At 34.1% G+C, this 144179-nt stretch overlaps 8 protein-coding genes and 2 long non-coding RNA genes across 12 annotated transcripts; 5 read left to right on the plus strand and 5 right to left on the minus strand.

Annotated features, from left to right (window-relative positions):
* Positions 1-42385: 42385 nt before the first annotated feature.
* On the minus strand, positions 42386-43101 carry LOC107919313 (uncharacterized). The gene is made up of 2 exons (XM_016848794.1): positions 42889-43101; positions 42386-42670 (listed from the first exon to the last, which is right to left on the minus strand). The coding sequence occupies exons 1-2, from the start codon at positions 43099-43101 to the stop codon at positions 42386-42388; spliced, it is 498 nt and encodes a 165-aa protein (XP_016704283.1).
* Positions 43102-50322: 7221 nt separating this feature from the next.
* Positions 50323-51450, plus strand: LOC107918928 (serine/threonine protein phosphatase 2A 55 kDa regulatory subunit B alpha isoform). Its single transcript, XM_041108616.1, has 5 exons — positions 50323-50326; positions 50438-50541; positions 50655-50753; positions 50865-50984; positions 51172-51450. The coding sequence occupies exons 1-5, from the start codon at positions 50323-50325 to the stop codon at positions 51448-51450; spliced, it is 606 nt and encodes a 201-aa protein (XP_040964550.1).
* Positions 51451-70983: 19533 nt separating this feature from the next.
* On the minus strand, positions 70984-84457 carry LOC107919837 (piezo-type mechanosensitive ion channel homolog). 2 transcript variants are annotated; one of them, XM_016849228.2, is made up of 21 exons: positions 83834-84457; positions 83401-83481; positions 82727-82886; positions 82490-82647; positions 81805-81961; positions 81506-81692; positions 81298-81413; positions 80952-81036; positions 80333-80548; positions 80067-80244; positions 79610-79738; positions 79299-79472; positions 78915-79148; positions 76933-78453; positions 74117-76593; positions 73496-73891; positions 73214-73372; positions 72580-73086; positions 72360-72501; positions 71915-72059; positions 70984-71411 (listed from the first exon to the last, which is right to left on the minus strand). In XM_016849228.2, the coding sequence occupies exons 1-21, from the start codon at positions 83880-83882 to the stop codon at positions 71276-71278; spliced, it is 7407 nt and encodes a 2468-aa protein (XP_016704717.2). In that variant the 5' UTR covers positions 83883-84457; the 3' UTR covers positions 70984-71275. The 2 variants fall into 2 exon arrangements, with proteins under 2 accessions (XP_016704717.2, XP_040965677.1); XM_041109743.1 differs by having other exon boundaries at positions 72360-72510.
* A 158-nt stretch (positions 84458-84615) lies between these two features.
* LOC107919839 (phosphoglycerate mutase-like protein AT74) lies at positions 84616-86739 on the plus strand. The gene is made up of 2 exons (XM_016849231.2): positions 84616-85227; positions 86228-86739. The coding sequence occupies exons 1-2, from the start codon at positions 84750-84752 to the stop codon at positions 86671-86673; spliced, it is 924 nt and encodes a 307-aa protein (XP_016704720.2). The 5' UTR covers positions 84616-84749; the 3' UTR covers positions 86674-86739.
* A 1380-nt stretch (positions 86740-88119) lies between these two features.
* LOC107919838 (GDSL esterase/lipase At1g54790) lies at positions 88120-90205 on the minus strand. 2 transcript variants are annotated; one of them, XM_016849229.2, is made up of 5 exons: positions 89669-90205; positions 89385-89585; positions 89138-89325; positions 88786-89056; positions 88120-88665 (listed from the first exon to the last, which is right to left on the minus strand). In XM_016849229.2, exons 1-5 carry the CDS (start codon positions 89901-89903, stop codon positions 88397-88399), a joined length of 1164 nt encoding a protein of 387 aa, XP_016704718.1. In that variant the 5' UTR covers positions 89904-90205; the 3' UTR covers positions 88120-88396. The 2 variants fall into 2 exon arrangements, with proteins under 2 accessions (XP_016704718.1, XP_016704719.1); XM_016849230.2 differs by having other exon boundaries at positions 89138-89304; positions 89669-90190.
* A 24654-nt stretch (positions 90206-114859) lies between these two features.
* Positions 114860-117139, minus strand: LOC121224962 (uncharacterized). Its single transcript, XM_041108617.1, has 5 exons — positions 117019-117139; positions 116610-116822; positions 116225-116319; positions 115661-116089; positions 114860-114943 (listed from the first exon to the last, which is right to left on the minus strand). The coding sequence occupies exons 1-5, from the start codon at positions 117137-117139 to the stop codon at positions 114860-114862; spliced, it is 942 nt and encodes a 313-aa protein (XP_040964551.1).
* A 1099-nt stretch (positions 117140-118238) lies between these two features.
* On the minus strand, positions 118239-118978 carry LOC121225441 (uncharacterized). The gene is made up of 2 exons (XR_005923324.1): positions 118772-118978; positions 118239-118565 (listed from the first exon to the last, which is right to left on the minus strand). It is a non-coding gene; the product is annotated as an uncharacterized lncRNA (long non-coding RNA).
* Positions 118562-129819, plus strand: LOC107920656 (branched-chain-amino-acid aminotransferase-like protein 1). Its single transcript, XM_016850468.2, has 21 exons — positions 118562-118760; positions 121356-121453; positions 122589-122687; positions 123423-123494; positions 123890-123982; positions 124269-124406; positions 124661-124719; positions 125170-125272; positions 125876-126064; positions 126172-126272; positions 126450-126504; positions 126640-126726; positions 126910-126961; positions 127182-127267; positions 127465-127518; positions 127948-128031; positions 128350-128421; positions 128592-128672; positions 129117-129152; positions 129279-129427; positions 129625-129819. The coding sequence occupies exons 2-20, from the start codon at positions 121361-121363 to the stop codon at positions 129405-129407; spliced, it is 1683 nt and encodes a 560-aa protein (XP_016705957.2). The 5' UTR covers positions 118562-118760; positions 121356-121360; the 3' UTR covers positions 129408-129427; positions 129625-129819.
* Positions 129820-132567: 2748 nt separating this feature from the next.
* Positions 132568-133810, plus strand: LOC121225443 (uncharacterized). The gene is made up of 2 exons (XR_005923325.1): positions 132568-132941; positions 133071-133810. It is a non-coding gene; the product is annotated as an uncharacterized lncRNA (long non-coding RNA).
* Positions 133811-137842: 4032 nt separating this feature from the next.
* LOC107918833 (uncharacterized GPI-anchored protein At5g19250) lies at positions 137843-139035 on the plus strand. Its single transcript, XM_016848416.2, has 2 exons — positions 137843-138057; positions 138398-139035. The coding sequence occupies exons 1-2, from the start codon at positions 137967-137969 to the stop codon at positions 138907-138909; spliced, it is 603 nt and encodes a 200-aa protein (XP_016703905.2). The 5' UTR covers positions 137843-137966; the 3' UTR covers positions 138910-139035.
* Positions 139036-144179: the final 5144 nt, after the last annotated feature.

A 144179-nucleotide genomic window follows, 5' to 3' on the forward strand; every position in this document is an offset into this window, starting at 1 on the left:
AACAAGTCTGTAATCCCGTAAAAGAATCAAAGAGAACGTTTGATTCAAATACTTAGAAGGATTATTATGTTGTCTACAATTTCAATTGGGGAGATGACTAGTCTTGGCTATCAGACTAGTTGACTCCACAGGTAGAGATATCAATGTACTCATTGGAAGAATGATACATTGGACTGGACCCAATGAATTAATTCTAAATCCATTTGTGAATTAATTCACTTGTGACGTTCATGCTGTGATTTACCTAAATCTTGAGTTAGTCAATGACCATACATATGTAACTCATGTGCTTTGATATAAGTGGAGGCTTATGCTCTAAAGATGATCGAGCCCATAGCCGATATATTGGGTACATGACTTGTGTATGACATGGCTTTACTAGCAACAACGGAGTTCATAGCTCGATTAAAGAGTTAACAATATCCTCTCATTAACCTTGTGTGACTAATAAATGTGGAACGTGGTCATGTGTTACTTGTTCTCAAACGAGAAATTTCTCATAGTCATTTTTTGACAATGATCATATTAATCATTAAGAAGACACAATGGTGACAATGAGATAAAATATGATTGTATTGAGTGAACGAATTTAACTCAAAGGAATCAAGTATATCATATAAAGGTAACACATACATGACAAGGTCATTGGACAAAGCAGTTGGATGAATTGCTTTCGTAAAAAATATATAATAAGGAGATTCAATCATGGTACTTCTTATGGACTGACTTCATGATTAAGTAAATTGCGAATTATCGGAATGATGCTTCTGGACATAATTGCAATTACTCGAGTCTAATTGTATATGTCCGATTGGAACCTCTGCTAGCTCAACAAAAGCTCGATCGAACTGCATTTGAATTAGAAGAAAATTCTCTGAGTTTGGAAATAATTTAATTGTGTTGATTTATTCAATGTGGAATTAAATTAGGCGGTCATGATAATTATTCAATTAGAAAATTTTATTAAAGAATTTTATTGAAAAATTAATTTGGAAAATCTAAGTAATTTTAGGAAAAATTAATTTTGATTAAGGAAAATTAAATTAATCAAATTAATTAAAATTAATATGATATTTTTGGAAATTAATTTTCAAGGTAGAAAATTGGTCAAACTGGTAATTAAACTTGAAAATTGGACCTGAGATAGAAAAATGAGTCTGAGAACCCAAAATCAAGATCGAGACCCAAAAATTTGTCAAATCAGGGTGACGGTCCAATCGATGGCAAGACCAGACTGGTCGAGCCATCACTGGCTCAGACCAAATCAGTAATAGTCGAACCGACTCGGGATGCCGTGAGGATGTCGCACTTGCGATGGCACCACCAGACACGACGATGCTAGCGACGACAATAGAAACATTTTGATGGTCGACGGGTGGTCCTTTGACGGTTGAGCAATAGAGGAATCACACTCCTATGGGGACTCTATCGGATAATTTGATTTCAGATTAACTATCCCAAAAATAATATTATTTTAATAGATTTAGTATTAAATTAAATTTAATACTTATCTTAATATTATTTTATTAATTTAATTTTAAATTGATCAAGTTTAATCATTGTTGAACTCTCTAAACTCTCTCTATATAAAGTGAGTTATGGGTTATTAGTTTTTAGACACTTAAATTCAATAGAAAGTTGTAAAGAGAAAATCATCTGAAGAAATTATTTCAATAGATTTCTTGAGATATTTTTCTTATTTACAACTTGACCTAGAAGTTTAAAGAAATTGCGAAATTACCCCACTGGTAATTTTGTGGAAATTTTTTTGACTCGAAACGAGCCCACTCTCAATAGATGTGAGCTTGAGGATAGTAGAGAAAATTACTTGATTGAAGCATTCATCCTAGACGAATAAAAAAGTTACAATTTTAATTAAGTGTTTATTAGTTTAGATATCACAATCAAGTTCTTGTTTTGGAAAAAAAAATTAAAACTTTGGTTTTTCCCTTAAACTTATTTTTCGCTGTGTTTTCTAAACTTATTTTTTCAATAATTGGTATCAGAGTCAAGTTGTGCTCTATCCATAAGTATAAATAAATAATCAAAATAGATTTCTCTTCTTCTCGAAGGATTCAATTACATAGAAAGTGACATCCTTTAGATCTTATGGATGTTTTTGAGTTTTATATAGGAATGGATGTGATATTTTTTATTTGTTATATAATTGTTATTTTTTTGCTAAGGTGATGGTTCTTAGGAAATAGACCATGGACTATCATATCCACATAAGACTATTTTTTTAAATTCATAGAATTCTTGTTAGTCGAAAACAGACATAGGACTTAAATGTAATTTTTCCAAAAGGAGTCCATGAAGAGGAGAAGTTGGAGCGATGACGGTTGAAGACCCAAAGAATGCCTTGTGGGGAAAAACTGTGTAATTTATGTTTTTCATTTATTTTCTAAAAATAGAACCATGAAAACTTTGGCTGGTAATTTTATTTTAATTACCCATCTCCTTATATATTTTTTTATAATTGTTTATAATATTTATATTATGTCATATTATAATTTTGATATATATGTGTGAGATAATCCATAGTTGATTGATTAAAAACTAAGAAGTGTGTTAATGAGAAAACATGTGTTGTACTGTTTCATTCACTTATTTAGATTATTCGATTGTTCTGAGAAGTGTGGTAATAAGAAGGTGAATGTCTAGGATTGACTCTGGAAAGGAAAGACTTGGGACCCTACTTGGTGCACGGTTCAAATTCCCTTCTTCTATTTTTCCCTTGAAAGTAAAATTGTGGAGAATTAAAATTGTTTGTTTTTATTGATTGATTCATGTGAATAAAATGAATGTGAATATTATAAAATTGTCATTAGCATGCCATGAATATATTAGAAAAATTTCATATAGATTACGTAAAAATGCCACAATGATTATTGTATGATCATTCTTGAAATCTGGGATAAAAGCCTCGCATGTTTTTAAAATATAGAGTGGGAGAAGGTTCTTAAATAAGACTTACGGCCTCCATTGATGGTCCCTAAGTGATAGCATGATAAATTTTCGAGCCAATTTCTACCTTGGTCGCACCCTAAGGTAATCTTTATCATATGTGTTCAGTGGATGAGATTTCTTTTTAAGGACAACTAGTCATGTATGACTCTCAATGAGATTGTCCCAAGATGATTCAAAAATGAAAGCATGTTCATGATGGGTGTTGAGTCAATGGTTACACACTCAAGATCGTCTCTTATTAAATAGTTTCCCAAGAAACGATATTCAAGCCTAGGGTTTAAGTTCTTCCTCTCCAAAACACCTGATCTGCTAAGAAAACCCTACATAGAAATTAGTCACTCATAACCCCACTCGCTAATTCCCTGTACGAGGATTAGTTTCTCATGGAATCCATACACATAATAAACTTGATGATAAAGATATGCATGAAAAATAAATCAAGAATAAGGTTTAGAGAATATAACATCCCAAAAATCGAGGGTTAGTAGAATCAGGTTTGTGAATCGAGAAAGAGTAGTCATGCCTTAATTTTTGAGATTAGCTATGCATGAGGTATTGCTTTGTTGGTTAAGTGTTAGTGAAATGTTTCTTGAAACCCAAGTTCAAATCCCTTCTCTCGCATCATTTTTATTATTTTGTAAAATTTTCCTTAAACCCTAATATGAGACATGCCTTACGTTTAAAATAAATATTGAAAAATTATTTCCAGAATAAGAAAAAATCCTAACGGTTAAAAGTAATATGAGAAAGCATGGAAATTAAATGAGGTCCTAAGTTCAAATCCTTTCCCTTGCGAAATAATTAAAATTTGCAAAATCCATTGTATTTTTAATGTGTGTGCCACTGATACCCTTGAACCCTAAGTATAAATACAAATTTTTATCCTTTAATTCAATTTTTCCCTACCCTAGCCATTCACTCTCTTCCTCTCCTCTTTTCTCTTCAATTTTCTTTCTTTCTCCCATTGTTGTCATCGTCTACACCTGTCATTTTACTATATCTTTCTTCTTCTTTTTGGATCAAGATTGTGCGCCATCTCCTTTACTCTATTTCTGCAATTTATCCTCATCTAAATCAGCCCCAAATCTGAAATCTTGAACCCCAAGATCGATCTCAAACATTGCCAAGAAAGTGTCATTGCCGTTTCTCTCAACTAGCTTGGGTTAGATCTCTTTTCTATTCAATTTCTTGATTAATCTTGTCAATTAAAACCCAAAATTTTTAGATATAGAATTTTGTCTATTTTAAGTGATTTCAAATGTATTTTTCCAGATTTTAATGAGATCTCAAACCGTTTTAAAATTCATCCCCAATTTTAGCCACCATAGGTGGTGGTGTGTGCACCTATGCACAAGAAAGGGGACTATTTTGTTTCCTGGTTCTTTCCTACATTTTTCCAACACTAAATTGAGTTCTTTAATCCTCCTAATTATTATTTAATAACATTCCAATTAGGGAAAAATGTTCTTGGTAAATTGTCCATTCGGATCTTACAATTTGAGAAGTGTAAGTGTGATTAATTGTAAACTAGTTAGTTTTTTCGAAAAAATTGTTGGGAAAAGGTTATGGATTGATTAAATGAGGGATTTTAATCAATATTATCTACTTATTTTCTAGTATATAACTATGTTAGGTGCTGACCGGAACACCCCAAATCAACCGTAAAGCTGAAAGTCGTTCGCGCGCACGATTCGCAACAAAATAGTGTAAGAAATCTAAGTAGTTTGGATTCGTAAAATAGTTATAATTTCAAAGATTGGTTTGAACTCATAAGTGGGTGTTTGGGGGCTGGTTTAATGGTAAATTGATTGAATTTATATTGAATTTTTTTTTAGGTTCGTTTAAGGAATTATTAAGGAAAATTGGATTCGCTAGTGTGCTGCGAGGAAGAGAAAAATAAGGTGTGGGTCCTAAACTCATAAAATTATTTGAAAATGATAAATATCATGTTATATTTGATAAATTATCTTGCTGATTTTTTGGCTTAATATCCAAATAATTGATTTTTTGAGTGGTCGAACCAGGTATGTTTCGAGCCTTAAAAGGTTGACATGTTGGCAAAATTATTAGCTTGATAGTATGAATGTTTGATTGAGTTTGTAATTGCATATTTGAGTTATGAGATATGAGAATGTTTAACTGAATGGTATATTGTGTTGAGGTATTAAGTTTTATGATTTAAACGTATAAGATAGTTGTTATAGTGTGTACTAAAAAGTTTGTTATTTATGCATAATGAAAATCCGTAAAGTATGTAAAATTGAACAATAATGATTGATACCAACACAATGGTAATTTGAAAGATTGGAACACTGTTTCCATTTACTTAAAGTATGTGATTATTGAGGACATGCTCAGCATGTAAAATGAATGTGAAAAGTATTGAGATATGATTATGTATGAGATTGTGTGACATGTTGCATATGCATTGGGTTGGGATTTTTTTGGTTGATGGAGTTTCGTGGAGTACCAGCGGCATATTAAGTCCACATTATTCGTAGTCAGTGCACTACACTTAAAGTATCGAGGGGAATGATGATTTATCGCATTTTTACTGGTAGCTTGTCTGCATTCTTACTGGTTAAATTTTTAGCATATTGTTATCAGTTTTTAACCACAACGGGCTTAAGCCCATGATGTTTTGGAGTTCGGATGATGGGTTCTGGGGAACTCGTGGTGTGTTGCGGATGGTATGGGTAGGAACCTTTTTGCATTGCATCATGCTCACGACATATTCGAATGTTATTGATTTATGATATGTGTTGTATTTTGTAGAAATGAATGGTAATGAAATTAATGATTGTTACTCGAATGAATGATGTCCCATGCACATACACCATTAGACATCAGTTTGATATTGGCTATGTAATGATATGAAATTCCTATGATGGTTCTATTTTCTTCTGTTAAAGCTAATATGTTTCACTGTATTCGATATTTATGTTTGTTTAAATAATTGTTCGACTCACACTAAGCTTTTCATAAACTCACCCCCTAATAGTGTTTAACTTTTCAGGTAAACCTTGAAATTAGGACCAGACTCAACATTCGGAGAATCACCTCAGACCTTGAATTATTTTTTAATAAGTATTAATCAGTCTCTATTTGTTTTAGTTTGTTATTTTTAATGACTTCTAATCTGTGGCTTGGTAACTTTTCTTTTTGAGATTTTTGTATGCATGGATTACTCAAGCATAATAACCGGATAATGCATATCAGGCTTAAGTAAAATTTGATATTGTTCCCTAGTTTTCGCTGCATTGCAAAGGAACCGTTTCTGAAAACCAATTTGATAAGGCAACTAAGTTTCCAAAATGACTTGAAATATGGTTTTTCTGCTGCATTAGTTTAACATCGAGTTTTTTTTAAAGAAGAGCAACAAACAAACGATTTTTCTAAAACAACACTATCAACAATTAAATGAATCCTAAATATAAATGACCTAATGAATGAATGCTTTTAAGTTAACTCAGAGTACAACTACTATTTTATCTAAACTGAGTTTATTTAAGGTCTTCAAAAGTAACTTAAGTTAGCTTAGTCATTTCGGTGGCTACTGTAGCCTTCTCAATCTAGCCATAACGTCTAGGTCGGGTTTGGGAGGTTACAGAGAATCCTCATTGTATTTGATTGATGAAGTGCAGAAACCTTTAAACGTTAAATTTTATTTCAAACTAAGTTCTCCAAAGAATGCAAATGAAAAGAGCTGAAAAGAAATCTAAAGTCTAAAAGAAAGAAAACTGAACACTAAATTACAAGTAAAAACTGAGAATGGGAAAAATTGTCCCTAAACAAGTGGTTGAAGAGCCTGTTTATTTAGTTGGGGTTGGCCATCGTCTTCAACCCTAGGTTAGTTGATGTTTTCGTGTTAATTTCCATTGTGTGGACCAAAATGCCTCTCGCTCGTAATTATTCCCGTACAAGGTCGGTGTCTTGACACTAAAGGCAGTATGTCTAGTTGAATTTTGGCTTTTGTGGTGTGTCACGACATCCTATGGATGTGACAGCCCAAAATTGACCCTAGTCGAGAAGTGGTTTCGGGACCACAAAACCGAGTCATAAAAATAATTGATTTCCATATTCTATGCTTATTATGTGTGTACATGAGTATGTGGAAGTTTCATTCTCCAATTTTTCCAATTGCATGAGAAATTATTAAATAGGGATTGATATGAGACATGGTGAAAATATGATAGGCTAATTTAAAATGGTCTATTAATGCATGTTGTGAAAATGATGGGTTTGCATGTCAAATTACCCAAAATTTGAGCTAGTGGTTGGCCATGCTATGGGTGGAAACATGTTGGGAACATGTTGGCCTAGTGAGGTATGTAGGAAAAAAATAAAATAAGGGGCATGGGCATAAAATAATGAAAAGGAGTATGATGAATACAAAAAAAAATGTGTGTAGTTGTTTTCCTCCCCCCCCATTGCCGTGAGGTAAAGAAAAGAAAGGAGAAAATTTTTGTTCATCCTTTCTCATCTTCATTTAGCCGAAACTAGAAAGAAAAAAACAAAGAAAAAAAAATGCTCATCCTTTGGTTCATCCTTGGCCAAAAATTTTAAGGAGGAAGGAAGAAGAAAGGTTGAAGAGGTTCGGCCATGCATGTAGCTAGGCTAAGGTATGTTTGATGATGTTCCATGAGATGCATGCATGTTTTAGTTGTTAGCTTGAGTTCTACCTAGCCCATGGTCTAAATCTTGCTATGTGATGGAAATGACACTCGGCCATGGATGCATCATTCTTGGTTGATGTTTGATGTTGTGGTGATGAGGCATGAGGATGAGTTAAGATTCGGCCTAGGTGGAGTTTGTGTTAATGCCATTGCATGCTAAATATGAAGCTTGTTAATGATGCATGTGATGGTGGCTTGATGATTCTTGAACCTCCTTTTTAGCATTTTTGAGTGAGCACATATGTGCATTGGTTGCTAAATGGAGAAGAATCGGCTAGCAAGTTGTGTGCTAAGGCCGAATATAACTTTTGCATGTTAATGAGCAATGCATGTGTTAAATTGATGGAAAGGGAGAGAATGCTTTACTAGTGTGTATATGTGTGTATTAGCCAAGTTTTGAACTTGAAACAAAAGGGTGTTTAGTCAATACAAGTGACCATACTTGTAGAATGTATTAAGTGTTGAAATCGGCCCCAAAATAGACATGCATATTCGGCCAAGGGGGAAAAATTAGCTAAAATGTTGAGTTTGATTCATGATTCCGTACATATGTGACTTTAATGTCTAATGTATAAATATGGGCTAAGTGCCTTGTGTTCCTCTTTTCGATGCTCAAATGATTAAATTAATTTATTTGTTTAATTAAGCTCAAGAGCAAAGGGGAACTAAATCCGATAAAGGGAAGGAAAAAGTGGTCGAATAGCTATCGGAATCGTTCGACAACACCCGAGGTAAGTTCTTGAGTAAAAGAGCTTAAATTATGATGTGATTAGATCATGTTTTGAGCAAATTAAAATCATGCTCTTTGTGTGGCTATTGAGCCGAATTTGCAAGAATGATAAATGTCTTGTGTTTGTGTTTTGCTAACGAAAATGAAATACGAATGGGCCATGATTTATTGTTAAATGTGCATGGTTATTTGAATGATGTCCGGGCTAAGTCCCGAAGGCTTGTGCTAAGTGACAATATCCGGACTAAGATCCGAAGGCATTTGTGCGAGATACTAATTCCGGGCTAAGCCCGAAGGCATTTGTGCGAGATACTAATTCCGGGCTAAGCCCGAAGGCATTTGTGCGAGTTACTAAATCCGGGTTAAGTCCCGAAGGCATTTGTGCGAATTACTATAACCGGGCTATGTCCCGAAGGCATTTGGACGAGGAGCTATATCCGGTTAAATTCCGAAGGTACGTGATTTGGGAATGAATGAACTTGCTGTAAAATTCCAGTTAATACTCTCGAAACATCCCAACATTGAGGTATGTTTCGTATGTGCTTGAATTTAGTTGAGCCCTTACAAATAAGTATTCGCTCAGTTGATAAACGAGCTACCGGCCTTTGGCTGAGTTGATCTTTTGTGTATGTACATAAGGGTTGATAATGTGAAGCAAGTACGATATCGTAAATTTGTGCATATGAAATTATCCGTTTAGCTATATGAATGCTATACTTTTGTTGTGCTGGAATTCCTTGCTCAAAACTTACTAAGCATAAATTGCTTACTCCGTTTCATTGCTCCTCTGTTTTATAGATTTGGTTCTCCAGCTATCGGACTCGGGATCTTGAGGTCAAAGTCGCCCACACTATCAAAGCCCCCTTTTGGTACAATTTTGGTTGAACTTCGAAATGGCATGTATAGGACTACCCGTTTGTTGTGGGTCGTGGACCCTTTGGACTTGTATAAATTTTGGATAGCCATGCGAAAATGGCTTATATGTGTTTGAGTATATTGTTATAATCATTTGGTGTGGATATGCTTGACAAGGATTGGCCATGGGGATGGTTAATCACTTTCATAAATTGTGCTATTTATGCAAAAAGGGCTAGTTGAATCATGGAAACCATGAAATAGGTAAAGTCTACCTTAAAGGCAGATGCTGACAGCAGCAGTGATGTAGATTTGGAAAATCACTAAAAATAGTAGGAAGGGAATTAAATAGTTAATAAATTATTTAAACAAACCTTGATGAATCTACTTTCATAGGAAAGTAACGAAACAATCATACGGACAGTATGTTAAGAGATATTCAGGTTCTCGTGAGACAGGGCCAGAACGGTTTCTGGATTTCCTGTTCCGACTTTGGAAATTCATTAAAAATTAACCAGAGATAATTAGGAGTCATATCATATATGGATAGATTCCTCTCTGAGTCTAGTTTCTATAGAAACAAACGGCATCAGTATTGGAGCCCTGTACAAGGAGATATCCAAGTCGTAATGCGCAAAGGTCAGGGTAGTCGATCCCTGTAACACGGGAGACTTTGACTAATAAACTGTACTAATTGGCCAGACCAAAAATTCTAGAAAAAAATATGTAGATGGACATATGAGTCTAGTTTCAGAGAAAAATCACGAAACTGATTTTCGAGTTGTGAAACGCAAGATATGATTTTTAAAGCGACTAGTACGCAGATTGGCAGTGTCTGAGAAATATTTTTATAAGGGGTTTAAAGTCTATTAACACCTCGTGTTCGACTCCGGTGTCGGTCTCGGGTTCGGGGTGTTACATTTGATTGGTATCAGAGCTACGGTTTAGTCGATTCTAGGACTACCGTAATGCGTTGGGTCTAGCTATACATGCCATTTTATGTGATTACTTGATAGTGTGGTGATTTCTGACAATTGTAAATGTGTTTATTTATAGTAATGGATCCCGATCCCGACCGAGAGGTAGCTGATGATCTTGAGAGTGTAGCGCCTGCTCCCGCACAAGGGACAGCGCCGGCAGACTCTCAACCTAATGCTAGTAACCTGTAACACCCCGAACCCGAAACCGACACCGGAGTCGAACACGAGGTGTTAACTGACTTTAACCCCTTATAAAATTTATTTTCCAGACACTGCCCAATCTGTGTACTAGTCGTTTTAAAAAATCATATCTTGAGTTTCGTAACTCGAAAATCAGTTTCGTGATTTTTCCCAGAAACTAGACTCATGTGCCCATCTATGTATTTTTTTCTAGAATTTTTTGTCGGGCCAATTAGTACAGTTTATTAGTCAAAGTCTCCCAAGTTGCAGGGGTCGACTACACTGACCTTTGCCAATTACGACCTGGATATCTCCCTGTACGGGGCTTCAATACTGATGCCGTTTGTTTCTCTGAAAACTAGACTCAGAGAGGAATCTGTACATATATGGTACGACCCCTAATTATCTCTGGTTAATTTATAATGAATTTCCAAAGTCGGAGCAGGGAATCCAGAAACCGTTCTGGCCCTGTCCCACAAAAATCTGATTATCTCTTAATATACTGCCCACATGATCTTTTTGTTACTTCCTCATGAAAACAGACTCATCGAGCTTCGATTACATAATTTATTCATCAATTAATTTCACTCCTACTATTTTTAGTGATTTTTCAATCTCATGACACTGCTGCTGCCAGCATCTGTTACGAAAGTAACTAGGTCCATTTCATGCCTACCCTTGATCCAACTCAATCGAACATTCGTGCCATTTTCGCATGGCTTAAAGTTTACATGCCAAAGTTCAAACACAACGTAATAGCTTATACATGCCAAAATGTTCTTCTAAGCCAACTAAGAAGAAAGTACCAAAACTTGCTATCCGGTGTGATGACTTCGATGACGGCCTGACCCCGCAAAAAATAGATGAGTCCAAGCAACCTATAATGGGTGACAAGGAAACACCGAGTGAGTTTATAACTCAGTAAGTCATAAGCAATGTACTACCATCCATCAATAACATTATCACAAGAGGAAACAAAATGGAACGAGACAATTTACTCCATCCATACCGTAGTTCCTCCCACCTATCGATTCAATTTCATATCAATTCATGCATTCACATTCCATATACTCATCAATAGAACATTGAAGCATTTTCATAAATCAATTTATTTTCGTTCCAATCAAACGACTAAACGGCCTTTCACCCATCCTACGATAAATTTTATGTACGTGACTTCAAGTATATCTGTCACATAGGTTCAAACTTACCGGGCTCAACACCAAGTATAAGCATAGCACCTATTAGCCATGTACTCAGGACACTTACCCGATCCGCTGTCCGCGATCGACTCAATGGTGTCGCACACATAGTGTCCATAATGGTTCACGAATGTATATCGAGTCCGCACACTCAGTGCTATATAATCAACTCGCACACTTAGTGCTACGTAATCAAATCGCACACTTAGTGCTACATAGTCAAACTCGCACACTTAGTGCCGCATGGTCAATTCGCACACTTAGTGCATCATATTCATTTCGCACACTTAGTGCAACATAGTCAAATCGCACACTTAGTGCTGTACAATTTAATCCCGCGCACTTAGCGCCAATCTCATGGTCATAAATGGTTATACCCGCACGTTTAGTGCCGAGATCAACAACTCAGTACATCTTACCTCTTTTCTTTTCATTCAACAATTTCATCATCACATACGTACATGCATATATATATATATATATGTATATTTATTCATTCCATTCAGCATCAATACATAAACATTATGACCATTTGAAATAATACCAACTACATGCTTAATGACTTACCTCGTGTTGGGTAAGACGGTTCCAACTCGGCTACTCGATGACCTTTTCTTTGCCTTTGCTCGATTCACCTCCTTTAACTCCTTGAGCTAAATCAAACAAATTTGACTCATTAAAGTCTCATTTTGCTAGCTTATGGCCGAATATGACAAGGAGTTTGATGGGTCATATGGCCACCTTTTAGCTCAAATACACAATGGTCATATGCATTTTTAATCACATCAAATGATTCAATACAATTCACTCGAACATCAAAAGAGAACCTCAAGGTACTTAGTCCATATACACATTAGACATTAGAGTCACATATGTACGAATTCACGAATCGCATTCGACATATTAGCTAATTTTCCCTTTAGCCGAACCTTCTAAGTCAAGATAAAGCCATCAACATGCTTACCTTTGGCCGAACATACACATCAACTTAGGTGCTCATTTATGTGGCCGAACACACACATGTCTATGTTAAGGCCGATTGCAACACTCAATACATTCTACAAGTATGGACACTTGCATTGACTAAACACCATTTCTATTATTTTTACTCCAAAGCCGAAGGCCTCTCAAGCCCTAAGCTCATGATCCTTTCATCATTAAGCAAGTGTTATAGCACAACTAACATCCATTTTCAATTTGAACACCAACATAAAAATATTAAACATGAAAATCCATAGCCGAAACCTATACATGACATTACTCATTCCACCCATCGAAACAATATTTGTTCAAGACATCAAGCATTTTTATTTGGGTATTACATATATGAGCATTTAGAATTTATATTTTTAGCAAGATCAATTTCTTTCCTCAACACATTCTTCATCAAAACTTAAAGGAAGTAATCAAATTTCCTTCTTTAATAGCCATAGCCGATTGCTCCATCCATCCATCAAAGTTAAAAATTTTGCATGGTCTAAGTAAGAACCATGATAATTAACCTAAAACAAGCTAAAATTTCACAACTTTAACACAATATACTAACCTTATTAAGCATTCAAATGGCCGAAAGTTCTTTGCCCCTATTCCTTCCTTCACATTCGGCTTAGAAGAAACAAAGATGAACACTTAGTTTTCTTCATCCATCCCCCCCTTCTCAAGCTTCAAGTGACCGAATGTTTTTGCCCCAATTCTTTCTTTCAATCCGGCCAAGAAGAACCAAAAAAAAACACAAGTTGTTTTTCTTTCTTCCTTAGAACATTCGGCCAAGGGGAAATGAAGAAAGATGGACACTTTTTTTTTGTTTTTCCTTCTTACTTTCACGGCAATGGGGAGGGGAAGAAACAATTACACACATCCTTTCCTTTTTCCATTTCTTTATTTCCCCATACTTCTTATTATATTTTATCCTACATACCTCACTAGGCCAACATGTTCCCAACATGTTTCCACCCATAGCATGGCCGGCCACTACTTATTAGGAGGGGGAATTTGACATGCAAGTCCCCCCCTTTTCCCACATGCACTAATAGGTCCTTACGCATTGACCTATCACATTTTAAAATTTTCTCACATAAGTCCTATTGACTTAATTCACATGCAATCGACTAAATCGAAGCTTGAAATTTTCACACATTCATAGTTACATATTCTAGACAATAAATATCACATTCAAACATTTCGGTGACTCGGTTTAACGGTCCCGAAACCATTTCCCGACTAGGGTCAATTTTGGGCTGTCACATAACCCGAATGAGGAAGCTAGACAAGCTTTCTATAGCGTGATGAATGATTGGTTCAACCAATACATTCGAACTAATACGGCTGTTCCACAACCTCCATTCCCGACTAATACCACCCCCGCACCTACAATACCTCCGGTAACTGACCAAATAAGGTCAAATAAGCCCCCAGTTGACAGAATCCGAAAACATGGGGCTACTGAATTTAAGGCTACGGATAGCGACGATGCCGAGCAAGCTGAATTTTGGTTGGACAACACTATCCGGGTACTCGATGAGCTATCTTGTACACCCGATGAATGCCTAAAGTGTACTATCTCCTTGCTACGCGATTCTGCCTACTATTGGTGGAGTACTCTGACTTCTGTTGTGCCCCGAGAGCAAGTAACTTGGGAGTTTTTCCAAACTGAGTTTCGGAAAAAGTATATCAGTCAGAGATTTGTTGATCAAAAACGGAAGGAATTTCTTGAGCTTAAGCAAGGTTCCATGTCAGTTACTGATTACGAGCGAAAATTTGTTAGACTTAGTAGATACGCTCGGGAATGTGTTTCGTCCGAGGCTATCATGTGTAAACGCTTCGAGGATGGGCTGAATGAAGATATAAAAATGTTCGTTGGCGTTCTTGAAATACGAGATTTCGTAGTACTTGTCGAGCGAGCTTGTAAAGCCGAAGAGCTTAGAAAAGAAAAACAAAAAGTTGATGAGGGAACTGGAGAGTTTCATAAAAGATCTTCGGGAAAGTCTCTTCAACAGGCATCGAAGAAATTTCGAGATGATGTGGGCTGGTCGAGAGGCACTTCGGGCCTTTTTAGACGAGATCGTGATCGACCCCCTGTGGGTACACGAGGCACTTTGGTCGCCAGTGTTGGGAATGAACGTCGAGACAGAACGAAATGTCGATATTGCGGTAAATGGCATTCGGGGAGTTGTAGATTCCCTGACCTCTCCTGTTACAAGTGCGGATCGGTTGACCACTTCATTAAAGATTGCCCGAGGTTGTCTGAACAGAATGTAAATCAGAGTGGGAAACCGGGTGCTACCACTGCTCGAGGTAGACCATCTGGAAATACGGGCAATGCTGGTGGTGGTCAGAGAGGATCTAGAGATGCTACGACCAGATCCGAGGCTCGTGCGCCTGCTAGAGCTTATGCTATACGTGCCCGCGAGGATGCTTCTTCGCCTGATGTTATTACCGGTACTTTTACTCTCTTGGATACTAATGTAATTGCTTTGATTGACCCCGGTTCTACTCATTCTTACATATGTGAAACCTTAGCATCCAGTAAGACTTTACCTATTGAGTCTACTGAGTTCGTAATTCGGGTGTCAAATCCCTTGGGTCGTTACGTGCTTGTCGACAAAGTGTGTAAGAAATGTCCCTTAGAAATTCGAGGTTCCTGTTTTTCGGCGGACTTGATGCTTTTGCCGTTTGATGAATTTGATGTTATTCTTGGTTTGGATTGGTTGACCGCGCATGATGCGGTTGTGAATTGCAAAAGCAAGACTATTGATTTGAGGTGCGCAAATAACGAAGTAATCCGAGTTGAGTCTACGGACTTGGAGGGGATGCCAGCTGTAATATCAGCAATGTTGGCCCAGAAATATGTAAGAAAAGGGTGCGAAGCATACCTTGCGTATGTACTGGATGACAAAGAATTAGACAAGAAACCCGAATCTGTGCCGGTGGTTTGTGAATACCCGGATGTTTTTCCTGAAGAATTACCGGGTTTACCACCTATTCGGGAGGTAGAGTTTGGTATTGAGCTTGTACCTGGGACTACGCCGATGTCGATAGCTCCGTATCGTATGGTACCAACCGAGTTAAAAGAGTTGAAAGCTCAGTTGCAAGAATTGACGGATAGAGGTTTTGCTCGACCAAGTTTCTCACCCTTGGGGTGCACCAGTATTGTTCGTGAAAAAAGAAGGACAGAACCATGAGGTTGTGCATTGACTATCGTCAACTGAATAAAGTGACGATAAAGAACAAATATCCGTTACCGCGTATCGATGAATTGTTCGACCAACTGAAGGGAGCCTCAGTGTTCTCAAAAATAGATTTGAGATCGAGCTATTATCAGTTGCGAATTCGAGATTCGGACATACCCAAAACTGCCTTCAGAACGAGATATGGTCACTACGAGTTCTTAGTGATGCCGTTTGGGCTCACTAATGCCTCTGCGGTATTTATGGATTTGATGAATCGGATCTTCAGACCATATTTGGATCGGTTCATAGTTGTGTTCATTGATGACATCTTGGTCTATTCAAGAGATGAGACCGAACATGCTGAGCACCTGAGACTGGTGTTGCAAATTTTGCGGGATAAGCAGTTATATGCTAAGTTCAGTAAGTGTGAGTTCTGGTTAAGAGAGGTTAGCTTCTTGGGTCATGTGGTATCCGCATCGGGTATTCAAGTTGACCCGAGCAAAATTTCAGCCATACTTAACTGGAAGCCTCCAAGAAATATTACCGAAGTTCGGAGCTTTTTGGGGCTCGCCGGTTATTACCGACGATTTGTCAAAGGTTTCTCGATGATAGCCACACCAATGACGAAGCTACTTCAAAAGGATGTTAAGTTCGAATGGACGGAGAAATGCCAGAAAAGTTTCGATCAACTGAAAAGTCATTTGACTGAAGCTCCAATTTTAGTGCAACCCGAATCAGGCAAAGAGTTTGTCATTTATAGTGACGCATCCCTACTTGGGTTGGGTTGCGTATTGATGCAAGAAGGTCGAGTTGTGGCCTATGCATCGAGACAATTAAAGCCACATGAGAAAAATTATCAGACCCATGATCTTGAACTAGCTGCCATCGTATTTGCTTTAAAAATATGGCGACATTACTTATTTGGTGAAAAGTGCCATGTATTTTCAGATCACAAAAGTCTCAAATATTTGATGACTCAAAGAGACTTAAATCTGCGACAAAGACGTTGGCTTGAGTTGTTGAAAGATTACGAGCTTGTCATTGATTACCACCCGGGAAAGGCTAATGTGGTTGCGGACGCCTTAAGCCGGAAGTCATTGGTTGCTTTACGAGCAATGAATGTGCATTTGTCTGTTCTACCTAACAATGTGTTAGTTGATGAATTAAAAGCCAAACCATTATTGATTCATCAAATTCGTGAAGCCCAGAAAGTTGATGATGAATTGGTTGCAAAACGGGCTGAGTGTGCTCCGAACAAGGAATCGGAGTTTCAAATTGATGATGATGATTGTTTGAGGTTCAGAAGTCGTTTGTGTGTTCCAAGGAGTTCGGAACTCATTTCGATGATTCTGAACGAAGCCCATTGTAGCCGAATGTCAAGTCACCCGGGGAGTACGAAAATGTACAACGATTTGAAACGTTGGTTTTGGTGGCATGGTATGAAACGAGACATCTCCGACCTTGTTTCGAGATGTTTAATATGTCAACAAGTGAAAGCGGAACATCAAGTACCTTCAGGATTACTTCAGCCGATCATGATACCCGAGTGGAAATGGGATCGAGTCACAATGGACTTTGTGTCCGGACTGCCATTGTCAACAAGTAAGAAGGATGCGATTTGGGTTGTTGTCGATAGACTGACTAAGTCGGCTCACTTTATCCCCGTGTGTATGGATTTTTCATTGGATAGACTAGTTGAATTGTACGTTTCTCAGATTGTGAGATTACACGGGGTACCTATTTCTATCGTGTCGGATAGAGATCCGAGATTCACCTCGCGATTTTGGAGGAAATTGCAAGAAGCTTTGTGTACCAAGCTGCATTTTAGCACTGCTTTTCATCCCCAAACCGATGGTCAATCTGAGCGGATAATTCAGATACTTGAGGATATGTTGAGATGTTGCATCCTCGAGTTCAGTGGTTCATGGGAACGGTATTTACCTTTGATTGAATTCGCTTACAATAATAGTTTTCAATCAAGTATTAAAATGGCACCTTACGAGGCTTTGTACGGTCGTAAATGCCGTACACCATTGTTTTGGACTGAGCTCGGTGAAAGTAAAATTTTCGGAGTTGATTTGATTAAGGATGCCGAACAGAAAGTAAAGGTAATCCGTGAAAGTCTGAAAGCAGCCACAGATCGTCAAAAATCGTATGCGGATTTGAAACGAAAGGACATTGAATATCAGGTGGGAGATAAAGTGTTCCTTAAAGTTTCGCCTTGGAAAAAGGTACTCAGGTTTGGCCGTAAAGGCAAGTTGAGCCCGAGATTCATTGGGCCGTACGAAATCTCCGAACGAGTTGGTCCGGTTGCGTATAGATTGATTTTGCCCCCTGAGCTTGAAAAGATTCACGACGTCTTTCATGTTTCGATGCTTCGACGCTATCGATCTGATCCATCGCACATAATTAGCCCATCAGAGGTTGAAATTCAAGTCGATATGAGTTATGAAGAAGAGCCGATGCGTATCCTAGCTCGTGAAGTGAAGGAGTTGCGAAACAAAAGGGTTCCGTTAGTGAAGGTGTTATGGCTCAAACACGGGATCGAGGAAGCTACTTGGGAAACCGAGAGCTCGATGAAAGAACGATACCCAAACCTATTTACCGATAAGATTTTCGGGGACAAAAATTTCTTAAGTGGGGGAGAGTTGTGACAGCCCAAAATTGACCCTAGTCGGGAAGTGGTTTCGGGACCACAAAACCGAGTCATAAAAATAATTGATTTCCATATTCTATGCTTATTATGTGTGTACATGAGTATGTGGAAGTTTCATTCTCCAATTTTGCCAATTGCATGAGAAATTATTAAATAGGGATTGATATGAGACATGGTGAAAATATGATAGGCTAATTTAAAATGGTCTATTAATGCATGTTGTGAAAATGATGGGTTTGCATGTCAAATTACCCAAAATTTGAGCTAGTGGTTGGCCATGCTATGGGTGGAAACATGTTGGGAACATGTTGGCCTAGTGAGGTATGTAGGAAAAAAATAAAATAAGGGGCATGGGCATAAAATAATGAAAAGGAGTATGATGAATACAAAAAAAAATGTCTGTAGTTGTTTTCCTCCCCCCCCATTGCCGTGAGCTAAAGAAAAGAAAGGAGAAAATTTTTGTTCATCCTTTCTCATCTTCATTTAGCCGAAACTAGAAAGAAAAAAACAAAGAAAAAAAAATGCTCATCCTTTGGTTCATCCTTGGCCAAAAATTTTAAGGAGGAAGGAAGAAGAAAGGTTGAAGAGGTTCGGCCATGCATGTAGCTAGGCTAAGGTATGTTTGATGATGTTCCATGAGATGCATGCATGTTTTAGTTGTTAGCTTGAGTTCTACCTAGCCCATGGTCTAAATCTTGCTATGTGATGGAAATGACACTCGGCCATGGATGCATCATTCTTGGTTGATGTTTGATGTTGTGGTGATGAGGCATGAGGATGAGTTAAGATTCGGCCTAGGTGGAGTTTGTGTTAATGCCATTGCATGCTAAATATGAAGCTTGTTAATGATGCATGTGATGGTGGCTTGATGATTCTTGAACCTCCTTTTTAGCATTTTTGAGTGAGCACATATGTGCATTGGTTGCTAAATGGAGAAGAATCGGCTAGCAAGTTGTGTGCTAAGGCCGAATATAACTTTTGCATGTTAATGAGCAATGCATGTGTTAAATTGATGGAAAGGGAGAGAATGCTTTACTAGTGTGTATATGTGTGTATTAGCCAAGTTTTGAACTTGAAACAAAAGGGTGTTTAGTCAATACAAGTGACCATACTTGTAGAATGTATTAAGTGTTGAAATCGGCCCCAAAATAGACATGCATATTCGGCCAAGGGGGAAAAATTAGCTAAAATGTTGAGTTTGATTCATGATTCCGTACATATGTGACTTTAATGTCTAATGTATAAATATGGGCTAAGTGCCTTGTGTTCCTCTTTTCGATGCTCAAATGATTAAATTAATTTATTTGTTTAATTAAGCTCAAGAGCAAAGGGGAACTAAATCCGATAAAGGGAAGGAAAAAGTGGTCGAATAGCTATCAGAATCGTTCGACAACACCCGAGGTAAGTTCTTGAGTAAAAGAGCTTAAATTATGATGTGATTAGATCATGTTTTGAGCAAATTAAAATCATGCTCTTTGTGTGGCTATTGAGCCGAATTTGCAAGAATGATAAATGTCTTGTGTTTGTGTTTTGCTAACGAAAATGAAATACGAATGGGCCATGATTTATTGTTAAATGTGCATGGTTATTTGAATGATGTCCGGGCTAAGTCCCGAAGGCTTGTGCTAAGTGACAATATCCGGACTAAGATCCGAAGGCATTTGTGCGAGATACTAATTCCGGGCTAAGCCCGAAGGCATTTGTGCGAGATACTAATTCCGGGCTAAGCCTGAAGGCATTTGTGCGAGTTACTAAATCCGGGTTAAGTCCCGAAGGCATTTGTGCGAATTACTATAACCGGGCTATGTCCCGAAGGCATTTGGATGAGGAGCTATATCCGGTTAAATTCCGAAGGTACGTGATTTGGGAATGAATGAACTTGCTGTAAAATTCCAGTTAATACTCTCGAAACATCCCAACATTGAGGTATGTTTCGTATGTGCTTGAATTTAGTTGAGCCCTTACAAATAAGTATTCGCTCAGTTGATAAACGAGCTACCGGCCTTTGGCTGAGTTGATCTTTTGTGTATGTACATAAGGGTTGATAATGTGAAGCAAGTACGATATTGTAAATTTGTGCATATGAAATTATCCGTTTAGCTATATGAATGCTATACTTTTGTTGTGCTGGAATTCCTTGCTCAAAACTTACTAAGCATAAATTGCTTACTCCGTTTCATTGCTCCTCTGTTTTATAGATTTGGTTCTCCAGCTATCGGACTCGGGATCTTGAGGTCAAAGTCGCCCACACTATCAAAGCCCCCTTTTGGTACAATTTTGGTTGAACTTCGAAATGGCATGTATAGGACTACCCGTTTGTTGTGGGTCGTGGACCCTTTGGACTTGTATAAATTTTGGATAGCCATGCGAAAATGGCTTATATGTGTTTGAGTATATTGTTATAATCATTTGGTGTGGATATGCTTGACAAGGATTGGCCATGGGGATGGTTAATCACTTTCATAAATTGTGCTATTTATGCAAAAAGGGCTAGTTGAATCATGGAAACCATGAAATAGGTAAAGTCTACCTTAAAGGCAGATGCTAACAGCAGCAGTGATGTAGATTTGGAAAATCACTAAAAATAGTAGGAAGGGAATTAAATAGTTAATAAATTATTTAAACAAACCTTGATGAATCTACTTTCATAGGAAAGTAACGAAACAATCATACGGACAGTATGTTAAGAGATATTCAGGTTCTCGTGAGACAGGGCCAGAACGGTTTCTGGATTTCCTATTCCGACTTTGAAAATTCATTACAAATTAACCAGAGATAATTAGGAGTCATACCATATATGGATAGATTCCTATCTGAGTCTAGTTTCTATAGAAACAAACGGCATCAGTATTGGAGCCCTGTACAAGGAGATATCCAAGTCGTAATGCGCAAAGGTCAGGGTAGTCGATCCCTGTAACATGGGAGACTTTGACTAATAAACTGTACTAATTGGCCAGACCAAAAGTTCTAGAAAAAAATATGTAGATGGGCATATGAGTCTAGTTTCAGGGAAAAATCACGAAACTGATTTTCGAGTTGTGAAACTCAAGATATGATTTTTAAAGCGACTAGTACGTAGATTGGCAGTGTCTGAGAAATATTTTTATAAGGGGTTTAAAGTCTATTAACAGCTCGTGTTCGACTCCGGTGTCGGTCTCGGGTTCGGGGTGTTACAATGGATGTGTCATGACACCAAAGGTAGACTTGAAATTCTTGTATCCTGCTCCTTATGTAGTGACATTGAACTTCCTGTGTTGCAACATAGTGACCAACCTTGAGTTCCTATGCCTTTGAATGGTATCATGCACACTCACTAAGTACATTAGCTCACCCTTAGGCCTCATTCGGCCCCTAAGGTCATAAAAAGACTCAAAATACACCTTTTATGAAATATAATAAAAATGCTTGTATTCAAGCTCCTTAAGTATGAAAACTAGTTTAATCTGCTACACCCTATTTTAGCAAATCAAACTCCTCCACACTTATGTCATTACTTGTCCTCAAGGAAGGAAAAATAGAAACAAAAAGTTAAAGACGACCCTTGAACAAGTATAGTACAAATATTGGTTTCAGAGTACATAACTAGGCATTTTCATACCTACACATAATCCTGGTATGATATATGAATGACTTACCACTTTCAATATCAAACACCTAAGTTCAGTACATTACAAAGTATACAGACATTAAGGTTTTCAAATATATGAACCCATCCATAAATTATACAAGTAATTTGATTATTCTAGCAAAATACAAACAGTCATTATTGTAATTGCTCAGGATAATGTCAATTCATGAATAAGTTTACCTAGGACATATAAGGCTTTTTAGCTTGTAACATTCTAAGTCTTAGGAAGGTATGAAATTCAGGAACAGGAAACATCAATATATTTCAAGCACAAAAATAGTTTGGCACATCGTATTGTTCCCTATTCTCCCTATTTAATAACCCTTACACGTTCCCCATCTTATTCCTTCATATAGGAAGTCACAGCATTATACAACAACTATGGCTAGCTCACGAGTTTTTATGCACTAATGACTGAGTTTTTCTACTTTTGTGACTTTGTATCATTTCTCTTTTTCGCACATCTCACTCATAATGCTTTTTATTTTTACATACTTTTTTCTACTCGTTTTGACTTTCTTTCTGATTTTTTCTTTTGTCTTACACATGTTAACTAACCTATAATTACTATATCAAACTGTTTCTCCCTATTTCACTCTTATTTTTATAAAATCCACCTTGATGTATCTACTTAACCCTTAATATGTATGGCTAGACGTCTATATTCGTGCAATTTAGGACCAAAGAAAAAGGATAAGTACAAATTAACGTTTTGGCTCGGGTTTTGCATGAAGGTTCATCAAAAAGAGCTTTTTAGCTCAAAATAAGCTACTAAGGATTCATAAATAAGGTTAGATTTTTAGCTCTAGGTGTATACCAAACAATGCATGAGGTCATCCCTAGGTATCTCAATATTAAAAAATTTAATCAACTAAACAATCACAAATTCATTTGTCATACATACTAACCTGCTTGTTTCCTTATTCTCTATATCATTTGGTATATTTGATTATTCATTGCCTATTTATAGTATAATATATAGAACTTAGTAGTCTAATAGTTGAAAATTTAAAATCAGTCATTATCATGTCAAATTTATAGTAAATACAATCAACCTATATACATGCTCCTAACCAATCACTTGTATTTCTACAGGCTCATGCACACTTTTGACAATACAAATTCAAAGAAAAGAATTAAAAAAATTTCCTATGTTACCCTCCACATTTTAGATAGCACGTTGTCCCTAATGTGTAACCCCAAAAAGATAAGAAAAGAAGTTACCCGATTGATCGTGACATTACAATGGTCTAATAGTGGGTGCTTCTCCCTTGCTGGAAGCTCGTAGATATCGTGCCCCTTTCATGTGAGGTTTTCATGTAGGAAATTTAAAGACACACAAAATATGTGATTCTAATATTTCTATAATTTTTTTGAGGTTAATTACAAGTCTTACAAGAATATCAACTATACTTTAAATCTTCTATTTTTCTTATTCCTAACTAAGGTGCCTTGGTTTGCATATGTATAAACCTAAGGTATGTATATATATAAATATATAATTTTTTTATAGATTAAAAGGAACTGCCTCATTCATCTTGCTCCTATAGTCCCTGTTTTCTCCTTTCTTCTCATTACCTTCTTTGTAGTATTACAAATTGTTTGTGTAGTTTGTCTCCTAATAATTTCTTTGGAGGGTTCATCTGCTTATCCCGTGGATCCATAGGTACTCTCGCTTTTTTGCATAATTCCATTATTAAATATGGGAAGAAAGTTCCTCTTTATTGATCCTGTACACATTCAATCGTACTTTTATAAATCCAAGTATCGATGCATATCTGTTTCTTTTGAAAAATCACATATACTAGAATAGCCTCTACCAGGTTGATATTGGAGATGTCTGTTATATGCCAAACTCTTGAACACACGAACTTCATCCAGATTTTTCCCCTAGGAGTCATTAATGCTTGATTAAATGTTATCGAGATCTTTGTACTTGGTTGATACATCCATTCTTCTTTTCCTTCAATTAAAAATCTGAAAACTTTCTCTATGTCTACATTTTTTAATTGTTTGAGATATGTTTTGAACATGTAATCACAGTAATAATATGGAGTATCATAAAATTGATGAATACTTCTTTCAGTTACCAAAATATCAACTCCTCTAACTTTGACATGTGTTCGCATCTCATAATATGGTCTTATTGCTTCTTTTTCTTTTAATACGAGATAAAATTCTTGCACAACAAGTATTATTTTTGGTTCTTTGGGTGGTAGGCAAAAGGTATTCCATTCACTCTCAGATGCAATTTCCCACACCCCTTTGCAGTCCCTCGTTAAATGATCAAATCCCTATTCTTAGACAAACATGATGGGGTGCAACTGTTGTAGGTATTTATCTATGTCGTCTACCTGGAATTCAATAGATGTATTCATGATTTCAAACAAAATTTGTAACAAATTCAAACCTGAATTTGATCTAATGTATTTTCCTACTATTGTTGAACTACTTGAGTTGCTACCAACTCTATTTTAAAACCTGCAATTTTCACAAATTTGGGATAGGGGGAAAGGATGTTTGAGGCTTACTAACTCCTAAGGACAGATGGTGATAAAATTTAAGGGTTAATAGGTGAGTTATGCGTGCTATTTATAAAGAGATATTAATTAATCAATCGTAATTTAACTAAAATTCTACTACATACACATCTTAGATTAGTAAATTCAAAACTGCAGGTTATGTAGGGGTGTAACGACATCTGTAACGCCCCTTACCCGTGTTAGATGCCAGAACAGGGTACGAGGCATTACCGAACTTTAACATAATCAATCACACAAAATCGAGACTTGAAATTTCGTCCAAATTAAATCTTTCTTTTTTCATATCAGATTTATCAACTCAACATGGCATTATCAAACACGTACAACCCATACAATATTCGCCAACATCGACAGCTTTGTACAAAATGGACTATCAAATAATATGGGCTAAATCAATTATGACACATAACAAAATGACCAAGTCCTTGATACATGCCATAATTTCAAAATAATGTTTTCAAAATACCAAAAGAAAGTTGATAGTGTAGATGGATCTCTGACGATCGCCAAATCCTGAGCTGGCTTGGTGATTTTATAAAACAAGGGAAAAGAGAGGAGGGTAAGAATATAGCCTAGTAAGTAAGTATGTGATTAATAAACAAGTTTCTAGCATGTTTCCATAAATAATATAAACATAATCACACAAAAATTCTCTATTTATTCAAGTTCCACCAAGCTATTTATTCGCGTCATAGTTATTTAATTATTTTTATCTGAAGCTACAAAACTCTAAATTAAGATCTATAAATTTTCCCTGAAACTAGACTCATATATATTCTTACCATAAAATTTTCAGAATTTTTGGTTCTATCAATTAGTACAGTTTATTCTTTAAAGTTTCCCCTATTTCACTGCTTGACAACTCTGACTCCTCTTCACTAAAAATTAATTATCTCTTTATACAGAATTCAAATGATGTTCTCGTTTATTTCTCTTGAAAATAGACTCACTGAGAAATTTAACCATGTAAATTAAAAACCATAATTATTTTTTTACAATTTTTAGTTATTTTCAAAATTCGAAACAGGGGATTTTAAAATCATTCTGACCTTGTCTCACTAAAATTCAAATATCTCAAAATATTTAAATCTTTTGCTTACTATTTTTCCTTTATGTGAAAATAGACTCATTCATATTTAATATCATATCTCATAAAATCTATAATTCAATTTCCACCATTTTTTGTGATTTTTTAAAATCACACAACTGTTTCTGTCCTAAACTGTTTTGTGGTTAAATTTACTCTTTCTTAATTTCATTACTTCATTTCATCGTACCAAAGGGTCGATTAAAGATCAAACACATTTTTCATCACATATATTTTCACTTAATCAGTTTCCGATGAACACTTTGAAATAATCTCAGTTACACGGTGGATCAGCACACGGCACCACCCTTATAGTCAATAGTACTCAATGAAATCAGCACAGAGCAACCACCTTTATATTCAATGGTACCGGGTGAAATCAGCACATAGCAACCACTTATATAACCATTAGTATCCGGTGAAATCAACACATAGCAACCAAGTTTATTTTCATTAATACCGGGTGGAATTAGCACATAGCATCCACCTATATTTCCAACGATATCCGGCCCATTCCGAATGTTCAACCATGAATTCTCACCTTTTTTAACATTTTTCCAACTCTTCCATATTCAACTACAACTCATAATTCACCTCAAGTAATTATCCCATATTCAACCATATCTTATAAAAATGTTAAAACATAAGTAAAAACAAGGTATTAATCACATACAAACTTACCTCGGTGCAAAATATAGTAATTTTGTAATTCAGTCCACAATCTTTTCTTTTCCCCGATCAAGGTCGATTCCACGTCTTTCTTGATCTATAATAGCAAATTTAGCTTACTTAATACTCACATTCATCAAAACTGTCCTTGACTAAAACTTTGGCAAAATTATGATTTTGCCCTTAAACTTTGTACATTTACACTTTTCCCCCAAAGATCAGAAATTAAACTTCATCTCTTATTCTTATGTTTTATGACATGCTGAACATTTTTTCCTTCTATGGCAACATCAAATTCCCACTCTAACATTAACATTAGGTATTTTACCGATTATGTTATTTTACTCGTTTTCACTTAAAATCGCTTAGCAAAAGTTGTTTAACATAATTTCTAGCTTCATATTCTACCATAAAAAATCAAAATAAACACATTTCACCTATGGGTATTTTTCCAAATATAAACCGTGGGTTAAATTATTGCTAGAATAAGCTAAATCAAGTTACCGGACTCCAAAAACGTAAAGAACATTAAAAACGGGGCTTGGAATCACTTACTATGGATCTTGGAAGCTTGAAAACCCTAACTATGGCTTCCCCCCTTGTGAAATTCGGCCAAAGCTTGAAGATGGACAAAATTTGACTTTTAATTTTGTTTTTAATTCATTTTAATAACTAAATGACCAAAATGCCCTTAATGAAAAACTTTGGAAACATGCCTAACCATATCCACTTTTGTCCACCAATTTAACCAATGGTATAATTACCATATAAGGGCCTCCAATTTAAAATTTCATAACAATTGGACACCTCTAACATGTAGAACTCAACTTTTGCACTTTTTACAATTTAGTCCATTTTCCTAAATTGAGTGTGCAAACGTCAAAATTTTCGAATGAAATTTTCACAAAATCATTCCATGAAATCATAGCCCACAAAAATATAATAAAAAAATTTTATCATGTCGAATTTGTTGTCCCAAAACCACTGTTTCTACTAGGCCCAAATTCGGGATGTTACAACATCCCCTCTTATTGTTGCGACATCGAGAACAATATACTTGTACTAAGTTTGTTTTGGTGTCGCGACAAGAAAATTTGATGGCACGACGTGGTGTACAGTTTTTGGCTTGATTCGTTTTTGCAGCTAAGCTTTTATTCCTTATTTTAATTCTCTCCTCATTGATTCCACACTCGTCATCTGTATCCCTATCTTTTCCCACTATATATCCTTCCTCATGTTGAGTCTAGATCACCTTGCATTGCAATACTTGTTTCTTGACTACTTTCTTAGTCGTCCCTCCAAAGTAATGGTTTATCCTTTGACCATTGATGAGAAAGTTTTTTCCTCCATTTCCAATAAGTTATATTTCTCCATTAGATGTTAATTGCTTTATGATATATGGACCTTTCCATCTTGATTTCAGTTTTTTGGGAATAAATTCAATCTTGAATTGAACAAGGAGTACTTTTTAGCCTGGTGAGAAGTCTCGTTTTTTTATTCTAGCGTCATGCCAGAGTTTGCTTTTCTCTTTGTATAGCTTTGTATTTTCATAAGCCATAAATCTTAATCTTCAAATTCTTGCAGCTGGAATAGTCTTTCTTTCTTTACCAACTCAGGATCTAGATTTAATTCTTTTATACCCTAATACACTTTCTTTTCTAGCTCAATTGGCAAGTGGCAATTTTTCCCGTACACTAGTTTGTAAGGGGACATACCTAAAGGAATTTTGTATGTTGTTCTATAAGCCCATAACACATTATCTAGTCTAAGTGCCCAATCTTTTCTATCCAGATTGATAGTTTTTCCAATATTTGTTTTATCTTTCGATTAGACAATTTTGCTTGGCCATTAGCTTGCGGATGATATGTTATGGTTATACGATGTTTGATGTTATATTTGGCCAAGGTTGTTTCGAACTATTTACTACAAAAATGAGATCATCACTTACTAAGGTATGAGATGTTTCAAATTTGTCAAAGATATTTTTTCTTAAAAATTTTACCCCGAACTTCGTATCATTTGTAGGTAATGATGTAGCTTCAACCTATTTAGAAACATAATCTAAAGCTAACAATATATGCTGGTTTTCGAGAGAACTTGGAAAAGGCCCCATAAAATCAATTCCCCAGACATCAAATAATTCTACTTCAAAGATTCTTGTTTATGGCATTTCGTCTTTTTTTGACGTACTTCCAGTCTGTTGACATCTATTGCACCCCTGCACAAATTCGTAAGCATCTCTATTCATTTTTGGCTAATAAAACCCCGATTGCAATATCTTCTGAACAGTTCTTTTTCCTCCAAATTTTCATCACATGGTGAAATATGACACCCTTGTATGATATAGTCCATTTCTTTTTCAGCCACACATTTCTGTTCTAACTGATCTACACATTGCCGAAATACATATGGGTCTTTCCAAATATATATTTTTTATTCTTTCATGATTCTCTTTTTTTGTTGCCACGATGCATCTACTAGAAATACTCCTTTTGCAATGTAATTTACATAGTATGCATACCATGTCACCTTATTATCCCTAAACCTTGCTTAATGTATATCTACTCGAAATAGTTGTTCATCAATAAAAGTTTCTTTTATTTCTTCAGAATTTTCTCCTCTATCTCATTTTCTATTCTTGACAAATGATCTGCGATTTGATTTATGTTCCTTTTCTATCCATGATCTAAAAGTCAAACTTTTGAAGTAATAAAACCCACCTCATTAGTATGGCTTTCGTTTCCTTCTTTTTCATGACATATTTTAAAGGGTAGTGATCAGTGTATACATAAACTCTATTTACCATTAAATAAGAATGAATTTTTTCTCATGCACAAACAATAACAAACATTTCTTTCCTAGTAGTAGTGTAATTACACCGTGTTGAATATAATGTCTTACTTGCATAATGAATGGTGCAAAAGATATTATTCCTCTTCTGTCCCAGTACTGGTCCTATGACATAATGACTAGCATCACACATTATAATAAAAGGCTTCAAACAATCAAGAGTAATAATAATAGGTGTAGAAATAAGTTTTTATTTTATTACCTCAAATGCTTGAATGCGGTCCTAATAAAATACAAATGGTGTTTCCTTTTGAAGAAGTTGATTCAATGGTTTAGACATGTGAGAAAAATATTTTATAAATCTTCTATAGAACCCAACATATCCAAAGAAAATTCCTTACTCCCCAAACTGTTATGGGATTGGGAAGGTTCTTGATAACTTCAATTTTTTTCCTTTTCCACTTCCGATCCTTTTCTCGATATTTGATGTCCCAAACCAACTATTCTCTAACCATAAAATGAAAATTTTCCCAATTGAGTACTAGATTGGTTTCTTCGCATCTTTTTAATTCTTTTTGAAGATTTTCCAAACATTCCCAGAAAGAGTCCCCGTATATTGAGAAATCATTCATAAATACATCAAATCCTTCTTCTAACATATCGACAAAGATAATTGTCATGCATCTCATGAATGTTGCTGGGGCATTTCATAATCCCAACGACATCCATTTAAAAGTATATGTACCGAACGGGCATGTCAGTGTAGTTTTATCTTGATCATTTGAATGTATTGGAATTTGATGATATCCAAAGTATCCATTAAGGAAACAATAATACTCCTTTCTAGATACTCTATCCAACATCTAATCAATAAAAAAGAGAGGAAAATGATCTTTTTTCATTGCATTTTTTAATTTTCGATAATTGATGCATACCCTCCAACCAGTGACTGTCCTTGTTGGGATCAACTCATTTTTATCGTTCTCAACAATTATTAATCCACCTTTATTTGGAACAGATTGTGTAGGGCTGGCCCATTCACTATCAGAGATTACATAAAAATTTTGGCATCTAGCCATTTAAGTAATTCTTTTTTCACCACTTCTTCCATAGCTGGGTTTAACTGATGATGTCCATCCACCACTAGTTTCTTCCCTTCTTCTAATCTGATCTTATGTTGGCATAAGGCGGGGGTTAATTCCCTTAATATCAGTGGTGGTCCATCCAATTGTTTTTTTGTTTGTCTTCAATATGCTTAATAGTGCTTCCTTTTGTTCAAAATTCAGTCCTGCAACTATTATTATGGGTAAGGTGTTTGGCTCTCCCAAATACCTATATTTCAAGTGTTTTGGTAATTGCTTCAATTCTAGTTCAGTTGGTTAACAATTGAAGGAACCATTTTTGTTGTAGTACGCATTACCTGTTCAAGTTGTTCTCTAATTTTACACCACCAATCAAGTTTAAGAGATAGCTCACTACTTTTTTGTTCAGCGTCATCCAAACTTTCTTCTCCTGGTTCATCCTCATTATGTTCAACAGAGTCTACCATTGCTAATTCCAAGTTATCATATGTATGTTCTTTTGGCTTGTATTCTGTTAGCTTTGCATTTTCTCTTTCTCGGTATATGCCTCATGTAAGCTCATTTTCATTGACTTTCTCTAATATATCAATGATTTCTTTTTGGATTTTCGTCCAGATACTTCCTCCTGTTATAATTTCAAATTGTTGACTGTTTTGATCGCCCAACCCATCATAGAAATGTCGTAGTTGGATTTCAAAATGTACTCCTCCTTCCAATATTGACTTAAGAATTGTTTTAAACCTTTCCCATACTTGTCCTAATGTTTTAGCAAATTTTTGTTTGAATTTAAATAATTTTTCATATGTGCTAATTACCTGAGTCATCGACAAAACTTGGCATAGGAATTATTGCAGAAATTCAGTCCATATTGTAATTGTATCTAGTGGTAATGCATCTAACCAGGCTTTTTCTCGACCATCTAAAGAAAATGGGATTAACAACAATTTGACAACATATACCGAAACACCAATGTGCACAACAATACTTCATATATGTTCAAACTATCGAAGAAAAGCTATGGGATCCTTATTTCTATAATTGCCAAACCTAACATTCGAAGAAATCCAAGTCAAATGAAGGATTTAATTCAAAATATGAACTTTGGATAATAGGACGAGTGATAGTAGGTTGTAACCAATTCCTATCAAAAGGTAGTGTTCCAAGTAATTGCGCCACCTTATTAGAAGTTAGATAAAATATTGCATAAGTCAAGTATTATTTCATAAACTTCCCTTGTGAGTCATTTCATGATTTTCACAATATATATTACCATAAGAAGTCATCTGTTAGTCTTTCTGGATCAATAGGTGGTTCTAGAGGTGTTTCCCTGCCATGAGTCATACACTGAAACCAAAAAGAAAATAAAAGGCATTAGAGAGAATAAAATAAGAATTGTATCTATAGTTTTATAAATTTCCTAATCAGTTTGTTAGAGCACAAAAAATTAAAATTAATCTAGCGACATTGCCTCCTCGACAACGGTGCTAACAACTTGACCACCACCGGACGTACTAGCGTCCAAAGTGTGAATACTGAAACTAAAGATATAGAATTGAGGTGGTGTTCGTAAGTATAGGAGTCAGGTTGTAATATAGTTTTACAACGAGGTAGGTGAGTACTCCGAGGATCGTACCCAAGGGAGACGAGTACTAAATTAAAGTTAACCTAAATCCAAATAGAATTAATTAGTAATTAAATAAATAATATTACGAGTAAACATAAATAAGAGATTTTTGGTTTTTATAAATAAAGAATAAAAATTTCATAAATAAAGTGAACTTTGAATAACTAAAATCTAAACTCGATCAAATCTAAATATGGGTAATTATCTCATTTTGGTGGTTATAATTAAGTCCTATCTCAAGATTCTATTCGATCGCCTAGTCGTTACCCTAGCAGGATCTCTTGATCTTCCACTAAAGTAATGAGATGGAAAGAAATACTTATCTCTCGACCTCACAGTCCAAATCGGTTTGAGGCTAAGGTGTTCATGGATAGGCCATACCAATTTTGGGTTAATTCTCACCTAAATGACTTCCTAGGGTCGTCAAGCCTTGGTTTAAGTTCTTCCTTTCCAAAATAGTTGATCCGCTAAGAAAACCCTACATAGAAACTAGTCAATCACACCCTGACTCTCTAATCCCCCATAAGAGGATCAGTTCCTCATAGAATCCATAAACATAATAAACTTGATGATAAGAATATGCATGAAAAATAAATCAAGAATAAGGTTTAGAGGATCTTGATTGTATTCGATTGATAAAGTGCAGAAATCCTCAATCGTTTAATTGTGTTTACAAACCAAGTTCTTCGAAGAATGTAAATGAAAAGAGCTGAAAAGATATCTAAAACCTAAAAGAAAAGAAAAATGAAAACTAAATTACAAGTAAAATCTGAGAATGGGAAAATTATCCTTAAACAAGTGTTTGAAGATCCTATTTATAGAGTTAAGGTTGGTCATCATCCTTAACCCTAGGTTAGATAATGTTTTCGTGTTAATTTCCATTGTGTGGACCAAAATGCCTCTTGCTCATAATTTTTCCTGTACAAGGTCGGTGTCGTGACATCTTAGTGCCTGTGTCGTGACACTGAGGGCAATATGCCTGGTTCAGGTTTGGCTTCAGGAGTGTGTTGCGACATCCTATGACTTTGTCGTGAAGCCAAAGGAAAACTTGAAATTCTTATATTATGCTCCCTATGTTGCGACATTGAACTTCTCATATTGCAACACAACGACCAACCTTGAGTTCCTATGTCTTTAAATGGTATCATGCGCACTCACTAAGTACGTTAACTCAACCTTAGGCCTCATTCAGCCCCGATAGTCATAAAAATAATCAAAATACACCTTTTATTGAATTTTAAGCTAATATGGAAAACTTAACTAAAACATAATAAAAATGTTTGTATTTCAGCTCCTTAAGTACCAAAACTAGTTTAATCTGCTACATCGTATTTCGGCATATCACTCAAACTAGTTTAATTTGATGAACTCCCAGTAGAAACCTAAAACTCCTATCAAAGAACATCTGGTTAAGCTTATGATATTCTTTATGGAAGCGGAGGACAATGGGGTTAAACTGGATGTGAACACTTAAATTTTAATAATGTTCAAATCCTTGACCAAGGAGTTCGCTGGCTTTAGGGTTGCTTACAACCTAGGGAGCAAGGCGCTTACCTTGACTCAGCTAATGAAGGAAGTAAAATCCTATGAGTTGATGATGAATGGTGGTAAGCCAGTTTAGGAGAAACTTGAGGCAAACTTAATAGTAGGCTTGTCGTCCTCTAAGGGGAAGTAGAAAGCTAAGGGAAAGAAGAAATTTAATAATTCATCAATTCCACCTCATTTGGATAGGAAAAATACTAAGAAGTCAAAAGATCCTAAAAAGATCAAATGTTTCTTCTGTGATAAGAAAGGGCACTCCATATCAAATTGCAAATAGTATTTGAATTATCTAGCCGAAAAGAGAAAAGGTATGTAACTCTTTATGGTTGAAGCTTTCTTAATGGAAGAATCAATTGAGAACTGGATTATAGAAAAGGGAAGTTTGTGTGATAGGAGCCTCTCGTTGCGGATCAGAGATAAGAGCTATGTTTCAGTAGAAGCAGTGGGAGAAGTTATTTTACATTTTGATAATTTTAGGAAGATTCTTTTAAATGACGTGTTTTATGTATATCATTTTAAGAGGAACTTATTTTCTGTAGCATGTTTATTTAATGACAATTATTCCGTGACATTCAATGAAGGGATTGGTATGCACAAAAATCATTCTTTGATCTGTAATGGGTGGGTGGAAAACAGTCTCTATTTTACGAAACCAAATAACTACTCTATCCTTCAAACTGAAATGGTAAATAAAAAGATTAAAACTTCTCACTCTAATGAGGGATACCTATGACACTTAAGACTTGGTCATATTAACCAAGAAAGAATCACTAGACTCGTAAAAGATGGTTCCTTAAGTATGCTTAAGAAAGTTAGTCTTCCAGAATGTGAATCATGTTTAAAAGGTAAAATGACTAAGAGGCCTTTTAATGCGAAAGGTACAAGGGCGAACCAACCTTTAGAACTTGTGCACACTGATGTATCTGGTCCCATGAGCATTAGTGCCCGAGGAGGTTATGATTATTACATGACTTTCATTGATGACTATTCTCAATATGGATATGTGTACCTAATGCACCGCAAAAGTGAAACCTTTGATAATTTTCAAGAGTTTCATGCTAAAGTGGAAAAACAATTAGGTTTATCCATAAAGAATCTTCGGTCTTACCGATGTGGGGAATATTTGTTTGACGAGTTCTTAGGATACCTGTCTTGAATTATTCAATTGATGTGCAAGTTTACATTATCTTTGAGAAGTAATAAAGTGATTATTAATATATCGAGTATCATCTCCACAAGGATTGTAACACCCTCTACCTGGCTCGAATCATTCAATCCATATATCGAATGTTACCACAAGAAACACTTAGCAAAATATTTACAACTGGCATAAAAGTATTCTAAAACTTACTTCTTATTTCATATTGTATTGTTCCTAAATATAAAAGAAGAAATTTATTAATACATTTGATTTTTAGAATCAGTATATGATGTTACAATTTAAAACTTTGTTGAAGATGAATTTCTCATGGCGTAATGTACGAAGCGCCATATTCCTAGCCTTGGCGCATTCAAACTGCATAACATCGCAATTTGAACTACCACCTTGGCACATTCCTGGCATGGTCCCTCCTAGCGTACCAACTCTTTGATTGAAACCTACATCATAAACAAACACTTGTAAGTTCAACCGAACTTATTGAATATTACCCAGATTACCTTGGCGTATTTATTGTTGAATTTCTTAACTTTAAGATTCTTAATTACTTTTCAGTCTTCGGTAGATTCTTTTCTAATATCGACGCATACATATAAGCCAATTTCCATAATTGACCACTACATACACAATTCACTCATTAGAAAAATACCCAATTTTTCACTCAATATGGATCTCATTCCTTAGAAGGATATTCGTACAAAATCTATGTCCGACGGGTTTTCCCTCAAATAGATGTTGAACATGTCAACCATGATGGTATCCTAGCAGATACTTATACTAATTGATCTTTTAAGATGAACGTCATACAGATCCTACCTTTGGCGGTTTCTCATACTGAATTAGAAAACTATCAGAGCTAGTCTTTAAAGACGGTTTAACATCCAAGAGAAAATCCTCAGATAAGCTCAAACGATCAACTTATCCTACAACAATAACGTCTACTTCCGGGTCAATTTTCTTGGGTGAGTCTCAATCTATCTCCAAACCTCATTATTTCAATTATGCAAATTATTCATATTGGAAGACTAGAATGACATTATTCATACAAGCCAACAATTTTGTCGTATGGGACGTCATTATGGATGGTCCTTCCACACCTCAAAACAAAGAAGGAGAGATCTTTGTTCCAAAAAGAAAAAAATGAATGGAATAAGAAAGATAGGAGAAACATTGAACTAAATTCCAAGGCTAAGCATAATCTATTTTGTGCACTTGGTCGGGATGAGTATAGTAAAGTTTCGTCTTGTTCAAACGCCAAGGAAATATGGGACAAGCTTGAAGTCACCCATGAAGGCACTAACCAAGTGAAATAGTCTAAACTTGGACTCTCGACTACAAAACTTTCAAGATGAAGCCTAAAGAAGATATCAAGAAGATGTTTGATCGGCTTACAATCATCATAAATGGATCAAAGTTTTATGGGAAGACTTATCCAAATAAAAAGGTAATAAGAAAGGTGCTTCATAGCTTACCTACATCATGGGAAGCTAAGGTGATCACAATTGAATAAGTAAAGAATTTAGAAACTTTTTCATTGGACGAACTCATCAGTTCTTTGCTTACACATGAGATGAGGCTTAATAAATGGAGTAAAGAAGAAAAAGTTATGAAGAAGAATGTTGGTAAAGCTCTAAAATCCACCACTAATGATGATAGTGAATAAAGTGAAGAGGAGGATGATGACAAAGAGATGGAGATGTTTACTAGAAGATTCAAGAGATTCATGAGGTTCGAAAAAGGAAGAGAATTTCAAAAGGACTCAAGCTTGAATCTACCAAGGAGAAAGATCCCATTATTTTTTATGAGTGCAAGAAACCAAGACACATCAAATATGATTGTCCTAAACATAAAAAGAAGAGGTCTAGTAAACAAAAGGCCTATGTTGCTACTTGAGTGATGAAGATTCATCCAATGATGAAGTAGCCAACTTATGCCTTATGTCCATCAATGATCCTAAGGTAACTTCTAACTCATCTACTTTAAATGATTATTCTTTTGATGAGTTGCAAGATGCCTATAATGAATTGGGTTTGAAATTTGAAGTCATGATGTCAAAACACAAGAAAAATGTTTCAAAATTGAGAAATGAAAATGACTTACTTCTCAAAAGAAATCATGAACTTGAAGAGAAAGGAAACAAAATGTAAGAAATTATTAATGAATTTGAAAATAAAAATTTAGACTTGTATAATTTACTTTCAAAAGTTCATGAGGATCATCAAAAGTAACTTGAGTTGCTTAAAAGTTAAAAAGCTCACTCTAACAAAGTTTTTGAAAAAGGAGAAAATTCAAAGCAAAACTTTGTTAAAAACTGCTTTAAATATAGAGGTCGCTCAAGATTTTACAAGAGAAAACTTGTTAAAAATGTATGGGTCCCTAAAGGACTTAGTGCTACTCAAGATAAGGAAGCTCTTTCAAAATGGATACCTAAAGGGACTAGGATTTTGAAAACTAATGTTTATGGACCCAAAAGATATTGGGTACCAAAAATTTAATTCTATGCTTGTAGGTAAGATGCATTGCTTCAAGGTGATTGCACCTTAATGTTGATTGGTATGGTAGTTCATTGACTCTTTATATTTAATATCTATCTTTGAACTAACCACTTTCTTTTTCTCTTGTAAGCTTTATTGTTTATTTTTTTGCTATAATAAAAAGGAGGTGAAGAGAAAGGTAAATTTTATGGTTGATTGATTGCTTATATGCCAATTTTAGTGACTATGTTTTTCAAAGAAAAATGAATGCCAAATTTGAGCTTATTTCAAATTTTTATGCTCCAAATCTTTATGCCTTAAATTGAAAAAGATTTTTATATAGGGGAGCTTAAATTGAAAATGAATTTTATTAAAGGGGAGCAATCTATTCAAAAAAAATTTTACAAATGTTTTGTTATATCAAAAAGAGAGATTGTTAAACTAAGCATTATTGAATAATATGTTTTGATATAACAAATTAAAATGTTTTTAAATAAAAGTAAAGTTGAGAAATTTCATAAAATTAAGTTGAAATGGTTTTAATTTAGTCAAAAAAATTTCAAATATTTTTAATCATTTTCAAACAAGTTAGAATTGCTCCATGACAAAAAGTATTGATACTTTTTGTCTAAGTATTGATATTCTACAAGATATCGATACCCTTCTGTTAATCGATACCAAATTGACATTTTGGAATTTGTAACCTCTACTAGGTATCGATCTAGTATCAATACTTTTCATAAAAGTATCGACAAATCCCTCAGGTATCGATATTCATGCTCCAACGGTCATTGAAATCAGCATTAATGATAAAAAAATATGAATACCCTTTTAGTAGCTATCAAAATTCTTTGTTGCAGGTGAAGTTAATGACCTGGTATTTCTTCCCCAACGGCTACATTCACTTCTACAACAACCACAACGGTTGGAAATCAATTAAAGGGTATAAATATCATCTTGCAAAGGTTTAGCAGCAATAAGAGACAAGCAACACCCCTAACCTGTCTCCATCGTCGAAGTCGGGTGACGGAATATTACGACAATTTAAACCTTTATCATTACTTACTCGTAAATATCCAACCATGAAAATAAACAATTAATCATATTGCACTTATAACAAACATACAATTACGGGCCTTAAATTAGGTTTACGAGGCCCTAAAAATAGTTTGGAAACATCCTGGGGTCGATTTGAAACAAAACAAAAAAGTTAGGAAAAAGATGAAAATTTTGAAGACAAGGGACACACGGCCATGTGGCCAGGCCATGCGTCATAGCCTGTGTGTTCACCCATGTCTGCAATCAATGTTGGGTCACATGGTCGTGTCGCAGGCCATGTAACTAACTATTTTAAGACACACAGTCTTGTCGCAGGCTATGTAAAACTTGCACCTAAATCATTACAACACATGGTCGTGTGACAGCCCGTGTCCCAGGCCGTGTGCACCAAATTTTTCTTCTAAAACAAGGCAATTTTTACATCTATCTTGGTTCCCAAGCCAAACCAAAAACCACATTAAAACCATGACAAAAATTTTCCTCAAACAAGTAAATAAAAACATACATATCAAAATCCTACAATTCATGTGCCTAACCAATGTGCCATTCAAAGGCACCTCAACAAGAATTTAACATTCAATAAAGCACATAAATAGACACATAACAAATTTGTACGAGTCATTTAATGGATGGCACCCAGTGCCTAACTGATAAACCGTAACAGATATTTGTGCCTAGCGCTAGTCTAACGATAGATGTGCCCAGCACTAGTCGAACGAATCGACGAAATTTGCACCCAACGCTATTCAGGCAAATCGAAAAATATAATGGTGTGCCTAACACTAGTCAGATAAACTGACAAAGTTTGCACCCAGCGCTATTCGGATAAACCAACAAGTATGATATTGTGCCTAGCACTAGTCGAATAAATCGACAAAGATTGCGCCCAGTGCTAGTCGAATAACCAACAATAGTTGTTCCCTGCAATAGTTGGATGTACCAACAATGAGTTGCGCCTAGCGCTAGTCGGATAAACCGACAATTTCAATTTCCTATTTCCCTATTCCATCAATTCATAATCAATCTTTCACATTAATCAATTATGCTATATCTCATGATCAAATTTCACAACATTCAATGTAACACCCCAAACCCGGCCTAGACGTTACGGTCGAATCTGACGTGTCACATAGAAGTGTTCTATAAAATCAAAGTCTAAGTGTTCTATGAAATCGAAGTCTAACGAAGAAAATCGTTCAGTAAAAAACCAATTTGTTCTTACATCTTAGAATCATTTGGTACGTTATAAAAAACCACCATGCGGTAAAACGGTTTGTTATTGGAGGTTTAAATTAGCGGAAGCTACTTCATTTAAGGTTATTTTGAAGTTGAAAATACATGTTTGTCTTGAAAAAAATAGTGTTTTTTTGTGAAAACTTATTTGTACCCTTTAAGCAGTTCAAAATAAATAAATAAAACCCAATTAAAAGAAAATTAAAGTACCAGAGGCATTATTACATAAAAACAACCCAAAGTAAACTTTAAAAGAAACTGGTCTAGAATAAAAACACTAGCGAATGTATGGCCACCTAGGGGTGTGCAAAATTCGGGTAAAACCAAAAAAAATCGGTTAACCGACTAAATTCGGTTAATCGGTCAGTTAACCGAATTTTTTCGGTCGGGGGTCAGTTAATTATTTTTTGATTTTTCGGTTAACAGTTAATTCGGTTCGAAACCGGTCGGTTAACCGAATTTTTTCGGTTAACCAAAAAAATTAATAAATAAAATTATAATATATAAATAGGCCCACTATTCATCTAAACCCAATCTAAACCCAAGTATTTTACCTAACCCAACCCAATCATAAAATTAAATTACAAATAATTTAATAAATAAAAATAAAATTTTAAAACTAAGACTAAAACTAAAGTCTAAAAGTCTAAAAATAATTTAATTATGTAGTGATTCAATTTGGTTAATTCGGTTAATTCGGGTAATTCGGGTAATTCGGTTAATTTGGTTAATTTGGTTAATTTTTAACCAAAAATAAAAAAAAACATATAATTTTCGGTTAATTCGGTTAACCGACCGAATTAACCGATAAAATTTTGGTTCGTTTAATTTTTTTGAAAAAAAATTCGGTTCGGTTAACGGTTAAAGATTTTGAAAGGTCGATTAATTCGGTTAATGTTATTTCGGGTCGGTTAACCGAATGAACACCCCTATGGCCACCTCCGAGTCCCCCGCAGCTCCAAGTCAACTAAGGTTGGGGATTACTTGCACAGTCAGAAGAAAAGGGTGAGTTACGAGAACTCAGTGTGTAATCCCCTATCATGCAGTAACATTCTGGGCCCAAGCCCTTTCCAGTATCAGTGTAGGCCTTAGCCCAATACATTATCAGTACAGTGTGGGCCTTAGCCCCAATAGCATTAGTGTGGGCCTAAGCCCGTAGTAGTATCAGTATGGTGCAAATATGCAAAACCCACCCCAATCCAGCCCAACACACCACCCATACCAACCCTACACACCATGTAGGGACAAAGTCGACCCACCCAGCCCACACACCAATATTGCAGCATAGCTTCCAGTAATAAAAACGCAGTACAGCTGCCAGTACAATATATGAGGCATAGAAATAGTACTTCCTCCATAACAAAAACCCAACCCATGCAGTATGTCATGTCATGAATTATACGTGCATGCACTATGTCATACTCAGTAACAGTTAAATAAATATCATAAGGCCATATCAATCATTTCATCCACTAGGGGTGTATCGGTCAATCTACCCTTCTGGGGGTATTTCAATAATTTTGCCCTACGGAGGTATTTCGGTAATTTACCTATCGAGGGGATTTCGATAATTTACCCATCGAGGGTATTTTGGTAATTTACCCATCGAGGGTATTTCAGTAATTTACCCATCGAGGGTATTTTGGTCAACACCGTGTCCGTGGTCTTTGTTTACCATGCGAGCATTCGCACGCTCTTATTGTCATAGTGTCGTCTTTTCTGATTATTTGGCTTTTACCGATAAGCAATCGAGAAATGGTGTGATTACACACCATTTTGCAGAGTCGCTCCAAGATCTACAAGTACCCCATCTAGCATCACCAAGACCTGATGTTAGTTCTTAATTATTAGGGTAATACCCTTTTAATAGCATTTAATCTGACATATCACTCTTACCTTGTTTGAATTAGGGTGACCTTAAACCCTCAATGCTCATGGTTCGGAAACGATCACAAGCCAATTTTGCTTCCCTAAGGTACAGACAAGAATCGATTAGGAAGGGGTTAGGCATATTCGCCCATCCCCAAAGACAAGAGGGAAACTTATTACCTTACTAGACGTTTAATGATGATAGTGCCTCTTCTCCCCACCATTCACACTTCGCCACTCCTCGAGAAAGACCCTAGAAAACGCAATGAGTGCAGTATAAGAAGAATGGGACAGTAATCAGTTAATAAGGCTATTCAATTTTAGAAAAGAAAAGAAGAACACCGGAGCATTCAGTTTTAAAAGAAGCAGAGAGAAGAGAGAAGAGCTTTCAGTCACAAACCGAAGAAGAGAAAGAATTCCCTAGACTAGGGTGATAGGTTCGGCCTTAGAGAAAAAGAAAAGGAAGAATGACGGCTTCGGTAGATGTAGGTGCAAATATGTCAGAAAGAAAATAGTCAATTGCAAGTAAAAAAATGAAAGAACGGAAAATACACGAATGGTTAGTTTCAAAGTGGGTGCAAAAGAAAAAGAAGAACACTCAAGAAGAGAAGAAAAAAGTCTAAAAGACATAGAAGAAAATTGGTCATCCAAACTCACCAAAATGCCAAAAAATGCCACAAAAAGTCCCCCTATCTGAAAATGCACAAGCAAAACCTCCCCCAAACGGCACCACACTCCAACACTCTCCCACTTCCTTGATTTTCTCCTCTTATCTCTCCATAATCCACTCCACAACTTACTCCTACAATCTCTCCATGGCCCATTCAAACCTCACATTGTAGAATTTCAGTCTAACTCCACTTCTCTTGCTGTTAGGAGTTAAAATAAATACTCCTTGCATGGCAAGAGATTCGAACTTGAGTTCCCTTACCACCATGAACACGCCACTACCACTGGGCCACAAGCTTCCTTATGTCTCATTTCTCTTACAATTATTCTTAAGACCTTTCAGCCAGATTCAAGGTTCCTTTAAGAGAAAAACCAAAATTTTGCTAGAGCCTAGGTTTGATCCAAGACTTCTCAAATCACTTAGCTATTAAAGAAAACAAGCTACATGAGTCAGATATCAAAAATTTAAAGACCCCATATTTTTGGGGCATTACAATTCTACCCCCTTAAAAGAAATTTCGGCCTCGAAATTTACCTGATTAGAAAAGGTGAGGATACTGTCGTTGCATCCCCTCTTCGGGTTCCCACGTGGCTTCCTCTGAACTGTGATTACACCATAGCATCTTAACTAAGGCAATAGATTTTTTCCTCAGTACATTAACCTCACGATCCAAAATCTGTACTGGTTCTTCCTCAAAAGTCATATCTGGCCTTACTTCGATTTCCTCAACTAGAACAATGTGAGTAGGATCAGAGCGATAACATCTTAGCATGGAGTCATGGAATACATCGTGAATCCGATCCAAATCTAGAGGCAACTCAAGCTGATATGCAACCGATCCCACATGCTTCAGTATACGGTAAGGCCCAATGAACCTAGGGCTAGGCTTACCCTTCCGTCCAAACCTCAATATCTTTTTCCATGGGGAAACCTTGAGAAATACATAGTCCCCACCGAAAATTCAATCTCTCAGCGTTTCAGATCCGCGTAGGACTTCTATCTATCAGATGCTTCCTTCAAACGGTCTCAAATCTGTTTTACCTTCTCTTCAGTATCAGAAACTAACTCTGGCCCCAGAACTCGTCGCTCACCTAACTTAATCCAATAAGTAGGCATACAACACTTATGACCATATAATGCCTCATACGGTGCCATTTGAATGCAAGACTGGTAGCTGTTATTATACGCAAACTCTACTAGCAGCAAATAATCTTCCCAGTTGCCTCGGAAATCCAAAACACAACACCTTAACATATCCTCTAGTATTTGAATCACCCTCTCAGATTGACCATCTGTCTGACGATGAAACGCAGTACTAAAGTCCAGCCTTGTACCCAAAGCCTCGTGTAACTTTTTCCAAAATCGAGACGTAAACTGAGGATCTCTATCAGATATAATAGAAACTGGTACCCTATGCAGTCTTACAATCTCATCAACATACAACTTAGCTAGCTTCTGCTCGGAGTAATCAGTACGAATTGGTATAAAATGAGCAGATTTAGTCAGTCGAGCAACGGTGACCCATACTAAATCCTTTTTGGTAGGCATCAAGGGTAGCCCACTCAAAAAATCCATGGTTACTCTCTCCCACTTCCAAAGTGGAATTTTAACGGGCTGGAGTAACCTTGAAGGTAACTGATGTTCAACCTTCACTTGCTGACAAGTTAAACATTTACCCACAAAATCAGTTACTTCACGTTTCAGACCCAGCCACCAGTATAACTCACGTAGATCTCGATACATTTTATTCCCACCTGGATGCATAGTATAAGGACTACTATGCTCCTCTCGCAGTATAGACTGCCTCAAATCATTATCCCTCGGTAATAGACTCTTCCATGAAAACACAGTACTCCTTCATTATTCAACCCAAAACATGAAGTTTTCCCATTCTCAACTTGATGAAAACGAGGAACCAGTGACTCATCCAACAACTGTTGACTCTTAATCTGTTCAGTCCATATCGATCTAACTTGCAACTCAGTCAACAAGCTACCATCATCAAACAGGCTAAGACGAGCTAACATCGCTCTCAATTCAGATACAGCCCTACAACTCAACGCACCAGCTACCATATTAGCCTTACTAGGATGGTATTCAATCAAGCAATCATAGTCCTTAAGGAGCTCTATCCATCTCCGCTGCCTAAGATTCAACTCTTTCTGAGTAAGGAGGTACTTAAGACTCTTATGGTCAATATAGATAGTACACTTCTCACCGTAGAGATAGTGCCTCCAAATTTCTAATGCAAAAATCACCGTAGCTAACTTTAAGTCATGAGTGGGGTAATTCGCCTCGTGAGGCTTAAGTTGCCGAGACGCATAAGCCACCACCTTACCTTCCTGCATCTGCACACAACCCAAACCAACATGTGATACGTCACTATAGACAGTGAATTCCTTTCCTGACTCTGGCTGTATTAAGACAGGGGCCTCAATCAGAACTTTCTTCAATTTCTCAAAACTTTCTTGTTGCTTATCTGTCCAGTTAAACGGTACCCCTTCAGGCAACAACTTAGTCAATGGTGTAGCAATTAAAGAAAAACCCTCAACAAAACGTCTATAATACCCTGCCAGACCCAGAAAACTTCGAATCTCAAACATGGTCTTTGGTGGTTTCCAATCCAGTACAGTCTCAATTTTTTGAAGATCAACCCTAACCCCCTCGGCAAAAACCACGTGACCCAGAAATGTCACTTCTCGCAGCCCAAACTTACACTTGCTGAACTTAGCATACAATTGTTTCTCCCTTAGAATCTGTAGAACAATTTGGAGATGTTCGTCATGTTCATCCTCAGTTCTCGAATACACCAAAATATCATCTATGAAGACTACCATGAACCGATCTAAGTAAGGCTGGAATACTCGATTCATTAGGTCCATGAAGGCAGCAGGTGCATTTGTCATCCCAAACGGCATCATTAGGAACTCGTATGACCATAACGAGTCCTTAACGCAGTCTTATACACATCAGCCTCCTTAACTCTTAACTGATGGTACCTAGAACGAAGATTATCTTAGAGAAAGCCAAAGCTCCTTGCAACTAATCAAACAAATCATCTATCCCCAGCAAAGGATACTTATTCATGATAGTCAACTCATTAAGTTGCCGGTAATCGATGCACATGCGCATGGACCCATCTTTCTTCTTTACAAACAATACTGGTGCTTCCTATGGAGACACACTCGGTCGAATGAATCCTCGATCCAACAGTTCTTGGATTTGGGCCTTCAACTCCACCAGCTCCTTTGGTGCCATCCTATATGGGGTGATGGACACTAGAGCTATTCCAGGTAAGAGCTCAATACGAAATTCGACCTTGCGGTTAGGAGGCAACCCAGGGAGCTCATCAGGAAACACATTCAAAAAATCCTTAACAGTTCTAATATCTCCCACGAAAGGACCCTCAGAAACAATTGCATTAACATAGGTTAGAAATGCCACGCATCTCTTGCACACCAATTTTTCAGCCCTTAAAGCAGAAATCACATTAGACAAAAAATCCTTTCGCTCCCCAATCATAGCCACCTCCTCATCCTTAATAGTCTTTAATATCATACGCTTAGCAGCACAATCTAACCTACCTCGGTGTTTCACCAGCCAATCCATACCCAAAATAAGGTCAAATTCGCCAAACGGCAGTTCCATCAATTCTGTTGGAAAAACTACTCCTTGGACCTCAAGGGGCACATATCTTAATAACTTATTTACCCTTACCGACTGTCCCAGTGGACTCATCACATTTATCCCACTAACAATATTTTTGAACTGAATACCCAAAGCTCTCGGCACAGTGCATGCAACATACAAATGTGTAAACCAAATACCAATTAAAGCAATGTAGGGTACATTATGAATTAAGAAGGTACTGGTTATAACGTCAAGGGCATCACTATCCTCTCGGCGATGAGAAAAACACACCAGAGTTGGTTGTCTCGCTATAGTGTTACTAGTGCCCCTGCTTGGGGCGCCACGACCTCGCCCCAAACCGTTTCCACCTCTGACCTGCCCACGGCCTCTTGGTGGCTGCTGATTACCTCTCACTGGCTGAGCATGACCCAATCCTGCATCTTGTATCTGAACCGGTCTCTGAGGACAATCCCTAATCCGATGATCCATGGACCCACATCTAAAGCATGCCCCAGTCCTCTTCCAGCACTCACCCTGGTGAGATCTTCCACAATCAGCACAAGACTACAGCCTAGTTATAGCAACAGGGACTCCAGTCTGAACCGGCTTATCAAACCTGGCCTTCTTAACAACCCTCTCAAAAAAACCTGAGGCCCAAAATCCCTCTTATTCATGCCCTTATCTTTTTCACGATTTTGGCATTCTGAGCTCTTCACTTCTTTAGCAATCTTTGTCTTTTCTACAATAGCAGCAAAATCTCTCTCCCTCTGTGGACCTATCAACACCCTCAACTCATCTCGAAGACCATTCTCAAAACGTACACAACATTCATACTCAGTTGCTACTATCCCTCGGGCATACCGACTCAAACGCAAGAATTCTGCCTCATATTCAGCCACTGTTTTACTCCTCTGGGCCAGGCTCAAAAATTCCTTTCGGCAGGCATCCATATAACTTGCGCCCACATACTTTCCTTGAAATGCTGCCTTAAAGAAATCTCATGTCACACGATCAGCTTGTGTACCCTCTCTCAAAGTAAGCCACCACTAGTAGGCCTCATCTCGTAGTAAGGACACTGCCCCCTTTAATTTTTTCTCCACGGTACAGTCAAGATCGTCCATTATTCATTCGGTCACGTCTAACCAGTACTCCGTCACATTTGGGGCTACACCAGAAATACCTTTGAAAATATCCACTTCGTTAGACTAGAGTCGTTCTGAAATTAACCCTCGGCCCACTATTCCAGTACTAGCTCCAGTAACCCTCTCTAGAACACGGAGCATTGCTTGGGATAGAGCATCATCCCCAGCTGCTCGATCATATGATCTCGCCTCTATTACTGGTGAGGCTGGTGCCTCCCTAGCAGGCATATGGCCCAATGCCGACGATCTAGCCCGAGCTCTTCCTCGACCTCCACCGCGGCCCCGTGTACCTCTTCCATGAGTACCCCTTGTGCTCATTTTGATATGCGCTTATCTGATTAAAAATTTTTATGCATCAGCTTATAATTTCAATAATTATTAGCAAATGTATTATGAAAAATAGAAATAAGGGGTTTGCTTTCACAGATCGAGATCTCACTACAGTTTACAGTCTCCTACGGTTTCAAATATCCTCTGTCTAAAGTTTTGCAGTTATATCAGAAATCAAAATCAGAGAACTTACAGATTTGGCGCTGGACACTCGTTGTGCCACACTTCCCAGAAAAATACCTCAAAACACTTCACAAATTTGAAACCAACCTCTTGTAATACAAAATTTTAAAAACCCATTCCACAGCTGAGTTTTACAATCTGGCTCTGATATCACTAAATATAACACCCCAAACTCGGCTTAGACATTACGGCCGAATCTGACGTGTCACATAGAAGTGTTCTATGAAATTGAAGCCTAACAAAGAAAATCGTTCAGTAAAAATCCAATTTGTTCTTACTTTTTAGAATCATTTGGTACGTTATAAAAACCACCATGTGGTAAAACGGATTGTAATTGGAGGTTTAAATTAGCAGAAGCTACTTTATTTAAGGTTATTTTGAAGTTGAAAATACGTGTTTGTCTTAAAAAAATAGTATTTGTTGTGGAAACTTATTTTTACCCGTTAAGCAGTTCAAAATAAACAAATATAACTCAATTAAAAGAAAATTAAAGTACTAGAGGCCTTACTACATAAAAACAACCCAAAGTAAACTTTAAAAGAAACTAGTCTAGAATAAAAATATTAGAGAATGTGTGGCCACCTTCGAGTCCCTCGCAGCTCCAAATCAACTAAGGTTGGGTATTACCTGCGCAGTTAGAAGAAAAGGGTGAGTTACGAGAACTCAGTGTGTAATCCCCCATCATGCAGTAACAGTCTAGGCCCGAGCCCTTTTTAGTATCAGTGTAGCCTTAGCCCAATACATTATCAGTACAGTCGGGCCTTAGCCCAAATAGAAATAGTGTGGGCCTAAGCCCGTAACAGTATCAGTATGGTGCAAATATGCAAAACCCATCACAATCCAGCCCAACACACCACCGATACTAACCCTACGCACCATGTGGGGACAAAGTTGACCCATCCAGCCCACACACCAATATTGTAGCATAGCTACCAGTAATAAAAACGCAACCGAGCTGCTAGTACAGTATATGTGGCATAGCCACCAATAACAGTAATTGTGGCAGAACCACCAGAAACAGTACTTCCTCCATAACAAAAACCCAACTCATGCAGTATGTCATGTCATGAATTATACGTACATACAATATGTCATACTTAGTAACAGTTAAATAAATATCATACAGCCATATTAATCATTTCATCTACTTGGGGTGTATTGGTCAATCTACCCTTCTGGGGGTATTTCAGTATTTTTACCTTACGGGGGTATTTTAGTAATTTACCCATCGGGGGTATTTCAGTAATTTACCCATCGAGGGTATTTTGGCAATTTACCTATCGAGGGTATTTCAATAATTTACCCATCGAGGGTATTTCGGTCAACACCGTGTCCGTGGTCTTCGTTTACCACGCCAGCGTTCGTACGCTCTTATGGTCACAGTGTCGTCTTTTCTGATTAATCGGCTTTTACCAATAAACAGTCGAGAAAGGGTGTGATTACACACTTTTTTACAGAGTCACTCCAAGATCTACTAGTACCCCACCTAGCATCACCAAGACCTGATGTTAGTTCTTAATTTTTAGGGTAATACCCTCTCAGCAGCATTTAATCAGACATATCACTCTTACCTTGTTTAAATAAGGGTGACCTTAATCCCTCAACGCTCATGGTTCGAGAACAATCACAAGTTAATGCTGCTTCCTTAAGGTACAAACAAGAATCAATTAGAAAGGGGTTAGGCATATTCAGCCATCTCCAAAGGCAAGAGGTAAACTTATTACCTTACTAGACATTTAGAGCGTGTTTGGTTCAGTGTAATAGGTAATCCATTACGCCCCAATTACGCACCTATTACATTACCTACCTATTCCAGTGTTTGGTTCGCTGCATTGCCCTAATACGGACCTATTACGTTGCGGACAGATTCGACTTTTCTCTGCTTCAGCACCAATTTGCTATTACGTTCCAAAATCAAATATTGCCTAATCGGTCTCCCTTTTACCCTCCCAAGCAGAAATCGATTCTCCACCTCACCCCACCCTCTCCCTCTCCCTCCCAACATCAATAGAAGCTGCCAGCGAACCAAACCTCTAGCCAGTCCCAACTTTCATCTTGGCATGTGGTGAAACTGAATAGCTGCAGCAGTTCCCTTCTCGCCGAAGATCTCCTGTCCCCCGACGACAATGGTTGCCGCCAAGAAGACCGTAAAAACCCTTTTACTCGTTTTCTCTTCTTCTTTTTTTTTGAATATTTAACCTAAATTTTCTGAAAACATGCTAATTCATTTTTATGTTGTTGATGATGGTATTTTGATGCAGAAGAAGACCCATGAAAGCATTAACAACAGATTGGCTCTCGTTATGAAAAGTGGGAAATACACTTTGGGTTACAAAACTTTTCTCAAATCTCTCAGAAGCTCCAAAGGTATTCCATTGCTTCTTTAAAAGTGGGAAATACCGCTTGACTGGAAGTTCTCTCAGGTGTTCGAAGAACAGACGGCCGGAGAGGAAATTCAGGAAGGTGTGCTATTTGGATTTATTCGATTTGGTTTCTCTTAGCGTTGATTTTGTCTCAGTGCTAAAGAATTATCGAATTTTATTATTTTTTAATCCTTATAGCTAATAATCTTTTTTTCCCTTTCTATTTATTTTTCCATTGTTTAAATTGGTAATATATATTGTTGGATTAGTGTATAATGTTAATATCTAGGTCTAGCTTCATGCACTTTATAGCTTCTCAAAGTGTGATGTGAAGCAATGAAGAATTTTTTGTGTTCTGGAATTAACTAAATATCGGTTGAGTTCAGTAATTAAGTTGAGATTAGATCTTATTTACTGAAAGTCTGAAGAAGGAATTCAATGAACTGTAGATTGATCTAATTACTAGGTTCCTGGTCTTGGAGGGTGGTGCACCATGTAAAAAATGTACTAAGCAAGTCATTTGTGGTAAGAGACTGAGTTTGCCTGCGTGACTGATGCTCTTTGACTTTAGGGTGTTATTTATGGACTAACATGGAAGTAAAACTAGTTTCATGCATTAATTAGATGGTCTTACTTAGGAGTCTGGCCATACAAGTGACAGTTCGATGAGGTTTTGATCCAGTAAGAACCATAATTTTTTTGTGAACCATCTCGGGATAGGCTGTTATTAGTTTTGCTCTTCATGATGCCTTCCTTACATTGGCCTCAACTCTAAACGTGATTAAATAGAAAATTTTGAAGAGCTTTTCCATGATGCACTTTGCTTGATGAGTCTGCTTGTGTGAAGAAAACAGTTGCGGGCACGATATACTTGGTACTTATATGTCCTACATGTTCTGCTTCTCTTTTCACTTCATGTACATGCCATTGTTTCTTTTTCAGTTGATATCATATCTGCAATTGAATTCAATAGAAATGGCGATCACCTTGCTACCGATGATCGTGGGGGTCGGGTGGTTTTGTTTGAAAGGACTGACACTCAAGACGTACGTTCTCTGACCATTTTTCTTTTTAATATTTCTGAACCTGCTTGTTTCACTTACTGTGATTCTCCGGTGTTCTGTTCTCACACTTTGTCATACCGTTTTATAATATGTAGCATGTTGGACATCAAAGAGATCTAGAGAAGATGGATTATCCAATCAATAGGTATCCTGAGCTTCGCTATAAAACAGAGTTTCAGAGCCACGAACCTGAGGTATTTATGTTTGGTTTGTGGTAGACATAAACATAATGATTATTGGGAGTACATGCTAAAAAATTTCTGGACTTGAATATTGAAAACGTGTACTCCCTTGGTTTAATACAGTTTGACTATCTGAAGAGCTTGGAAATTGAGGAGAAAATTAACAAAATTAGGTGGTGCCAGTCATCTAATGGTGCTCTTTTTCTTTTGTCGACAAATGACAGAACAATCAAGTTATGGAAGGTAGGTAAAGGCATATTTTCTATTCCGGATTTTACAGTTATGAAGTTATACACAAATTATTATTGTGATAACTCCACTATTTTTTCCCAAGGAATATCAATATCCCAAAAGCAGCAACGTAGCAAATCTACAAATTTAACCTTGTCATCTTGTTGGGTATTTCTAATGTCATTTCAAACTTGTAAAGGTACAAGAGAAGAAAGTCAAAAAAGTATGTAACATGAACGTGGGCTCAACCAAAGCCATGAGAAATGGTCCTATTGTTTGTTCAAGTATATCAACAAGCTCCAAACAATACATTGCAAATGGAGGATGCACAAGCAATGACTTCTCATTCCCAACTGGGGGTTTCCCATCTTTGCATTTGCCTGTGGTAGTTATTGTGAATCCAGAATGCTTATTTGTTAAGATACTTTGGAATCAATTACTTTTTTTGTCATTTTTCCATGGTTTAGGCAGTGTTTGATATGCCAATACTTTTATTATATGGTTTACTGATCTAACATGTAATGCTTCTGTCACAATTGTAGTCTTAACATTTTAGCCGTCGGAAATTACTTTGAATTTTTGTTATAAGAATATTGGTTATTAAGAATATTGATTATTAAGAATTTTATTAAATTATATATTTTAATTAAAATATATTTAATAATAATTATGTTAAATTATATTTTATAGTATCATATATTATGATTTTAGTAAATTTATATAAGAATATTGATTATTAAGAATTTTATTAAATTATATATTTTAATAATAATTATGTTAAAATATGATTAAATTATTTATTATTGATATTAATAATCTTATTAAAATTTAATAACAATAACAATAATCATTTACCTAAACAAATTTCTACTAAGGGTATTCTAGTCATTTTAGTTTTTTCCCTTATGCTATTACACCTCCATTCCATTCAACCAAACACAAGAATATTATTACGCCTCTATTCCATTACATTCAACCAAACAATTGAATTGCTATTACGCCTCTATTCCATTACGCCTCTATTCCAATACAGCGAACCAAACGTGTTCTTAATGATGATAGCGCCTCTTCTCCCCACCGTTCACACTTCGCCACTCCTCGAGAAAGACCCTAGAAAACGCAATGAGTGCAGTACAAGAAGAATGGGACAATAATCAGTTAATGAGGCTATTTGGTTTTAGAAAAGAAAAGAAGACCGGAGCATTCGGTTTTAAAAGACGCAGAGAGTAGCCTTTGATCACTTACCGATTGTTAGAGTCGTTGCAGAATCAAAACAGAGAGAAAAGAGCTTTCAGTCACAAACTGAAGAAGAGAAAGAATTCCCTAGACTAGGGTGATAGGTTCGACCTTAGGGGAAAAGAAAGGGAAGAAGAATGAAGGCTTCGGTAGATGTAGGTACAAATATGTCAGAAGAAAAATAGTCAATTTCAAGTAAAAAAAAAGAAAGAACCGAAAATGCACGAATGGTCAGTTTCAAAGTCGGTGCAAAAGAAAAAGAACACTCAAGAAGAGAAAAAAAAACTCCAAAAGACATAGAGGAAAATTGGTCATCCAAACTCACCAAAATGCCGAAAAATGCCACCAAAAGTCCCACTAGCAGAAAATGCACAAGCAAAACCTCCCCCAAACGGCACCACACTCCCACACTCTCCCACTTCCTTAATTTTCTCCCCTTATCTCCCTATAATCCACTCCACAACTTACTCCTACAATCTCTCCATGACCCATTCAAACCTCACCTTGCAGAATTTCAGTCTAACTCTACTTCTCTTGCTGCTAGGAGTTAAAATAAATACTCCTTGCATGCCAAAAGATTCAAACATGAGTTCCCTTACCACCATGAACATGCCACTACCACTGGGCCACAAGCTTCCTTGTGTCTCCTTTCCCTTACAATTATTCTTAAGACCTTCCAGCCAGATTCAAGGTTCCCTTTAAAGAAAAACCAAAATTTTGCTAGAGCCTAAGTTTGATTTCAAGACTTCTCACACACTTCCAGACTCACTCAAATTACTTAGCCATTAAAGCAAACAAGCTACATGCGTCAGATATCAAAAATTTAAGGACCCTATATTTTTGGGGCGTTACATTCAATATAATTCCATAATATTTCATTCAAGCAATTGAAATTCTAATCATTCATTGATTCATTTCATAATGTTGCATTTCATATATATAATTCACAATTTCTCATTTCATAAATTAATCATTTGCATATATAAAAATATAATTAAGATATCAAAGTAATAATTAAGTATTTGAATTAAATAAATAGAGTTCGAGTTCAAATACTACGAATTTACAGAATTTATGATAGTTTCTAGTGATCGAGGTTGATTAATTGACAACTTTCTCCTTCCCTCAATTAATGACCACTATACTCGTTTCTTAATCTAAATACAATAATCTAATTCAATTAACTAACTCAAAACTTCTATAATTCAATTTAACAATAAATTATAAAATCATATTTCAACATTTAACCCTTAATAATTGGTCACTACATAACTCAGTCCTTAACATAAATTTAACTTCATCTCATCCTCATTTAATTTCCATAACTAATCGAATATACATATAATTCACTATCAGTCCCTAAATTCTTGAAATTTATAATTTAACACCATGACATTTTAATTTATAGCACTTAACTCATTTAAAGCTAATACTAACTAAATCACTACTTAAAGTAATAATTTCTCATACCATACAATTTAATAACTCAACCAACAATTTCCAGAAAAAATAAATAGTCTCAAAACTGTCCCTATATTTATCATATTTTATCCATCTAGTCCCTCAATCAGAAAATTTATATATATTAGTCATTAATGCAAAATTTTCTAAATTCACTCGACAAGGTAGTCTCACTTAACGTCCAACCCCAAAATCTATCAAAACAACTTCAACAACTCAAATTTCTCAAAGATAACATTTTCTACAACATTAACAAATCTAAAAATTCCAACATGGGCAATCTAGCTTATGATCTCAAGGTTCCAAAAACATAAAATTTATCCAAAAAGGACCAAAGTTTACTCACCAATTTGAGTTCCAAGGGTCAAAGATTAAGGCCGAAAATGCTTCTTCCCGCTCCCAAGTTTGGCATGCAAGAAATAATGAAGCTTAAATTTGTTTTTCTCTTCCCCCACTAAGCTATTTGTTTTTTTATTTTATTATCATTTTCATTTCATTTTCTTTTTCTTTTTATTTTATTCTAGTATAATTTTCTAACTTAATTGTTTCAATGTAATTAACATACATATAATATATATAATACCCTCATAATCATCCACTATCGGAACCCATATAAATATTGGTCTATTTATTTAATAAGTCCCTTAATCTAATCCCATTTTGAAATTTAATATTAATTACTATTTTTATCACCCACTTAATTTAGTCATTGTACTTAATTTTAAACAATAATTATTAAAATTATCTAACATTATTCAATTCACTTCTCATGTACATAAAAATATAAATATAATGATAAATATTTACGATCCTGGTTCGTAAAAATGGAGTCCCAAGGGTATGTTTCCTAACACCTCTGACTTTCGGGTCGTTAAAAATCTCTCCCCCTAAAAAAAATTTGTCCCCGAAATTTACCTCAAAAGAGGTGAGGATACTAAGATTTCATCGCTTCCTCTAGTTCCCAACTTTCACAAGTGAAATACATTTTTTTTTCTTAATTCCTTTATTTCGTAAGCTAGAATTTTGATCAGTTCTTCCTCAAACGATAAATCAAGTTTAATCTCAATTTCCTCCACCAAGATGATATGAGACGGATTTGATCAATATCTCCTGAGCATTGATACGTGAAAAACATTTTGCATTTTCTGTAACTCTGTTGGTAATGCCAATCAATACGCAACTAGTCCAATTCTTTCCGTGATTTCATATGGTCCTATAAAACGAGGACTCGATTTTCCTTGTCATCCAAATCGAAGAATTTTCTTTCAAGGCGAAACATTTAACAATACTCTATCACCTACTACAGAATCAATAACTTGCTGTTTCAAACCAGTGTATGATTTTTGTCTATCAAAGGCTATTTTCAATCTATCTCGAATCACCTTGACCATTATTTTCTGTTTCTTGTATCAATTCTACTCGAACCACTTTCTTTTCACTCAATTCCGACCAGGAGATAGGTGATAGACATTTACAACCATAAAAAAATTCGTATGGAGTCATTTGAGTGCTCGATTAGAAACTATTATTGTACACAAATTCATCCAAAGGTAAATAATGTTCCCAACCCGATTTAAAATCAATCACACAAGCTCAAAACATATCTTCCAAAACCTGAATAACATGTTCAAAATACCTATTCGTCTGCGGGTGACAGGTAGTACTAAAATTAAGCCTCGTACCAAGTGGTTCATGCAATTGTACCCAAAACTTCAAAGTGAATCGGGGATCCTGGTCAGATATGATTGATATATGTACGCCGTGTAGTTTGAAAATTTCTTGAATATCAACTTCAGCTAACTTTTGAAGTGATCAATCCGTTCTAATTACAAAAAAATGAGCCGATTTTGTAAGTTGATCAACCAACACCCATACAACATTTTTCTTGCTTGAAGACAATGGTAACCTAGTTACAAAATTCATCGTTATGCACTCCCATTTCCATTCAGGAATATCAATAGGCTGAAGTAGTGGGAACCTAATGTTCTGCTTTAACTCGTTGACAAGGTAGGCATTTAGCCACAAATTCCACTACTCTCTTTTCATTTTGGGCCACCAGTACAATACTCGCAAGTCACGATACATCTTCGTTCCACCAGGGTGCATAGCAAAATGACTATTGTGAGCTTCACGCAGTATCAATTCCTTAAATTCAAGAATATTGGGAACACATAATCGATTACAGAACCTCAGGCAATTTCGTTCATCCAAGCTAAAGTTTTCAACCGAGTTTTCTTGTACCATCATTCTCTTCCTCACCAAGTTGTCATCCATCATTTATGCTTCACTAATATGATAAAATAACACTGGTTTAATTATTAATTCAGCCAATAGGTTGCCATCATTGTTAATACTGATTCGAACAAACATCGCTTGCAATTCAACAACACTCTTTCTACTCAGAGCACCTGCTACAACGTTAGCTTTACCAAGGTGGTAGTTAATAATACAATCATAGTCTTTTAGGAGTTCGACCCAATGACATTGTCTTAAATTCAACTCCTTTTGAGTTAGGAGATATTTAAAAATTTTATGATCAGTGAAAATATGACACTTTTCACCATACAAGTCTCAAAATCTTTAAAGCAAAAACTAATGCAGCTAACTCTAAACCATGGCTACTAATTCATGTGCCTAAATCTAAACCCCCATTTTAAATCATTTTTAAATTCCAATTCAACACAAAATATTTATTTTTATCCAAAAATTATTTTAAAATTCTTTTTCTAAAAATATTTTTATTTTTCGGAATATTATTTATCGATTTTCAGATGAAATTAAGCTAACTAATTAAGAATATAATGTTGGAAAATATGGACATCATATATATAATAAGGGTAATTACATATTATTATTTCCTATCATGATAGGTTAACCCAAATTAAAAGTTATCTAATTTGGTTAAAATTTTATCGGGATTTAATTATTAAATAAAGTATGGGTCAAATATGTGTAGATACTCTAGTAATTGAGTTCTAATCAAATTCTAATTACTGATGGGCTAATTAGGAATTAGAACTAATATGACAAGGTTATAAATATTAGGGTTGTGGTCTCCAAATTACATACAATATATCTTTTCTAATATCCCATCATTAGGAAAGCGAGAAAATATTCTCTAAATTTCTTGTGTGCTAATTTGGAAGATCACAACCCCAAGATCGAGAAAATTTCAAGGAATCCATGGATTCAAGTACGCTTCCGCATCTAGTTCTGTTATTTATTTATTCTTGATGGTTTGACATGATAATTCCTGATTTACAGTTCTAATTTTATATTAGATATTATTTAAAATTCTAAGAAGTGGCATCCGAGCCTCGTCATGTTAAATCAATTGAGAACGACTTGATTCTTTATTATTTTTGAGTTGATTCAGTTTTCTTTTTCTTTTTCAAATTTTATGGATTTGATATTTGGATTCGGTGTTTTTTTTATCATACATGTTAAATCTTTTGGATTTATGTTAATTAGGGTTTTAATTTTCAATTTAATTATTTATATTAAAAAAGTGTGTGATTAGATCCCTGTTCACGATTATATATTAATCTATGCTTGCATTTATGTTTGGTAAATTTTGTTCATTGTACTTTTTTTTTGTATAACTTCGCTTATTTCATCAGAATTCTTTGGTGCTTTAATGCATTGTTTATTGATTTGTGCAATTAAGGTTCAGTTATTAATGTTTCAGCTCTATTACTTTGATTTTTTTTAATGCAATATGCGTTAATATATATATAAAGGCTTTGCTTGTGTTATATATTATTTGTAATAAAACAAACGGGAATCAGATTTGGTTTTGAAGTGCATTGAATGCAGGCTGTTTTTTTTCTTTAGTCGATTATTATATATTTTAAAGAAATTGCATACATATATATTTTGAGTATTCATACAACTTCAATTATTATTTGTTGATTCTTTAGATTCAATCTTCTTTCATTGTTAATCGATAATGAGGAATTAAGTGAACTTATTATTCTAGAATTTCGAAAACTAAGAATCTGTGCATTCTTGATTTCATGAAAGTTGGTTTGACTGTTATTCTTCAATTGCAATAATATGTGTTTATAACCATTATTCAATAAGATATCTTTTATAGTTTAATTGGTGAAATTAAGTTTTAATGGATATCATTGAAGTTGTTTTTTTTATATATATTCAATTTTATAGGTGCTTTGGTGCAAATTCATGTCAACTATATACATATTTAAATAATTTGGTTTTAAGTTTGGTTCTATAATCTTAGGTTTTGGCATCTTATGGTTCCAAATATTTGGTTAAATTATGATGATATGGTTTATGGTATGAATTGTGGGATATGTCAACTATTATGATTTTGTTTTTGAAATTTATTGGCTTGAAAATATTTTCCAAGTATTCATGTGAATATTTGTTTAATCATAAATACAACTTTGGATTTACATGGTAAATTCAAGGTAAATTTTTCTATTTGATTATGGATACATGTATATGCCTGAATTGATTTGGTGTTTTTGTCCATGCCAAAATTATGAATACATGTGCTTGTTAATTATTTGACTTTGAATCATTACATTATTTCTATTTGGTTTTGATATATGTGATTTTGGAACCCAAAAAAAAAAAACAGTCAAAGATTAAAGTTTTCAGTTATTTATTGTATTATTAAGACAGCCTTATTTTGAGTTATTTCGGAGTTTATAAAGCAATAAAAAAATAGTTTTGACATTAGACTATTGGATAAATTTTAAATCTGAATATTGGTATGTTTATATATTTTTTAAAATAACTTAATTGAAGCAATAAGTCACCAAAGTGATTTTTTTTGTATAAATTATTTTGTTTTAAAATATAAAAGGTTGTGTGCATATAACTTAAGTTATGTTAATATTGATCGGCCGAAAAGAAGGTTAATAATATTACATGTACAATTATGGTAATAAACATTTGACAGTTATTTGGTTTTACATGTGAGCAATAAATTGGCCCAAAAGAAGATTTTTATGGTTCGACATGTTCTTATTGTCAATGTTTGATTATTACACCAATATATCACTTACAAGTTAATATTTTGTCCAAAGATAAAATATTAATGGAGTATCTGATATCTTGAGATAAGGTCTACCTTTATTCAAATTATTTTGGTTCAAATTTGAAGTCTTATGTGAGGTTATTTATGGTTTATGATTTATTCAACTATTATTATAATTGCCAACATCATTGTATGTTGTTTTGGGATAAATATATATACATATATATACTATTATCTTTTAATTTGATTGAAAGATGAAATTAAAAAATATATATTTTGAAACAAATAAATTTAGATTTTGGCTTTAGGTTTTAATTAAGGATGTCAAATATTTTAAATAGATTAGTTGAAACAAAATGCCGCCAAAATGACCTCTTTTCTGTAGATTAGTTTATTTAAAATATCAAGATGATTATATGTTTTTGTGATTCATGCGTTTATTAATTGACCCAAAGGTAAGTTAATATTTGTCAGAATTTCAACGACATTTGTGGTGATAAATGTATGACAATTATAAGGTACTTTATGTGAGCAATATGTTAGTCCAAAGATTAATTCATTGTTTGACATAATTTATTGTCAATGTTTGATTGCTACAACAAGAGTACCGCTTACTGTTAATATTACTGTCCAAGGACTTGATATTAATGTTGTGTTTGGTATCTTGAGATGGGATTAGCCATTATCCTGAATTTATTGTTTATTTATGAATATTGATGTGAGCTTATTTTTATTTATTGTTTGTTCTATATTAGCTAATTCATTTTCTACCACCACAATATCTGCTAATATAAAGTCTATACCCATACTTAATGGGACTAATTTCAATGAATGGAAAAAGACATTTACTTATAGTGCTTGGTTGTATGAACATAGACATTGCACTAAGGGAAGAAAAACCGGCACCTCTCACTGCGGAAAACACCCTTTATGTTAAAAAGGATTTTGAGAGGTGGGGTTGTTCAAATTGCATGAGTCTAATGATTATGAAGCACAACATTTCAGAAACCTTTAGGGGCACAGAATCTGAAAAGATTACTAAGGCCAAGGTTTCCTTGACAAAATTGAGAAACGTTTTGCTAAAAACAATAAGGATGAAATGATATTATTTCTAACTTCTTTGATGTCTATAAAGTATAAGGGTCAAGGAAATTCTGAGCGATCTAAGGGTTATGAGTTTTATGATCCCACAATTAGGAATATATTTGATACGAGAATTGCAACATTCTTTTAGGATGTTGAGTTTGGAGGGAGAAATAAGGTTAGAGACATTGCTTTTAAGGAGGAATTGAATTCTAACTCAGTACCTACTATCACTTTTGATGATGTTTAGGTTCTCATACCTATCATTGATTAATAAGTGAGTCTAGAACCTCAATAAGACAATGTTGAACAACTCCTTATTCAAGATGAGGTAATTGTTCCAAAAGAACAAACTCAACAACCTCAAGAATAAATGTCACTAAAAAAGTCCACTAGAGGAAAGGTTATAATGACTTTAGTGGAATATTTTGACCTTAAGCTACATCAGATGAATATTAACTTAACGATTTCTCAATGGTAACATTGATCATACATTTATATGGTGCAACTAGAAAACTTTTTGTCTGATGATACCAAGTTAATTATTTGCAAATTAAAGAACTTCATCTATAGGTTTAAGCATACTTCTCGTCAATAGTATTTCAAATTTTACAAAATGATTATCTCATTCGGTTTAGAGATGAATTTTGTCGATAATTGTATATACCATAAGTTTAGTGGGAGTAAGGTTCTATATTTGGTTTTATATGTTAATGATATACTACTTGTCAATAATAAGTATAGTCTCAATCAATGCCCTAAGAATGGTTTTGAGATTACAAAAATGTATAAGACTTTTTACATTTTAGTAGAGGGAAGTCTAATGTATGTTCAGGTTTGTATACATTGGAATATTATGTATACTGTTGGGATGTTAGGAAAATATTTTAAACAACCCTAGTTTGGACCATTGGATAGCATCCAAGAGGGTTATAATGTATTTTCAGATAACAAAAGATTACATCCCCACATATTAGAGGCCTAATCAGTTAGAGATCATTATGCATACAGACTCCGATTTTGATGGAATATGGATACAAGATTTTGTCACTAAGGTGCAAATTGTGAAAACAAATTGCAATATTTTATTCCAATAGCAACAGGAGCACATCAAAGTTAAAAACACATAGACTTTAAGTTCCTGGTTGTTAAAGTAAAAGTTCAAACTAGTTTGGTGCCTATAAAGCATATTAGGACAAACTCCATGATTGCGGATCCGTTTACTAAGGGGCTACACTTAAGGTTTTATAAGAGCACATTTCTCATATGGGTGTAATGTCATTTAAAGATATTTGATTTTAGTTGGAGTTTGTACTTTTAAATGCTTTTATATGATAGACACATTTTTAGTTATTTCAGTTTATGGATATTAATTTTATTTTCTTCAGAAATAAAATTTGTTTGGTTTATTCACACTCTGATTTTGGTAAGGTTTGATCTCACTAAGGTTTAAGAAGGACCAGTTGGAAATAGACATGTTTAGATCATATTGCATGTAATTTCCATACTACACATCCATACTTGATCTACGTCATTTTTGTGTTAATATACGTGATTAGGGATGGATTTAGTTACGGTATATGTAACGAAAGTCACCTTGGTTCTATGTTAACATAATTAATGGACGAAATTGTTCGGAATACCTTTTGGATATGATAGTAAAATTTTGAGCTCATAAGGTTATATTATGACATGTAATTATAGAGTAATTAGTAAATATATATGGTCCAAGAGGGAGATTGTTGGAAAATATGGACATCACATAAATAATAAGGGTAATTACATATTATTATTTACTATCATGATAGGTTAACCCAAATTAAAAGTGATCTAATTTGGTTAAAGTTTTATTGGATTTTAATTATTAAATAAAGTATGGGTCAAATATGTGTAGATACTCTAGTAATTGAGTTCTAATCAAATTCTAATTAATGATAGGCTAATTAGGAATTAGAACTAATACGACAATGTTATAAATATTAGGGTTATGGTTTCCAAATTACATGCAAGATATCTTTTCTAATATCCCATCATTAGGAAAGAGAGAAAATATTCTCTAAATTTCTTGTGTGATAATTTGGAAGATCAAAACCCTAAGATCTAGAAATTTCAAGGAATCCATGGATTTAGTACGCTTCCGCATCTAGTTCTGTTATTTATTTATTCTTGATTATTTGACATGATAGATCCTGATTTACAGTTCTAATTTTATATTAGATATTATTTAAAATTCTAAAAAAATAAATCCCTAATTAACCCGATTAATTCCCAATTTTCACTCGAAACTCAGTAAACTTGCCCGAAACTACTAGACCTATTTTTGGGGCCTTACAACTCTCCCCCCTTTAAAAAAATTTCATCCTCAAAATTCACCTAAATTAAACAAGTACAGATACTGATGCTTCATGATATCTTCCGACTCCCAAGTGGCTTCCTAAGTCTTGTGGTTACGCCACAAAACTTTCACCAATAGAATTGTCTTATTGCGTAGCACCTTGACCTTACGGTCTAGGATCACAACCAGTTTCTCCTCATACGAAAGGTCAAATCGAACCTCAATCTCCTCAACAGGAACAACATGGGATGGATCCGATCTATACTTCCGTAGCATGGAAACATGAAAGACATCATGAATGCACTCAAGCTCAAGCAGCAACAAAAGGCGATAAGAAACTGGTCCAATCCGCTCAATAACCCCGTAAGGGCCAATGAACCTCGAACTAAGCTTACCCTTCTACCCGAACCTTAAAATCTTCTTCCAAGGCGAAACCTTCAAAAACACATTATCACCAACTTGATACTCGACATCTCGACGTCTCAAGTCAGGATAAGATTTCTACCTATCTAAAGCAACCTTCAACCGCTCACAAATAAGTTTCGCCTTGTCCTTGATCTCATGAACCAAATCGGGACCCAAATTCCTCTTCTCCTCCATGTCAGACCAACATACTGGAGTCCTACCCTTTCTACCATAAAGTGCCTCAAACGGAGCAATCTGAATACTCTTCTGATAACTGTTGTTGTCCACGAACTCAGCCGATGGTAAATGATGATCCTAATTGCCACCAAATTCGATAGCACAACTCCAAAGCATATCCTCAAAAATCTGGATCAATCTCTCAAACTGACCATCTGACTGTGGATAATACACTGTACTGAAGTGAAGCTTCGAACACAAAGCCTCATGTAACGTCTTCCAGAATCTTGACATAAATTTTAGATCTCAATCTGACAATCTCCCTGATGTAAAGCTCAACTATTGCAAACTGAAGGTTGTACGCGCAGGCAAGAAAAGTGCAAAATTAGTAAATCAATCCACTATCACCCAAACTGAATCCTTCCGAGATGGAGTCAACAGCAAACCCAAAACAAAATCCATCATGATCTGCTCCTATTTCCACTTTGGAATCCTAATCGGCTGAAGTATCCCAGACAAACGTTGATGCTCAGCTTTAACCCTCTGGCAGACTAAACATCTAGCAACTAAATTAGCTATGTCCTTCTTCAACACTGGCCACCAATACCAAACCCAAAGATCCTGATACATCTTATTCCCACCAAGATGCATAGCACATGGACTACTATGAGCCTCAGTAAGAATCAAATGTCTCAGATCCTCGTCCATTGGAATACACATTCAACCTCGGAAACAAAGAACGCCATCAGAATTGAGATCAAAATCTCCAAGAACACCCAACTCAACCTAACAGATACGACACACCAAACTCTCATCAAAAGGTTGTCTCTCTCGAATCTACTGCGCAAGGGTCAACTTCACCTGAAGCTCAGCCAACAAACCACCATCCTCGAAATCGACAACTTCGTGAAAATTGCCCTTAATTCAACTAAAGACTTGCGACTCAAGGCATTAGTGACAACATTCGCCTTTCTTGGATGATACTCAATCACACAGTCATAGTCCTTCAGCAATTCAATCCAACGCCTCTCTCTCAAGGTCAACTCCTTCTGGGTAAGGAGATACTTAAGACTCTTGTGATCTGTGTAAATCACACACCTCTCAACATACTAGTAGTGACGCCAAATCTTTAGTGCAAAGACTACATCAGCCATGTAACACTCCATACCCGATCCGATCGTCAAACCTGAGCTATAAGGTGCTACAAGCAAAAACAAAACATTTCATTTCATTTCATAATCCAAATATCCATTAAATATCGATTTATTCATATATAATCAAATACAATGTGCAATTCATTAATTTCCAAAATGCTAACAAAATACTCACAATTCGTAATATAACCATTTGACATCCGAGGTACATAATGAGACCAAAAAAGAATCACCTCCATACTTGAGATCGAGATTTCTGCTGGATGTTGAATCAATGATCAAATCGCTAAGTACCTAACTTGCATATGGGAAACAAAACCGTACATTGAGTATAGCCCAGTGGCATCTCTATATCTAACATTTGAAGAAATTATAAATTATGTATGCCTAACTTAACAACAGGAACAAATGCAATTTAGTATGGAAAGTTTCATGTCATAATACGTCAACTAAGAATATGATTCAATTTACTTCTTATAGATCAATCTACTATATTTGTACCATATACATCTCTTTATATTATAATTGAAATAATTTAATTATTACATAATAGATTAGCATTTACGGACTTAATTTCGATATGTTTAAATCATCCTTGTTTCAATTTCCCTCATAAATAATTCTCCAAATTAATACCATTAATTCATCTATTATCCATCAATACATATACGTAAAGAAAATATCCCATATTTCAAAACAGATCATATTTCATACTTATATCAATATACAATATTTCCATAACCATTCAATTTAGTCCTCGTCTAAGCAACCATTCCGAATCAAATCAATTCAGCCCTTTTTTAATCATTTTCAACTCTCCTTAATATCTTACCTTGAATTACAGTTCATAAATGTGGCAAATGAAGTAGTTCAAATTATAGAAAACAAGCCATTCGTCAACGTTTTTGTCTTTCCTTTCTTTTTGAGAAATCCAAGTCGTTGCAATGTACTTCACCACCACTGAATAACATGAAAAACTCTAGCTCTTGAACATCAATCAACTTTAAATCAAATCATTTATTTAGTCCAACAGAATAATATGAAGTTGTCCAATTTTGAACCATAACTAAACTTAGATTATAGTATATATTAATTCCAGCAATATAAAATGAAATTTACTAGCTTGGGACATAAATTTAAACTCAATTAAGGCATGAATATTAGTCCAACCAAATTACATAGAATTATCCAACTTTGGACATGCAATTAAACATACGAACAATCATATTTGGACAATATTATAACATGTAAAAACAACCATTTTGGGACATCTTTATAACATACAAAACAACCACATTTAATTATTCCAATTCAGACATTAACATAATCATTTGCAGCATTTAAATGCCTAAAGTTTCAACATTTGGACCACGTAATTTACAACCATTTTGTCAGCAACAATTACTTGACATATTAACAATATGAATAAGCATAAAAAGAAATTCATTTGAACAGCAATAAACTCCATCAAGCAGACAACATTAATGAATAAAAATTTCAACAACATCCTTGCAAGTTGTATGCATCAATAGTTTCCTCGATAGCCAAGAATTTCACCAACCTTTCTCTTAATTTCCATCACTCATACCAGCTTAAAGATGCAACAGAACAACCATTCAAGAAAAGTAAAGAACCCACTATCATTTATTCAATCAAATAAATAACATATACAACCGTTACATTTTCAGCAAATTTAGAACATCTTTAAACAGGGAAATTAAATGCTGCTTCAATTAGCATCAAATCTCATAAATTGAAATATTCACTTCTTAATTGTCCCGATTCGGATAGTATTTAGCAACACTAAGATCGAACAGGGTAATACTAGGAGTTTATACAAATAGGGGTTATTTCGAACAGCCTACAATTGCAACAATTCTAGACATCCAATAAGAAATTTTATAGGTTTTTATTTTTCCAATTTTAAATAACACCAAAACAGCAATCAATTCATGATGTTTAACCTATAATAAAATATTTAATTAGCCCGAAATTGGAGTAGCTTAAATACAACACCATTGTTGGATATTTAACCTACAATAACATTGTCACACAATAGGAAATTTATCAACCTTCAGACACATTCATACAGATCATTTAGATACCATAAATTTTAACCTTCAATTTCAATAATTCCAATATATAAACATGCTAATTTGCATATTAGAATAGCTTGAATTTACATCGATTTAGACAGAGTTAGTCAACATTTAAATGACACTTCTCTGCCATTTTTTTATCCAACAATAGCCAACAGAAAAAAAATACACAACTAATTGAACACCATTAATTTGGCATATTAATTGAAATTCAGACATTAATCTATAGCATTTAAATCAGCCTTTATTTGCTTCCACAAGCTTCATAAATGGTTTCAATAAACACTCATCAATTAACAAGTTTGAGACATCATAATTTTCGGTACTAAGACAAATTGAATTGCAATATTATTCCTTTTTAATTAATGTGTTTAAGACAACATAATCATAACATTACACAACTTAAATCACGGCATCAGGACATCATAATCTTACAGCATTTAAGCAGCTTAATTACTCCACCACCAGGACAACATTAACTAAGATTTTAACCTCTAACTTCATCATATTCAAACAATTTTAATACAAGAACCAAATTGAAAAATTTTAATTTAATATTTGGGCAACAACAATCCAACCATTCAGCTCATAAAGTCAAACCAAAAACTAGTAAGCATGCATGATGTTTGCATACTACAGCAGCTTATTCAACAGTCCACAATCACCAATATTTTCTTCATTTCATTTCATTTACTAGCCAAAAGAACAACAAACTAACAAGAATAAAGATAAAATGAACTTACTGGCCAAATTCCACATCGAGCCTAACCTTGCGTGAGCACCTTTCCTTTCTTGTTGTTGCCTTGTCCTTCTCCCTTAGCTAATTAACCACAAAACATCTCATTTGCATAGCTGGAGGAGGTGTTTTTCCCTCCATCCAGCCTTCAGTCCAGCCCCATTTTCCCAAGAGAACAAAACTTAATGCAAGACTTAAGGAAATTACCAAGTTTCTTGAGGAAATCGACCCCAAATAAAGCTTGAAAGCTTAAACTCCCATGGTTGTTTTGTCTTCTTCTTCTCCCTGTTGTTTCAAATTCTGCATGCTAATTGAGAAAGAAACTTTCTCTTCCCCTCCACTAAGATTTTTTTTTACCGTTTGTTTTTATTTTATTTAATATATTAATATAAAATTTTTACTTAAAAATTTTATAATATATTAAACACATATGTAAATCATAACTGACCACTATAGTAACCATTTATATATTGGTTTATTTATTAGATAAATCCCTTAATTATAATTTAGCTTTTAATTTAATAACAATCACACTTTTACCACTTACGCGATTTAGTCCTTATACTTAAATTGAGCACTAAATCAACGAGATTATCTAACCGAAATTCAATTCATTTAATACATATAACTCTGTAAATATTTTTTTATTAAAAAATATTAATAAAAATATTTACGAGTTCGATTTACAAAAATGGGTCTCAAATCACACTTTCCAACACCACTAACTCTCAAATTGTTACAAGCCAACTCCAGATCATGGGTCGAATAGTTACACTCATGCGGTCTCAACTGCCTCGACACATAGGCTACTACCTTTCCCTCCTACATTAGCACACAACCCAATCCCATGTAAGAAGCATCACTGAAAATAACATACTCCTTACCAAATTCTGGCTGTGTCAATACAGGCACTTCAGTCAAAATCGACTTCAACTTCTCAAAACTATTCTGCCTCTCATCAGTCCACTCAAAGGCAGAGTTCTTCTAAAGCAACTTCGTCAACTGAACAGCAATACTCGAAAAAGCCTCGACGAAAAGACGATAGTAACCAGTTAAGCCCAAAAAACTCCTAACCTTAGACACAGTCCTCAGTGGCTTCTAATCCAAGATCGTCTCAACCTTCTTCGGATCAACCCAAATACCCTCAACTGAAATGACATGACCAAGAAAAACTACCTTACGAAGCCAAAACTCACACTTGCTTAATTTATCATACAACTACTTCTCCCGCAAAACTTGAAGAACCACTCTCAAATGCTTGTCGTGCTCATCCTCTGATCGAGAATACACCAATACATCATCTATGAAAATCACAACAAACCGATCCAAATAGGAATGGAATACATGGTTCATCATGTCCATAAATGCGATAGGTGCATTCATCAACCCAAATGGCATGACAAGAAACTCGAAATGTTCATAATAAGTCTTAAAAGCCATCTTTATAACATCAGCATCCTTCACCTTCAACTGATAGTACCCAGACCTCAAATCAATCTTCGAAAAAACTGAAGCTCCCCAAAATTGGTCAAACAGATCACCTTGGAAGTGGATACTTCTTATTGATGGTCAACTTATTAAGCTGGCAACAATCAATGCACGACCTCAAAGTCACATTTTTATTCTTCACAAACAGAACTGACGCTCCCCACGGCGACACGCTCGGTCAAATGAAACCCCAGTCCAATAACTCTTGCAATTGAAGCTTTCACTCTTTCAATTCCTTAGGTGTCATATGATAGGGCACAATTGACGCCAAAGTTGTACTAGGATAAAGCTCAATACCGAACTCAACTTCTCTATCCGGCGGTAAACCAGGTAACTTTTCAAGAAACACGTCCAAAAAATCACAGACAACTCGAATCTCATCCAACCTCAACTCTTTACTATTAGCATTTAGGACATAGGCTAGATAAACTTCGCAACCTTTTCGGACCAACTTCTCGGCTTTAAGCGAAGAAATCACATTAGAAAGTAACTCGAACTTCTCTCTAACAACAATAACTTCAGAACCATCTGCGCAACATAAAGTCACCATATTCGCCTCACAATCAACCTTCACTCGATGATCGGTCAACCAATCCATCCCAAGGATAACATCGAACCCCCAGAATAGCAATTCTAAAAGGTCTACAGGAAACACTTGTCCCAGAACCGTTAGAGGACAATGATAGTAAACCCGATCCGCCACTACACTATCACCTAGAGGGCTCTTAACCGTAACACCCACCCTAGATGTCTCTACAGAAAACCCTAACTCTCTAACTACATCACTCAGAATAAACAATCTTGTAGCACCCAAATCAACTAAAGCTAGAAAAGGAAAAGACTGTAGTGTGAAAGTACCTGCGATGACATCCGTGGCCTCTCTAGTCCGAGGCTCTCTAACAGTGTAAACTCTGGCTAGACCTCCATTACCACCCGAGTAGCTCTACGCTGACCAACATCTCTACCACCATCACGTTTGTCACAGCCCCTCACTTGAACTTACTAAGCTCTAGTAAAGCTTATCCGTATTATTTCTTCTATTTTCTTCAGATTATGTTTTGTGCAAATTGGGTGGTCGGATCAACTTGAAGAAATCACACTATCCAGATATCGTTTGGTAGTTTTTGAATGTTTACTTTGGATTATATGGCAGGTAATATGTGTGTTTTTATAGGGTTAAATACTTACTTCATATGATAGATTTGAACTTGATGTAATTTGTATAAATTTGCTTGTATTTATGCTTTTAGTTTTTGGTAAGCATAAGTCTCACGTAAGTAGTTGTGTTATGGTATTTTGGTTGTAAATGGGTTGAATAAAAATGATAGTCTTAGCGTTAGATATTATAGGTACTTGGAAGCTTGAAAGTAGCTAGTTTAGTTTGAAATGTGATTTTGTTTTGGATATTGAATTGTGGTGTCAATGAGGGCACATTGGTCAGATTTTTAAGTGTTTGAATAGGTAGCAATATTGTCTTTTGTGTGATAGGAAAATTTGGCATGAAATGAAATTTTAAAGATGAGATTTTACCATTTTAAACCTAGGTATTGATATTTTGGCATTTGGTATTGATACTTAACCATATGAACAGTTTTAAAACAAACAGAATGCCAAAATGGTATCGGTTTTCATTTAAGTATCGATATTTTTTCCTAAAATATCGATACCCTAAAATAATTATCGATACCATTATTTTGTAAAGAAAACAGTATTCAATTTTGGTATCGATTTTCAAAAAGGTATCGATTTAGTATCGATACCAAATATGGATTTTCACTAGTCACTTTAAATCTTTAAATTTTTTGTAAATCAATCCTATTCCAAGCTTGGATTTCACAATTAGGTCCTTGTAGAGTTCAAATTCTTAATATGTTTGATTATGTGTGATTTACTTTATGAATAATAGAATTTTTGTTTAATAATGAATTTATTGATTTGTTGAACTTAGTTGTGGCATCTCTTTACTCAGGTCCGGTGACCGGGCCAAATAAAGGATGTTACATTTAGTGATATCAAAGCTACGATTTAGTCGATTCTCAAACTAAACGTAGCATGTTAAAGTCTAGAAATTACATGTCATATAAACCTGTAATTGTGTGATATTGATTGATCCGACCTAACCCCTGTTCCTCTTTTATATTTGAAAGATGTCGGCAAAAACTGATTGTGCTGACACTGAAGAAGTTAATAGTAATGTTTCGACTATGAATAAGAAGCAACTCATAATTTACCAATTCCAAAAATGTCTGAAAATGAAGTTAAAAATGTTTTATTCAGTTTAATAGGTCAATGGTTCACGAAATTTATGCAAACCAACCCTATGGCTCAACAACCTCCACCCTTTATTATACCTCCCGTGGTACCTCAACCTCCACAAACAACTGAAATAGTCGACAAATTCCTGTTGGAAAAGTCAAAAAAATGTGGTGCTAAGGAATTTTGTGGTAGAATGGAAGATGGTCTAGCTAAAGCTGAGTATTAGCTCGAAAATATTAAAATTTCAAAAAAGAAATGGTTCAACAACAATTTTAATTTGATCAATTTTAAAATTTCAATCTTGAACAAATGGTGGCACTTAGATTTATTAAGTCTTACTTTTTTTTGTAAATATATATAACTTATGCGACAAACATATTACTAGATTTCTAATGTAATGTGACCTTAATTTTTTTTCACGTCACTTACAAAAAAGTTAGTTAATGGATTTGAAAGTTGTCATTTGTGTCAAGATTAAGATTTTAAAATTCGAAAATTATAAAGATTAAGATTGATCAAGTTGAACATAAGCTAAATCTACAACATTACCCTTAGTACAATACTAATGAAAAATACAAGAATTAAAATTTGCTAAATTAAAGTACAAGGACTAAACTCAAAACTTATGCATGATACAAGGACTAATAGTAAAAGTTGACCATTCGAACTTCTATATATATATTTTTTCTTTTTATCTTGCAATAATTTATTACAAGATAATTAAGTCAGCCTTTTGAATGAATACCTTCACCCAATCCAAAAAAAAAAAAAAAGAAGCTTATTTTAGAATCAACACTGAACAATGCTTGAAAAAAAGTCGCAACTGTAATAAAAATTGGGTTGAATTGGTGAGGATGGTACGTAATTAGTCAGGCTTAGTGTACTCGAGCAGCATGTGTGGAGATCGATAAATGCTGACTAGTGTCCAGTAAAGAACCTCTTCAACCTCAAGCTCACCCTCAGCTCTTGCAGCATATATGTCCTCACAGATTGCAAGCAACCTGTACCAACATAACTTTAAAACATTCAGCTTCGTAACTTTGAATTCGTGCGCAAATTTTAGATACGGATATGTGTTACATACAGATCTATTCAACTTAACTATAGTTTTTTCTATGTATTCGGAGAGCTATCTTTATATCCCTGTTCGATATACATACATACATGCAGTATGTCTGCTATGCATGATTACATGTCCAGACCAAAATAGATTCAGTGTGACATTTGTCTGAAATGAATAAAAGAGTATATACACTAACATACATGCATGCACACATGTCCAGTACAACATAGATTCAGAGTGACATGGGTCTGAAAAGAATAAAAGGGTAAATGTACCAACATAAATATATGCTTGCATGCATGCATACATACTCGGCAAGCATAGGACATAGGTATTGAAGATAAAAAAAAAATAGTCAGAACAACGTAGATTCAGTATGACATCAGTTTGAAATGAATAAAAGGGTATATACATACATGATATACATATATACATGCATACCTGTCACAAGAAGGAAGGTTCTCAACTTGTATTCTCATTCTGAGATCAGAACATTGTAGTCTGATGAAACGGCCAACAGCTAGCACAAAAGTAATGTAAAGACCCCAAATGCTAAATTTGCTCAATGTATCCCCAAGAATGCCCTCTGAACAAGCATACAAATCCAACCATACATATAATGAAAAATAAAGGGAAATTAATCCAAATAAAAATGATTGAACAACTTTCATAGGCATTTTGCATGTAGATCTTGATAGTTACTTTCTATGTTAGGGCTCAGGATATGGGTATATATCCGATATGAATATATTCATTGTTGTAAAGTTCTTTCATGTATTTGGAGGATTCTTCGAAGGTCATATTTCAACGCTCTTTTTTGAATATGTGTTAGATAAAGGGATCAAACACTGTTACTTCAAGCAAAATGAAGAGCTTCAGAACTTACGAGGTGTTTCCTCGGATACAATTATGGCCACTGGTCCAGCAAACTCACAGCATCCAGTTCCACCTGATACATCAATGTCCTGAAAAGACCACCATTCTGGATTTCCATGATTGAGAACAAGATCCCCACTAACCTTTTCAACCTGTAAAAACTATCATGTTTACTGTTATCTCAACAAAAAGCTGATAATGAATCTAAATGACCAGAATCAAGGACATACCGACTGTTCAAGAAACCGCAAATCTCCAGAACCAGTAACCCGGAAATATCTTGGATAGATGTTAAACATTCTGAAACTATTAGCAGTACCATTAAGAACTTGCATCACTTCTGCAGATTTAGGAAGATCATGATCAGCAACAAGTAATTGATGTTTCACAACTTCCTTCCCTTTCGGTCTATCTCTCCTGAATTGCCAAGAGAAAACAATGTCCATGCTCTGTTGGAGGGAATCGATAAATCGGGCTTGGACCACTGGGGGAACAAGCCATACTTTGCTTGCATCAGGTTGGCAACATATCAGTTGAATGTCCACTTCATTATAATTGTCTAAGTAGCCTTGTGGATCAAGATCGATATGTTCGTGTTTTACTTTGTTCCATGAGATCCTTTCGCACAAAGTGGTCTCAAACAATGTAAGCCTTCCGCTGCTCGTCTTTATATCAATCTGCACACTGGCTTCTCTTATGGGGTTTGCAATATTTGTCGGGTTACCGCTGCTGTACATCTTGAAAAGCACAATACAAGCAAACCCCAAACTGTATAGATGAGTAGCTGTTGCTAGAGTTCTTCTAACAAATCCGGAATTTAATTTACAGGACAACAAAAAAGAATGTATAGTTTTCAATTCTTACCAGCATAGGGGCCCATATGACACAAATCAGTATGAAGAATAAGCAAATGCCACTGCAAAATTTAGTTAGCTTTGTCTGCTTTTTTCCTTGCTGGTGTTTAGCTCTATTTAGATCCGCATCACATTTGACAAGAAACAAGCTTCCATGGATATCTTCCAACTAGATAGAAAGCTAATATTAGATCCAAAAACAATCAGAGCATACGAGTTTCTTGAAGGAACAATGCAAAGATTTCAGGGTTGTACAACAATAACATAAGCTATTTCTACGTGATACACTTACCTTCAACCAATCATACATGGTTAAAGATGTAGTTGTGCAAGACCAATCAAGAACACATCGAAGTTCATAAAGGAAAGGGAGAGCACGATAAATTCGGAAACCCAAGAAATTAGTTTGAGAAATGCTACTTGTTAAGAATTGCCTGTACAGATTGCTTTCATTTGGAATCCCGAATCGGATTTGTATGGCCTGCAAAGCCAGGGAAATCAGCTTCGTGAGGTAAATAGCACGAAGCGCAAACTTTCCGGCATGTTTGTCCGAAGGCTCCATTTGCCAAGCATAGTTCGTGACAGAGTATGTGAAGAGGAAAAGAGTGAAAAGATAGAATATAACTTTCGCAGTGGCAAATGAACAAAGGTAAATGACGCGATCCAGCACTATCAAGAAAAAGATAACCTGTAATAAGAAGAAATTTTGTATTCATTTCAGAGATCTAACCATTTAAATCATGAACATTACATCAATGGTAAATAAATAACTTCAACATCAAGAATTCCAGTATGAGATTATGCTTGTTTATACCATTGATTGAACTGAGTCATACAAGCACTGAAAAAACGATTTCTTTTTAAGAAATGCTCAACGTTTTCTTGAAGAAAAATTCTGTGGTTAGAGGAATACCATTAAGATAAACACGAACTCTTTTGGGAATTGATCTTCATGCTGATAAACTTCAAGGAACTCACTGCTATTTTTTATGACAGATTGGTAGAAAATTGCCACCAAGAAGAAGACAACTAGATCTGCACAAAATACATAGGCGTATAGGTCTATATCTCTCTTACCTCCACCGATTACAGAAAGTATAGTGTAAGGGAACCGTAGTTCTCTAAAAATATCGGCATGGTAGGCTTCTAGAATCTCACTAGTTACATCAGCGGACGGGGTTAACGACCTTTGCCCTTCTTTGAAGGAAGAATCTCCTGAAGGGGAGGCATATAACACCTCAAAAACAACCAGGGCAATGTTATCATTTTCTGGACTTCGTTCAATGCTTTGAACTCGAACTCTACTTGCAGGATAAATGTTGAGGTTGTCTCTGCATCTTCTGTCATGCATGATCTTCAGCAACTTGTTCATTTTCGATTCAATCATCTCAGGTTGAATGCCATCCCCTGGTGGTAAGTTGACTTCCATAGATAGCTGCACAAAGTAAGGAGGAGTTTCGGATTCCTGTGTTAAGGATATCCAGTACCTGTAAAGATTTCGAATCAACACTTCCATCACGTTTCTTAAATGTAAAAGCAGTCCCTTTAATCTCCTAAAGAATCCAAAATCATATGCAGCAATTTCCTGGTAGTGATTTTTTCTAGTAAAGCTGAACTCGGCTGTCGCAGTCCATTCGCCGTCACTGGCAGTTATGGCATACTGTAAGAGAGTAAACAAATACACTAAAAAAAGAGGCCAATGGCTGATCACAAAAGATGACATGTTCTTGCACACCGGAAATCCCAACTCCCGAAACAATCCGGCTTTGAAAATCATCCCAAAATGTTGAATGATGATTTGATATAAGTATTGAAGCAAAATACAGACCTCAGTGTAAATTAGCATAATAACCCAGAACATGTGGCTCGGACCGGTATTTACACAGAGAGCATACAAGAAGAGACCAACCAGATAAACCATGGAAAGCAGGCTAAAATTCCATAGGAAAATCAGAATAAAGCAACAGTAGCAAACAACATTGTTATTTGATCTCATTTGGTCCCAAATATGGTGGAAGATGATCTTGATTTGTCGGCGCGCAACATTAAACATGTTCCTATCACTATCAGATAGCATTGAATGCGTTCGTTCAATATGTTCACCACCAAAATCATGATTCTCTACCTCGTAATATACCTCATCATCTGAAGAATGATAGTATGAATCCAGTTTTTCATGTTCAATGTTTAAGAGGCTTGCGAGATTCATGACTGCCATACTACCAAGAGACTGCACCTGTGAAACTCCATCACCTATCAGTTGTACCGCTGATGCTAGTGGACTTCTCTTGGATTGGTATTTTTCTTGAGGCTTTGTATGGGAATACATGTTACCATTAACTGTCTCGTGTAGTTCATCAATCTCGAACAGTGAATTGACTGACTGCTGTCTGGAGTCCTCTTCACACAGAACTACAGTTCTTTCACTTGTAGGAGATCCATTCATATCATGATTAGATAACAAATCCAATCTTCCATTAAGATCCTTTCTCTCTAAATCAGCATCCCGTTTTTTGGGGGTAGTCTGAGATGGATTTGAATTTACCGAAAGGTTCCTGTTTCTTTTGATTTTGCCTTCAGGAAAGGTGCTACCGCAATTAGTGGTGCTCAAGCTATGAAGTTGGATCAGCAAGTTGAGCATCTCTGATTTGATCTTTTCAACTTGTAGATTACGCATGCGCTTTTGCTCCTCGGATTTACGTATATGTTGCAAATGTGCAGTCTTCCATGCAGCCCTCTTCTCCTGCTCACGGACTAAAGCACTGATCTTTTCCGCTTCAAGATATTTCGATACATAGTCGAATTCCAAGGATGAAAACATGTATGACTGAAGTGAAACCAGAATGAATATTATAACCTCAACAAGTGCAAATCTAGATGTAACATGAAATCCGTATTTATGCAACCCGATCACTTTGCTAATCCGATCTATCAGCTCACATTTCCCCTCACAAAAATCACCTACAAAAGGAGACTGGTATGCAAGACTAAGGACAATCAGAGCAAAATTGTAAATCCGCAAGAATTTGAAGATGCTATTCTTTTTCTTTAGAATTTGAAGCCTAATCCGGAAGAAAACTAGAGCAAATCCAAGGTATCCAAGGTGAAGAACATCATACTCTAGTGTTCCAGTGATCAAAATTAAAGCAAGCACAAGATCCAGTAAGTGACAATAACTGTAAAGCCTCAGGTAGTCAAGAAATGTCCACAAGACTTTTGTTTCAAACGAGAGATCACTCAGACCGGATACTTGTTTTGAGTGAAACATCATTTCTTTATATGTCTGAAACCCCGAGAGACTCGACAAGCGATCCGCATGAAGTTTGAGACATGAAAACATGAAAACTGTGTAATAGCTGATAAGCATTCTGGGTTCATCTACTATGAAACCTGCAAAAAGTTTTGGTTAAATAGTTTCACCATTGAAGTAAATAAAACATAAGATTATAATGCAACAATGAAGCTAACAATGGTTGACTCATAATCACTTCTAGAAACTGCTTTATCTATTTGAAAACAGTACTTCAAGTATATAAATTCTTCATGCCTTTGAAGCAATACGATTACTCATTTGTATACAATATATATATACATATATCCTCTCTTATGATGCTCGAAACAGAAACTAGAACCATTCGAGTTGCTTGTTTTGAGTTTCAAATTGTCTATGTATAGATGAAGTAATTTTCCTATTGACCAACTATGTAGAACATTTCATGGTAGAGATACCTAGCCAGCATTTCTTGCAGTAATCAAAATGAATATGGGAGCTTCTCCAACAGTCATTGCAAAGCGCTTTGGCCTTAGTTGGGGAAAGATGCATCCAGGAAGTCAGATTCAACAAAAAAGCCATGTACTCGAGGGTGAAAATGGAAGCAAACAAGAAAACAAATATTAGCCAAAGTTTATTTATGGCGTCCCGATGTAAAAGAATGCAAGCGGCAAGAGATGCAATGTAGAGCAAAGATATAGCATTCAGCACAGAAAAGCTGGCAAGAAGCAATGCGATCATGTTTATCTCGAGGCCGAAGAGATTAAACATATTCTCCACCCAGAACTTGATATAAACTTTCAGACTAGCCTTTTGCATTTCCAGCCTCTCCTTTCTCAACATATGAATTTGCTTTCTCTTCCATTTATGATTATCTTTGGAACTTTCCTGCAAATGCCCATTTGTATGGTTTCTACCTTCACTGCCTCCTGCAGGATTCATACCTCGTAAAATGATAGTCTTAAGAGATGGGCACGAATAGCTTCTTGGCTTTTTCATTTTTCTTAACAGCGGATTGGCATCTAAACATTTTCTTCCTCTGGTAAAAATCATGTCACCATTTGAGGCTATTTCAGTTGACATAAACAAACCACAAGAGTCCCACCATCCTTCATTTTCAAAGTTGCTCGGCATCTTTTCAAACCACTGAGAGACACTGTGCTGCAGAATGCACGCAACAATAACTAGCACCTTCCCTCTCAAGCCAGATTCTACACCGAAGAAACCGGGTTCATACACCTGCAAGCCGAGGAAAAACGAAACCGAATGGTGTTTTTGACCAGGGAACATCTCAGCCTGGTAACCCCACATCTGGAAAGGGTATTCAATCATCACAAGTGATGCCGAATAAACCAGAAAGAGTTTTGAAGGGATCTGAGAGTTTTTCAATGAAATCGCACAAATAACTAAACCGAAAAGATAGGAAAACCCAAATGCACTGATCGGTGACAAAGATGCATAAAATATGGTAAGATACAGTATCTTTTCACTGTGCCAAATTAGAAGGCGCTTGAGAAAAGTAAAAGCATCAGTTTCTGGCACACCATCCCTCGGTGCGAAGGTTTTGCTTTGCCTCCTCTCGTAACGATGTAGTTGCAACACAACTAATACAGCTAAGGACTCCCAAATATTTTTCAACATTGAAGCTTCCGGGTTATACCCGAAGGCAGAAGAAAGTTTAACTAATCTGGACAACCATTCCTGAAGCCAAGAGAACGCACTTAACCCGTAAATGAACACAAACACTGCAATGGCATAAACTTTCAGCGGTAGCCAAAGGCGCTTTACTGTCTTCCCTACGAGTTGTCTTTCGGTAATCCACATTAGAAGGAAGAATAGGTAACCAAATGAAGAATAGTTAGGCGTTACTATATAAACTGTAAGAAGGATCGTGAGAAAGACAATGTAAGTTCCACATGATCGGTATGTCAAAAGAAACGTCTTGCCAATAGTATTCAGATATGATCCTATTTTTCTCTCTGTAAGATCCAAAAAAAAAAAAAAGAGAAGGATGAGAATATTAACAAGTTTTTTCCAGGTACCGTGATCGAAACAAGCATATGTGAACTGTTTGTATGTGTACGAAGGAGATTCATATAGCTGCCATAATAAGTGATTCTTATATATCATGCAGCATACATGATGATGCTTATATTGAGAAACTAGAATAATTGAAAAGAAATAAAGTTTTTGCACATTACTTAAAACCAAAACTTAGAATATGAATCTAAGGATAGTCAATCATAACTGCTCATAGATGCCACACGCTTAGGCAACTTTACAATCCCAAATATTCTACTTTAGACAAGAGAACACATAGTCTGGGATTCCAAATCATCAAAACCATGAAGATTTGGGACCCTTTGTAGAAATATACTCCTTTTCAAAGTAGAGAAAGGTCAAAGCATTGTTGGATATTTCAACCTCGAATGAGTAATACCATGAGAGAAGTTAATTTCAGGGGGGTTTCTTGATTTTGAGGTATAAACCGTCAATATAACAGACTTGAGCAAACCAGCTCTCAAGATGGTAAACCCTATTGGAGGGCAAGGAGTGTGTTGAACAATTGCTGAAAATGAGAGCAACATTTCAAACCCATGATTATGAATGGCAGAAAAGCAAGCAAGCACAGCTATCTTCAGGAAGTCCCCAGACTTAGCATGATTAAACGAACCTACACGAAGTCGTCCAATGTAATATTAGAATTTCTTTTCAAATATTTACTTATAAAGATGTTAATATGTATTGAATAATCTATTATATTTTCCTGCCATTGATCATCCACATCAAGATCATAAAGGAAATTAGAATTAAGTACACTTACCTAGTTGTGAAAGAATTTTCTCAGCAATCGAGCCTTTTTTCTCCAAGGTAGAAGATATTAGATTAAGCTGAAGAAGATATAACAGTGTGAAATGTGCCTCACATAACAGAATTAAGCATTGCCGTATTTTTGTACCTACATGGTGGCTTAATAGAAATATCAAGAAAAAAGCCACTGAGATGTAAAGCAGAAAGGTCATAGTTAGTACTAATATATTATTTTCCAATAAAATTGCAGATTCTTTGGCTAACAAACCGAAAATAGTCGAAAATTGAACAAAGAATTAAGAAAATGTTAGTGGTTTATCTTACTGTATAAGGCAGGGATGAGACCAGGGTTTAACGCAATAAGGAACAATAGCAACAGCACCATAGCCCGAGAACTTTTGCGCAGTCCGTATACTATTGTAGCTACAATCAGTACTTTTGTTTCCTCTGTGTCTGAAATTAAGAACCAATTTGAAACTTGTAGATTAAACATCGAAACAGGTAGATAAAACTAGATGCATAACAACAAGAAACATCAAAGAATAGTTTAATGTTTAAAGAAGTGATACTGGGGTTAAGATATGATAGTTTAAGTAAGGTTTCCGGGTAAATATGGTGGTTGAGGTATCAAGATAATATTAGCAAAACGTCTGGCCTTCCAATTGTCCAACAAAGGGTGACTTGGGAAGTAATACAGATTATTAAAGAATATTAGGAAAGAACCAACGAAGGCAAAGAGAAGGTGATCAATCCAAACACTTGGACATTATAGTTTCCTCACCATCTAAAGAGGAATCATCACTAGAAGATGGCCCATCTCTGTCAGACAAGTACAGGAAAACGGAATTGTTAACAAGATTACTCAATGCAACAAGAACCCCGAGGCTAAATTGTGCCAATAGATAAAATCCGGGGATAGGGTAGTGCCATAGCCCAATTGTTTCCCAAATCTCCATGTCCTGAAAGCATTTCCTCAAGCATATCATGTCAAAGATTATACAATTATAACAATCTGCACCACCAGCAGAATATAATCTAGCATACTACCTGCCATTTCTCCTTATTAAGGACCGTGAAAGCTATGTTGAAGATGTACGTGCTAACAGCCCACAAGAGAATCAAAACAAGAAGCAAGCCATTCAATCGATGCAAGTGATACATTGAGGGGAAGACATACAGAATATAGCCAACATACGCAAGAAGTCCAAATGCATAGAGACTTGCAAAGTGGAAACTCCAAAATGAAAGAGCAAGCAAGGAAATCTGCCATATTCAACAGTAAATAATCTTAAGAACACAAAACAACTTCTGTGAAGGTAAGATAAATTCGATCCATATGTCCGAAGAAAAGAAATTACCTAAAGGTTCACTCCAACCCTATGGTTCCTGTCGGACATACGAGATAGATTAAAAGGAAAACATGACTACTGACCCTGTGATCCATTGATGTCCCTACTATAGCCAGTAAGGATTGAAAAGAGAATAGTTCTCATGGGACATATCTATAAATTTTTAGGGTTTTATTACTCTTATTACTACTATTTTATGGCATAGAATTTGCATTAGTTCACATCTGTATGTAGTTCCAGAGACATTATGATTGTAAACACAATCAATACACAAGGGATGAAAGTTCTACAAAGGAAAAGAAATGTAGTATACTTACCAGAAAACCATAAGTAAAATAGTTAATGCCGAAAGTCCGTAAGATTGGTCCTCTTAACAAAATATTAGTGTGCCTAACACCGGATCTGCAAAGCATTTTCCACAGGGAGAGAGAGAGAGAGATGTCAAAATTGTAGATATCAATGCAAATCCTATCATGTTATGCAATGATAAATATAAAAACAACCTTATATCATGTTGAATACCAAACTTATAAATACAAGGTGTGCATGGTTCCATGTTTTGCTGTTCCATTAAATTTTCAATACCAAAACCAACTAAAATGTGCTGAAGAAATCAAAATAAACTGAAGTTAGTCAAATTGGAAAACCTCCCCAATTAAATACCTTGATTCACGAATAAAGAATGAATGCTTTGAAGGAAGAAGTTGCCTAGTCAAGCTGCTTGCTCTCGCCGACATGATGAAATCCATTTCCATAAGATCACATCTAATCCAAGATAGCTGAGAAAGAATTAAGAGTTACAGAAAGATTAGCGATAATAAAAAAATGAAGGAAACAACAGCTTTGAAGTTTAGCTGTAAGTTATACTCACAATGATGTAAAAGACTATAAGAGAAAGACCAGAACAAATTTCTGACCACTCCGATTTAGCAGATATCTTATAGATTCCAATAAAATCAGCTAGCCACTTAAAGATCCCAGAATACTCGACAGGGAGTTGGTATATGTAGAGCAAGACAATGTTCAAGCCAGCATACAACAAAAGGTACCGCCAAGATCTTTGAAACCAGACCAAAAATATAAATCAATCAGTAAACCAGATAACATTAAATGCTAACTGAACTGTAATTGTAATCTGATCTCTAGCCATAGGAATTATAAGATGCTTACCTGAAAAGGCCAAGAAAGTTGCTTGTTAAAGACCAATCAACAAGTCCAATACTACTACAAATAAAAAATGGTAAAGATGCCCAAGAGGGATGACTAATTCCAACAACAAGTTGTACAGCAGGCAACAATAAGCAGCATAAAACCCTGAGATGGGAACCTTCAATGAAAAAAAAAAATAGGACAATGGCTTCAAGTCAACATCTAATGCAAACGTAATTACATGAATGGGAGAAATCAACAATGTAACAAATCCTGATTACAGCAAACACAATCAAAGAACTCAAGTGATTTAATACAAAAGCTGATTGATGTAGAATGCTTTTTACTACCAACTCGTTACAAACAGTACCTATTGACTTTCTTAATAATAAAACTGGATTTAACTCAAATTCAATATTTTCTTAGATGCTCGTGTAAGCTAAAAGAAACCATATCAGTAATGGATTCATTACACTGGCTATCCAAGAAGAAAGCATCAAGTTTTGGTACTTTCAGAATCAAACAAGAAGCCCTATGGTCTATTAAACTAGTAGGTATACTTATTATTAACTAAAGTGCTAAGTATCTTTTTTTTAAATAAAAAAGAAGGGTAAACCCAAAAAATATATGAAACCTGAACAGAAAACAAAATAGATATAAAGAAATTAGGAGATTGGTAATATGAGAGGTGTACTGCATAACAAACCTATTTGTAGTACAAAGGAATATAAATGACCCCAAAATGAATCACTCTGTGAATCCAAGCCAAACCTACTGCCGCTTATTTCAAGTAACGCAACTAAAGCTGCTAGTACTTGTACCATCAAGAAATATATTAAAGATGGAAAGCTCGAAGACTGATCTCTGCAGAATTTATTTCAGATTAATGTGTAAAATATATAAAAGGAAAAACACAAAGCATATTTCTTGTGTTAGATTTTACCTTACAAAACCGATTAGCTTTGCCCATTGAGCATCAGAAATGCTCCACTGGTCTCCTTTCACAACCCAAACAATGTAAAATATGGCATGTGATAGAATAGTTAGTGACGAAAAGATAAGTGTGTACCATGATAAGAGAGATTGCCTTGGAAACTGAAAACCTATCACACACCAAAAATACTTACTTAGAAACTCTAGCTTTAGAAATTGGAATATTTGATCTCTCTTTTGATCATTTATGTCATGAATCAAAATGCTCTTAAGAACTAATGATTAAAGGAATGGAATCTAGAATATGGCTCACTATTTCTGTCTTATGAACTGCTCTAACAGTTGACATCATCGAAATGAAAAAGTCCAAACGAATAGAGAATGTACCACATAAAGAAAGACAAGTTGAACTAACTAGAAATTCCATGCTAACCATGGTTGCTTTTATAAAATCTAAAGGAACCTACTTACGTCTAGAAATGAGTTCACAAATGTAAATCCAAATACAAGTACATACTAAGAACTTGGGTTTGGTAATCTCAGCTGGCCAAGGAGAGCTAGTCATTAAGCTAAGGTAGGACTTAAATAATCCCAGAAAAGGGAGAGATAATCCTTTGTTAATCTACATTGCAAGAAAAATGTCATGATTAACAGCATGGTACAGAAACAAACTAGACGGTTTACCTATTTCTGGAGCTGCATATTGAATGAGGAGAAAGGCTAACAGATCAACCAGAGATATCAAACTCCGATTCAGCAAAGCAGCTGCAAAAGGAAGAGTTTAAGAAAAAGAAAAAAAAAGGGAAGAAAATAGTTCACAGTTTTACCAATTTTGCTTTAACATTTACTAGGTTTTCGCTTAGCTAACCCTTCGAGCTAAATTACCAGCGTTATGAGGCATTCATATAAAAAATGCTCTTTTTTCTACTGCATTCTTAGACTTAACAGTATCTATTCATAAAAACATTTCACTTACAGATATGGAAATATTTTGCAGCTTTCATTCTCTTGAATTAGTAACATTTTGAAAGAAATCGAATCCACATTAAATTTCTCTGATAAGAAAACATGCGGAACGAAAAATTTTGCTAATGAAATTGGAGTGGTTAAAGCATACCTGTCAAAAGAAGCTGAGGCAATACAAATCCAATGAGGAACTTCCCCATAATAATTACCTCTCCTTTTAATCATAAACATCTTCATTGTAGTTGTACCATAACTGAAATCCGGAACTCATCAGTGCAATATTGAATCTTTGACACCCAATTAGAGCCAAAATAATATACACCCAACAAAATCACCTATCATAAAAGTTTCTTTGAGTAGAACAAGTTCTTCATGATTTTACCATCGATGAGCATCGAAAATACTTCATGGTTGGCTTCAGTCAATTATTATGAAAAAAACAAGACAACCCATTTCCATAAACCCGTCTCTTAATCGCCAAATCAATGCAGCAGCAAGAATCTTCAATAAGAAAAGGCTCTTTTTTTTCTCTTTTATCTTTTTTGTTCCTTTTGGTAGATGGGATGTCGTCTTCTTTTTTGTTCCTCGGGATAGGATGAGATTTTCAGAATATTGATTGAAACCAGAACTGGATTTTGTTAAATAATGATCTCAGATTTAGCCTATCATGATTTTTACTTTAGATAATAACTTAGAAAGTTTTGATCTTTGTGTTTTTGATTCAACATCTAACAAGGTTAAAGTTGCACATTGTTTTTTTTTGTTGGGCTCATGAAATGTTTTCCCAAAATACTAGATAACAGAACACGTGCTCCTCATATGGGTATTTTTGGGATTATAAAATGGCCTTTGAAAGAACATTTGAGCTTCCCCCACGATATTCTTAGGGACCTACGAAATCAATGTTCCCCGTGATGTGATGCTAATGACTGTTTTGACCTCAATTGATTCACTCAATAAATAAATGGACCAGTGAAGCTCCTTTATAATTTTCCCAACAAAACAATGACAAAGCATATGCATTAGCGAAGCAAGTATGAGAAAATGGTAAAATTTGTCAATTGGAAATGAAGAATGTTGAAGCAAAACAAAAAGAAAAGATCCAGAACTTGAAGATGTTACCGAAACACATTATCCTAGTCCGACATGGTGAGTCGGAAGGCAACAAAGACACCTCGGCCTACTCAACAATCCCCGACCACAAGATCTCCTTAACCGAACATGGCCGAGCCCAAGCCCGGCTCGCTGGTTCCCGCCTCCGGGACCTCATTTCGAGCCATGGGTCTTCCCAAGATTGGCGGGTCTACTTCTACGTGTCTCCTTACGAGCGCACCCGATCCACGCTACGGGAAATCGGGAAATCGTTTTCGAAGAAAAGGGTGATTGGGGTGAGGGAAGAGTGTAGGATTAGAGAACAGGATTTTGGGAATTTTCAGGTGGAGGAAAGGATGAAGGCCACAAAAGAAACAAGGGAAAAATTTGGGAGGTTTTTTTATAGGTTCCCTGAAGGTGAATCTGCTGCAGATGTTTTTGATCGAGTTTCCAGTATGTTCTTCTTCATCACCAGTTTTGCTTTCTTTTTAATGGAAACTTGGCATTTTTTGCTTAGGAGGGTGCTTTGGGAATCAAGTTTCCATTGAGAAAATTGGTTATTTTGAAATGGGTCTGTACTGTTTGTTGCTTTTGTTTAAAAGAAATACTTCTCGGAATAATATAATGGCTTGTTTTGAAACCTTGAAAGCAAAGAACTTCCGAGAAAAACTGGGTTCTTGTTTTGATTATGGTGAAACGAATGAAACATTGAACTGCATATACAAGACTCTGGTCTATTGCTTCCTTAACTATTTATGAGCATAGATTTATATATGTATGTTTATTTTTCCTGATCTTAACAAATCTCTGCACAAAAATGGCGTTTTCAAAATGTTATTCCAATGTAGGGAATCAGTCCAGACAGCTCCCCCCAACCCCCTTCAAAAGATTGGATTTAGGTGCTATCTTAGTCAAGATTTTTTATTTGGATTAATAATTTCATTTTTCTTTTATTGTTTGTATATGCCTGTTTAGAGTAACTTTCTGGAAATCATTTGCATTGGTTGGACTTCTTGATTTCACATTTTTTTGACGCCAAGGAAGCCTTAGCCTGGGAATGGGGAAAGGGTTGTAGATGTTGGAATTTGAATCTCGGACTTGCTAGATGTCAAGTGGTTGCACGAACCAACTAGGATGAGTCTCAGGTTTGCTTGATTTGTCATTTCATCTTATAGAACTTGAGGGAGTTAACAGTGTCTACCGACTTCAAAAGGTTTAAGGTTGGGAAAGTAGAATTGAACCAGATGTGATGTGAGACTCTTTTACAACTAGATTATGATAATAATCTCTGGCTTTGATTTATTTTGCTTTATATGTTGTATACAATGTTTAAATCAGATAAAGGGATAAATCTTTCTTGTTCTTTAATCTTAGTCCTTTGAGAATGAGCCTTAGAACAGATGGCTTTGATTTTGATTTTGATTTGGATTGATGAAAGCAGTATATTTTACAGGTTTTCTGGAATCTCTTTGGAGAGATATAGACTTGAATAGGCTTAACAATGATCCTTCTCAAGACTTGAATCTGATAATAATCTCACACGGTCTAGCCTCACGGGTTTTTCTAATGAAGTGGTTCAAATGGACAGTAGAGCAGTTCGAAAGGTTATATAATCCCGGCAATTGCGAGATTCGAGTTATGGAGTTGGGATGTGGTGGAGAATATAGCCTAGCAATCCATCACACAGATGAAGAGTTGCAAGAATGGGGACTATCTCCGGAAATGATAGAAGACCAGAAATGGCGAATCAATGCCAACAAAACTGATTTGAACGATCACTGTAAATGGTATCTTAATTCGTTTTTTGACAATGAATTAGACTCGGATGAAGATGTCAAGGAAGAAGATATTGATTCTGATGATGATTCAAAGGACATTTTTTTAGATACCGATTCATAAGTGTTCAAAAGCTTTGTCATAAACTACCTATTGGAAATCTCATTTATTTGTAAATTATTAATTCAATAGCTTTTGTATTTTTTTTTCTTTTTTAGAATTCTACCATTACTTTTTGTTTTAGATAAATAAGATACCAAATTGAGGTTTCAACATTAGATAGCACTGGGAACTCGGCTATTTCCATAACCAGCAGCTTACAAAGAACAAACCAGAAGGTAAGTTCAGCTAAACTTGAAACTGTCCCTATGATTCATGTATACCTTCTCATCTAATTTATAGCCCATTCTTCCAATCGGTTTAAGAGGTTTTAAACCATTCTATTTCTTGATCAAGTGAGTCCATTTTTTATGTTCTTTTGCTTGCTGCCACCTCCTCTACTGTCATTTATGTTAACCATTTTCTTTGGAGGTTGAACTTCAGGTCCAAATGCAAACCCTACTGCTTCCTCTTCCTTTAGCGGTGCAGATGCTCTGTTATTCAGACTCGGGTGAGAGTGTCAGATACAGGTATATGTCTAACATGTATATGTTCAGCTTTTTTCAAGTTTTCCATTGATTCGAAAGGTTCTACTTCTTGGATGGCCATAACCCATAACTAAATCTGGGTATGCATCGTACACAACTATTTTAGAAAACAAAAAACAAAAGGTTGGAATAACAAAGTGCAGAAAGTACTGCCACTATCACCCATTTCTTGAACTTCCTTCTACTTCAGCCTGCAAACTTGCATCTTCAGCTGATGTTTCTTGAGCCGCGAGGTGTGGTGCTAGGAAAGTCACGGAGCTCGATATAGCCGATGAAGCACCGAGGGAGGGTAAACAATCTGAAGCCTGATGAGAGCCATGGCTTAACGTTACACTTTTCATTGCATGTGTTACTAGACATTTCATGATGAAGTAGTAGAGCCTGTGACAAAGGCCAAGAAATATTTGATCCATTTGTGGGATATATATAATTGTTTTAGAATCTGATCTTTGTATGGGGATATAGGGAAGGTCAATTCATCATTGATGCTTTTACTTGGAAGCAATGAGAAATTACTTGAGAGAAGTACATTTCTTTTCTTATCGGACTTCCTAAGATAACCTCAAGTTTTTGTTACCTAGGGCTGTAATCAAGCTTACTCGAGTTCAAGCAACAAAGAGATCAAGCGTCAACTCCAAAACTCGTGACTCAAGTTCCACTTGAGCTCGAGCTGGATCAAGTTTACAATGTTCAAAGCTGGCTTGAAAGATGTGAAAGTTCCTTCTAAAGATGATGGAGGGAAGATAAAGTTATGTGAAGAAGAAATAATAAGTTATAAGTTGGACGTACATTTGAAATGTGTGATTCAGAAGTCATCAAGTTTTATTTTCAAATTCAAGCTCAATTGAGATAAAAATTTATTTGAGTTCATTCATTTGCGTTATGTCCGGTTGAACTTCGAATTTTCTCAATACAAATCAAAAACAATAAAGAAGTCGATTTTTTATTTTATAGTAGGAGGTGTGTTTCAAATCCCTTGCTATCTCAGAGTAGTATAGCTTTTCTCTTTTGGATTCAGAAAATGCCGGACCTGAATAATAATGCTATTGATCAAATGTTCTATCCTTGCTATGATCCCACTCCATACTCTCTCCTTCATGTGATGACACCTCATCATCAAGATGAATGATTTTAACACCATTTCATTTACAAGTGCTATTATTTTATGGATCAGTTACAGCAATGAGTAAATAAGGTCTTCAGAACTTTAGACCAAGGAGGAATGGCATTTTGTCCGAGAAGGGTGGATCCGAGTACTTTCCGGTGAGTATTTGTGATGAAACATACTGATTTGCAGCTTCCGAATAATGAATTCCGTCCCAGTTAACATATTCTGAACTGTCACTGCATGCTTTGGCTGTCATTGTGGTTCCATTCAAGACTTCTGTTTTCCCGCAACTGATCCGGCTGTCATAATTCAACGGTGGACCTCCATATCCACAGCAAACCATTATTGGCTGCTCAAATCCTGCAAAACAGTAAGAACTCCAACTCATTTTGATTCCATACTTTTACTTCTCATCTACCTTTGTCACATTGAAAATGAATTCGGAACTCTCCAAAGTCCAAAGTACTGAATCGTACATACCGAATTTGGAATAATTTGCTATAAGGTTCCATTTTATCGTGTAGATGTCAACATATGTGAAGTTCGAGCCCGCATACTGGCCCTGCAATTTTTTACAGAGGGTATGAAGTTGCAGATTGAAGACTTTAGCAGCTTGGTTATGCTTGCTAACACATCCCAGCTCATCGAGGCTCAATGGATCAGTTCCGAATTTGGCAACATTTTGAGCTAAGCATCCGAGAGGTCCCGTGTTATGTACCCAGAAATTCCTAGCCCCTTGATCATATAGTGTCTACATTGAAAACCAAAGAATTCAAGGATTAAGACCGAACCTTAATGTAATAAGTACTGCTGTGGTGTTCTTGGCGCTTACCTTTATTCCGGTTTCGAATTCTGTCAAGATTAAAGGAATTAAGGCAAGTATTTGATCAAAAGTTTTAGAATAAAATGCGCCCGCAAGATCATTCTGGCCAATATCAAACATGTAAAGGCCGTTCTGGAAATAATCTTCGTCTGGAAGGTATTTGTGAAGCTTTTTACCTGCAATTAAATGATAATAATCTATATGTATAATTTATGATGTCAGTATGAAATAGATGGATTTTCTTATGCGTGTGTACCTTTAGCTATCAATCTGAGAACCTGGAGTTTGAACCGTATAAACTGAGCCACTTGAACTCGGAAAGAAAATGGACTAACAGCTCGTGCAGTAGGTGGTTCAATAGTCGATCCTGCAGCTGCAAAATTGCACCCTTTTCGGAAACTCGTCCTGCCGATCGAATCCAGGTAAGCATTTAGGAATGGCAGATCCATTGCTTCCACTGCAACCAACAATCCAAATAAGCAAATGTATACAGGGGCTGAAGCAGTATCTAAATTCAATGCATATTGAGAAGAAGTTAACAGAGGAAATCGATGATGAGACGGCCATCGCAATATCTCCCCGATGGTTTTGTGAAGTAACTTCGACCATAAGGTGGTTCAAGGCTATAAACCCCAGCAGCGACTAGCTCACCGGTGTCCGAATTAGAATCGCCAAAGTTGAAAATTGCTGGTAGTTTGAAGTGAATGGAAGCGGTTAAAGGCAAGAAGATGAAGAGCAAGGCTATTATTAGGAAAATGTAAGGTTTGGGGGCCATGGTTTAGGTTCATCACCAGGGTTCCAAGGGGTTATTATATTATGGTTGTCACAGCGAATCCTTGGAATTTCTTAATGTGGTGATCCATGGCATTGCAAATTCCTGGATATTGGGATGACTCTTGTAACCTTATTGTTCAAATCATACCACATTTTGGTAAAAAAAAAAAAAAGTTTTACGAATTTGGATGTTTATGTATAATAGCAAACCTTGGAAGCTAATAGTTTGGTAAGTGGTATGTGTCTTAGCAAGTGAGGTTTGTCGTTTTTTTTTTAATCATGGTAATTAGAAATTGCCCAAAATGAGAGAATCAAAGCAAAAGGGTTCATTTTTGTTCTCTTGTAAACTAAAGGGGTTGGAATTCCCCATTTTCACATCTTCCATATTTATTAGCATTTACCCAACAAAATGAACCATTTTAAGAATTTGATGGATTTTATTTTTTCTTTTTACCTATAAAGCTATTAATACTTTTGTAGATTAACTCAAAAATATTTATCCAACAACAGTAATTCCACTCATTATGAAAAACCTTTTTTGTTAGCTTTTTTATACGTATCCTTGTTTTGATACCTATTACAGACAAATATTCAAATACAATCATATATAAGACATGCCCAGATTCAAAACTCATACTCTTTTCTCAGATATTAAACAATATATATTTATTTTTTTAATCATAGAAGCATATGGCCATTGAGTGTTTGTCATGGCCTACCATTTTTGCCCCAAAGTGTATCAAGTAATAAACTAATATCCGCCCTGTAATCCTCCTGTTGTGTTCTAAAGTCAATCAAACGAACAAGTTTGAACTTTTTATGGACACTTGGAAACATACAAAATCTAGGGATTATTGCGACTATAATTTCATGGAAGATAATGAAAATATGTTGTGATAAGGTAGCAAATATGGATGTTTTAATGCCTAGGCCTCCACATCGGTGCAATAAGCATCCCCTTCATCCAAAATACATTAACCCTGCACCAATAACCATTTAAACCATCAACTCTTTTACCATTCCCTTCTGTTGCTGCCTTCCTTAGTTCTCATTCATATCTGAACCTTACAAAGTCAAAGGTGGAAAGACTATGAATCACCTTACATAGGCAAAGCTGGAGATTGTGCAGTGTTATATCTTTATCACTCGATCACGACACCCATGTTTTGAAATTACTCTTCAAAAAGATCCCTAAGACTAACCCTTCACAACCACTCTTCAACCACACAATCACATGGGTCTCGCACATTAGTCGCCATCTCTAATACCAACTACCACGTCCCATCTGAAACAATTGATAGTGTGTTTAATTGCCATCCTAGCTAGATCTATGGTAACAGATCACTTGGCCAACTTGCTTTGATACCACCAATAGATGAATGACAGGTGGCACGTCAGGATCATGGTTGAGGAGAGAAAGTATTGTATGAAACAGGAATATTATCCCTTTTCAATAGTTTTATGCTATATCAGCAATTTCATCCTGAATTTTAAGATTTTCATTTGGATTTGATTTTTTTTCAAGATGAAAAATGCTGAAATTCAGAATGGAAATGCTGATGTGGCATAAAACTATTGGAAAAAGAATAAAGATGACATGGTCTCACTGTTTTATACAATCATTTTCCTGGTTGAGGGTATATCACCACCATCTCTCTCTCTAACCCATAACAACCGTCCATCGACCACCATACACAGTGGCTCTCTACCTTTCCATAAGTATGGTGAACTGCTCTACATCATTATCATCTTCGACTTGTTTGATCCCAGAATCAATAGTTGGTGCGATAAGCATGGATCAAATACGCGACTTTCAAATTTTGCCAAATGACAAACCCAAAAATCAACATCCTCACCAAACAAACTCAAAATCAAATCCAAATCACCAACCAAGCTTAAATAAACTAAAACTTTGGAAATTATTACTATAGTCCTTATAACTACTACACCCAATTCTAGTCTTATGAGCAATACTAAGAACCTGATCCAAATTATCATATCCAAACCTATACTACTCAAAAACCCAAAAACCAACTCCCAAGAGCTGTCAATGCTACAAGAACAGTTTAAAGACTTTCAAGAACAATTCTGACAAACTCAAGAATCCCAACAATGTCAACAACAAGCATATTAGTAGCAACAAGAGTAACTCTAACGTAATATGTAAGAGTTATTGGCCGTTCAAAGACGGGACAAAGGAACACGTGATGATGATGAAGAAAAAGTCTCATCTATCTGACAAGAACAAAATCCTAATTTGAACCATAGGCCACCCAGGCAAGAGGTAGGACTATTTTCTTTCCTGTAGATAACGATAATGTATCTCCCCTAACAACGACATTTTCTAACCCTTGAAGAATATATGCATAAAAATTTTTGTTGATTCCTCAAAATTTTGTTAAACCTTTTAGCTTCTATACTTACAAAACAATCACAAATATATTGATGTGTCAAATATCCAGAATCTAGTATAGTGTGGCCTTCATGATGCCTATGTTGAAGGCAGAAAGCATTGTATTAACTTTAAGTCAATTTCTTCCTAGAAGAAGTACTTGATTCAACTCCCCTATGCAATATCTCTATGGGACACACATCCTCCCTATAAGGAAATAGTAAAGGATATTACATTGCCATGAAGCTTGGATGCAATTCATTGATATGGCGCAAACCAAAACTGATCTTCAACTATAAGATCTCTCACTGTTGCTGCTTCACCAATGTTACCAACAATTAAAGCTGTAATTTCAGATGCAATTGACAAGTTGTGTTGTCTACCATCCTTATTCCTAATGCCAATGAGCTTAATACTTACAAGCATGTGATCGTATTGGAAAAATCGATCTCTTGCCATCCAAAATACCTTAGCAAGTTGGTTATGTTTATCCAAAATCTTCAATAGGTGATGGGTTTTAAATCAAGTGAAACAATTTAGAATCGATTTAAACAATAATGGATCGATTCAAAATAGCAATGAATCGATTTAAACATCAAACAATTGACTCAAAGTAGCTACAACACTTTAGATGCTTAAGCAAATGAAGGAGAGATCAAAAATTGAGCCAAAGATTACAACCTGAACTAATCTGCAAATTGATTTGCTACATTTTCAACATAAAATAATACAATTTAAAGCCAAATTACATTACCAAATACTACCTACTATCACTGAGTAATCTTGAAACTTGTAAAACTTTACTTGTACACATAGATAAGCTGACTTATCAGCTCAATCATCACCTAAATCCATCAAAACATCAACAACTAAGTTCATTTTCAACTAAGCAACATTACATTGCAACTAGACAAAAAACGAACCAAATCAGAATGTTGTATTCATTCACCAAAGAGTAACAACTGCTTGCAAACACCAAAAAAAACAACCAACTGCATGGATGGTCATCTTCAACACTCCTCATTGGCCTCTATGTTGCTGACACCATTCATCTTCCTTAAATATTCAAACCTGACCTTTCTAAGTGGCTTGGTCAGTATATTAGCCAACTTACATCTTAACCAGCTCGCAAGCTCGCAAGCTTGCACTTTAATAAGCTTGCATTTTGATGAGCTCGCACTTTTGTAGCTCGCACTTCATTCAACTTGCAACTAGCACTTTTTTGAGTTCGCAACTTGTATTTCTGTAAGCTCACAAGCTCGTACTTCACCCTGCTACTTGCTACTGCATGATTGGCCAACTTGCAACACTCCTTCTTGACCATTTTTCAGCAAACACCAATGTTGTTTTCTCATGCAACTTCTTTAAAAATTACAGGTTGCAACATTGCTAAGTCATATATGTGATAAGTTTTAACAATAGGCCTAATGCCTTTAACAAAAAGGTCTTCAAAGTCTTCATCTTCAACTTCATTTTTAGTCATATTTTCAACCAAATCTGACTGATATGTGATTCATCCACTGAACTAGTATAGGCCCTCGATGTAATACCTCTAACCCGTCTCTGTCGTTAGATTAAGGTTACAAAGCATTACTGTGCAAATCTGAACAATTAATATCAAAACATAATTACTTAAAATTTATTACAACCCTAGCATACATATACATTTAAGCCTTAAATCGGGCCTTTGAGGCCTTAAAATCAGTTTGGAAATGATCCAGGACTAAATTGAAATAAATCAGAAATTTTAAGAAAAAGCTAAAAATTTTGAAAACATGGGTCACAGGGCCATGTGGCCAAGCCATGTGACATAGCCCAGACCGTGTAATAATTGAACAAAGGGACACACGGCTATGTCCCAGCCCATGTTTTAAATCATGTAACTCACTGAGTTAGGTCACACAGTCGTGTCGCAAGCCGTATGCCAGACCGTGTAACTCTTTGACTTGCGACACACGGTCGTGTCGGTAGGCCGTGTGCTAGACCGTGTAACACACTGACTTAATACATATAGTTGTGTCTTAGGCTGTACAAAACTTACACCAAAAATAACAAGTGACACACGGCCGTGTAGCCAGGCTGTGTGACCACCCGTGTCTCAGTCCGTGTACTCCATAATTAACCCTATCATCAAGCCATTTCAAGACCAAAACATACCCAATCAAACATTCCATCTGTGAATGCATTCAAAAGACTTAAAAACCTTTAAAACACATATAAACATACCAATTCGATTAACCTATTTTACCTAACCAATATGTCATTCAAAGGCACCACATTTATACCAAAACAACATTAAACAAAACAAAGCAATATTGTTGCATTTCAAGCACAAAACTTTGTTCCTTTAACTACCTAATGACACCAATTGTAACCATTCACATATCATCATAAACATACCAAAAGGACCATATATTACAAGTACCAAAAATGACCAAAGAACATAAACTTGCTTAAGTATTATAAGTCTAACATACAAAATACATATTCATACCAAAATGTTCATGACCACATTCAAGACATTCATTATAAAAAGGTCCTATACATGCCATTTATAACATTAGCCAAAATAACTCAAAAAATACCGAAGTGATTGCTGGATAGTGTAATATATCTCCGACAAGCTTCCAACCGATCAAGTTCCGATAATTTATGAAACAAAGGAAAATAACTACGTAAGCAACTAGTGCTTAGTAAGCTCGTATAAACTCAAACATAACTTACCATTCCTAAGCTCAATTTATAAAATAAGCACAACATCATTACAAAAACCATAGGCTTAGTAAAATCTACATAAGTACCATCAAACTCACAAATTAGTAAGTTCATACATGATACATATAAGTTCAACCATTTCATAATAAGAACTCCATGTACACGTCATTCATCACATTAACCTTTTCATAAGATCATGAACCATTATTCAATTATATACATACCTTGCCATTAACCTTTGCTTACCCGTTGACCCATCTTGAATTTCACCAGATACTAGGGAATGGTCACACATAGTGTGCCTTTCCATATAACCGTAACATTTCCTTTTCAATAGTGTTCACACGAGTTGTGAAATAGGTCTGCTCATACGAGTTGTGGGTCAAAATGTTAGCTACAAGATGCTGCTCACACAAGCCGTGAAGAATCTGCAACAAATGGAGGACCTCAACCACCAGTAGGACATTCAGAACCAACATCCAAAACATGAAATCCTTAATGACATGTCATTCATATCCAAAGAATTCTTAAGGTTCAAATGAGATTATTATCTGTCAATTACTCAAAGCATCGATATACATATATTTTCAAGTTAGTTTATAACTAACACAATATAACCGATATTCAATCAAACTATCATTAATGAGATTATAATTTATACGAACTTACCTCGACAACTATGGTTGCAATAATAGAGTTGAAGTCTAATCCAAAGCTTTAGCTTTTCCCCGATTTAAGTCCAGTTGTTTTTTATCTTGATCTAAATAGATAATTTCATTCAATTAAGTACTTCAAATAACTTCACATATTCGATTCAATCTATAATTCATATAATCATAAAGTTACGAATTTACCCCTCCTATTATAACTTTTTCACAAGTTAGTTCTTAAGCTCGAAACTTGTAAAAATATTATTTTTACCCTCCATACATGCTAGCCGAACTTCTTAAGAACTCATATCAACCCACTTAAATCATTATTTCATAATCTTACCATGAAATTTTACTATTTTCATAAATAAGTCCTTAAACCCTAAATTCACTAAAAATCACCTAACAAAACAAGTTTGTTTAACAACCAAGTTAAATAATCTATCAATTAACATCAAAACACATTTAAAAATAATCATGGAAAGTCCCTCAACCTTTAACAGTTTAGCCAATTAACCCCTAGGCTAAGTAGTTTAAGTTAAAACAAGCTCAAAAATATAAAAATCATTAAAAACGGGACTCAAATATATACCATGCATAAAGAATTTAAAAACCGAAGCTTCCTTCCCCTTCAATGGCTATTTGAGTTTTGAGATAGGAAAAATGAGAAAGATGACAACTTTTTTTCCTTTTCTTTCTTTAACATTTTATTTTAATTATCAAATTACAAAGCTAACCTTTTAAAACTATTAAAATTTCATTAAAACCTATCCAGAAACATCTACTAACATATAATATGGTATAATTACCTCCTATGTCCATTAGCTTTCCTTTCTATAGCCATTTAGTCCTTTTAACTAATAGAATTACCCAAATGGAATGTTTGATTGTGTATGTTTTGGTCTTGAAATGGCTTGATTATAAGGTCAATTATGGAACACATGAGCTTTCACACGACCTAGGACATAGGTTTTTACATAGCCGTATGACACACACAGCCATGTGCCACTTGTTATTTTTTTGTGTAAGTTTCGCACAGCCTAAGACACAGCCATGTGTATCAAGTCTCAGTCTAGCACACGGCTTGTGACACGGTTGTGTGACCTAACTCAGTGAGTTACATAGTTTAGGACACGGGCTGGGACACAGCCATTTGTCTTTTTGTTCGATTGTTACATGGTTTGAGCTATGTCACAACCTGGCCACATAGTCGTGTGACCCCTGTTTCCAAATTTTTTAAATTTTTCCTAAATTTTTTGATTTTTTTCAATTTAGTCTTAGATATTTCCAAATTGATTTTAGGGCCTCGAAGGCTAGATTTAAGGCCCAAATGTATATGTATGCTAGGGTTGTAATGAATTTTAAGTAATTATGTTTTGATATTAATTGTTCAAATTTGCACAGTAATGTTTCGTAACCCTAATCTAGTGACGGTGACAGATTAAGGGTGTTACACTCAAGGCTATAAAGTTCTAATCCAGTACAAAGCTTCTATTATCCATTGATATTGTCACAACTTCTTGTCCGAATGAATAAATTATACTGCATCATCTATCTTTAAAAGTAGCAGAGTATTTCTTCTCAAGCAATTGACCAATGCTAAGGAGATTATGATTTCCCTTAGCCTCAATAAACTGGCCATTTCCAATTCTGACTATTGAAGTGTAGCTTCTGTCAATCTTTTTAAAGATACTTTCATCAGGTGCCATGTGGTTTGTGTAGCCACTATCAATTAACCAACGCTTATTGACTTTGCTGCTTGAAATAAAACAAGAAGCAGTGAACAGATGCTCTTCCTGAGCTTGGTTTCCGTCAACAGCTTGAGCTTGAACATAGTTCTGCTGCTGTTTATTTTTACATACCCTTTCTAAGTATCTAAATTGTTTGCAGCCTCTACATTGAATATCAGACCTGAACTAGTAGTACCTCTCTAGGTGATCAATTTTCTTGCAATGAGAGCATGGTGGATTTTTCTCATTTCCACTGTCTCTCCAACTCTTCTCTTTCTTCTCTTTCTAACCCTTCTTTTCTTCATTGCTTGAAGAGCCTAAGACTTCTTTGTTTTTGGCTTGAAAGGCTCCTTTAGTGTGCTTATTCTTGCCTACTTTCCTTTCTTTACTCTTGTACATAAAGGGCATTTATCAACTCTAACAATAAAATAGTTGACTAATCCTTTGAGTCCTCTAATGAGGGAACCTTTGATTCATACTTCTCTAGAAGGGTTGTGATTACTTTCTCAACAATACTTCTATCAGTGAATTCATCTCCAAGAAATCTAATATTGTTAACTGTGGCCACTATCCTATCAGAGTATTGTTTGATCGATTCAGGCTCTTTCATCTTCAAATTTTCAAAGTCTCTCCTTAAATTGATCAACTGTTGTTGCCTTGTTTTATTATATCTCTGAAACTCCTCCTTCAGCTTCTCTCAAGCTTTTTATGGAGAGTCAATGGCCATAATTCTAATAAAGATCACATCCAAGACTCCATTTTGCAAGCAAGCCATTACCTTGTATTTCTTAGCACAGTCATCACTGTGTTGTCTAATTTGAGCTATGGTAAGATTAGCTTTCAATGGTGGTGGCTCTGTATCAGCCTCAACCACATTCCACAAATCATGAGCCTATAAATAAGTCTTCATTTTCACTACCCATATGTGGTAGTTTTCACCAGCAAAAACAAGTGGTGATGGTGGTGAAAAACTCATGTTTTTACAGGAACAAAAAATAGATTTTATTTCTTTCCTTCCAAAAAAACAACAAAGAACAAAAGGCCATTAAAGATGACAAGCTATCAATACAATTTGTTGGGTTTTGAATCAAGTGAAACAATTTAGAATCGATTTGAACAAGAATGAATTGATTTAAAATAGCAATGAATCAATTTAAATAAGAATGAATTGATTTAAACATCAAACAATCGATTCAAAGCAGCTACAACATTTTAGATGCTTAAGCAAGGAATGAGAGATCAAAAATTGAGCCAAAGATTGCAACCTGAACTAATCTGCAAACTGGTTTGCTATATTTTCAACATAAAACAATACAATTTAAAGCCAAATTACATCGCAAAAATACTACCTACCATCACTAAGTAATCTTGAAACTTGTAAAACTTTACTTGCATACATAGATAAGCTAACTTATCAGCTAAATCATCACCTAAACCCATCAAAATATCAACAACTAAAGTTCATTTCTGACTAAGTTGTTAGCTCGGAAGGAGCAGCTCGAGATCTACCATAGGGAGGTTGAATCGGCCTATGAGAAGTTGTATTGGAAGTAATAAAAATTGTGCAACAAATAACACAAAGATTTATAGTTGTTCGACCCCAATTGCCTACTCCACTACCTTAGCTTTTCACAACTAAGGATTTTTCGAAATTCACTAATTTAGCAACCTTTGAGGATAAGGTTTAGCCTTACAATCTCTCTTAAGACTTATACCCTAAAATCTTAAGTTTCAACTCCCTTAAGGTTTCTACCCAAACCTTAAGAATAAACCCTCCCTCAAAGAGAAATAAATAAGCAAACAAAGAAAACAATCCTCACAAGATCAGGATGTTTGCCAATTAAGCACAAATACAAAGAAGAACACTTAAGATAAACGAATATAATGAAAGCTCACAAGTGTCTATAAGAAAATGTATGAATGAATTAAGCTCTAGGTTGTTTTGATTTATCTTTAAGCTTTGCACATTGCTCTTCTTGTTGCTAGACCTTTGGAACATGGTATTTATACCCTCTAATTAATTTCCAACTGTTGTGGTTGTTGTAGAAGTCAATGTAACCGTTAGGGATGAAATACCAGGTCATTAGTTGCACCTGCAGCAACGAGTATCGATACCTACTAAAAGGGTATCTATATTTTTTGTAATTAATGCAGATTTTAGTGACCGGTGGAGTAGAAATATCGATACCTTAGGAAATATATCGATACCTTAAGAAAAGTATCGATACCGGATCGATACCTACTAGGGTTTAAAAGAAACAAAATGTCAATTTGGTATAGATTATCAGAGGAGTATCGATATCTTGTAAAATATCGATACTTAGACAAAAAGTATCGATACTTTTTGTCCTAGAGTAATTCTAACTTGTTTGAAGATGGTTAAAACATATTTGAGAATGTTTGACTCAATTGAAACCATTTCAACTTGATTTTATCAAATTGCTCAACTTTACTTTTATTAAAGAACACTTTAGTTTATTATATCAAAACATATTATCCAATAAAGCTTAGTTTAACATAAGCAACATTCCATTGCAACTAGACAAAAAATGAACCATATTAGAATGATGTATTCATTCACCAAAGAGTAACAGCTACTTGCAAACAACAACAAAAAACTACCAGCTGCATGGATAGTCATCTTCAACAATAGGCCTTCTATAATTATTGGATCCAAAGAATTATTGGTATTATGAGTCCCCATACTACCAATTCTGTTGTTGACCTCATTATTTGTGTCATATAAGTATAATTGTGCAAATTTAGCTCGTACTCTAGTTGTGGGTAGCAAATATCCAATCCTATGATGGTTTTGACCACTAACTCTAAAAATGCAAGGACCGTTACCATTGTATATTTTATTGTCTATAACACCTCCAATAAAAGTGGATGCAAAAATAAAGTTGTATGCACGTCTGTTATCTCTAAATTTTGATGATCATGGATCACCAATACGTTGCAATAAACATTTTATAAATTCAAGTGCTTCCTGCAATAATGGCTACTGAACTTTTCCATTCATAGAGTAGAGTGAGAATTTTGGATCTCTACTATTCTTACTTTTGTCTATCATTTCTTCATATCACGCGATGGCTCCACAACTCTCTCACAAACTGAACTTGGATAACCAAATTTCCAAGCTTTGTAATAGGTTCCTAAGAATAAATATATTAGGAAATAGCTACATTATGTATTAGTATTTTTGTGATAGTTTTGTAACATAAATGATTAACTTACTTCTATATTTTCCTTGTAATGCATTTTGAGGTTAGATCGGTAGTATTTTGAACACCATCTACATTATGAAGATGAAATTTAGAAATACAGTTGTACTGAAGACAACAATGTAGTAGGGGAGAAGCCAAAAAAAATTTTTAGGGGACGAAATTAAATTGTAATTTTCAATAGCATATATCTTTATAATATTTAAAGGATTCAATCAAATTTTTATCATTTTTAGGGAAGACAAAGTATAATTTTACCTTTACTAATTTAAATTTTCTAAATTTCTAAATGGCCTAAATGAACAATTTTTCATTTTAATGGGGGCTAAGGCCCCTACCAGCCCCCTTAGGTATGCCACTGCTATGTAGAATTAATAAGTAAACTTAGCAATAGAAGAAGTTCTATTGCCAAAGTCTAGTAGTTTTAGAATAATAGAATTACAGGAATGGTTAGTCAATTGAAGAACTTACTTCATTATGGTGGTAGTTTATATAAGACATATTCGAATGGTATAGAAAGGCATGGTGTGGTAATAGTAGTAGTGCTAATGGTCTCATCTGAATGGATGAAATATTAATGGGAGGAGATTTTTTTGATATGTGCGTTGAAGAATTCTGCACGAATATTGTTATCTTAATTTTGGGTGATACATTCTCATCATTCCAGTGATTATCTGAGTAACCCATAAAAATTGATTCATTTGGAAGTTTTGATTGTGATCTTGAAAGGCACAACATTCACATTTTTTTTGTTGATCAAGATTTCTCTTTTGATTAATTTATCTTTTCATCTTATAAAAAGAAATTTTAAAAGATAAAATAATTATTTCTATTTTTAAAAATATTTTTTTGGAATAATTTCCCATAAATAAATTTAAATTTTAAAATGTGAATGATCAATTTTTATGTGATAATAAATAAGTAAGTAAGTTTAATTTATCTATTCAAATTATTTTTAGACATAATTGCAAAAAAAAATACTCTCAATGTTTGGAGGGTTTTGGTTTTATGTCATTAACCTTTTTTTATTTACACCCTTAATGTTAAGATTTTTTAAAAATCAGCCCAATTTTAACAATAAACATGAGTTGACCGTTAATCAAATGACAGGTCAATGAACACATAAGCACGATGTCATAGATGACATCATCAAAACAATTTTTTTTCATTTTTTTTCCATATTTTCTCTTCTCTCTTTCTCTCTTTCCCTCTAAAACATTTTTTTTCTCAATGCTTTCCCAGATTTCTCTCTTTCCAAACACCGAAATTCAGATTATCTTATTTAAAAACATGATTTGAAATTGAGAAACATATGACTAACCAAGAAAACATAATATTACAATCTTACAACAAAGAAAACATGATTCGGATTATCTACCCTGCCAAACCAGCTAACCAAGAAAACACAATATTACAACAAAAGCCTAATATTCTCTAATCTTTACAAGAGACTGACTTCTTTAATCTTTGGATAAGCTGCATGCAATCAAGACTTCACAATAACATGAGACCAACTTCTCTGACTTGCCAAGGAGCAGAGTGGACGAATTGTAATGGTTTCAGCAGAGGTGTAACGGCATTATCACCATTAGAGTCCCTGCAAATCACTACAATATCAAATTATGCATCACAGTTAAGCTTCAATCAAAGGCGAATGAGGTTTTAGCTAATTTAGTGAATCTTTGTTGTCACTTCCAGCCCTAGAAAGAGGCAAAGATATCTCTATTCACACACAAAAAAAAACTCCTAGGAATGTTCTCAAAAACAAAATAGTTTCTGGCCTTCCATAGAGGCCAACTGCACAAACTAAACAAGCTCCTTCAAATCAATAGAGACAAACATGATGAGAAGGTTTGCAACATCATCCCCAACATTTCCTAAAACTAGATAAGCCTTTTCGTCTTGCTCTGTAATTGAACTTCAAATCGGGAAAAAAAGTATGTGTTCCAACAATTTCGAACCATGCTCACAGTTTTTTTCTCAATGCTTTCTCAAAATTTCTCAATGCTGAATTTGAAGGTTAAAGTTGGTATATCTAGCTAAATTAGTATAAAATGGGATGTGGGATTTGCTAGGTTTTTGTTAAAACACTAGAAAGTTAGCTTCTTTTTGCTGTATAGATTTGTTTTATTTTGTTTGATTGGTGAGAAAACTAAAGAAAATGGTGAGAAAACTGAAGAAAATGGATTTCATTAGTTTGCATGCCCTTTTGAATGTTTGTTATATGTCATTTCATTAACAAAGATGTGTTTATTAGAAAAAAAACTCATGAAGGCGGTGAGAAAATCTGGAAAGAGAGAAAAAAACTAAAGATTTATTTGGAAAGAGATAAAATCTTGGAAAGCGTTGAGAAAAAATGTTTTAGAGGGGAAGAGAGAAGGAGAAAAGAAGAAAGAAGATGGAAAAAAATGAAAAAAAATGTTTTGATGACGTCATCTATGACATCGTGCTTATTTGGCATGCCACATAGGCTATTTCGTTGACCTGCCGTTTGACTGACGGTCAACTCATGTTTATTGTTAAAATTAGGTTGATTTTTGAAAAAATCATAACATTGAGGGTGTCAATAAGAAAAAAGGTCAATGGCACAAAACCAAAAAACCCCCAAACTTTGAGGGTATTTTTTGCAATTATACATTATTTTTATCCTAATTAATGGTAATTAATGTGATAAAAAATAAAAATAGATGACCATTGGTTAGTATTAACAAAAATAATAATAAAAATATTAGATAAAAATGAAAATATACAAAACGGAGAAATCACCACTTGTCGCAATTGCAAATTTAGTGTGAACTAGAGGTAGTCATGGGCTGGGCCGAGCCCAACCAAATTTTTAGGCCTATTTGCTAGGCCCGGCCCGAAAAATGGGCCTAACATTTTGCCTAAGTTCGGTCCAGATAAAAATGCTAAAAGCCAAACCCAGTCTGCCTGTATTAATTTTTTTATATTGTTTATTATGTAATTTTTTAAATATATATAATACATCAAAATACTAAAAACATTAAAATAAATGTTTCTCAATAAATTAAAAATAAATTAAAAATATATATATATGTATACTTAAATAACATTAAGATAGGTGCAACTTAACAAGAAAATGCCTCTAAAATAGTAACAAAATTAACCATAAAACAAGAGTTATATAATACCCAAACAATAACAACATAATAGTAAAAAAACAACAAGAAAATAGTAAAAAAGACAATAAGTTTTTTTTTTTGCATATTCGAGTTGGGCTCAGGTCAAAAAAGCCTTACCTGAGGCCCAACTCATTTTTAAACGGGCCTTTTTTTTGTCCAAGCCCATTTCTCGGGCCTATATTTTTACCTAAACCCTTCTAATTTTCGAGCGGGCCTTCGGATCGGGTCAGGTGACTCGACCCATGGACAGGTTATAATGCGAATCTTATTATATTGAATATATATTCAAATATATATTATCTATTCAAATTATTTTTATCCTAATTAATGGTAATTAATGTGATAAAAAATAGATAATTATTGGTTAGCGGTAATATTAGATAAAAAATAAAAATATACAAAAAGGAGAGATCTCCACTTGTCACAATTGCAAATTTAGTATGTGTACTTAATTAGTACTAATAAAAAATTGATTAAAAATATTAGATAGAAATAAATATATTTATACAAAAAAGAGCAACCGCAAATTTAGTGTGTATATTATTATATTAAATATATATTATATTCTTATTATTTTGAGTGTTATCTAAAAAGGTAAACAAATAACCATAAAATGTATTCTATTTTTATAATCTCATGATTAAAGAATGATGTGAGCAACTATCATACCAGATTTCGTTATTATATATAGACTTAGATATGATGAAGCATTTTCTCTCTAAAGAATGGTGAAGCATCCGATATTTGGTTCTAAATTCTAAAATACTTTTTTCTTTTCCCAAATCTCAACTTAATACTTTGATCCATCATCATTTTTCTTATCCCCTACAAATTCTGACCTTTTATATTTCTTATTGCCACGTTTTAAACTGGACCAGCTATGGAAAGTTTTGTGATTTATTGCATTTATTTTTATGAATATTTTAATCGAAAACCTTGGATTGCTTAAGCATGTGACTATAGTTTGATCCATCTTTATCAATTGTTTTAATATAAAAGAGTTTAGAGAATGGTTCAGATCTTGAAGTTAGTGATCTGTTTTAGTGCAAATAAACGTAATAATATATTAAAATAACATAATCAGTTGAAGTGACTGACTTTTTAGAATATTCTACCTTGAAACAATATGCTTATCTCATCTTTTTCTACCTTTATTTTTCCATGCTCAATCTCCTTTTCTTCACATTTTCAAGCTTCTTAATTCAATTTATATTGTAGACTCCTTTTATAATTCTAATATTTAAATTTAATATTTTTAAGAGTTTTATTTTGTATGAATATTTTATTATACTTTATTTTAATTTAAATATAGGGTAATGTTTAGATTTATTATGGTTGAGAAATTAATTTATTTTTATTATAATTATTTTTTTAAACAATGGATGGATATATTTATTGAAGTAAGACAACAAAAGAAAACATAAAAAAAATTTATATATTCCAGCCACACTTGAGCTTTCAGTATCTAAAAACTAGAATTCCAAGAAACTGAAAAGCTCCCAAATTCACCTCTGTCTGCATTCGTTGCTAGTTGCAGGCAGTGGTAGAAGCAATCGATAGAAAACAAGCCGATGGTAAGCACCCTGACTGGTGAGATCCATTCTAATCCTCTGTCTCCCGCAACCATCACCTTCAGGCCTGACCTATCCACCACAACACTTCCGTGGACACTTTTCGTCATTCGTCTTCTACAATAAGATAACGACTAGGTCCCCTTCGCTGACAGCCATCCTATTAAAGGGAAGATCCATACGCATCCCGTCACTGTTTGAGCTGCCTCTCGTGCAAACCGACATTTTCACATTGATATGTGTAGAGCTCTTTTGATACCATACATCTCTCGTAACAAATGAATAATGAGAGGCCCTGACTCTGACAAGATCACCACCCTTGATCACCCCAATCTGCCTTCGTTCCACTCTAAGACGATAGCATCCAGTCTACGATTGTGATTTTATAATTTTTTTTACAATGTTTATAATTTTTTTTTCTAATTTCTAATAAGTTTTAAATATATTTTTTAAAGATTTAATAATTTTATAACTTTTATTGAATGTTATTTTTTTATCATTTTTACCACATGTCACGCTGTGGTTGTGACATGTGATGACTTTAACTGAAAAAATTTAGGGACGGTTAACTTTAACGGTCAACTATTAAAGTTAACAGTCAAATGGCCTTTCTGATGTATTTTAGCAGTTCAAGTACTCAATTGAGTGCAGAGAGAGAGAGAGAGAGAGAAAGCTTAATTTTTTTTTTAAGTTTGAGAACCTTTTTGATGCATTTTGAAAGTTCAAGTAATCAATTAAGTGAAAAAAAAGTAGTGACTTTTTTTTTTAAAGTTTGAGGGTTTTTTTACACATTTAAGCCTTTTAATTATTCAAGAAAAGTTAGAAAAAAAATGATATTTTATCTTATTAATTTTTCATAAATAATTTTATAAAGAATAATATTATTGAAAAATGTAATATTTTTTACGGTTTTTCAAAATTGACCCAAAAAAACTGGTTAATTACGAAAATAACTCAAGTGCAAAATTTTGTACGAGAATGACCCATTTTCTGTAGTGCACATCGGTGTCACCATAACCACTAGTGGCACCACCCCTAATAATGACCTAATGATTGGTCGTATTAAAAATAATAATAATTTATTTTGGTGTCGTCATTCCCATTGGCAACACCAGTATATATTTTCTATATACCCATTAAAATTACGGGTATTCTGGGACAAAAAGAAAAAAAGAAAAAAGAATATTTTAATGGTTGTCACCATTCTCTTTGATTGTTTCAAATATTTTTTTTAGAAAAAAAAATTTTTGGTGTCACCGTTCTTGTTGGTAGCACCCATGTCATAAATTTGATTTTTTTTTGTGCTGCCAAGTTGTGCGACACCAGTGATTTTTTAAAAAAATTTGAATTTTTTTGTGCCTCCAGGCTGTGTGGCGGTACAAAAATGCTATTTATACCCATACCCAGTGGATGATCAGTATATGTTGAAGTAATTGATTTTTTTTTAATTATTGAAGAGATGAAAGAAAGGGAGAAATTTTTGAAATTAGTTGTAAGGAGAGAACAAGAAAATAATTTTAAATGTCAAGAAAACAAGGAGACAATATTTCTTTTTGTGTGCTTGTGTTTTAGTTAGAAATTTTGATAATTTGAAGGTATGTTTTATTTAATGGTGATCCAGTGGGGCTCGAACACTGACAAATTTCATTTGTCATTTGGGGAGTGTAACATCACTTGCAAATTTTAATTCTCAATGGAGAGTAATGAGAAATTTTTTACCATGGTTATGCAGTCACAGGTTCAAATTGGTTATTCTTTCAAGGGTACCCTTTAGGGGAAGAGGTGTCGATTACGGTGGGCACAAGTTGATGGTAGTCTTTATATGGCAGCGATTCTAGCTATTAAGTTGGTGCATTAGATGAAGGCTGACCGAACATTATCTCACTAAAAGCATCACTGGGTTACAGGATTCCTGACGGGCTCAAACCAAGCAAAGTTGATTATCATAGGATTTTCGATGGACCTGATTCAAGTAAAAGATGATGAAATAGGATAAATTATTAAATTACATTAACAACTGTGTAATGTGATTATCCCAATTGTAGTTAGTATTATTGTAATAAAAGTTAAGATGATAGTGAAGATAATCAAGTTTTCGATCCATTATTAATGTAAGTAGAAGTATGATAATTAAAAAGAAAAGTTTTTTAGTTCAGTAGAAAAAGAATGATTGTGCTTAACCTTTAAAAAATAATCCTTATCCCAACCGATATAAAATCGAGAAGAATAAAACAAACCAAGAAAGAATGAGAAAAGAAAATGATAAAAAATAAATAAACTGGGGAAAAAAATGAGGAGAAAGAGAAAGGGAAAAAAAAGCGTGAACACATAATGGTGTGAAAAAAATTGAAACGAAGATAAAAAAAATTAAAATCCATAAGGAAGAAATTGAAATGGAGATAATTAAATGGTGTATGAAAAAAAACGAATGGTAGGGATGCTAAACAGACAGAGAAAAATAAGGCTTAATATGCCGTGACGTAGAAAAAATCCCTTTAGAGAGTTTGAAAAAGGAAAAGTCGGAAGAAAAAAGTAGGATTGAGAGGAAAAAAATTGGAAAAAAAATATGAATAAAATAGAGAAAAGGAAAAAATATAGGCTTGACGCGCATGACGAATCGATCAAATCGCCGTTAGGTGGGTAGGATGGTGCTGCCAAGTTACTGGCCAGCACTGGCCTACCACCTAACATTGATTTAACGAATTGGTCACGCGTATCAAGCCCCTTCTTCTTTTTCTTCTCCTTCTTCTTCTCCCTATATAAACCCCAATGGTCTCCCTCCACCTCAGGAGTTTTAGAAAAAAAAAGAAAGAAAAGAAATTAGAATTTTTTTTGGTGTTATTTGAAGTTTTAAGATTATTGTGTTGGTATTTTATGGGGAAATTTTAATATATTTAAGGCATGTGAATTTTTAATTGTAAAAATTGTAATATATTTATTATTTTAAAGTGGCGATTAAATTTTATTAATTATGCATATATCATAATGAGTTCTCTTATCCGAGCAATCAGTCACACTACACTAATTATTAACGATCCGATAAATATTTTGATATTTATTAATCACAAATATATTTATAGAGTTACAGTTTAATTTATATTTACATAGTTAATTTAACAAATGTGGTTATATGATATGGAAAGGATAAGTATCGGATGTTGAGGCTGCAAGTCCATATTCCGAGGTACCATCCAAACGAACAGATAATGCCATACTTGGATGCAGTCGAATCTGGAACAGCGGCATCCATCCAGACGTTTGACTTGAGGGTGAATTTAATATCCGCCTTGGTTAAGTGATGACGCCCGGAGGCCCACACTTTTTTTCTAACGTGTGGGAGTGTACCATCACCCTGGAAGGCATCATAGTGCAACTCAAGCTCCCAGTTGACGGTGATATGGTCATGGGTCCAAGTAAAGTGGTCGAACTTTTGGCCCTCTGCTACTAGTTTCTTGGATGCTCATCTGGTAATGGGGAAGCTAGATTTACCAATTTAAATTTTTCCTGGTTGAATGAAAATTTTCAAACCTTATCGAGCAGTGCCACTGAATCGGAGTTGATGTGCACTGCTCGAGTGTATATATTACTGTTGATAAGGGGGTACTTATGTCGGACGCAAATAATAATAATGCCACACTATGTACTTGCCTCTATCGGTCGATTTGTACCAAGCTCATTCCTACAGTTGGGGCTCAACGATTTTGGCGACGTTATATCATGAGCTTTTTTGGCGACGTTATATCATGAGCTTTGTCATGCGACAAAGCATGAGACACAAGATATATGCAGATGTCTGATACTACTGCAATCCTGGACTCTATACAGGATGCCATTTTTGACATCAGTGGTTCACCAACCACATGTGTGGCCACTCGCAAATAGGTAAAAGAAATTGTAAAATTGAATCAATAATAATTTTTTTTTGGAATCTGTGCTAACAAGTTTGATTCGTTTTTAGATAGTATATGTGCTCAAGTATTGGGGAGTCGGAAACACTCGTTGTCTACTACCAAATGATAGAGGCATATATTGTGAGATTTTCTATTGATGTACAAGTGTATAAGTAATAAAGTAGTGAGTATTAGAGTTATCGTCTCTATGAGGACTGATTTAAAACAATAATTGTAAAATTAACTAATAACCAATTTGGTAAGTAACGAAAATATGAGTGAATTGAGTTACTAAGTACTTAAATTAAATTAACCTAAGTATGCAAACCAAATTAAAACAATAACACAAAATGTAATAGCAGTGAAACATTGACACAAGTTTCAATAACAATGACATGAAAGGCTAGAAAATTTATTTCCCCTTAATATGCAATCATCGAAAGCAATGTTGTAAAATGTTATGGTGATATGGTAGTTTACTAATCCGAAATCCACTGGCTGTAAGCTTCTCTCAAAATCACTACGTTAAATCTTTTAATCACCTTAACATATGTCTATGCCAAGTTATCCTCAAGATCACATTTTCAGACATTGTTCCTAAGAATTATGCAAAGTAACATTATATTTCTATAACGCTATAAATTTAATTACTGGAAGAACTAAACATGCACCTTTCGAGTTGTATGTCTATTAATTACCATCTTCTTAGATGTAATAATTAACTAAATTGCTTTCTAATATTAACTACGCTTTAGCAAGTGTTAAACGTGAAAACCACTTGAATGAATAAACAATCAATTCCACAAAACATTATTAGCAAAACATTGATAATTTCATACTAAGGATGCATAAATATTCTAGCTAGGGGTGAGCGTTTGATTGAATCGAATGAAAAAATTTTGAGTTAATCGAGTTGACAAATCTTATATTATCATCCTAACTCGATTTGAAATTTTCTCGAATCGAGTCGAGTGAAATGGAATTCAAATCAAATCGAATAGAATATATTTGTTCGAGTTAAATTTAAAAAATGACTTTTTATGCTTATAACTACTATCATTCACCGTAATCAAATTTGTTATTAACTTTCATCTAATCATAATTTATTTATTCATCTTTTATATACGAGTTATCTTCTTTGCTTGCTTAGTTGATTCAATTATCTTCTGATTTTTGTCACTATGTATTTTGAAATTAAAAAAACATATTAAATATAAAAAATGTGATTTTTAATAAAAGTTATCTTAAAGATAAAATGTGGAATTGATACCAATATAAAATTTTAACACGAATATTTTATAGCATCATCAACAATTCAATTTTAACATAAATTTATAAAGATTTAATATAATTAAACAATTCAATAATATAAATAGTAAAAAAATGCGAAATTTAATTTAATGATATAAATAATAGATATAAATAAAATTATTACTATTTAGGTTTAGGGATTTGTTTTGGATGAATTTTTATTTGGGGGTAAAGGTTGAAAAGTAAAAATTTAGGAGGAAAATAAAAAGTTTTGAGAGTTGGGGGAGTAAAATTTTGGGGGGGGAGGGAAGTAAATGGGGGAAAATATTGAAAAAGAAAATTGGGGGAGATGAGTTTAGGGTAGATGGGGGGTGAAATGAGAGGGGAGTAAAAGTATTGGAGGGAAAGTAAAAATGTTGGGATTCGGATTAAAATGTAAAATATTATAGTTTGATATTCAGTTTATTCGAATTATTCAAGTTATTCGAATTCGAAAATTAAACTTGATTCGAACTTGAAATTCAAAAATAAATTCAAGTTGACTGGAATAACTCGATGATTAGCCAAACGTCGGTGGTTCACCGCAACTAGCTCACGTTGCTTCCTCAAAAACTCATTGCGCCGTTCTCGGCCTCAATGCTCTCATTCTTGTGTTTTGATTTTTCTGCTCTCAAATTCTATGTGTTTTCGTTCTATTCTGTTATATTGTGTTCTCTGTCGAGTTTTGTTCCTTGATGCTGAAATTTACTCCCTATTTATACTATTGAGTTTTTTTACATCTTTTCTATTTTTAAGCGTAGTGGTTCCTTAATTTACTCTGTCATTATAGTGGTTCCGTGATTTTCGCTTCCCATATTCTAACAGTAGACTAAGTCCTTTGTGTACGTGTTGGAGATTGACTAACCATGCCACAACTTACACATCTGCTAATTGGAAAAGTGCGAGATGGGGACTATGATGTGCTATCTCCATGCATGAGAGCTGCGAACTACGAGCTCTATGTAGGTGAGTAGTGCATCGTGAGTTGTATACTGCGAGCTCCCCGCCAGCGAGATGTGTAATGTGAATTGTATTGTATGCAAGGAGTGCATGCAAGCTGAGAATGCAAGATGTGTATCATGAGCTCCCCGCCAACAAGTGATGCTTGTAGGCTAAGAGTGCGAATTGGCTAGCATATAGGCGTAGTGTGAACTACCTTGCGAACAGGGCAGCCACGAATTGTCTCTGGTAAACTACGAATCGTCTCGCAGATCATTATTATAACGGGTGGCACCTCCAATGGGTATGGTAACACCAGTGTGCACTGTAAAAAAATGAATCAGTCTTGTACAAAATTTTATATTCGAATTATTTTCATAATTAATCAATTTTTTAAAGTTAGTTTCGAAAAAAAGCATATTTTTTTAACTTTTGAAAGCTTCACCAAATAAAAATAATAAAATATTTTTAATGTTCCATTCCTTTATTAACTTTAGCTAGCAAACAAAAAAAATATATATCATTTCCCATTCTTTTAACCTTCCCTTCTTCTTTTTCACAATTAATTACTCAAATATAGTGTTTTCTTATTTATAATAATATATTTTGTAAGGCTCAATTTTTGTCTGGGCTCGCAAACCAAAAAATAAACCAATAAAAAACAAATTAAAAGCCCAAAAATACAAAACAGTCCAATTACATAGACCCAACTAGCCTAATACACCCAAGCCCAAAACAAAAAAATATCAGAAGCAGAAAACCCTAGCAAACAATCAGTCGCCGCAGCAGTAGCCCAAGCGCGCCTTTGTTCTCCCTCGCACGTGCGCCACGCGCCTCCAGCTGGCCAGTACCTGCAACAAACATGTCAAACAAGCAGCGAAAAAGAAAGAAACAAAATAGTAAAAATGAATAACAGAAAAGATGGCTTTGTATTTTTTCTTTTTATTTTATTCTGTATTTTCGGCTATATAAGCCAAGATTCAAACCTTGTATTTTTTTTTACGGAGATTATCAAAACAGAAATAACAAAAACTAAAAAGAAGAAGGTGATTTTTTTTCTATTTCTTTCTGAGTTTGCTTTTCTGGTTTTATTAATCGTATAAAAAAGAAAGAAAGAGACGAGGGACTTACCTGGTGGCCAAACCTTCGCTCATTCCGTCGCAATCGGAGTCTGGCGAAGGGTGGAAGGCCCTAGGGTGGTCTGTTTTCTGAGTGTTGCGGCTAGGGTTTTGACCCATCTAAAAAATGGTTTAAAGCTAGTTTTTTAAGTTAGTTTTGTATAGATCTTACAACGGCGTCGTTTAGGGTCTATTTCCATAGCTCCAAAACGACGCCATATTGGCCAACACCCGATGACCTGATCCAAATGCGGCTAGACTCACGCGTTTTGGTATAGGGAGGGATATTTGTTCTCCAAGTCCCTCTGCATTTGTGCCGTGGTTCAATCTAGTCCTTTGTTACTTTAATTTTGGCCATATAATTTTCTGCTGGTTTCATTTCGATCCATGATGGAATGCAGCGTCAGGGATTTAAATAGCGGTCGTGGTCGCGTTTTCGGTCACGTCGCGTTTATCGTGGTCACGGACATAACGGACGCTATTGCGGTCACTGCAGGTATCGCGGTCGTGAATTTTTTTAAAATTCGCACAACTTATTGTAAAACATAGTAATTATAATTATAATTATAAAAAGTCACTTTTAATGATTTTTAGAGTGTTTTCTAACACTTATGAACGTTTATTAATATGATATGAGAACACAACTTTTATAATCATTAATTATTCTCATTTATTTATGAATTTTTTAAGAATGTTATATTAACTAATAAAAAAGTAAAAAAGAAGAAGGAAATATTAAACATTTATCATATTTAATAAGTTTGAAAGTTTTTATAGATAAAAGAATTGAAAATTCATACCTGAGAGATGTCTTAAATATTTCTTGACAGCTTTGAAGATGGTGAAGATATAAACATTCTATGCTGCAAAAGAAAAAAAGGAATAGATAAATGTATAGATTCTCATTAATTATTCCTATTTCCTACCACTTATTCTCACTCTCACTCTACTTTCATATATAATTTAACATGCTTCGATTCTTAATTATCTTTTCATAAAATATACTCCATTCATCTATCTAAAGATATATATTATTTTAAATGTTTTAATATCATCAAAATTAAGAACAATAACAAAAGTTTTCTTTTAAAAAAAACATACCTTACAAATAATGATAGTGGTACGATTAGTTTTCACCAATTAGTGGAATGACGAGGAAGATCAAATCCTTCACCTTCACTTTGGAAGCGTTCTTGACTTAATTCTCTTAGCCTTTGTCCAAAAATATATCCAAAAATAGTAACATTTTCACCTTGGTTTTCATATAATTGATATGGAGGATATATTTGAGGAGGAGGATACATGAGAGGTGGAGGTGGGCGATACATTGGTGGATGAGGATGCATTTGAGGCTGGTATGGCACACCATAATTAGGAAATTGTGGATAATAACCATATGGCTGTGGATAACCATGTGAAGGTTGAAAATATGAAGGTTGTTCTGGTGGATAAAAACCTTGAGTGCTAGTAGATGAATCACTATACCCAAGGTTACTAGAACTCGATCTCCTACCAGATGAAGACCCTATAGAAGTATGCTTCTTGCCTTTTCCCTTTGATGGAGCTCTAGGTTCACTTCTATCTCTCCTAGGTTCAGGAAACATATTTCCATCAAACTCTGATCTGTCATGAAAATGTCCACCAGTGGTACCAACCCCATATTCTCCTCCATACTGACTAGAAGACCTAATTTCACCTCTATCACCATTATATCCATCATCCTCATAAATTGGACTTAAACCATCACCATCAGGTCCATTGCCACTCTGACTTGGAGTTGAACTAGAACTTGAATGAGACAAAATTTGTTGTTGAGATTGATCAACATCTATTTCATCATCAGAGGTATCCACAGGCAACACACCGGCATTTTCACCATCTAACAATGGATTCTCTTTCTCATGAAGCCATTCTGATAGTGGATCAACATCTTCAAAGATATGATCAAGGCTGATAGGATTAAAACTAGCATTTATATCATCAGTGCTCATTCTTTTTTGATGTCTCATCTTAAGCCTCATATTATAATAGGTAAACACTAGTTTTTCAAGTTTTTTATACTTTAACCTATTTCTTGCCTTGGTGTGAATATAACTAAATGTGCTCCAATTTCGTTCGCAATTTGATGCTGAAGTTGTTTGACTAAGCACTTTAATTGCTAATTTTTGTAATTCGGGAACACATGTGCCGTATATTATCCACCACTCAGCTGCATAATATTATTTAAATTTTAAAATAACTTCAAAATGTACAATATAATTAAATAATATAAATTAAATTGAATAATTTAATTAACTATTTACCCGGATTCATTTGCTTCCAAGCTCTTTGTGCTTGTGGAGTACCGAATGTCTCATGTTTGTCTCTAAATAGTAACAACTGCATAAATAAAAGATAGAGTAAAAATAAAAATAAAAATTCTATTTCAAATTATGTAACTAAGTTACAAATAATAGTACTTGAATCTAACTTGATTAACCATTCTGACTTGAGTATCAAGAGAAGATTCTAATCTTTCAATTACAAATCGTGTACCTTCTAATGTTTCTATTAATACATTCTCAGAATGCTCCACCCCAAATTAAAATTGAGGATTGAGAAAATAACCTAAGTATAATTTATAAGAATATCATCAAATAATATTAATCTAAAGCTTAAAAAAATAAAATATAAAAATAGTTCTTAATTATATAAAACATTTTATCTTACCAGTTGAATGCAAGTCGGAATGCATAAAATTCTATCTATTGTCAATAATCTTTCATACTCTGTAAAATATCGACAATCTTGTTGAATTGCTCATTTAGCTCTATCAACAGCCTCATAAATAAAGCCCATCGTTGGTTTTTCATTGCTATCCACAAGTCTTAATACTTTTACTAAGGGCTCGTAAACTTTTATGAGGTTATTGGCTTTTTTCCAAAAATCTTTTCCCAAAACAATTTTTTTGGCTTCATAAGCAAGCCCTGACTTTTGCTGTCCCCATTTTGATTCTTTAAATTCCTATATATTCATAATAAAAATTTTAAAATAATATAATTTAAATTATTTGGATTATTCATAAGTAATTATATTAACTAATTATAAAATACTGACCTTTGAATTAAACATTTCTCTCAGACCTTGCTTTTGTCTTATTATCTCTTCAAGTTGAATGAAATGAGTTGCAAATTGAGTAAGAGCAGGTCGAAGTATTTGTTTCCCTTGTGTATACTTCTTCATCAAATCAACAGTCCAAATGTGATTGTATATAAAGCAAGTCACTTTCTTTGCCTCATCTAACACTTTTGCTACACTGGGCTTTTTCCCAATATCTTCAAGGCATAAATCTAAACAGTGAGTTGCACATGATGTCCAATATAGATGTTTTCTTTTCAACATTAATTTTTTTCCAGCAGCTTTCATTGCTGCCTCATTATCAGTCACTATTTGGACAATGTAATTTTCTCCAATTTCTTCTATAATTGAATCTAACAAACAGTAGTAGAATTCAGCATCTCTACTACGGACACTTGAGACATCTACCTATTTCCAAAAAATGGTTCCTTTACTGCAATAAACAAGGAAATTAATGATGTGCATTTGATTCAAACTGTTGGTCCAACCATCACACATTAGAGTTGCACCCAATTCTTTCCAATGAGTCTTTAGTCCATTTACCCAATCATGAACTCGTTGATACTCTGACTCCAAATACACATCTGAAACCTCATAAGGTGTTGGGAGCTTTACACATTGTCCAACTTCTGTTGACACTTGAATTAAGTTATACAACATGGAGAGCTTGCTAATTGAAAAGGAAGTCTTTCATATATTAAAAATTTAGATACCGCTTCACCTATCTTCCTTCGAAAACTCTTTAAAAAAAAGTCATTGACCTTTGGTTGCTTTGAACTTTTGCTTCTAACCAATTCAGGTATAGCTTCCCTTAAGGTAAACTCAGACTCACTTGGGATGGATTTACGTGTTCTTTCTCTATGATATACTCTAGCTAATCCTTGAGAAGATCGCCCTTCTTAATAAATGTTATCCCAACCACTAGTACTTCGTCTGAATTCTTCCCTTCTATGCCACTCGTGTTGTGATTGGATACTTTCTCGAGTTGCTTGCCTTATAGCAGAAACCTCATCAATGAATTCCTCGTGTTCATCCTCCTCTTCTCTTAATTGAGATAAGAATTCATCTTTTCTCCTTTTTTTGTCTATTTCCTTTGTGTTTCCTTCTTTCAGCATATTCATCATACTTTCTCTAATGACACCTGTTAATAAAATAAAAGTAATTCACACTTTATATTATTATCAATTATATATAATCTTTATTGATAAATTTACAATAACATCTAAAAATAATAATAAAGTATCACATACCAGTAACATTAGGGCATGGTGCAACATTGCCGGTTTTATGAGCAATGTGCTCTTTAAATCGTGTTATTCCTCCTTTCACAACTTTACCACAAAGTTTACATACGATATTTTCTTTCGCATTTGGCACTGGAGTTCCAAAGTGCCAACCTATATCATTACTTGGTGCACCCTCCAATCCTTTAGTCGGGAACTCTTCACGTGGTGGCATGCTTTATTTTTATTTATATATAAGAAATATAAAATATATTTAGAAATATAAGCAACTCATTACTTATATTATCAACAATATAATACAAAAAAAAGTAAATATCATTAACATGAACAATTTAAATTTATTGTATAATCCATACATAATGTATTTATTTATTTTTTTAAAAACAACAATACACTATAACCCATTATTACTTGGTTCCAAAGTTTTTGGTAAAAATAGTTTGTTTTGTTCCATCTTAATAAAATTTAAATTCAAATTGGATCAAATTTAAAAATTCAAAATTTTCTTATTATGCAAACTAAATTAAATTTAAAAATCATTTTTTTACTCTCTTAAGTTAAATCTAAATTTTTATTTATTTATTGTGTTAATTTTGCTAATAAATGAGAAGCCTTTCTAAAGCTTCTTCCTTTTTTTTCTCTCTAATATGAGTTTATAAATATTTGGGTCATGCAAGATTCTTCTTTAAATTTTTGGGCTCTTTCATTTATTGTTTCTAAATAAAATAAACGTTTTTTTTTCTCTTTTAGTCCTCTGGTTGTCCAATCATTTATTGTGTTCTATTTACTTAATACTATTATTTATTTATAAGCTAACTAAACATCTTCATTTTCTGATTTTTTTCAAATGGAGTGTTTTTGTTTCTTTTTCTTAGATATGTTTTACTTTTTTTACTTGTTACAATTAGATTATTAAATTGCTTAACCTTTATATTTGAAGGTGCCATTTCATTGGAAATTCCATAAATCCTTTTCTAGATTCTTGTGGACAAATTTTTACTTTATCAACAAACATATGATAAAATTTCGTATTTCAAATATTTTTAATTTTTAATATATGAATGTTTGTTCACAGATAACAAAGACTTAAGGGACTTAAGGGGAAAATTAACTATAAAGACTTTATTACATGTCATATTAAAAATTATGTCCAGAGATTTATATATATATTTTAAATTTAATAAAGAAATTTTCTAATAATTGTTTTAAGAAAATATTTAACAATTTAGTGATTTACTTTATTAAAAAATTTATAGAAACTTTATGGTTACCATTTCTCAATAAAAGCAAATAAAATGGACGGTAGCTGCAAATTGACAGAAACTTTATGGTTACCAACTTACCATTTCTCAATAAAAGCACAATTTACATGGTTATTTTCTACTGGTTAAAAAGGACGGTGGCTGCCCCCTAATTAATGAGTAAAACAACAACCAAAGAAAAAACAAAACAGAGCAGCAGCATGCCATAAGCCATAAAGCATTAAAGCCATAAACCAAAACAAAAACAGAAAAATTAAAATCAAATGAAACGATTCTATTCCCTAACCCTAACCAGTAGCCTCCAAGGCTCCACCTCTAAACTTCAACCTCATCAGTGATCAGACTATCAACAAAAATGGCCGAATATTCCCTCTACTGCTGTTGAAAGTGTGAAAAACCAGGTAAAGGAAATATTAGCTTAGAAGGGCCGAGAAAGAACTGGAAGAAACCTAGAACTTTGAAGAGGAAATAGATGGCGTCCGTCAAGCGGTTCAAATGGTGTCCTCAATTCTAAAGAACATATTTGCACTGTAGATTCAAGACAAACAAGCAAAAATCAATACAAAATTTCAGGTATTACTTACTTGAAAATTATCAATCTCTGAATGTGCAAGTGATTAGGGTAGGGTTTGCTTTTCAAATTCAAGTCCTCAGCTCCTTGCTTTCATCTGCTGCTTGTTGTTTGCCGAAATATAAGAAATAGAATTTCATTTCTATTACTTTTGAGTTTTGATTACTTTTTCCTGTTTATTTAGACTTCTTTTTACTTTTTTTGATTGAAAGCTCTCTGATTTTGCAGGTATGGGAATATATTCCCTTTTGTTTCATTGTGTTTCTGTTGATTTTTGTTTAGAGGGGATGACTTTTTTTTTAATTTACTGTAACAAAAAATAACGGGAATAGCGGCCCGTTATTGCCGCAATTGGCCGTTACCCGTTAAATTGCGGCCGCTATCCACCGCTATTGGTGTGACTCCGCTTCACACCGCTATTTTTAGCAAAAGCGGTTTCGGACGGCGCCGCTACCGCTATATAGCGGCCGCTATTCCGATATCGGACTGCTATTTAAATCCCTATGCAGTGTTTTGGAAAGCAGGGATTAATTTCCCTTTTAGCCCTTCCCTGTTATTCGCGCGTTCATTGTAGTTTATATTCTTTTATTTATTTCGGATTTGCCCGTAAATTTCTGTTTTAATTTCAAATTAATCCTTTTTTTATTTTTGATATTAAATTAATTAGTTTAATACTCTTGTTTTTATTTCATTTATTATGTAACATATTTTAAGTTCTCCATATATTATTTATTTATTTATTTTTATAATGTATAATTTTGTATTTTTTTATGTTAATATAATATAATTTGTACATATATTTTAATGGTTTATTTTATACTATATTTTTAAAATTCACTTTTATACATTTTATGCTTTGAAGATTTATACAACAATATTCTTATATAATACTATTTTTTTATATATATACACATTTGATATTAAATAATGTTCATTATACATATATACATACATAATATATTGTTGATTGCATATTATTATATATTTTTATCTATCTCTATATCTATGATTTGTTTTATAAAAAAAAACCTATTTTAGTAAATTTTGCCTATTCCGACCTTTTACATATATTACTATATACTATTATTTATATGAAAATTTTCAATTCACATGTATTACTTATCTAAATTAATATATGTATATTATTTTATGTATTTTGATTTTCTTTTATATAGTATTTATTTTAAAATTTATTTAGATACTAATATTTTGTGTAATATTTATTTATTTTAACTATGTTTTTAATTTATTTCAAACTTTCATTTATATATACATTACTTATTTTAAATTTATTTTAACATATAACTTCCTTTCTTTCATATTCTTTATTTTTTAGTTGTTTTAAAAAAAAACTTCATTCATTTTATTTGTGTTAATTTGCTTGCTTTTCAAGTTTTACTAGCTTTTAAATATGGATGTTAGGAGTTGCATAATGTGTAATATAAGATTGTTGCCCTTATGTATGTATGTTGTATTGTATTTTATTGATTCTTTGTTGCTCATTAGCTTTCATTTAACTTACGAATTTTTCTTTCGCGATATACATTGTCATTCCATTACATTTTATTCGTCAAAAAGAGTATATTCCATCTAAATATTAAAATCGTTTTATTCAAAAGCTTTTAAGATAAGATAACGCAATACTCGGTATTTGAGATCTTTGAGAGGTTTGAGCCCTAACGTATTGAGTTCTAATTTTCATCGTTGAATCTAAATAATCGAGAATATTCTTTAATCAAAACACATAAATAAAAAGCTCATTCTCGAGAATTTGATACGTTGTGTCCTAACGCATTAGATATGACATATTGTTTTCTCGAGATAATGATTTAAAAAAAATAAAGACAATATTCAATGTTTGAAATTTTGAGAAATTGTGCCCTAACGTATTGGGCTTCGATTTCTTCATCTGACTTAAAAAATTAAATATCCTTTTAAATTTCATTGCATGAGTTTTTTTAAAGGACAAACTCATTTTTGAGGATGTGAAATATCATACCCTAACCCATTGGGCGTGACATTTTCTCTCTCCGAAATGAGAGGATCTTAACATGTAATTTGATTATACAAGTTTTTTTAATAAAAGGATCGTATTTTAAAATCTTTGCAAATTTTCGATATTAAGACACTAATTAATCAACAATATACTAATTTTGGGCGCGTCGAGGGTGCTAACCCTTCCTCGTGCGTAACCGACTTTCGAACCCGTTTTCTGGATTTTATAAGACCAAAAATTATTGTTTTAGTAAATTTAAATTTTTATTAAAATGATTTAATTATGAGATGATCCGATCACACCTAAATAAAAAGTATTGGTTGCAACTCCATTTTCGTTTTTCAAAATTTGAGTCGACCCGTTTTCAAAAAGTGATTTCTATATATATAATTGAAATATTAGTTAAAAAACGAAAGAATATAATTTATTAAATAAAAAATTAATTTAAAAAAAATGTATCAATTCGTTGAAAGTTAATACATCAGATTCGTAGCTTTGGGTTACCATTAACGAGGTTGTTCTGTTAGCCTGTAACCAGCTGAAGCATCTATTTACACAGTTTTTCCTCTGAATTGCCTTCTTTTTTCCCATATCCAACAAGTATCCATGGCAGACCCAAAACAAGAAGCGATAGAAGTCATCCATTCTTGGTCTGCTCCGAGATCACTCAGTACTAGTCTCATGTATTCGTTTTCTCAGGTAATACCAACTTCCTTTTTCTGGGTTCCTTGTTTGGTAGCTGAGGAAGTTTGACAGAAAAAAATGAAGAAGATGGAAGTATATTATGAATCTTGTTTGTATATATTCTCTGGGTTGGTTTTAAAACGGAATCTTTCATTAAATTTTAAGTACCCCATGACTTTGCTGGGAAAGTTGGGAAAAAATGAAGATAAAACACAAATTTTGAACTTCTCTTTCTTTTCAAAATATGGTTTATTAAGAAGATTGACTGCTGCTCAAGTTGATGAAGAATAAAGGAAAATCTTACTTGTTTTCCAATGTGCTAGCTGCTGATAAAATGGAATTGCTGATTCCATAGTAATTAGCCCATTAGTTTTGTTGTGTTATGGTTCTTGGCTGTTTGATTGGTTGCTGAGAAAATTAAAGAAGTGAAGTTGAATCATGAAAAGGTAGTGAAATCACTTGAATGGATGTTTGTTTTAGGGATTACAAGACTTAGTTTTTTGGAATATGCCAACCTCACTGTTTGAGTGGCTTATGTTAATTGATCATGAGACTTTTGGATCACATTCGCTGGTATCTTCAGGCTTTGGCAAGTGTCCGATGCCAATATTTATCCATGCTAAATATTTATCTGAAACTGGTATGTTAAAAAAATTCCAAGTTTATCCATGTAATTTGAAGGTTCCTCTGAGGATCCTATCTATGTACTCATGTCCAGATATGGGTCATTGTTAGACAGGGGTACTTGAAAAATAAACAAATGAAGACCTTGAGTAACATAGTTGTATTGCTCTACTGGTTTAATAAGTGTTTTACTGAATCATGATCCTACTACTTGGATTTGCATTCTTCATCTTCAACATTCCAGGATCAAACTTGCTTAAATATAGGCTCTGAAAACTTGTATTTAGTTGAACTAGACAGTATCCCATCTTATGGTCTAAGCTTATCATCTCAGAAGCTTATTAGAGTGCTGAAAGGTTTGTATCATTTAAGTAACTAAAAATATTAATATGAATTTCAAAACTGGGTTTAGTCCATGAGTGTAATCCAGGGACACTAATGGCGGCCAAATTTCTCAACAAGTTTCTCTGTTTGCCTCTTTCTTTTTCTTATATTATATACACTTATCATTTTCTTCCATACTCAGAGGGATGACACAGAAGTGCTGGATGAACCTCTGTATGGAACTTTTCTTCGTGTTACTGGTGTTGAAAGGCCCTACCGTGAAGATGTTCTCTCTAAGATGGTATGTCACATAAGCTTAACCGATGTTTTGCCAGAATTTATTCACTTTATCGAAACACTTCCATTTTGGGTTAAACCGGTGATGTTATCCCTTAATTTATGTGATTAAACTTCCTTGGATATGTTGGCTTTGGTTGTGTTCTACAGATCAAATATCACTTAAGGTTATCTCTCTGAATAATTTTATTGCTCATGGGACAAAAGGTTAATCATGGAGGGAAAGAAGATAATCAAAATGAGATCAATGTGGCAGCCAAAATTAATTGACTGATGTGTATGAAGCACCGACATTTATGTCATGGGAGTGTACTGTGTCAGACTAGTCTCCAACACAAAAGAACATGTATCGGACATGCGATGACACACCCATGTTCCGAATGTCTGAATGTCTGTTTAGATCAGAAGCAAAAGGACAGCAACTGGAATGTCTGAATGTCTTTGTAGTCATGCTACCTTTTTGCTGATGCTGTTACAATTCTATTTTTTTTTTAATCTTATATATAAACACTCTAGCACATGAATGAAAACATCATTGTTTCCATCAAATATCCTACCTTTATAAAGGATGCTTTATTTTTTGTAAACGTATTGCATGGCATTCTGTTTCTTTTGTGTCTGACCCTTTCAATTTAAACAATGACTTTTCTTTTTCAGTTTCTGGTTTCCCTCTATGTTTTTGTTCTTTGTTTCACTTGTTAATGGCATCTCCCTCATATTTGTATTTTTTTTGGAATAGGAATGCGATGGTAATAAAGTTGTTGACAACATTATTTACGGTCCTGGAAAAAACAGATACCGGTATTGTAAGGTAATCTACATATTTCCATCTAGCAAGCTTAAGTTTAGTTGTATTCTGGAAATTATTGCTAATCTTGTGTTTTAAGTATTATGTTGAATGTATGACTTTGCTTGAGAAGGGTAGAAATTTTTATGTTTCTTTGAGAATAGATTGATTCTAAAGGAGTTAATTTCTTAAGTTATCTTCATTTGTTATAAATATGTTCAATGGCAGACGGTTTGGTGATTGATTTTTTGGTTGACTTTGGCTTTTTCCTATATATTTCAATTCTACTAAAATGGAGATTGTTGAGAAACATATTATGTGGTCAGCAGATTCTGAGATTGAATTCTAGGTTATCAGAGCTAGAAATTTTAGCTTTGAGTTAGTAGTTTCTGAACTAATTCCCCTCTTCTTGCATACAGCATATTGCAAAGCAACGGGTGCCTGGTTTGCCAAATGACTTGCTGCAGAAAGGAAAGCACTTTATACTGATACAAAATCCTCTCAATATACTGGTAAGCTGTTTGGAACTCATTTTCCATTTTACTTCGCTCAGAGAGAATCATATCAGTAAACTAAAAGGAGATCTGTAGTTCTATAGTAGATTTTGCATTGTTTAGAAGTGAATTGTTTAAGGTTTCATATGTTAACCTTTATAAAGGTATTGCATATTTTATGAACTTGACAGCTTATACACTGGAAGATTTGAAAAATTTCAGGCGTACTGCTTAATGGTCCACAATTTGTTCTCTCTGATGTCATTCACTGATAATATTTATGTTTATTTCTGCTTATTTTCAGTCATCCTTTGAGAAGGTTGTGCCTCCATCTTTCCTTGAGCTAGGCTTAGTAGATTTGGTTTCCATTTACAGTGAGCTTTGTGCATTGGGAAAGCCCCCACCAGTTATCGATGCCGCAGACCTTCAACAAAATCCTGAGGTTGTTGATCTTTTCTAATAAGATAACCTGGAAGATGACACTATATAGAAAGCCTGTTATCATACTGCATATGAAATCTTACAATGTATTGAGCTGTTATTTTGCCAAACCTTGAAATCTGATGCCTGTTTTCATCTTTTCATCATTCTTATATTTGCTACCCACAGTTCATTAAATTATACAATTGCTCTATATGAGTGTGTGTGTGTGTGTGTGTGTGTGGATTCATATTTTTTCTTCTTATCTATGTGCAGGACACTTTACGTGGTCTTTGTAAAGATTTGGATATTCCTTTTCATGATGCAATGCTCAGGCATGTGGAAACTTACTTTTCCCTTATGCTAAAACCTTTACTTACTTGCTCTTCATGCTATGCAATTCAATAAACTGAGGAGTAAGAATCTGATTTGGGCATGTTTAATTTTTTAAAGTGTTTCCATGTATTTAGAATGCTTTTGGTGGGTTATATCTTCATGCTCATGTCCAAATATGTTTAAGACTCGGGTACTTAAAAAAAATGGCGAGTCAAAGTAATATAGATCATTAAATTGCTTTTTCATGACACTAGCTGTATTTCTATTTTTATAGGCACACGTCTTTCTCTTGGATGTGTCCCTTTTTAACTTTGCAAACACATCACTTCTACCAGAATTAACTGCTTGATGCAGTCATATTTCATACTTTATGTGCAAAGATATGATTTATAGTCTTTTCTATGAAAATATCATTATCATTGATGACTTTATGATCAAACATTGATCAGATGGGAAGCTGGTCCGAAACCGATCGATGGTTTGTGGGCGCCATGGTGGTATAAAAGTGTGCATAACTCAACACATTTTGCATCCCCAAGAAAGTACCCTAGGGTATGTGACCTGTTTAATTATTTTCATTTCAAATTATGAATTATAAACCAGTTGCTTGTCTTGAAACTAAATTCATAAAGTCATCTTGTAGTTGAAGTGTCTCTACCCTCTTTTAACTTCATGTTACTTGAATTTGGGTGTGGGTGTTGGATATGGGTATGTTCAACATTTTCTAAGCTTTTGCATGTATTTGGAGGGGTCCTTGAGGGTCATATCCTCATACCATGTTCGGTTACTTCAAGCAAAATGAAGAGTTGGAGTAGCATGATTAAATTGTATTTATGTTCAGACTGATAAGCTTAGGCCTTCAGCCTTGTTCTTCTCTTTGTAATATTGTTGGATCTATAGTGAGTTATTTCAATTCTTGATGTGCTGAAAGTAGAGTATTTTATGAAAGAAACAATTGTCAAAAACCTATTTTAGAAGCTTTGGATTATATGCCATGACATTATCTCTTTGCTTTTTGTCTTGTAAACTAATCTCTCTATCATTTCAAACCTTGATATTCCTTTTAAATAAACTATATCTTGAAAATCATTACAAGAAGTGCTTAAATCATTGAAGGGTTGATAGAGTTATGTTTAATCTTGTACATGTTTTCAGCCATTTCCTTTCTCATTTTATGACTTGTTGGAGCAAAGTCTACCTTTCTATAACTTGCTAAAGCACAACGTGAGGCAGACATCTTCCCTTTTAAGGTCTCCCTTACCGGTTCCCGATCTTCCAGTTCCTGAGAATGCGAAGCTGCTTGCTTGGGTTGGTGATGAGATTGTACCTCGTGAGAGTGCAAAGGTACTTAATCCCAGAACCATTCTCAATCTGTTCTTCATTGACTTAAAACTTTATGGTCGTTAGTTCATAGGTATATCAGGTTTCTCATTCTTGCAATGCATTACCAGGTTTCAGTATTTGATTCAGTTGTCCAAGGTGGTGATGCTGTGTGGGAAGGACTTCGAATTTACAATCGAAAGATATTTAAGCTTGAAGAGCATCTAGATAGGTTGGTGAAACTAAATGCTTAATGAATTCCCTTAAGTAGGAACTGCACTAGTATTTATCATGATATGGTTGATTGTATGGGGAAAGATGAATGAATGACACATATGTGGGCTTCTGTGAGTCCTTTCTGATAATGCCTAATGATTTCTTGAATTTTTTCTTTGGTTCATTTTTCAAGGATGTTTGATTCTGCAAAGGCTCTGGCTTTCATCAATGTTCCTACCCGCGATCAGGTTAGGATCCGCAGACAAATTTGAATTCACTGTCTGAAAATATCAATGTTTCATGGGTTTAGCATTGTTTGATGACCATTTTTCGTGCAAGCAAGTTAACCGTTTCTTTCTTAGTAACATGTTTCATCATTGCAGATCAAAGAGGCTATCTTCAGAACCCTCAATGCCAATGGAATGTTCGATAACACACACATTCGATTAACACTTACTCGTGGGAAAAAGGTATGAAACATTTTCACCTTCTCCCGGTCTCTTGATACTTGAGGAATCATTGAATTGTCTAAGATACTCCCCTATTTGGGCTAAAAAATAGAGTGGTGCAAAAAGTTTGTCATTGACATTCGTGAATTCTTAGTTAGGCCTTATATTTTCTTCCCTAATATGCTTTACTTTCATCTTATTCAGGTTACTTCAGGGATGAGCCCTGCTTTCAATCAATATGGCTGCACTTTGATTGGTAGAGAGATTTTTAAGTCCATATACCATAGAGATACTCATATGTGCTTGTATCTATTGAAACATGGGTATTAGCTGCGAATTTGTACCGCATTTGGAATATGCTATCGTAGTGTATTTGCATAATATTAGCAACATTCCCTTTATAAGTAGAGAATGCGCTGTTGTGATTTGTGGGTTTTCAGCTGATGTGCTTAATGTTTCTTGTGGAAAAAATGCAGTGCTTCCTGAATGGAAACCCCCGGTTTATGACAATGAGAGTGGTATAAAACTTGTTACAGCTACAACACGTCGTAATTCACCAAATGTAAGATTCTTGGTGTCTTTTCTTGCCACTATTTTCTACTAGGTACAGAATTACAAGAACATATCATGTCAGGTCTCGCTGTTGCTTCTTGTGGGATGAAATGCTGGGTGGTTGTTTCGATTTAATAGTATTCAACTTTAAGGAATTTTATCTTCCTAATCAGCTGATTTTGATTTGTTTTTCTTTATTCCTTTCAGAATTTGGACTCAAAGATTCACCACAATAATCTTCTGAATAACATACTGGCAAAGGTAGTGTCCAATGCAGGACTTTCATTTGATTTTACGATAAAGCTAAGAGTAGATGATGTTCTAATATCTGATCTATGATTTGAATGTTGTTTTCATTCTTTCATGCTATTCAAGCAAGTATTGTTCTCAATTTGACGGCTTACTATCTTTAAATGCTTCTGACAGTATCATCAACTGATTAATCAAATTTCGCAGGATAACAACTGTATTTAGTTTCAGATTTTCTTACCTGAAAGCTTCAGTAGACCTTTCTCTCTAGGTTTGGCTATTTTTGTTTTGTTTGGGTTAAGGGTGTAAACCATGATGGATGATATGACCTGTATATTTTCCTGTGTTATGGTGGAGATTATATTTCTCAGACTAATGCCAGATATGCATTTTTGTTAAACTATCTCTTGGGATAAAATTGATTTGTGTGGTCCAATGCAGATAGAAGGGAATAATGCGAATGCCGATGATGCAATCATGCTCGACAAGGATGGTTATGTATCCGAAACAAATGCCACAAACATTGTAAGACTAGGATTTCCCCCCAATAGCTTAGATCTATATATGAATTGGGGGTTTGGGGAACATTAAGACTGAGTATGGTATCGATATGCATCAATAATCTTCATCTTTGTTCTTGGTTATTTTCCATTGTTTTTATCAAAAATGAAAAACTGCAAAAATACCATAGTTTGCCATTCATCTCGATAACTAATAACATTGATGGTGTGGAATGTTCAAATGCATTTAGTTGGTTATAGAAGGAAAAGCTTTTTTTCTAATGCATATGCTTTGAAAGTTAGAAAATCTCTAACTGAAACATTCTTATGTTTCACGTTGCAGTTCTTGGTCAAGAAAGGCCGTGTTTTAACCCCTCATGCTGATTATTGTCTTCCTGGGATTACTCGAGCAACTGTAAGTTTCTTAAACATTCATTTGAGCTGTAATTTATATTTAGGCTGGTAAATATCAGAACTTCCTGGTCTCAAGCAGACAATTTTGTCATGAGAATTTCAACTATTTCATTTGTACTTTTATATTGTATCATTGGCACTGATATGCCTTTCATGCCGTTTGGATTGCAGATTATGGAGCTTGTTGTAAAGGAAAAATTTGAGCTAGTGGAACGAAGAATTAGCTTATCTGAGTTCCATTCAGCAGATGAGGTATCCTGTTGTTTTTCTATCGAAAGCATTTATATGGAATACTTCTGAAATTCTAAAGTAACTGCATATAATTGATGAAGTTCCTTTGAACCATATGAAAAGGCCTTATTTGCTTCTATCCTATGTTATATTTTAAAGTTCATTGTTGCGAGACAAGTGTTAATTATGGTAGCTAGCCCAGTAACCTTCATATATATATTTTTCTGAGTTAGTAACCTTCATATCAAATAGAAGATGTTCGGGTTGTTTCTATTAATCATATTGTTCAACTCAGACCTTCTTAGCTAATCCTTCGAGTGTAGGCCAAGGCCAACAAATGTATGATATGGCTGCCTATTATGGCATGTACATTGTTAATAATGGTCAACTTTCAATTTATCTACCTTGATTGTGAATATATCTTTTACCTGTGTTTTGAGTTATGATTCTAACGATGCCTTGCAGGTATGGACTACTGGAACAATGGGAGAACTCAGCCCGGTGAGTTCCTTTCTTTCTAAATATTCTATTTGAGACCTTAAGATTTCGCTGTTTGCTTATACAACATACAAGCTAACTATTTATATCACCTTGTTCTATCTAGCTGATCGAATATTTCTGTAACAGGTTGTGAAAATCGATGGGCGCATCATTGGCGACGGGAAAGTCGGGCCGGTCACTCGAAGGTTGCAAAATGCTTATAAAAAACTGACAGAAGAGTCCGGAGCTCCAATACCAACCAACCCTGAAACATAAATGACAGTGTCTGAAAGAAGGTTCACTCTCTTTTGTATAATTTCCAAACTTAAAAGATTCAAGGGGAGCTCAAATGTTCTATATTGAAAAAGGGGTTGATTTATTGTCTGTTTGTTTGCATGGAAAATCTTGTTTCGTTTAGCAAACTGTTTGGTCAGTCTATCTTCTAGCTTCCTGTTCGAGATTCTTTTTCACTAACCAAAATTCCTCGTACCAGGTTGCCATTATCGAACGTCAAATTTCAAGACGATGCTTACTGGAGAATTTGGATGTATGAACTTTGTATTCAATTACAGCTGTTCGCTATGAAACTGATTGTGAAAAACAATGACAAATAATGCATCCCAATAAATTGTGAAAAACTGAATCTTATTATCAAGTCATTATAATATCATCGATGTTCAACTTGTAATTTTGTTTGAAATATTTGCATCTGAATTTTATGTCGGACGATGTGCAAATTTTACTCTTAAAAAGGCTTAATTATACCTGTTTTCTCACCATCAAATTTTACAAAAATCATATTTGCAAATTGTACTCTTAAAAAAGCTTAATTCACAATTTGACCTCTCAAATTTACTTATTTTTTCACTGCAGTATCTAAAATTTTTTATCCAATTTAGTACTTAAAAAGTACACTCGGTTCATAAATTGGTATGCTCCTACTACATTTTTTAGTCTATTTTTTTTTGGCAATCGTTGAAAAAAATTAATTGCCAATCCTATGTGTATTTTACAAAAAAAAGTAAATATTCTTTTATTAAATATATATACGCATTAAAAATATAAAAATAGAAATAAATATAAAAAAATTAGAAAAGTATATATAATCTAGAAAAACATATAAATTATCAAAATTTTATAAAATTAAAAATTAAAAAATAAGATAAATTGAAAATAAATTAATTGAAATTTGATAAGGGAAGAAGGCGGAAGAATATTGTATTCAAGTTGTTTGACTCGAGAAAGAAATATTCGGATCTGACCTGAAAAGAAGAAACCAAACAAAACAAAACAAAACAAAGAAAATAATTAAAACAAGAAATCTAAGAATAAAGAATAAATATTCAAAATAATAACTAAATAAAGAACCGATAGAATAAAAAGTGGAAAATGAATCAAATAAATCGATGAATATGATGGATAGATGGATAAATGTGCAATTAAATGCTTTGAGGTATAAACATCAACAAACTCAATTACTGACTCTAATAAACTCTCCAATAAATAATCTTTGGAAAATGGAAGGATAAAGAATGAATTCACACGATTCTTTGAAAAATAAAACAAAATTGTGCATATAATGAACAATGAAGAGAGCTTTATAAATGCTAAATAAGTACATCCAAATAAAACTCTCAAATATAAGACTCTAATCAATCTAAATAAGTAGTTTTAAACTAAATTTTCTTGTTAACTAAAACACATAAAACTCCTAAATAACTTAAAATAGTTAAAAAAATTCAAAATTCGGAATAAATAAATAACAAAATAATAAAACCTAATAAATATAATATTTAGCTCATATATAATAAAAAGTAAGCCTAAAAATCAAACCCAATATAATTTAAACTTGAATTAAAAGCTTGAAACTCGTAATTTTTTTAGTAATCCACTCCAAAAATTCTACTTGCACAGTCTTTACTAAAACGGTCATAACTTGAGCTCCCGAACTTGAAATCGAGTGATTCAAAATGCATTTCGAAGCTAAGAGATAAATATTTGAACTCTATGAGACATCTCAACCCAAAAATGCTTAGATCCAATCCAAAAAGCCATCGCAAGTCGACTTATTTTTCAAACTTAAAAATTGACAACTACGGTAAATGAAATTTAATAAATTGCACCTCATCTGTGCATGTATTAAGATTGCTAATATTATTATAAAAATTTTAAAAAAATTAATAATATAAAAATATTTTATAAAATTTATATAAAAATAATATTAAAAAATTTTATATTATTTTTATATTATTTATAAGTTTTAGTAAAATTTTTAAAAAAATTACACTATTTTCATAATTTTTACAAACTATTAAATATTTTTTTATAATTTAATAAAATTTTACAATAATTTAAATATTTTTAATTTTTTACATTTTATAGTAATATTATTAATTCTGTTATAAAATAAAAAGACAAAAAGTAAAGAACAAAGAGAATGAGAAAGTAAAGAGAAATATTTTATTGATCAATTGGAATATTTACAAAACTTCTCCAAAGTCTCTATTTATAGGCATAAAAAGTATAAATGAAGTAGAAATTTACTTCTAGAATTTAAAGTACATCAAAACTTATATTGATCTTGATGGACATACTTAATAAGATATTCATAATAAATTCTAACTAGTTTCGTATTTTATTGTAATTTTTATTTTTATAATTTATATGTTTTATAAATTATATATATTTTTATGAATTTTTTTATATTTTTAATGTGTATATCAACTTTATTTTTTCACATAAGTCCAAAAATGGACTACTCCTATGTTTGGATTTAACTAATACAAAGGGAAAGAAAAGAAATTAAAAGAAAGGAATATTATTTCCCTGATTAGGTTAGCTCTTTTTTTATTTAGGCAAAGAAGTTAAGAGAGTTGAGTATCCTTGACTTTTTCTCATTAATTTTTTTTTAAAACCTATCATACGCAATTATAGATGTAAGTATTTTAGTATACTAGTTTTAGTCTAGTCCTAATTGTATAGAAAATAATGATGAAAAATCTTTTTTTTTTTTGTATAGAGGGATTTCACTAAAACTAAACTAGATGAGATCAACTTACTCCAGAATAATCATCGTGTAATAGTCGAAAAACTTCATCCAGTGGTTGTATGAATTTAAATCTTCCCAAAAGTCTTGAGAACGTTAGTGCTGCCAAACCATAAGCTACCTTGTTGTCTTCTCTAAAGACATGTATTGTCACATCTAAAAAACCGGGTTAGTGAATCAAGAGGGGTTACATCCTGTTCTAAATTAAGGTTGTAGAAATTATGTAAAGTAAATTAATCTAGTTTAGTGGTTAAGTATTGTGTTTATGTGCTTGAGGTTTTGCGTTCAAATTCTTTTTTTTTAAATTTTTTCCTTTTATCCCTTCATTTGGCTGTTCACACGTAATTTGTTGACGAGAAAGAATTAGTTGGTTCACTGATAAAATTTTAACTTACTTTTAGGTGTTGTATTCGAATATTATGTGTATGTAAAATGAAATTATTTTTGCTCTTATCTTGTTGTGCCATGCAAGTTAGCAGAATTTCGATTAAACTCAATGAGGATTTAGTGGGTAGTTTTTTAAAAAATATATATTTTCCTTAGAAGTCTCCTCTTCTACCATCCATTTTTCCCTTTCTCCCTACCTCCGTTTTTTTTTTCTTGTTTTCCCTTCCTTGTTTTCGTTTTTGCTGCCATTATTTTCCCTTGTACATTCTTTCCCATTATTAACGCTGCTTTCACGTAATCATTCGTTGCCAGGTGCTTCTTGTTCGTTTTAAGCCGAGCGAAATTTAGGTGATTTAACATTGTGTTTACGTCAACCTGTAAGTGTTTTATTTTTTTCTTCTTTGGGGTTATTTGTATTATCATTATTGTTTTTATTTTAGTCTCTAAAAGGGATGTAGGAAAATGTGTGGGTTGGTCAATTAGTTGTGTACTGATCGTTGATTCAGTGTTTTGATTAGGCGCAGTTTGGGAGACGATTGTTTCTATGACAAATTGAGGATCTAAGAATTGTTTATTCTTTGGGTAAGTGGCTGAATATCTTAGGGGCTGATGGTGAATTTTAGGAAGAGTCGAATGCTCTTTTATATTTGATCAATTTGTTAATTGAGTTCGGGTTGAATGTTTAATTCGACTTTAGTGTAATTTTTTTTGATGATTGACTGTTGTGGATGAGGTTTGTGCAAAGTTTGTTGCTGCTGTTGTATCGTTGTGGAAAGACGGTCAAGTGTATATCTTTAATCTCGAAAAATGGCGAACGATGTGAAACTGAAAAGTATTCTGTCGACGCCACCAACTGATTCAAATGTTTAAAAATTGTTAATAGTATATCAATCTAGTTACTTTTGGAGCCACTGAAATTTATAGTCCAATTTAAATGTTTAAAAATGGTTAATATTATAGACTAAATAAATAGTTTTTGATTAGAAAAAAACATCAAATTATAAAGATAAGGGAAAAATATATGGATTCAATTAAAACATATTTTTGTCCCTATTTTTAAATGTATGTTATTTTTTTCTTAAGAAAATATTTTATCTTCAATTTTTTGTTCCATTAACTTTAAATTTCTCCACAAATCTTTGACGTTTTCTTTTTCATTTCTTGTTTTTAAAATCTTTAATTTATGCAAAGACTATTTTATAAGATTTATTTTTAGTTGTCTTTTAATTTCTTTTGAAGGTTATAATTTTGTGTCTTAAATTTATATTACTGTATTCTTAGAGGTTACACAGTTTTAATGATAAGCACCTTAATTAGTTAGCAGTCAATTACATAATAAAAAAATTAATAATTAAAATATTTTCAAAAAAAAATTAAAGAAAAAAAGTTGATAATTGCTTATTCACTATTTCTAATTTAACAAAGGGATCACATTTAATTAAAGGGTAGGTGTTTGGTATGTATTTTTTATTTTATAAGTAATTTTAACAATATATATATTAACATTTTATTACATATTTGTCAACCCCTACATTGTTTATAGAGCCTAAAACTCCAATAATAATGTACTATGTAATATTTGTTCATATGTACTCTTTTTGACACAATGTTTATGATTATTCATAGTTCCTCCCCAACTCACAAATAAGAGGATAATGCGTTTCAGTGCACTGGAACCCACGTCCTCCTACACTGGCAACAATACCAATGTTAATCAAACTAATTAAAGTTAACATTTAATTAATTAACCATTGTTATCTTTTTTATGAAAAGAAATTACTTATGTTTTCATAATTTAATTTTTTTTAGTTTGAAATGGATGTGTTTCACATTTTTCAAGTAATTTAACTTATATTGTTACAATTGTATTTTTATTGAATTTCTCTGCTGTTAGGAATACATACTGTTACAATATTAAATGTATTGTTGATATATATTTTTTGAATATTAATTAAGAGTAGTATGATATTTCATAACTGTTAATTGAGTAGTATGAATATTAATTGGGTACATTTTTATTAAAAAAACTTGACTCTCTATGAATTTTAATTAAAATATGAAAATTAAATGTTTATAGAAAGTTGTATGGGTAGGATATGAATCTACTTTCAGCTTCTATTTAGAATAAGGTATTAATTACAAATTTTATATTCCTTATACTAAAAATTCAATTTAATTAATTATACTTTAATACTTTTGCAATTTACATTTAGTGTTTTTATTTTTATTTTTAAATTGTTTTGTGGTTTTTATTTTTTATAGAGGTTAAAAATAATATTTATTTGGTGATAGTATAGTTTAATTTATTTAGAACAATTAATTTAAATTCACTTCTTTAAATACGAATGTTATTTCTTAATTAGTAATTATTCATAGAAAAATATTAATTCCTCATAGAATTAATATAATTTGCTTCAACTAAATCCAGTACTGAATGTGGTGGTTCTTCAAACAATTGGATTCTTATGAAACTTGTACGCGTAAACTTAATCATATGGTCAACAACTGTGTTCTTAGCTTTCTAATATAGAGTATATAGACCTTTCAATTCTAATGTATCTTTCAATGAATAAAGCGTAATTCCATAGTGGCTTCACCAGCCAAAATCACCTTCACTAAAAAGGCATTATCAAATTCAAGCTCCAGATGTCGGAACCCTTTTCCCATGCTAAGCATAGACCCTCTAGAATAGCTCTCGCTTCGATCTTAAAAATTACGTCTTTACCTAGCAACATCGAAAATCCACATAACCAATTTACATCAGCATCTCTAAACTCTCCCCCAATAGTAGTAATTGATCAACTTAGCGACACAGCTTCATCTGTATTTAGCTTAATCCAACATCTATTCAAATCTAACCATCGTCTAGCAGTAACCATAGGATTAACATGTAATGGATTGATTCTACAAAAAATTCATCATGTTATTTTTTAATTATTTATTTTCCTTTTCTTCTCTAGATTCATTATACAAAAAATTTATCATGTATTTAATTTGCTTTTTATGTTTGATGTTATATTTTTAGGTTTTACAATTTTCAAAGCATGAATCATTTTATCATATTATTTACTCTTAATTTTTTTAGTGACATACATTATTGTATTATAACATTTTAGTTATTAAATTATTAATTATCATTAACGGTGTAACGATAAACTGACGTGGCATGCTAAATAATAATTTCAAACAAAAATTTTAAGTTAAATTTAACAATTGGTCCCTATATTTTTTTCATTTTGAGCAATTTAATTTTTCTTTTATGTTCTTTTAACTTTCCTTTTTTTTTCTCTTTATTTTCCATTCTTTTCTGCTTCTCCCTTTGTTTCCCTCCCTTCTTCATTTTTTTAACGTAGTTTTTCTATGCTTTCTATTTGTTAAAACTAATCCACAAGCTCACCTCACTCGAAAAAATTAAATTGTTCAAAAAAATAAAAGTATAGAGACTAGTTTTAACAAACAGAAAATATAGAAAACCTATGTTAATTAAAAGAAGTAGAGAAGGGAGGAAAATAGAGGGAGAAGCAGAAGAGAATGAAAAAAAAAGAAAAATTAAAAGAACATAAAAGAAAAAAAAATTAAATTACTCAACAAAAAAATATGGGGATCGATTATATAAATTAACCTAAAATTTTTGTTTGAAATGATTATTTAACGTGCCACATCAACTTACTATTACACCATTAACGTCAATTAATGGCTTAGTGATTAAAATGTTACAACACGATAACATAAGTGACTAAAATGTAACATTTCAAACATAAGTGACTAAAATGAATTGAGATAAACAAAAGTGACTATTTTAGTTGTTTACCCTAAATTATTTTATAGAATTTTTTTTATTAAATATCCTTTCAATTTTAACTTCTAATTAAAGATAAACTCAATTTTAGTTGAAATTAACAAATTTATTAAAATTTTTATATATTTGAAAAATAAAAATAAACAAAATTATAAAAATACCACCATTTGAAAAAAAAAAGAAAAAGAAAAAAGAAATCACGCAACGTGGGTGATGATATTCCTAGTATTTTGTGAAATTGAATGCTGGACTTTGGAGATAGAGGCAGTTGATAGGTTGAATTGCTTAGATTTCCTTTCTGCTCGCCTTTCTTGAGGATGACTTACGAGTGCTTCAACTTGGCCAAGGGTGGATGTAATTCAGGTAAAAGAATGTCAGCTTGCTTGTAATTGCAACACTCTTTCGCCAATCCAACTACTCCACTCTGCTTCTTGCACTTATGACTTCCGCTAGCTTTTTTCTTTTTTTCTTTTTTTTTCTCGTACAATGTTTAAAAATATTCATAGTTTCTCACCAACCCTTAAATAAGAGGATAATACGCTTTAGCATATTCGAACTCACGTACTCTTACACTGACAATAATATCAATACTAACTTAACTAAGACTCCCTCGCAATCTCTCATTTTAATGATTATCCAATTTTTATATACTACCACATTATAAAGGAGGAAATTAAAACACAAAAGAAATAAACATATTTTTAAATATAAAATAAGCAAACATAATCATTAATAATATTACAAATAAAAAGCTTTAATAGTAAAATGACCCCTAAAATTTATCTATTTCCAATATTGATCCTTAAGTTTCTTTAATATTAAGTAGTCCTAAGAGTTTTATTCTCTTACACAAATTGATCCTTTTTTTGTGTAATCCATTGGAAACGGTGACAGTCTTACATGTTACGGTTCCAATATTCGTCTAAAATGCCACATGCACTTTTTAAAGAATAAGATTTTAATTTAGTAATCATTTTACTATTAAAGTATTTTATGAAGTATAATAATATTATTTATTATATAATAATTGAAAAATAAATAGGTTTTAAACCAGCCTTAAGAAATATGGGCAAGAACAAAAATAAAAAGGTTTGATTCCTTTATGAAAATTTTACAAATATGAAGCAACAAAATGGAAGGCCATGAAAAAGGAAAACAGAAACGTTGTTTGATATAATGACTTGAAAAGAATGGATTCTTTGTAACAAAAAGAAAAAGAGGATACTTAGCCTTCATTGCAAGTTGGTCCTTCAGTATTAATATCTAGAGCTGGATTATACTGGAATCTTGTAGCCTTTTAAACCCAAAAAAGAAAAAAAGAGTTTTGCATGTGGTCCACGTGGAAGCCCCTGAAGCCTTCAACTCTTACATGTCAGTAAAGCACAGGGGTTATTGAGTAACGAATCCATAAAGTGGCACCTGTAAACTGCTTCACCTTCAAACCACAATTATCCCTTATATTTAAACCTAAAGCTTATCTCATACAAAAGTTGGCCATTTCCCTTCTATTTAATCTCCTTTATCTCTACTGCTTGCAGCTTTCCTTCCGCAGCAGACACTACTTTTGGGTGTTGTTTCAACTTAACACGAAGAAGCTTTTGCCATGGCGGCCGCCTCTCTCAGACAACCTTCCCTCACCACTTTTGTGTTTGTTCTTGCCATTTTCTCGCTTTCTTATCGAGTTTACAGTGATGGTATCCCCTCCCCCCCCCTCTCTCTATATATACTTCTCTTTATGTGCATGGAACTGTGATGTGTTCGTTGGTGTTCACTTGTGTGTGTCAGTTTCTCTCTGATCTATCTCTATATAATATGTGAATATACATGCTTTCAAGCCTATTTGGTCCTCTAAATTTCATTTAGTTTCTTCATTTTTTTTATAATCAGAATGGGAAATTTAATTAGAAAGAGTTTAAAGTAGAAAAAGTCTTATTTTGACGCGTGCAATCAAATCTCCTGAACTTTGTGCATTATTTGCCAGTTGCTACTCTTTCATCTGAATCCTATATTTGATTCCTTTAACATATTGTACAGATGAGGAAGACCATCTTCTTCAAGGACTCAACAGTTACAGGACATCGGCGAATCTCCCAGCATTCGCCAAGAACAAAAACGCCGAATGCGTGGCCAAGAGAATCGCCGACGACGTCAGCGACGACGACAACAACCAGCACTGCACCAACCCCAGCAATTCACCTGGCAATAACGCAACCGGATTATCGGCCTATCCCAAAGCCATATCCAAGTGCGACATCGATGCCAACACCACCAGCGATGTAATGGTGCTGCCTGTTTGCGTGCCGAATCTGGTTCCAACGCTTGTTCTAACCAACTTCACACGCACCCATTACTCCAAATACATAAACGATTCCACCTTCACTGGAATCGGACTCAGTTCCGAAGATGATTGGATGGTGGTGGTTCTTTCTTCCAATAAGCCAACTGGGAGCCTCGCCAATGGAGCTTATTCCTTGCTTAATAGGAAGCTTGGTTTCAGCTATTACATGGTGTTATTGTTGTTGGGTTCTCTACTCTTTTCGTCTTGATTTGCAGTGAAAAATGCTTGGATTTCTTTGTTATTTTTCTTTAGAGTTTGTGATTTAATTTGTCTATCTTGTGGATTTCAATTTGTATGAGAAGTTATATAAAAAGAAGAAGTTTGCTTTGCGTTTTGTTTTGTGTATTTGATAATTGACGTCTTTGACATTTGTGCTTGAACTATAGTTCATCATCCTTGATTTGGAACTGTTAATTTAAATATCAATAATCGTGAACCATAGAGTTCAATTTGTGTTCAAACTTTCGTTCATTATATCTTTCAATTGGGCGAGCAGCTCAGTTTCAACATGAATAGTTAAATACACTAGATTGTAACACCCCTACCTATATTTACACCCCTACCTATATTTACGAGGTAGGATGTAATCCTACCTATATTTACGAGGCATTATCGGAGCTTTTCAAATTAATTTTTTTCGAATAAATTTTTTTTCGTTATTACGAGTTAAATATTATTTTTTCATTGAAACATATTATAACGTCCCTTAGACGGACCTTCGAAGTTCAGAACATACATTAATATCAAATCAACCAATTCAATTCAATATATTTTTAAGATAGATTTACATATACCCATAAGATAACTTCATCACATACCAAACCTAAGATTTGATAGTCATACCAATGGTTAACTTTACATTCATTTCACATTAACATTTACTTTAATAAAACTAAGATTTGATAGCCATACCAATGGTTAACTTTACATTCATTTCACATTAACATTTATTTTATCAACTTATACACACCATTGATTTCCAAAATAAAATTTTTTGATATACCAAAATGTTAAAGTTGATAGTATGATGTGTCTTCGATCGAATCCGACCTCCGAACTCTTAATACTACGAATCAGGGAAAAAGAAAACAGGGTAAGCATGTTGTGCTTAGTAAGCTCATGTAACAAGAATTATACTTACTTAATATTTTCAATACAATACAATAAATATTCATACATCCATTCAATTTACCATTTACCTATCACACAAAAACTCAACCAAAACATTAATCAAATAGCATCATATGAGTTCAATACAAAGATTAATGATTGATGAGTTCATCAATTCCATGTTTTCTATTACCCTTATTATTTCCCATATTTATCTCATTGAATTTCTCGAAATTTCGATGAATTTTCAGAGGTACACTTTTAGCGTACTATTTCGGGTTCATTATTCATATTCATGTGCGCACATTTCCATTTCAGAGAGCACACTACCACGAACCTAATTCAGATTACCAGTCCAGGCTAAATCCCTACAACAACAATTTACTCTAATGAGCTTGGATCTGAATTACCAGTCCAGGCTAAATTCTGACCCTAATTCAGATTACCCGTCCGGGCTAAATCCATTTTACACAAATTCTTTGGGAGAGCTATATCAGGATAGGATCATCCGTCCAGCTAGATCTTTTTTTTACCGTCAATTCCTTTTTAAGGATGCATCGAATTTTCCTTTCATTCAACCGGGATTTCTTCCCCTTTTTATCAAATATATCAATGTCTCATCAATTTTCATGCAATGAATATTTAAATCATATTCACATCAATAACATACATTTCAAGCATTTAAGAATATAATTCAGGTTACACGAACTTACCTCGATACTTGTTCGTTTACAAAAATTTACTAATCCTGAACTTTTTCCTTTCCTCGATCTAGCTTCGTATTTGAATTTTCTGGATCTAAATAAATAAATTTAACCATTAATTTAATACATTTCATGTTCATATGTAACATTCTCTATAATTCCACTATTATTTATAGTTCACTCAAAGTTGTCTACTTGAGTCGTAGTCACTAAATTGTTTATATCTCAAGCTACAGAATTCCAAATTAAAAATCGCTTCGTGTTTCTAAAACTAGACTCTAATACCTTTTTACCATAAAATTCTCAAAATTTTTGGTTTAGCCAATAAGCACAGTAAAATCTTCAAACTTACCCCTATTCTACAATATGACAGCTTCGATCTTTCTTTACTAAAAATTAATTATCTCTTAGTAAAAAATTTGGATGGTATTTTAATTTGTTTCTATTAAAAATAAACTCATTAATTAATTTAAACATGTAAATTTTAACCCCTAATTATTTTTCTCCAATTTTTAATGATTTTCCAAAGTCAGAACAGGGGAACTCGAATTTATTCTGACCTTATCTCACAAGATTTATTATATCTCATGATTTACAATTCCATTACTTACACCGTTTCTTCTATGAGAAACTAGACTCAATAAGATTTAATTCTATATTTTGTTCATCCTCTAATTCAATTTCCAAAATTTATGGTGAATTTTCAGAATTAGCCTACTGCTGCTGTCTAAAATTGTTTTAGTGCAAGATGTTTATTACCATTTTCCCTTAAGTTTTTAATAAATGATAATTTCGTCCCTGCTCAATTAATCTCTCAATTAGCACTTTATTCTATTACTTTAAACTACTTTATAACCTTTGGGAATCAGAATTTCAGCACTAGACTTTAATTCCAACTTTTTCACAATTAGGTCCTAAAAATCAATTTCTATTGAAATTACCTAATAAAATCATCTCATAAACAAATTAAAGCTTCAATTTCATGTTATTTCATCATAAACTTACAGCACTCAGCCATGGTGACTTTCAATTTCATCCATGAAATAAAAAACTAATGAATTTAATAGTAGAACCTAGTTGTAAAAGTCTTAAAAACATAAAAATTACAAGAAAAAGCCAAGGATTAACTCACTTAGTGAAAAAATTATGAAATACCAGCTTAAAGAACCCCTCCTATGGCGTTTTGGCTGATGAGAATGAAGAGAAATCACAAGAAATCTAGATATTTCTACAGTAGTCCTAATTTTATTTAGTTAATTATGCAATATTCCAATTTTGCCCTTAAATAATCCATTTTCTTGCTGATTTCATGCCCTTGCTGTCCAGCCCAAATAAATTTTAGGTCTAATTACCTTTTAAATCCTTTCTCATTAGACACTTAAGCTATTTAATCATCCCAGCCACTTTTACACCTTTTCCAATTTAGTCATTTTCATTTAATTGACTACCCAAACATTAAAATTTTCTAACGAAATTTTAATACCACACTACTAACATTTCATAAATATTTATAAAAATATTTTCGACTCAGTTTTATGAGATCGAGGTCTCGATACCTTATTTTTACCCAATTTCTTCAATAATTTCTTTTTCTAACTAACTACTAAATCGACAAAAATTTTCTATCGATATTTTCATACGATTTTTCTATCATATAAATATTCATGCAAAATATTAAAATAAATTTATCTTTAAATCGGATTTGTGGTTACGAAACCACTGTTCCGATAACCTCGAATTTAGGCCATTACAACTCTCCCCCCATTTTAAGGATTTTCGTCCTCGAAAATCTTACCAGTAAAGAGGTTCAGATAATGTTTCCTCACTGTCTCCTCCTGTTTCCATGTCGCTTCCACAATCCCGTGCTTTTGCCATAATATTTTCACCAAATTTATCTTTTTATTTCTGAGCTCCTTTGTCTCCCGTGCCAAAATCTTAACTGGTTCTTCACTGTAATTCATATTCGGCTGAATCTCCACTTCTGTCGGAGAAATAATATGTGAAGGATCTGATCGATACCGTCGTAGCATAGACACATGAAAAACATTATGGATTCTATCAAGTTCCAGCAGTAATGCCAATCGATAAGCGATCGGTCCAATTCTTTCTATGATTTCATATGGCCCAATAAATCTTGGACTCAATTTACCCTTTCGACTGAACCAGAGAACTTTCTTCCAATGAGACACTTTCAGGAATACCTTGTCACCAACCTAAAATTCAATCTCTTTTCATTTAAGATCGACATATGATTTTTGATGATCGGAAGCTGCTTTTAGACTATCCCGAATAACCTTTACTTTTTCTTCTGTTTCTCGGATAAAATCAACCCCATGTATCTTCTTTCGCCCTCAAAGCTTGGATATTGGGTATCCTACTTATGCAATTCTTTCACCATCCATATAACCCAAAGTTGGGGGTATTGTTTAAGATTCCTCAATATAATTGCTTAACAAGTTCCAAAATATCTAACTACAAAAAATACCAATGGGGCCTATCGATTGTGGAATACTAATGGGGCCTCTCGACTGTGGTTATTTGCACTATTTTGGTGCAGGTGAAGTTGGTCATTTATGCATAAATTAATGAAATTGTTTGGAAGTTTAGAAATAGGTACCAAATGGTTCAAATTTTTACCGAAACAGAATTAATGTCCCAACAAGCAACTTTCTTGTCGTAACGCTGGCCAATAATGAGTCATGTCGCGACGTTGTGTGGCTTGAGGTCATAACGTGACAGACTGTTTGGTGTCGTCATGACATGGAGGAAGTGACTTCACAACATCAACTCTGAATTTTTAAAACATTACAATTTAGTTCTATTTCCTGCTCGAGTCAATAAAAGAACTTTTGTAAGCTCGATTGAAGCTCGGATTTGATTATTTAACATAATGTAAGTGTATTTAACACATAATGACATGTTTGAATAATATTTTTATTATACAACCGATGATAGTTACTTTGGTAGCAAATGTGCATCTTGTAGCTTAGACTCTATCTATCAAGAAAATTTAGATTTAAGTGGATTTTTTAAAGTAGGGAAGACTTGTGTAGAAAAATTTCATAAAAATAATTCTTGCATATAAACCCCAAAAATTTTAATATTATTTTAAAAAAAGTGAAAGCCCATAAAAAACTCAAAGTCAAATGACGAATCATGGAATCTTAATTTTTGAATTTTGCAATTGAGAAGATGTTGGATTTTTATTTCTCATAGATCTTGATCTCATTTCTGAAAACTAGCTTTTCATGATATGTAAAAATTTAATTACATGAGATGATGAAACGCTTGCAGAACTTATTGACATTAATGGAGAAACAAGAAATTTACTAGGAATAGAGGGCCCGAGCAAATTAGTTGAAAATGGGTGACAAGAACACAACGTTTTTTTCACATATTTGCATCTCAAAAGGAACATGCTAATCGAATTAGGGGTTTGGAGAATGAAAAGGGCTTGATCTTACATAAAGAAATGAGATGGCGATGATTGCTCGTAATTACTTTAACGATTTGTTCTCTTCAAAAGGAGTGGGGAATATGGCACATATCCTTTCAAGAGTGGAGTAGAAAGTTACAAAGGAAATGAATCAGATGTTAACGGGAGCTTATACGAAGGAGGAGATTTTTGCTCCTGTAAAAAGTATGAGACCAACGAAAGCAGCGG

Source organism: Gossypium hirsutum, chromosome D13 (genome assembly GCF_007990345.1).
Source record: "Gossypium hirsutum isolate 1008001.06 chromosome D13, Gossypium_hirsutum_v2.1, whole genome shotgun sequence".
NCBI lineage: Eukaryota > Viridiplantae > Streptophyta > Magnoliopsida > Malvales > Malvaceae > Gossypium > Gossypium hirsutum.

What these genes read in the sequence shown, in the direction of transcription:
- LOC107919313 (XM_016848794.1), bottom strand. Translation starts at nt 43,101, where the DNA reads ATGTTAAGGTGTTGTGTTTTGGATTTCCGAGGCAACTGGGAAGATTAT. An exon ending in TTTCTGATACTGAAGAGAAG is followed by an intron (nt 42,671 to 42,888) that starts GTAAAACAGATT and finishes GTTGCATATCAG; the next exon opens with CTTGAGTTGCCTCTAGATTT.
- LOC107918928 (XM_041108616.1), top strand. An exon ending in TTCAGAGCCACGAACCTGAG is followed by an intron (nt 50,754 to 50,864) that starts GTATTTATGTTT and finishes GGTTTAATACAG; the next exon opens with TTTGACTATCTGAAGAGCTT. An exon ending in GAACAATCAAGTTATGGAAG is followed by an intron (nt 50,985 to 51,171) that starts GTAGGTAAAGGC and finishes AAACTTGTAAAG; the next exon opens with GTACAAGAGAAGAAAGTCAA.
- LOC107919837 (XM_041109743.1), bottom strand. Translation starts at nt 83,882, where the DNA reads ATGGGGAAGTTCCTCATTGGATTTGTATTGCCTCAGCTTCTTTTGACA. An exon ending in TTCCTTTGTACTACAAATAG is followed by an intron (nt 81,962 to 82,489) that starts GTTTGTTATGCA and finishes TTTTCATTGAAG; the next exon opens with GTTCCCATCTCAGGGTTTTA. An exon ending in AGTTCGTGTTTATCTTAATG is followed by an intron (nt 73,892 to 74,116) that starts GTATTCCTCTAA and finishes TTCTTATTACAG; the next exon opens with GTTATCTTTTTCTTGATAGT.
- LOC107919839 (XM_016849231.2), top strand. Translation starts at nt 84,750, where the DNA reads ATGAAGAATGTTGAAGCAAAACAAAAAGAAAAGATCCAGAACTTGAAG. An exon ending in TGTTTTTGATCGAGTTTCCA is followed by an intron (nt 85,228 to 86,227) that starts GTATGTTCTTCT and finishes TATATTTTACAG; the next exon opens with GTTTTCTGGAATCTCTTTGG.
- LOC107919838 (XM_016849229.2), bottom strand. Translation starts at nt 89,903, where the DNA reads ATGGCCCCCAAACCTTACATTTTCCTAATAATAGCCTTGCTCTTCATC. An exon ending in TCTCAGATTGATAGCTAAAG is followed by an intron (nt 89,326 to 89,384) that starts GTACACACGCAT and finishes TTATACATATAG; the next exon opens with ATTATTATCATTTAATTGCA. An exon ending in AATTCGAAACCGGAATAAAG is followed by an intron (nt 89,057 to 89,137) that starts GTAAGCGCCAAG and finishes TTTTCAATGTAG; the next exon opens with ACACTATATGATCAAGGGGC.
- LOC121224962 (XM_041108617.1), bottom strand. Translation starts at nt 117,139, where the DNA reads ATGCCACCACGTGAAGAGTTCCCGACTAAAGGATTGGAGGGTGCACCA. An exon ending in ATCAACGAGTTCATGATTGG is followed by an intron (nt 116,090 to 116,224) that starts GTAAATGGACTA and finishes TTTTGGAAATAG; the next exon opens with GTAGATGTCTCAAGTGTCCG. An exon ending in GAGAAATGTTTAATTCAAAG is followed by an intron (nt 114,944 to 115,660) that starts GTCAGTATTTTA and finishes TTATTTATGCAG; the next exon opens with TTGTTACTATTTAGAGACAA.
- LOC107920656 (XM_016850468.2), top strand. Translation starts at nt 121,361, where the DNA reads ATGGCAGACCCAAAACAAGAAGCGATAGAAGTCATCCATTCTTGGTCT. An exon ending in CCCCAAGAAAGTACCCTAGG is followed by an intron (nt 125,273 to 125,875) that starts GTATGTGACCTG and finishes ACATGTTTTCAG; the next exon opens with CCATTTCCTTTCTCATTTTA. An exon ending in CAATGGGAGAACTCAGCCCG is followed by an intron (nt 129,153 to 129,278) that starts GTGAGTTCCTTT and finishes TTTCTGTAACAG; the next exon opens with GTTGTGAAAATCGATGGGCG.
- LOC107918833 (XM_016848416.2), top strand. Translation starts at nt 137,967, where the DNA reads ATGGCGGCCGCCTCTCTCAGACAACCTTCCCTCACCACTTTTGTGTTT. An exon ending in TTATCGAGTTTACAGTGATG is followed by an intron (nt 138,058 to 138,397) that starts GTATCCCCTCCC and finishes CATATTGTACAG; the next exon opens with ATGAGGAAGACCATCTTCTT.